The sequence below is a fragment of the Scleropages formosus genome, chromosome 4 (assembly GCF_900964775.1).
Source record: "Scleropages formosus chromosome 4, fSclFor1.1, whole genome shotgun sequence".
Lineage (NCBI taxonomy): Eukaryota > Metazoa > Chordata > Actinopteri > Osteoglossiformes > Osteoglossidae > Scleropages > Scleropages formosus.
The window spans coordinates 24,544,011-24,676,970 of NC_041809.1; the positions used below are offsets into that span (position 1 = coordinate 24,544,011).

The following is a 132,960-nucleotide window of genomic DNA, read 5'->3' on the forward strand; positions in this document are numbered from 1 at the left end:
ACAGGTCAGGTGATCAGAACATACACCCATTGGCCTACTTGCTAAAGGAAATACTTTTTCCTTCCATATGCCCCACAGTTTATCCCCAGTTTAACACTTGTTAATATGGGCTGTCATCTTCCTGCCCAGGACACAACCTGTAGAGAAGTCAAGCAAGTGAGGTGCAAGCAATGGCAGAGAAAGCACAAATCATATACTGTAAAACAAATGCAGGATTATATAGAGTTCTTGCTGTTCAGAATTAAAATCACCCTGATTTAAATATAAAGTATCAAAATAAAAAAGTTCTATAGAAATGATTATGTAATGACAGCACAGTGAGAAGTCAAGTTACACGTGCAAAGGTCTTGCAGTGGAAGCAACTGGCTAGAATTGCAGAAAGAAGAACATTCAATGACAATTTGGCACAAGACTCACCAACATTGAAAAGTGCAGGTATTTTGGAATAATACCCTTAAATTTAGGAATGCTAACAATCCTTCCTGAAACGATAAATCTAAACATAGCTGATTGAATTTCTCACCTGATTGTTAATGCCAACTTGGAACCACCTTAGGCATAATCCTGTAAATAAATCCGACAAATACACTCCGTAGTTTCAGCATGAACAAGAGTGTGAGCGAAACAAAGAAATGAAACAGCAGAACACTCATCAGCATCTGCAGTTAATAAGTACTATGATACCACAAAACAACTTAAACTAAACTATTGAGGGCGATTTTCACTGCAACTTAAATTTGGCCTTGCCACTACAGTGGACACACAGAACTTCTATTTTAATAAATGTATTCTCTTATTAAAACAGTATTATTGTATGAAATAAAAAATAAATATCTTTCCAAGTAAAATATAAAAAATGTACTTACAGTGTAAAGCAAGAGAAAAATAGAATGCATTGAAAATTAAGTATTAAACAATGTAGGTCTGCTAACAGTAGATGCTTCAGTGACCAGATAAGCAAAATTGATAATAATTTTATAAACATATCTTAACATGGAGCTGATGTTACCAAAAAGCAAGCTGCTAACTTTTGAAAGTGAAGTCTATGCAGTACTCAGGGCACGAAGATCAGCATACTCCCACATATATTCGGAACTCCAAATACGTTAACTAAGCTACCAAATAAGACCAACCACGCAGTCAGTTTCTGTTGAGAGTTTTATTGGTACAACAGATTGCAAAACCGACTGGGAATTTAATACGCATTTTCTTTATGCACTGCTAAAATTAAAAAAAAAAAAAAAAAAACAGTTTGTGATGTACTTTAATCCATTTCAAAATGCTGTCATTAACAAGGTGTAAAATAGTACAGATACGTGATTCTTTTAATGATCTTGAATCCAACGATAAGAATTTTTCTTCCTCTTTATTTTTTCATCAAAAGCACTGTGGGTAAATGTACAGTGGTGTAAACAAATGAATGAAAATAAAAAAGAATACACATAACAGATCTCACATAAAATAGGAAAATTGTAAACTGTTCATCTACATTTTAAGTTGAAAATGGCCAAGAGAAAAAAAAAAAAAAAAAAAAAAAAAACAACATTAACATATCACTGGAGGTCCATCATTATGTTTTCTTCACGGAAAATATAGGTGTCGCACGTAAAAGCTGCGCTGATAGATAAAAGCTATACAATCCCCCCGGTTGAAGAAAGGAAAAAAAAAAAAAAAGACATAAGAGACTATTTACATTTATTTTCTTTAGTTTAAATTTCTACACAGCCAGCAAACATCACAATGCACAACAACCCACAGTTAATGATATCAATGTGTGTGGCGAAAGCTTGTGATTCAGGGGGTGCATCGGACTGAATTGTCCGAAGAGAAACAGTTCAAAGTCCAACCTCCATCATTCGTTCACACCCACAAGTTTTTGAAGCAGACAGACCCGGTGTCTCGGTACACCCCACTTCTCTCTTACTTGATCGTTTGCAATTCATCTTGTCTCCAGATCTCATCTTCTCTCCCGCCGCCCACTTGTCTTCCGTCTTGCCTGTTTGGAAGACAGAACCCAAACATAATCCTCCAACTGTCCAACACGTCCTGGGCCACATAGGCAACACTTAGTGCCCTGACAGGGGAACTAGTAAAGAAAACTTGGAATTATATTAAAAGTTAGTATTACTGATTATTTATTAATTTGTTCAACAACATGTTTAAAATTTGAATTTAGACCGAAAGAAGAAAGTCCAAAAAGCTGCTTTAAAATGGCAGTGAATTTTAAAATGACTTTACTCAAAGAGGCCTGAGGACTCAGTGCTACCGAGACCATCTTAAATGTTGTCAAGCTACTCACTTTGGGTGCAGTGTAATCCTCCCCATCCTCCGCTTGCTCTGCTTCCTCCTCTCCCTCATCCTCCATGTTCTGCTGGGTTGTCTCCAGCTCATCCGCGGACTCGTTCTCTTTAGCGGCTGCTGCTCTGGAGCGTCCCCCACGCCTGAAATGAGGGGATTGACCCAAAAGGGGAGTCCATTTAATGTTTCTTGTTCACACAGGCAGAAAAAGATTTGCAGTGGTGTAAACACAATTCTTTTTGCTGAACATAGCTCTTACGCTATTTTCTTGGGTGGCTGCTGTGCAGATTTAGGTGGTCTCCCTCGTCGCTTCTGTGGAGTAGATGGGGCTGAGTTGTCTGTGGCTTCCGAGGACTCTGTCCTGTATGAGTTCAGTCAGAAAAGCATCAAACTTTTAATGCTGTTCAAAGGGACTAAACAAACATATAGTTTTTTTTTTTTTTTGCCTTTCAGTCCCAAGAGCTCTTAATTGCATACTGTCAGTCTCCAACATGCTTTGACAAATCTAGTTTCATCATGCACTGGTGACCACACTTCATTTATTTACACTAGTTGACATACCTCTGCTGTGACCTCCGTGGTGTTCTGGCCTGTCTGCCCCCTTTAGGTTTCACCTCCATGTTCTCACTGTTGCGATCTTCTTCCTCTTCGTCTTCCTCGGGCACTGGCTCCTCCTCATCTGGAGATGGTGCAGTGGCCTTCTTTCGGCCTCTCCTCCCCTTGCTGGGAGTTTCTTCTTTGGCTGTGGTTGCCTTCGGTGGACGTCCCCTGCGGCCCTTCTTGGGTGGGCTGTTTTGTTCATCCTCCTCCATGGAAGCATCGGCAGTAATTCGGGCCTCTTCTGTCCACTGCTCCTCTTGACCTGGAGCGCTCATGTTGGCTGCCTTCTTGCGGCCCCTCTTAGGTTTGGGATCCTGGCCCGAGTCATCCTCCTGGCATGGAGCAACTGCACGCTTCCGTCCCCGAGGCTTGTCACCTTCCTGTTTGGGGGGAAAAAAAGACAGAGGAACGATGACGATATACTCAATCAAGGCAGAAGAGAATTACCATGATGTTGCACAGAGCTGATTTTTTTTTTTTTTTTTGAGCAGACATCAAATGGCTGCTAGCTCACAACCAGTTACCGTGATAATTCCACCTGACACTAGGTGCAGGCAGGTGGAAGGTACATTCTTGACCAGCACTAACAGCATTTTCAATTTCTCCAAAACCTCTATTTTCAGTTTCATCTTTTCCATCCTGCTGTCTTTTGAACCTGAAAAAAGTACTTGGGCTTTTTATTACCCATCACACATCTTTATCAACCAGACAAGTGTCTCATCAGGGCAGCAGGAGTCTTAGTGGTTAGAGCTACCACCTGGCACTTAGGTTCAAATCCCACCCACTGCTGCTGTAACCTTAAGCAAGGTACTGACACTCATTTATTTATTCATTACATTGGTCCAGTAAAAATCACTAACTGTATAAATTTGTAAATCATTGCAAGCAGCTTAACATTGTAAGTTGCTTTGAAAATATCAGCTAAGTTAAAAAAAAAAATGTAAAGGTAATCTACCGCTCTGTGGCTATCAAAACAATGTGAGAACACTAAAACATCACTGCAACCACAATTTAACAGCCCACTCCCAAGACCAGTTACTTGTGAGCCCATACCCTTGACACATCTGCATCATCCCTCTTTTCATTCTTCTTCATCATGGTGATATCTTCATTCTCACTGTGGTCCATTTCAGCACTATCCAACCTGAGAAACAGGACACAGGTGAATAAACATAGTGGGTCCATTTTTAAGAAATACAAAATTGGGAAGAGCAAAAATGTATTTTTAGAAAAGCAATACTCATGAAAAAAATTCTACGCCACTGTAACATAAGAACCCTCTTATTAAAAATAATAATAAAAAAAAACAAAAAAAAAAATTTACATTTATTCATTTAGCTGACGCTTTTCACCAAAGCGACTTAAAGTCACAATTATTACATGTTCACAATCATTTACCCATTTATACAGCTGGGTAATTTTACTGGAGCAATTTAGGGTAAGTACCTTACTCAACGGTACTAAAGCCAGAGGCAGGGATCGAACTTGCGACCTTTGGGTCCAAAGGCAGTAACTCTAACCACTACACGACAAGCTGTCCCAATTAATCAATTAAATTAATACTAATTAACTGTCAATTTACTTCCACATTAATTAAAATGTGGAAGTAAACTGACAATTAATACACTAAAACAGAAAATATGAAAAACACACGAAACGCTGAAAAATCTTTCAAAAGCAGTGTTTTTCAAAGCTTGAGTCTTGGATCATTACAGAGAAATTGAGAGACAATGTCTATCGTTGAGCACCTCGACCTGCGGTCAATGTGCTCACCCTGCCCAGCCCTTGGAACAACATGACTGCCTGTAACAGGAACTGTGTGGAGCCTCTTTGCTTGAGCTTCGATCCCTGTTCATTGTTAAATCATTTAACTCATTCTTATATACAAAAATTCTCAATATCACAAAAACAATGTATCTTCAGAAGAACAATCAATGATTACTGTTTCAGTGCTCAGGTGTGCAGCTATTTATAATATTTTAATATACTATAAATAGCTACACACAATATACTTTATTAATATTTCAATAAAGTTTTGAAATGCTGGTCCAACTAATTTCTCAAAGAATATTTATACAATGCAAAACAGGAAAACAAGTTATAAAAATGCAGGAATTAAAATAAACGCCACACAATGAACTAGTCGATCCCAGCGAAGACAATTAAAGCAGATTTGATCCCTTAAGAGGGTATTCAAATTTTGGGGAGTACTCAGAGGTCCAGAATTGATTGTGCTTCAGCCCCGCATTGTCTGTTGCCCCTGAGCCAGGTAGCAAATGACTGACCTCCCTTTGCTTCGACCGGGGGAGCTGGGGTTGGAACTGCTGCTGGCGTTGCTGATTGTCTCCATGCGAGATGACTTTGTCTGCAGCTGCTTGCCTGCAGTGGACAAGGGCTTGTTCACTGCCCCCAACACATTGGCTGCTTTGGGCTGCAGAGGAACAGGGTCTCACGGTGAGCAACGGTATCATAACCAAGTCAAAAACAGCAGCAGAAACATGAAAACATATTACCCTTACCTTTCCTGGAGTGAAAAATGACTTCATTTCTGGGGGTAGATAATTTTTCGTATTGCTGAAGTTCTGCAAACCAAAACAGCCCACAAATGTGAGACAGGTCAAACACTTATTTGTTGATTTGTACCTTAAACCTTGAATAAATTAAACAAAAAGCACAATCAAATTAGAATAATGAAAGATATAGATCCCAATGTAGGCATTATGGCAATTCAGTAATGGCTGGAAAAGAACCATGTCACTCTACCCAATCAATTCACAGAAACAGCTCTACCAATGTTATACCTGTTGGATTAGATGATCTAATGATATATTGCCCAACAAGGACCTTTGTGTACAACATGGCATACATAACTCTGTGTGTGTGGATCAGCAGGTAGTGCAGTGGTCAGTGCTGTTGCCTTTGAACTGGAAAATCAAATGCCTTTGGACTACCTTTCAAGAAAAGCAAGTGCCAAGTCAAGAAATTAAGTGTAAATATGAGCCTGAAATGTCAAGACCAGCACAACTGCGACACTTCTCCCTCGAGGGAGGTGGGGGGGATGGGGTCACTCTGGGGTATCCCATAAGGCCCTGCAACGGCACACACCTTGTCAGGCTGAGTAAAGAAGCGTGCTGGGAGCACGGGATCTTTGGGTGACTCCAAGCTGTAGGTGGTGCTCTTCGAGATAATGATGTTCATGGCCACATCACAGACAGTGTACAATTTCTGAGAAATGGGGAAAAAATAAATTTATAAAACAAACATTATTTATAAGATGTAACATTATCTATTTGGTAGTATACTTTAAAATTTACTCCAAATACACTGCATAAAATTAAAGTGAGAAAATACACTGTAGATTTGATATATAATGGCTTAATATACCATGAGATTGCTTATACCATGGTAAGAGGTTGCACCCTAATTCCCCCACCTTTTTTAATAAAAATTCCCTTTGTTTCAAAATTTTTTGACAACCATTATTTGTAATTACATCCTGTACATTGGTGGTTTCTACTTTCCAATCAGAAAATATTTGTAAGCTCCCAGTGAGGCTTTGGGTTTTCAGCAGTACAATAACAAAAATGCATGGTCTTTTGCCATAGCACAGGATGTATTCAAAATGCAGACCAGAACAAGCAGGAAGTCCCAGAAAGTAAAAAGGGAACTATTACTACCTGTCCCAAAATCCCATTTCTTCTAAGACCCAAACAACAATCCAATCTTCTCCATCCCCCAGCAAGATGCCCTTACAGTCCCCTACAGACTGACAAGTGTTTTGCACAACTATTTGTATTTCCCAACATCCCTTTATGAGAATAAAAACTATTTACAGATCACTACATCTTCCTGCTCCTAGGGGGCACCCTTCAGCAGTGTGGGACACTACAATATGTAGAGTTGAAACGTGACTCGCTCATAACATGGTCAAAAATTCTGGACCACACTGCCCTTATATCGGGTCTACAGTTGTATAGTGATGATCAGTAAGAGTAAAATGACAAGTGGACTGCTGTTAAGTACATTAATGGTTGACAAATGCACAACTACTTTTTGCTGTGGGGCTGTGGAAAAATCTAGTCAGTTATGGGTCTGCCTTGTAGTGCATTACTTTTATCTCACGTCATTTTAATTAGTGGAAAAACAGTTTACAAAAAGCACATAGGATTAACAAAATATGAATTTACTTTAGGCTGTATTAAACCATCATCTGTAATTTGGATGTTACTAAAAATAGTGGAAAATGCATGACATGGACTGGTGCTGCAAGAATAATCTCCAGCTGTGACACATTAAACAATGGGGCAGTGCTTTTGGTCTGGAGCTGACAGTGCATATGTGCCCCAGCACATACCTCATTTATCTTGGGATCTGTGGGTGCTTGAGCATCCTTTGTTTGTTTGATGTTCTCCACCATTTTCCTAATAAACGCATGGCTGTTGTTTTCATTCTTTGCCATTATGATTTCTAAAACAAACCACAATGACCTGCAGAGAGAAGAAAATGGAAAACACACAAAAAAAAAAAAACAAAGAAACAAAATAGGGTGCTGAAAGGAAGGTCTGGGATTGTAATGAGATATTATCAAAATGTCTACACATCTCCTGGACGTACAGGGTTTGAAACACACAGGCTTGCAGGGCAGGCCTTCACACTGCTAATGCTAATAAAGACTTAGTAATAAAAGGAGGAAAAAAAAAAAAAAAAAACACTTTTTAAACATAGAGCACTGAACTACACCTCTCTACAGTTGTTCCTCCTCATTATCTCCAGACTCTTATTACTCCTTAGTTTCTTACAAAAAACCTCAGTTCTTACTGTTTAATCCCTCCAGAAATGCTTAAATGATTGCTCACACATTTTTCTCACTTCCATGCTGTAGAATGAGCTTTCAACAAGAGATCTGATCCAGATCTACTCAGGCAAGTCTTGAAAACCTAACTCTTCATAAAATACTCTGAGGATGAATGACTGCAAACAGAACATTGAGCAGCCTTTACCTATCATGTCTATTTCACTGTGTTGTTGTAAGAGCAGTTAAAAAGCAGTAACAATTGTATTTATGAGGACAATGCAAGTTGTCAAGGTCATAGTTGCCAATTAAAGGATAATGGTAGACAGCTTAAAAAGGTGTACATAGTGCATACCTCAGAACATTAAAAAGTATCACATGAACAATGATTTAATTTTGCTCTGATTTTACACAGCCAATTACAGTAAAAACTGTTCAGTCATTTATCTGATGCTTTTCTGAAAAGTGACTTATAGCATAATGTCTACATAACAAGCTACTTACAATTATTTACCCATTTATACAGCTGAATAATATTCAGAAGACTAGTTCAACGTAAGTATCTTGATCACGGATACTACAGCAGGACGGGGGAACTGAACCTGGGTCTACCCGACAGCAAGGTAACAGCTCTGGCCACGAAGCTACAGGCTGACCCTTGAGCAAGTGGCTCCTGAAGTTCTAATCACATATGGTCAAAGACCTCTGTTCATTTCGCTTATAGACAATGTACCATACACTGGTACAAACGCAGACATACATCACACTGGAGGATCCCCAAAATGGGAAACTCACTCTTTGATGTCTTTGAGCTGCTCAATGTCCTGCACCTTGACGTAGTCTGGGTCATGTGCTAGCAGGTGTATGGTGTAGGGCACAACATACTCCGGGAGGAGGGAGAAAAGCTTCTCTGCATAGACAACAGGAAGTTTCAAAATGCGAAAGAGTGAAGTCAGAGGAAATGACAGAGGGTCAGTGATCAAAATAAGGCAATATTTCTTCAACCAAAGAAAAATTCTATAATATTAACACAACCTTTAATCAACTGTACATATATAACTGTATAATGTCTACATCCATATTTAAATATGTTCAATCTACCAAAGATCAAGCAGATCATCAAACTGCAGAACCTGAGTGAGCAACTTAACGAAATAAATACAACACAGACACCTCGCAGTTAATAACCCTTCTAGAGCACTTGGAAATTTGATAAAAAGGTGGAAGGATCTCACCACTGACGGCAGCATGCTGCTTCAGGTACTCCCGGCGAATGTTAATGTTTTTCAGTAGGCACTGCCGTGCGTGAGCCCTCCGTTCTTTCATGGGGTCCTTAGCACACAGTGCAAAGATGGCCAGGTACTCCAGTGGCAGCCGCAGCCGGCAGAGACCCTTGTGCAGCTTCTGAGCGAAAGCCTGACGCACCTGGTAGCACTCGTCCTGGACAGGGAGACATGGTTTACAACTGTCATCCAAATACTCTCATTTCTACTTGTTAACAATCATAATTGGGGAATGTTTAAACATTTCAGATACAACTTCTGCAAATAGTGGGATACTCGTAAATCTGTATATTTAAATTTGCAAGCATTCATTTGGTACACAAATATTATAAAACATTAAAATGAACTGAATTTCTTCAGTTCAAAATTAAAATATTGACTTTGCTGTGAGGGAAACAGTTTAAACTCCCCTTTCACTCACATTGATGACAAGTGCACAAAGCTGGTACTGCTCCAGGGTGATGATCTCATGGTAACAGGGTTCCTGGGCCAGTTTTAGCAGGGCACAGCCTGCTGCCAGACGGAGCCTGGACATATCTGGCTTTCTGGGGGAGAGAAGAGTGGTGTTACTAACTACATGTTCTTATATTGCAGCAGACATGCATCACAACTGGAGAAAATAACTGTTCAGGGTAACAGATGACAAATGACAGAAACTACAGCAATGCAGAACATTCAAGGTGAAACTGCTGTTCTGCTTTCATGACAAAGTAAATATCCTGCAGGTGGTGCTATACTGTGTGGCAGTAGGGTGACTACTATCCTTCAGTTGTGGGTATCAAAGGAGGAATTCCTCTTAATTACAATACATGTGTCGCACAATCATAAATTAGAAGTAAAAAGAATTAAAATAAATATAGTTAAAGTGTAGTCATGTGAGCGTATCCCTGACACTACATGCTCACATACCAGTGTTTACTTAGCTGATGCCTTTCCCTAAAAAACGTATAATCATAAGCTACTACAAAGTTTTACCAATTCATTCAGGTGGGTAATTTTTACTGGAGTACTTCAGGGTTAATACCTTGCTCATAGATTCTACATTAGGAGATTAGATTTGAACCTGGGTTCTTTTAGTGTAAAGTGACACCTCTAATCACTGTTCCACTTGGTGCCCAATATTATCCATGTAATAGGTATAGTTCTCTTTGATCTGAGAGCCTGACAATAAAACAAAAGAGTTACCCCATCTTTCCTTGCTCTGTCAGATCACCATCACTGTTCAGTATGGCTGTCAGCATCCTCAGGGTAGAGTTTCCAGACTTGCTCATATTATTCTTCACTCCCAGAAGCCATCTCACCATAAGTTTGATACCCTGGATCTACATGTGGACAGAGACAGCAATTGAGATGATGGCTGGACAGAACAGCTCTGAAATAGCCTAGGCAGTGTTCAGAGATCGTTCATTGTGAGATGTCATCTAGAAAATAAAACAAGAATGGGTCTGGAAACTGCTCACCTTAGCCAGTGTTTCGGGGGATACCTCATCATCTGGGACCCACAGCTTGGTCGTCTTCTTGCCAGGAACCTAGTGTCAACAGGAGAAGGCATTGTAAACACCAGTTCTAGCTAAAGTTTTTTAACTTCAAGGACAGACGAGCATATGTCACCACAATGTGGATTAGGGCATTACCCTGCTGATCAAATTTGGAGAAACAAAATAACACTGCCACATTTAACCATTCAAAATGTAGAAATGATCCTCTTCCAAAAGGAAGGAAGAATACTGTATCCAGCTCAGTAAGAAACAGAACAGCAGCAGCCAAAACCAGCACAGTCAGAATCTGAACCTACTCTGTCATTCATGAGCAGGTCCTTAACAATGAAGTTGGCCACTAGCGACTTCAACGGTCCTGCAAACTGCTCTGGTGCCAGCATAGCCAAGTGGCCGAGGGTGGTGAGTGGTGTTATGAGTTGCTCTGGGTCAGAGGGGTCAAGTCCTTTGTGCAGAGGCTGAAGAAAAGAGTGCACAGAAAGAGGAACAGATGGGTACTGTGGTCATTAACGCACACATAAATCAGGACACCTGATGATAAATAAAGAAGGCTTTCCTGGAGTCAAAGACACTTCCCTTCATGCATGTAACCATAAGAACATTGCATGTATCAATGTTACAAGGTTTATGCAGCTCAAATTTTAAACTAACCTTCTACTGCTTTTATTTTAGTACATGCAGAAACTATATGCAGAGTATATTTAATGTTGAACCAAATTTCAGCAGTCTGGTAGAAAGAGGAAATAGGAGGGCTTACCTCAAAAATCTGTGCAAACTGCGTGTCTCGGCTGGAGAACATGGCATGGATGCAGTGGATGGCATACTTGGCCTGACGGGGAGGTCCCTTCTTAGCTTTGTTCTGCAGTACTGGCAACAAGATCCTAGAGGGTGCAGCAAAACACAAGCTTATTTGACATTCCATAATCCCGCATTTTAGTAAACCCACTCAACTCACAAAAATACAGACAGAAATACTTAGACTGGTGGAGCCTTATTCTCAAGTCTTTTTAAAACACAGTTTCAAAATTTATGCATGAAAACGAGAAAGTGAAAGTCCTCTGACATGGAAAATAAATTATACTAATTTGGAAGGAAAGTCTGTTTCCAGTCAAAGGCAGAGAGGAGTCAGAGAGACTCACGACTTGATGTGTGGAAAGCTTTCCTCCATCTTGCTGCCAGTGTTCTTGAAGATCTGCAGAGCAGCCTCAGCCACTTTCTCATCATCCATCTTCAGGCAGCCCAGCAGAGACTCAAAAGTTTCAGCCGAATGGAATGACACCGGGTGGGTGAAGGACAGCACCTGGTTCACAAAAAATAATCATAGATTATATAGATAATTGCTTTTATGCATGTTTCTATGCGTGCTTTGTATGCACACAGATGTACATGACCTCACCTTCAACAGCTCCAGGCCAGCCCGGATGGCCTGCTCTGTGGGAACACCCTCATCCTCATCATCTGCTGTACCATCAATTGATTTGTTCACCTGTTTGATCAGAGCACTGCAGCCATGGAGTGAGGAGATGTTGAGGGGAGGGCAGACAGGGAGAAAGAGAAAAAATTAGAAGCAAAGCACAACAAAAAGGGACTGAGATGGAAACCAAAACAAAAGATAACCTTAACAGCTAATGGACTCGGTGAGTATATGTAAATATGGCAGCCTCTAGTGGATACATACCTGTGTGTCTTATTATACATTGGACTCAGAGTAAATGAGTGGGGTAGCCTCAGTAGCTTGCGTATGTATGGAACTCTCAGTACCTGATGGACTCGGTATCAATGTGCACAGGTGCAATCCTCTCCAGCAGGAACTTCACCATCTCCAAGAATGGGTTGCTGGGCTGTTTGGGACTCCCTAGCTTCTTAGTGATCTCTCTCTATGATGTAAACATAGAAACATTATGGCACTGATATACTGACCATGTTAGACTTATCTTTACAATACTATACAAATTATATCTTCATCTCCTCTGAGCCTAAGATCTGGTCAATACAGTAAGCCCAGTAACATAAAAAAAAAAAACGGGATGCAAAGTGAGCATGCAAAGCAATGTTAGCAGCAGTCTGGAACATTCAGAGATAGAACAGGAAAACGTATTATTGCGGTAGAGCAGGGAAGTCCAATCTTTTTTTTTTTCTGCCACAGTCATTACTGTGAACTGGTTTGAGGGCCACGTGTTTTTTTTTTTTTTAAAAAAAAATTTAAAAAAAAAAAATCACTGCAAGTGACATACTAAATCCTAAATGTTTCTTAAACTAATAAAATGTTCTTTATTGTAGAGTGGAGTTTTAAATGCATTACCTGCTTTAACAAGACACATCATTGTCATTTATTTGATATATACATGTATATAGCATACATTTTTGTTTTTCATAATTTTTGCAGAAGTCCAAGAAACAAAAATTAACTTCTCCGTCAAGCTGTACACACTGAAAACCAACACACTGCAGTAATAATACAAAAATGAACAGCTCCAATCAGCAATAGTGTTTTAGCATTGAGGACGGCAGAGCTGACTGACAGAGCCCTGACTGTGGACAGCAGGCCCACCGTTTTGTCACTTGATGTTACAGGCCACTCAGTGTGTGTGTGTGTGTGTCAGTCTCACTAAGTATATTGTATATAATAATATATTAATAATTTGCAAATGTTTTCGAATTGTGAGGTGGCAGGCTAGGGGTCGTACACCCTTGCTGCTGTTATCAACTGGAGAACCATTGTTAGTTCACTGAAATATGCCAAATATAGAGATAAATGGCCACAGGGGAAAATGGTGTGCTGAATTTACAATGGTGCAGGAAAAAAAATGAAGAAAGACTCCTACCACACAACACTCTGCTTGCTTGCAGGAACAGGTTGGGCTGACCAGGGTCTCCAGTTGGCTCCGGATCCGCTCGTCTTCTTCCAGAACCTGAGCCAGCTTCTTCACAAAATCCTGGGCCTTCCCAGGGTCTGGCAGATTTCCTGGTTAAAAGCAGTCAGTTATTTGTTCTTTTTAGTTATTTTTGACAGAAAAGGTAAAAGCAATGGTCATAAATGATATAAGCAGGATAAGAAGATCACTGGAAACATACTGGTGATCACCATGACTTTAGAAAATACCGCCTTGCTGGAAGCATCAGACTGGAAGAAAAAAACATTAGAATAAAGAAGTCAGTCTTTAAAGAAAACAAGGGCTCTAACTACATAGACTGGATGGGAGCTCATATTCTTTTTTATTATCATATTTCATTAATTTAATGTAATGTTTTAATAGTTTTCTATACTGTACATATACAGCACACTGTAACAAAAGTCAAGACTTTTAGAAGGTATTAAACTCACTGTAATAGTGTGGACCTGAAAGGGCACACACAAGAGCTCTGGGACAGTCCCACTTACTTTTGGCTGCTTCACCAGGTCCAGCAGGTCCTTTACATGATGTCGCAACATGTTCTGACACTTCCACATCTCGTTCAATGCCCTAACATGTGGACGAGAGTCATACGTCAGAAGTCCGATAACAGAAATGCAGTTATTAAAAGCAAAAAAGCTACAGTTTACCCTTGAACAACACGGGTTAGGGGCACTGATCCCCTGCGGTCGAAAATCCGTGTATAACTTCTGACTCCCCAAAAACTTAACTACTAATAGCCTACTGTTGACTGGAAGCCTTATCAATAACATAAACAGCTGATTAATACATATTTTGTATGTTATATGAATTATATACTGCATTCTTATAATAAAGCAAGCCAGAGAAAAGAAAATGTTAAAATCATAAGGAAAATAAATTTACAGTATTGTACTGTTTTATCAATTCCGTGAGTTTACGTTGTCCGTTTACAAGATGAATCGTCTGTCTTCCAGCACCTACATCACTATTGACTTATATGACACAAAACACTGTACATACGTATACATATTATGTGTATACTTTATGGTAGTCAAATGATAAAATAGACTAGTATCTACATACATTTTATGCATTCATGATATACCTAGCTTTTTCTTGATTTTTTCAATCTTTCTAGACTACACGGTTCGTCTGAGTTTTTTTAAATTGTTGCTAATCTCCAAAAAATTTTCCAATATATTTATTGAAAAAAATCTGTGCATAAGTAGACCTGCGCAGTTCAAACTCGTGTTGCTCAAGGGTCAACTGTAGTTTTATTACTGTAATTACTAATGGCCACAGTTTACATCAAAGATCATCAACCCAAAGGTAAACCATACTGTGAAAACACAATACATTTGAAATATTTTCATGATGAAGACAACTAAAATTCCTGCTAAAGTAATTTAGGTATTAATCAGAAAATGCAAAAGATGCTATAAACCCCAGCTTACTTAACAGCATTGAGATCCAATGTTGCATAAAGATAATAAAGACATTTCATGCGTTCTGTAGTCTCCAGGTTATGGGGAACCATGTACTGGGCAAATATTCGCTCCACCAGCAACCTGAAAAATACAAAAGAGGTAGAAGAACACAATGGGTTACACACAAGCAATATGACCACCACATTAAGCCCAAGTACACACACACTCTTAAGAAGTTATGTTTGTATTAGTTATTTATTTATTTAACTGATTATTTTTCCAAATTAACTTACAATCTTATGCTACTTAGAGTGACTTAATTTATGCATCTGGGTAATTTTTACTGGAAGAAAATTTGGGTAATTACCTTGGTCAAATTACTATACCAGAAACTGAGTCCCCACAGGGTAGCTCTTACAAATACAGTACCTGCTACCCCCACAAAAAGATTTTTGCCCACATTAATTTTCTGAATGGACAAAATGCTACTCATGAGGAATTGAAAAACTCAAGTCACTGTTAAATATTCAATAGAGTTTCACAGTTCTACTTAGTCCTAAAAGCAGCAAAACAAGGCCCACTGCTTTGTGGGCCGGCCAGCCAGTCAGCCAGCCATGAAGTGGGCTAACATTCTCTCACTTTTTTTTCCATGACCTAAGCTCTCTCCTGCTTGTAAAATCTTCCCTCTCTTGCACTATCAACACATCCTGCACCAGCCCATAATCTCTCCTCATTAGGGCTGTTTAAATGGCTTATCCTCTTGATCAAGAAAAAAGCAAGAGATTCTGAGTCTTGTAGTTTGTCAATTCTGAGCCTGTAATCCATTCTAGATAATATCTCTGTTACATGGTGCTGCTTAATGTGGAACTATCTGTGGACTCATCACTGTGCTAAAGACATTGCACATCCATTAGTTCACCGGACATTTTTCTAAAGTGACGCCCCTGCAGAAATGAGGAATTCTGTATGCAAGGCATTACAAATTACAAGGTGTTACAAAAAAGAAAAACAAAAAGCACACATGAATAATTCTTAAATCAGGACATACTAAATAACAGAAGTACCACTGCTCTGAACCAGTGGTACAAAACCACAAAGCCCTTTACTTCTATCAATAAACCCTATACCCTGGCGTTGGACATATAGCACAGAACTGGAATCAAAAAATTTACCTTATCTGTTGCCAGTAATTCAGATTTTTACTGGTTAAATCAGTAATTTTATTAGCCAGACTTCAGTTTTGGACTTTCAGTAGTAATGTACTTTGCAAACCTGAGCTATAAGGGCTGTGTGACATTTACACAAACAAACTTATAAACAGCCACCATTAATAATATTTAAACCTCTTAAGTTTTTAAGGTATGAGGTGGGGGGAAAAAAGAAAAAACTTCCACTGTGATTCCTAGAAGTTCTAACCAAAACCACTTGTACACAACAAAACATTCCAATTTCACAAATGGGAAGCAGGAGTTCTAATACATTTACATTTATTCATGATACATTAATACATGAATGCAGGATACGAACAGGAGGGTTTTATGACAAACCATTAACTCAATGTCATCTCACTATAAAGAATAATAACCATTTCTCTTGTAGCGCCCCTCCATTCCCCTCCACCAGTTACTTATCCAGTTTCTTTTTCCCTCCAGTTTCCCACCCCACCTTTGTAACCACACTTACCTGTCATCTATGCTGTTCTGGTAGTAGATGTGCAGGAGCTTGTCCTTGATCCAAGAGATCTGCTTGGTGGCTTCTTTCCCTGCCTCCCCCTGCAGGGAGTATTTTTTGTAGATCTGAGCCAGACCCATCATGGCCTCCTTGCGGACCCTCCACTGTAGCATGGAAGAAGGAGAAAGGCAAGTGAAGGAAGTAGACTACCTCCTTGGCTTTGGCAAATATGCAGAAATACATCAGCATACTGTACAAAATGACCTACTAATACATTTAAGCAAAACCTGTAATAGCTTGGAAAAATGATTAAACAATATTTAAATTTAATTACATTGCATAATAAAATAAATACAGGCAAAAGAAACCCCCACACACTCTCTCAGACACACACCCTCTTGTCCAGCGTCCTCTCTCTAACAAAGTTAAGCAGCTGATCGTTGACAAGTGACAGGTCCTTCTTGGCAGCAGTAACGATAGACACAATCACGTCGTGTCTGATGGCCTCCTCTGGATCATGTGACCGGACCTTTAGGTACTCTGTCAGATGAGAAGACTTATCAGTGTGCAGGATTTTGCACCAGTAACCAAAGAAAGTAATCTAGCCCAGTGACATCATTGCAAAAATTAACTACTGACAAGAAGAGGAAAGGAGAATTAAGGCAGTCCTTCAGCTGTGCCATGAGAACACAAGTCAAGTACTGTTCCACTTTAAAAATTGGTCATATGAATGCATACAATGCTATTCATTAGTACTCACACAAAGCAACTTACAATTTTACATAGTCATACAGGTAGGCATTTCAGCATGGAAAATTTCAGGTTAAGTACCTTGCTCAAGGCAGGGACCCTCAATTAACTTAAACCTGAAAAATGTACAAGTTGCAAGTTTGTCTCCTTAAGCATTTGTCCCCTGAAGACCTGTGAAATGAGACTTTCTTAGACAGAAAGGAAAAGATGCACACCTGTAAGGTCTTTGGCCAAGTCTGGGTGGTTCATCAGGCAATGACTTGCAAACTTCACACACTCCAGGCGAATGGGAACATGAATGTCATTAAACCTGAAGGAGAGACAGGAGGACAGCTTTTGGGTATAGCAAAAAGCTAAAATATCCTACTGTCCTAAATCCAAGAGGATTCATTCATGAAACAAAGCCAAAGAAGAATTTATATTCTTCCATATATAACTTAAACATTTTGATATGTACAGACCCAACAAAACCTCACCTTCCCAGGTAACACTGCCAGAGAGGTTTGTTCTGGACAGCCAACTCTGAATCTTTAGCTCCGAACATCTTGGCTAAAAGTTTCACCACCTGCAGGCGCTCATCATTGTCGTTGCTCTGGGTAACAAGAGGATGTATCCTTATAAATGCTTAGTCTTACCACTAATATAAGAATAGCCCCACCAAAAGCATTTCCTACTTAGTTTTACCCCAGTTAGTGCATAAGAAGTAGCGGAAAAAAGGCTATACCATTGATAATTATGGTAGGATGGACTAAACCAAGACAGGTTACACTGCATCAGGACCAGCTAAAGAGGACTTGAAGGAAAATGCTACGGCAGATTAAACAATCCATACATTCAATTTTTTTCAGTGTATTACTATGCTGAAATTAAGAAATTTTAAACAAAAAATTATCAGGCCAAAGAAACCTGTTATTAAACAATAATTAAAATGAAGCCTTACTCAGCCATAAACAAGAAGACTGTACATTTATGTGGAAAAGGCTATTAGTCAAGGAACTTCTGGGTTCATTCCCACACCATCAATGAATCAAACACAGATATTCGATTTGATACCTTGAGCTTGAACTCCAACTGAGGAAGGACTGAGAGAAGCAAATGGCTGTCGATGTTGTAAAGCTCCAGGATGAGGTCAAACACATGCTCCGACAAATCGCTCACCGATGTCTTCCCCAGCATCAGCACCTGGTTGAAGAACTGAGGAAGGTACCTGTTGTTAGAAGGTCTGCACACAGACATGTAGGGACTTACAATTCAGAAAGTAATACCTACGCCATGTAGTTGGTCTGATTTCATGCTGAAAGTGAGCACATGATAATTGTAGAGCCAAAGTATTTTCACACTTTGATATCTCAAATTATCTGTGTGTACAGCACACAGTAGAGAAAGCTGTAGTTTTTACAGATGGACTGAATATTGCATATGAATAGGCACATTTTCATGTCAGTTTCAAGTTTCACAAATCTCAATCTCGTCTTAAATTTCATCATGAGACCAAAACTGTTTATGATGAAACACATGTAGACATTACATAAGTGAAGCCTTACAGATGTGTTCTACAGTGGGGAACAAAATAAGGAAACAAGAAGCATGGGACTTCAATGAATCCTCCTTCACTGCCTCGCAAGGGACAGGTCCAAAGCAGCCTTGAAGGGTAGTTCTGAAGTGGTACTAATAAAGTGCTCTCAGGCCAAGCAGACAGACAACGGACAGAAAGAAAAGAGTGTTGCTCACTCACGTTTGTAATGTATGGTTCAATAGCTTGTGCTGTCCTCTTTAGCAGGGCTTTGGCCAGGTCATATGCCTGCTTGTTCAAGTTCTGCAGAAGGAGAGAAAGAAGCTGTGTCAGGGGAGGCATAAACACAGGCACAAGGTGCTTGACGAACCAGGAACTGAAAGAAAAGTTGTTGGAGTCACAGTAAAACAAAGAATGGTGTTTAGATTCCAAATTGCTCAACCAGTAACCTTGTGGGCAGGAACTAGGTTGACAAGGACCGTGTCCAGCAGCTCCTGGGAGACAGTATCACCCTCGCAGATGATGGAGCTCATCAAGTCCACCATGTGCATGTGTACTTTCTGATTGTGCCCATTGCTGTAGACGGAAAAACAGCATATTAATGGAAGAGAAACCAACCTTTGTCCTGTTTCCATCATCATTATCTAGCAGATAGGATTTTTGGAATGCAAGGTTAATACATGTTTGAACCTGCAGCCAACAATGAACTTACAATCTTCTGGTTATAAACTCAGTTCTGAAACCACAAGGCAGAACTGCACCCGAAAGACTTATTTGTGACAGTAGTTAACGTGAACCTGCACCCATGTAGCTTCTGAAATTCACTCTAAATCAGTAGAGAATGGCAGGTGTTGAAAAGACTGCATGATACCAAGATGGGACACATGACAGTTTGTGCCAATGTTGTAAGTTCTTGCAAAAGATCAAAAATGGACAGCACACAAAGAGACGTTTTTTTTTATAAGGGCTCACTTTATCACTTGGAACAAAGTTCTGTAGAGCTGAGTGAAGATCTCATTGCTATCCTCCAGCTCAAAGCAGATGTTGTAGGACTTGACCCAGGCAATATTCTGGGAGGCACAAAAGAAAAAAAAAAAACATAAGCAGCTACTATTACAAGATGGGCTCTAAGCCCAGAATTAGGTGTTATACTGAGATCTGAACCCCCAATGTTACACCAAAGGCTGTACCTCCAGTAAGTAGAAGTATCGGTTGAACTGTGCACTTTTTGTGTCTTCAAGACCTTTCAGCTGCCGGGTGATGAACATGAAGATGTCCTGAAGCAAATAAATACAACAAGGGAAAAAGCCTATTCAATACACTCGTTTCCAAAATCACAAAATCTCCATAACACCATTCATCCATCTTTAATCACAGCATCAATCTATCCTGCATATCAAAACTCCTTGAGACATCAGATCCCAAGGAGACAAGTAATTACCACACTGGTAAAGGACTGCCAAACCTTAAGCTTGTCAGGCGAGGTATAGGGTGCTTCAGGGGCGTAGATGCGGAAGATGTCTGCCAGGCAGCAAGCTACCAGCAGTCGTACATCCTTGTCTGGGTGCTTAAGGAAAAAGTCAGAGGCCAAATGAAGTGCCAGGTTCAGGTACAACTCCTTTTCTTCCTCTGAGTCCTGGTCCATGTCCATGAAGGTCTTCACCACCATCTAAGTCAGAAAGGAAATGAGACCCATACTTAACACTGTTACTAAGTAACTAGCAAAACTAAATAAGGTAAGAATCACCAGACAACACACTAACCCCTCCAGCAGAGAAACCTGAGGTACTGTTCCAGAATTTTAATGGGGCAGCCCCAGAAAGAGGAAGTGGTAAACAGTGTTGTAAAAGGAAAACAGTAAAGCAGTAAATTCTCACAGGGGTTTTTCTTGAATTCATGGTGTACAATACCAGAGTACCTAAGAAGGACAAAATACCGTTTCACGTACCTTGAGCCTCCGCACCATCTCCTCTTTGGAGATTTTGTCCGAGATCTCCTTCACCCCTGGGGGGTAGGTGATCTTGCCATCGGTGGCTCGAGTCTTGGAGTGAGCCATGCTCTCCACACAATACTCCCTATCAGGAAAGGTGGGGCAGAGGACAAACATAATTTATTCTTTCAATTTCCTTTTATTCCTCTCCGTACATATCCCTCCCACCTCTATTACCACCCCCATGCTGTTCCTGTCACCTCCCCCCGGGTGGTGAAAATACGAGATGCATTCCAACGCAGCAGGACAGGCTCGTATTAACCATAAGATTAACACCCCCTACACATTTGCTTCAGGCTTTGGTCCCACCTCTTCAGTAGTATCACACAGAAACAGACTCATTGCTATGTTAATGTCCTAAAGGCAACATAACGGATCATAAATAGTTGTGACAATATAGCATGTAACATTCAAGCATTTAGCTGATAACTCCAGTCTCATCAACATCCAGATCCTGAACTATAGTTTTACTTTACAACCTCCAGTATAGTATGAAACCATAACATAACAGTTGCATCTATATTATTCATCTTTTATTTTGGGTTTCCTCTATACTACACACCTGTCTTCAAAGAGTTACAACATTGCTAAAAACAGCAACAGTGCCACTGTATTAATGATGAAGCTATTTCATTGTACTTGTATAATGAAGAAAATGAAAAAGCCCTTTATCGTGATAACTAACGGGTAGAGCAACAACTTAAGCAAACTGGTTGTAGAAGTACCCATACCAACAATGTCCTTTTATAATTAACCAGATCAAAACTCAGAGGAACATATTTGTACTAGAAACCATTACAGCATAGGTGGGAACATACTAGGATCTAGATTAAGAGGACATTACTTTTTAAAGGGAACGTGATGAACAAGCCAAAGAGAATACTCAACACAATAATCAACTCCTTTACTAAAATTATTAAGTTGCATTAGAGTGAACTGTATTGCATTAATCTAAAATTATTTTAGACATCCATTATATAACTATGTAACTTTATTTTTATTTTGAGATTTTTTCACTTCTCTATGTTCAAAAATTTCATTGTGGCGAGGAACGAACAAGACCTGCTTACCCCCAGAGCTGACAAGAGTCAGTAAAATGTACCCAAAGACAAGAGGCATAAGAGCACAAAGTCAACTTACTCACTCCCTGTTTTCACCTCCTATTTGATGTTTGTGGGTGTTGGCGTTTAACCAGATGACAAACTTTGCCCATTTACAAATTTATCTGTCTAGAAATGGGATCGAACAAGAGAATGTGGAAAGGATGCATTTTTTATTTTCAGTCATTTTAACTTTAAGTTTTAATTTTAATCAATGTTACCAAAAATATTAAGTCTTGCAAAATATTACAGTCATATGCTAGTTTTTTTATGGAGCCTAGCTCACAAGTAAATAGGACATTTGTACTAAGAAGTGTTTATGGACTTTGGCATTACAAATACAAATTCCTAGCACTAGTCTTGTTCCTAAGATGAGGACCAAGGGCATATGTCTCTCCACTGGCTTCCTGTAATTGCCCACATCAAATTCAATACTGACTACAAAACCATCAGCTGTTCTGCATCCCCATCACTCACTATGCCCAAACCAGTCTTCTACGCTCCTCCACCTCTGCCCACTTGGTGGCTCCATGCACAAGAGGTCCAAAATCAAAAGCACAAAGGTTTTTGGTTCTGGCTCTGATGTGCTGGAATGACATTCATTCTATATCAACCTACACTAGGTCACACTAGCGCTCATTTCCACAAAAATTATAGCAGGAAAAAAAATGTACTTTTTTGCACTATCCCCTTTAAAATGTGTCTACATTTCTATTTACTGAACTGAACACTTCACTGCACTTTATCCCAGAGTGTTTTAAGTTTTGTAGCTTGTTGTTATAATAACTTTTTGTAGCAGTAATAGAATAAGTTGTCCTCTAAGTCCACATCATGGACCGGGAGACGCGTTATTTCACTCCTATGTATGTCCTAAGCATATCGTGAGAATGACAATAAAGTTGACTTTGACTTCCCATTCTCACTCAGAACTGCTGAATCTCACTCAACATTCAAGAAGCAACTGAAAACTCACCTCTTTTCGACTCACTTTGCCTGTGAGCTCCTCAGCGCACAACAATTGTGTATTATATTATCTGTTCAATGATCCGGAGAACCGCATTGGCTACATAAATGTAAACGTTAGTGTAAAATTCGAGCATCCCTCGGCTAACTTTTATGCTAACTATATATCCTTAGCTTCTGACAGATGGTAAATACCCCCACCCCTAACCCCCAACAAAACGACTTCCGGTGCAGCCATACGAACTCCAGAGAGGCCATCTCTGTTGTTTAGATATGTGGTTTTCAACTCTCTCCTTCGGACTGCCAGCCATACCATACATCTGTTACTTCCTACCACAAGTTCAGCTCACCTCAAAAACAGATGAACACCTGATAATACAATGTTCTAGTGTTGGAATGAAACACATACACACAACAGCTGAAATACACCTACTGACAGTTTTTTAAAAGAAACTGATTCAGAAAGCATAAACTGGCAAGGGTTGTTTTCAAGAGCATATAAAGAAACTGGATTTTGGTTCCCTTCCATCATTCAGGGTAGAAAGCCAATAAAGTACAAGAACCAAAACGAAGGCACTTTGAATGGCACTGTGAAGAGGGACATGGATCCTTCATTGTAGTCACTGTTATCTGGTTAGAAGCGTAAGTCAGGATCCCCTCACATGCAGAGCTCACACAGGAAAACAAAAATTCACATGTACTTGTACCACTCGTGTGTGGAACATTACAACATGAACCTATACAGCCAACACAGCTTTCACAACCTGTTCACAACATAGCTGGTCACCTCGGACCCTGCGCATGAACCATAGCGAGCGTTTCTGTTGTGTTTACGGGTGCAATAACTACACTCGAACACAAATAAAGATAAGACGCGATGGATAAAGTTTTCTTTTTCCTTTACTGAACCACGTGCAGCAACAACTCTTCTACCCTTTTTCTGTACATATTGCCGGCCAACCAAACTCTAACCCATGGTGCTATTAAGAGTGGCCTGTTAACACTTAGCCCGGAGTTTTCACTATAATCAATACACAACAGTTTCGATTTAATAAAGCTAAGTTTTATTAGTTTCATTAACCTGTGTTCACACATTAGACCCCTATGCATGGGTTTGTCTGCCTCCAGTGCATAATACCTTCAAACACAGCAACCATTTTCCATGGATGGAAGCGGAGTGTCAGTGCAGAGTTACTTACACCACTTGTCACAGACTGCAAACAGCCTGAGAAAAAGTTAGAACGCATGACAGGCAAGGGGATAACCTAAGTCTTCTTGTAAAGGTGCTGTTATTTAACTTATCAATTAAAAGGTCCCATGTACAGATCCCAGAAAAGAGAAACCTGCCGTACTACGGAAACAGTTCATTACATTGCGTTTCTAGAGGAAACGCATTCAGTTGTACAAATGAGCAAACTGAATACAAGCAGCTGCTGTGAGGCCATTGATTGTGATGAAAAGTAATAAACAAACAAGTAAATCATGGGACGTCAGCCATCAGAGCGGCTGCTGTCCAGCTTTTCCAGCAAAGCTGAGGGTGGAGCCATTGCGCCAGGCTAGCAGTCAGGGCTGAGGAGGTCTTGGTGGTGTAATATCCCAGACAACTGTGTTCCCCTGCCCCCTGCTCCCATTGATAAACTCACAGCCCATGTCAGTGCCAGGACAAAGGTGCCATAGTGCCCCCATCATGGAGCTGAACTGTCCGACACTGGGTGACCTGCTTATCCTGCAATAACTTTCAGGGGAGTGAAGAATGCATCAAAATGGCATTCAAGATTGCTAGACAGCTACAGAACTTAAGCCAACAAGGAGTGGTGGAAATCTGGCAACAAAGTAATACGAGTAAAACAAAGGTAAAAGGTGGAGAGGGAACATGAATGTCACACAAAGAGATGGAAAGAAAAGGAGAAAAGGAAAAACACCAACTTTGACATCATTCTCCACAGGTTGAGGAAAATGTGGAAAAGCAAAGAAAAAGAGGAAATTACAGCAAGTTTGGCAGCCCACAAAACTATTCCACATTAAGGAAATTGAAAATACAGTCCAATTCATGCAGAAGAACTTGGTACTTAATGAATTCTGTGGCATGGTAATAAACCTTTTAGCAAGCAAAGAGCCAAATGGTTTAAAATCTATGAATTTTGATGGGAGAAAGGCCAAGAAAGGGAGAAAAAAAGCATAATCAAGCAAAACCTTTATTTCAGGATCCTCCGATAACATTTTTATGCTTTATTCAATTAACATAAACTCTTATAGTCTCATGATTTATAATGTGCCAATACCAGTATTTGTAACACTTCATATATTTATATTCCTTTTTGTACTTCAGCAACAGATTTCAAACTTAATGATAGGAAATAACTTAATAATGACAAAATAAATCCAAGAACACAACTTCTAAGCTGTTTTCTGCAGCCAAGTTACCTTAGCACAAGGATACACCTCCCATTGTTCACATACCTCTTCCTACACAGATGGGTCGCAAACTGCAAAGCAATTAAGAACCTGAACTTGTGCACTTGTGACCAACAGGTTCCTGGTGGTAGTTCCAGAAAGGAAAGAAAAATGGTGCTGTATCTTTGCAAAAAAAAAAAAAAAAAAAAAATTACAATTACAATAATAAGAAGATGATGAAAAAAGTGAAGAACAAAAAGAAAAACACCTGAACTATTGTGCAAAAATACAGCTGAAAAAAAAAATAACTCCATAGAGCCAGAAACTAACAGTCATTAAGTATCTGAATAAACAAAGAAAAGTGGAAGTGGACCAAGTAAAAATGTATACACTTAAGTACACAGTATACATTTAAAATGACAAATTCACAAATTTTTGAAGAGATGGATATTTTCTAGTTCATTTTATTTGCATTTTATCCACCCTTATGTATTTTTGTTGTACAATTTTACACATGTTTTAAATTTATTATACTTTTTAAAATTGTGACAGGCTTGCTTTCTGTCCAGAGTATACCTCACCTAATGCCCTCTGGCTCCAGTACAGGATTTATCCCTCTGCAGCTGTGCTTTGGATAAGCAGTTATTGAGTTATGCACTTTTTAATAATTTATTACAGACTTTTCAGAGGTTGTTAGAAAACTTAACCATACAGTATATGGGTTATCATGGAGTGTTTACTGATTGTGACTTTGAACAAGTCTTAAACATATATACAAGCCATAGCTCTTTGACTTTAGAACACAAGTACAACATTTCATTTATAAAAGAGTAATGAGAAATGCTACCTTTTCCATACAACAACCACATGAGCTCAATGCTCCCAATTACACTGTCCAAGAAGACTTATAATGTTATCTGTGTAAAGGTATACCCTGCTATCGGTCCTTAATCCATTCCTGAAAATGGCATGGATAATCCCATCATACCTTACAGGGAAAATAATAGTCAGTTACCACACTATCTTAAAAACAACTAACTTTGACAATTATCTCTAAAAACAATTGTACAATACTCGCATGGTGGCACAGCAAGTAGCGCTGTTGTCTCACAGCACCTGGGTGGTGCAAGAGGACGTGGGTTCGATCCCCGCTCAGACTGTGTGGAGTTTGCATGTTCTCCCTGTGTCTGTGTGGGTTTCTTCCCACAGTCAAAAGACATGCTGTTCAGGTTCACCCATAGTGTGTGAGTGACAGAGAGTGTGTGTGTCCCACTGATGTATGAATGAGTGACCCATTGTAAGTAGTGCATCTAGTGGTAAGCCACCTTGGTGAATAAGGTGTGTGAGCTGATGACACTACATAGAGTTCATTGGAAGTCGCTTTGAAGAAAGCATCTGCTAAATAAATAAATGTAAAAATTATATAAAACTCTTCAAATAATAATAAATTTAAAGAGTCCTAATACTGAAGTACAACAGTAGCCTATATGATATTTACGTTGCCCAGAAATACTGTACCAACCCAGGTGGACTGTACTGTCAGCGGGGTTATAGCAAAATGGCTCGGGAGACAGAAGTGCCAGAACATGAGCTTTATTGCACCTTTAGCATTGTTACACCGCAGCACTCACTGCACACATTCATGCTCTGTCAAAAGCTCTTGAATAAGAGAACTACACAGGAGTCATTCATCTGCCTTAACTCCCCACAATGGTCGTCCAACAACTATTCACATCCACAGCAGCAGTGCTGCATTATTGGAGTGTTACTGCTCCCATCACCACCACTACGATGTGTTTTGTAGCTTTTTTGTCAGTTTGAATAAGAAAATATAGGAAAATGTGTTAGGGTGTTCTACACTGCACATCAAAAATTGATATACACATGAACCTTAGTGTTAAAAAATGTTCCTAATTTTTTCCTATTGATACACGGCTTTGTCAAAGACCCAATATTCCCTGTATTTTTGCTAACAGAGGTCCACCTTCAGCAAAAATTTTTACCAGAGATGTTTTGGAATTATGAAGGAACAGTGATTTGTCATGTTTTATCTTGCTAATAAATTCTGTCTACTGGTTTCACACATGTGGAACATCAACAGCTCTTCAAAGTCCAGAAACCCGCTAAGTGTAGAGACCAGAGCATAGGGCCAGCAGCTAACCTGGGGATTACAGCCGTTACCTCGCACCCGAAGAACCTTGGTTAAAATACCTGCTCCTGTTGTAGTTCTCGAGTGAGTTACTAATCCTAAATTGAGATAGTAAAAAACACCTAGCTATGGGTAAAATGTTCCATAGTATACACATATATACCCTGCAATTTGCCTACCCAGTATCAGCACTTTCACTATAACGTCTTGAAAATTAATACCTTTCTATCTATTCACCCTGTTCCATCCTGCTATAATGCTGGTTTGTCCAAATATGTCTGAAAAAGGTGGGGGCGCAGTGGGTTGGACCGGGTCCTGCTCTCCGGTGGGTCTGGGGTTCGAGTCCCGCTTGGGGTGCCTTGCGGCGGACTGGCGTCCCGTCCTGGGTGTGTCCCCTCCGGCCTTACGCCCTATGTTACCGGGTAGGCTCAGGTTCCCCATGACCCCGTATGGGATAAGCGGTTCTGAAACTGTGTGTGTGCGTGTCTGAAAAAGCATAATTAAGCCCTAATATAATAAACTAGAAATGAATATGGCTTATAGATGGGGGTGCGGTGGCGCAGTGGGTTGGGCCGCAGTCCTGCTCTCCGGTGGGTCTGGGGTTCAAGTCCCGCTTGGGGTGCCTTGCGGCGGACTGGCGTCCCGTCCTGGGTGTGTCCCCTTCCCCCTCCGGCCTTACGCCCTGTGTTGCCGGGTAGGCTCCGGTTCCCCGTGACCCCGTGAGGGACAAGCGGTTCTGAAAGTGTGTGTGTGTGTGTGAATATGGCTTATTTATCCTTTCAGCAATTATCAAAATGCAATGCAAAGAGATTCCTATAATAGGAGGTGTAAACAAAAATCTTTTTTTTTTTTAACTTGATGTGGAAAAACAAAGCACACCCCTTCAATAATACAAGTTCATTTATTAGGACATAACTGTCCATCAATTTCTTACCAAGTTTTAAGATTGGATAACTCTAACCTCACTGAATAAATATCACAAAATTTTACTGTCATTACTTATTCAACCAAAAACACATCAAAATGCAATGTGTAAAAGCGCATTCCCTGATTCAGCACTTTGTAGACCCCCTTTGACTGCAGTAAAGTAATACAGAAAATAATTTGTAGTTAGGCCTGGTCCTCCACAGAATAAAAAACTGCTTCAGCTGATTAAGGTTGACGAGTTTATCATGCCTTTTTTTTTTTAGGTCCCACCGCAACATAACAATGGGTTTGAGGTCTGGACTTCACGATTCTAAAACCCCGACTCTTTTCTGCTTCTCCTTCAGCGGCAGATTTAGTAGTTTGAGTGGAACTGTTGCATTGTTTGACACAGACACAAGCTTTAGCTGTCAAACACATTGCCTCAAATTTTTCAAGAATACACTGGTAAACAGAAGAATTCATGGTTGACTTAATGACAATGTGCCAAATCATCACTGTTGTGCAATAGGAGCACCTGCATGTTAGACGCTGGTGTGCAGTAAAGCTTACAAACAAAATTGGGACCAAAACAATGTTACAACTGTAATTTGTTTTGCTCTAACTCCAAAGTCGCTTGCAGGGGTAACCGTCAATAAAAGCTTAATACATACGTTCCTCCATTTATGTTTGTTACATTCTGTAAAACTCTCAGCTATAACTATAAATAATAAATAAATATTTAAGACTTGGGGGGGGTGCAGTGGGTTGGACCACAGTCCTACTCTCCGGTGGGTCTGGGGTTCGAGTCCTGCTTGGGGTGCCTTTGCGATGGACTGGCGTCCCATCCTGGGTGTGTCTCCTCCCCCCTCTGGCCTTACGCCCTGTGTTACCGGGTAGGCTCCGGTTCTCCGCGACCCCGTATGGGACAAGTGGTTCAGAAAATGTGTGTGTGTGTGTGTGTGTGTGTGTGTGTATATTTAAGATTTCAATATTATACTTTTAACTATGTTAAGACTACATTTCTTTTCCCCAGGTTCACCTCTGTCATAATAAAAATAGCACAGCTCTTCCCACATGTGCTAGCAGAAGAACAAATACTCACAAACACCTGACAGCAGCTGTAAACGGTGTAGAATCAGGATGAATTAAAGACGGTCCACAATCCTATTTTACTGCCATCTATCAGATCAGTGGGTCAACAGACTGCTCTGCTGATCGAACAAATTTCATACAACAGGGCAAAAAGCTTGGTATATCCTAGATGATTTCCTAAAATAACTTAAAATAAATATCATCTCTTCAGCATACACACAGTGCTGTACAGTAGCAGTAACTGCTCAGCAGACACAGCAGACAGTGCTGTACAGCAGTATGTACAGAGAGAGGACTGCACTCACGGCCAGAGGGACAGCACTGCGCCCTCGCTGACAGTCTGCTGAGTCAACCAGAAGACATCACACACCAGACTGCTGGGCGCAACGTAAACACTCGCAGCCCCGCGCGCAAAAACACAACATATGATGATGATAATACCTTTTGTTGAAGTGAATAACTCGCAGTCATCGAGGCCGGCAGCTCTAGATCGTGTACCGGCTATCGATCGCAAGCCGTTCTGTCATTTTAATCCATTTAATTAATTCACCCTCCACAAAACTACTTTAATTTTAAACAGGAGGAAATTAAAATAGCGCCTGAACGTTTACGCACAGCCCCGATCTGACAAGCGACGTGTAAGTTTGTAACGCGAATTGAAATACCTTGCTTGCCTGCGTAACCGTAACGTGTATACATGACTGTTACCCGCGCCAACGAGCTAGCCCAGCCGCTAGCCCGCTAACTGCTACTGAATACACAGGAACACGGCGAGCCCGTCAATCGTTGATCGATCACCCAGCCAATCAATCAATGCACGGTTACAGCACGAAGAGAGCGGCGATTCCACGAGGGGGGCGTCCGAGGGTCGCCGAGCTCTGCGGGCTCATTAAAGCGCCTCCGCGCGCCGTTTCAAGGCCACTGTCTCGCGCCACAAAAGCAGCGCTGCGCAGAGCTAGAGCTCCGGCGGCTCCGTCCGCGCGCGGCTCGCGGTGCAGAGCAAATACATCGTCGACACCGCGCCGGCGAAGCACCGCCGCCGAAGGCCACCAGACAGAAGCGGGAACGCCGCATTTCTCCGGCCGGTGGATGAACGGCTGTTATTTACGGGCAGTGAGTGAGAACCTTCCGCTGTGCAGAGTATGAGCCAGGCATCGAGCGATCCCGCCCGGGAGAGCGGACAGCAGCGGCGCCCTAGCTAACACAGACAGGACAATAACCACCCCAAACCAGCATTAATCGGCCCTTTCGTTCACTACACCCACGCGGGGCTTCGCACCGTTCGACAAGCTTTTTTTCCATGACACTTCTGCAGTAGTTGATGCAAAAATAATCCTACCTAGTTTGACGAATAAGACCCAACCGACTCCCCTTGTGCTACTCCGGTCCTCCTCTTGGCTTCAAAATGGCGCCAATTTCACTGTGGCTGCAGCGAGCCGACAGCGGCGGACTCGCGGCACAGTCTGCAGACGCGAGCGCACGGCCTCGAGCGCGGCGCGCGTCCGTCCGGCGCTGCAACACTGACCCCTAGAGGAGCTACCGCTACACGCACCGTTCGCTCATATTTTGCTGCGCTTGTCTCCTTCAACGTAAACTGTAAAATGCAGTTTTCCACGCGAACCCCGTGAAAATGTGAAGTATCCCCTAACACCAAAAAAGTAGCAATCGATATTAATCTGTAAAACACGGTAAAAACACTACAAGATAACACTGCATAGAGTTCACTGGAAGTCGCTTTTGCAGGCGTCTGCTAAATTAAATAAATGTAAATGTAAAACTAAAACCAGCATTTCCGAATGCAGCAACTATTTAGAAACAGATTTTTTCATATTATTAATACAAAGCCGTACAAATCACTTGATTTCAGAATATGTAGCCAGTTGCCCAAACAACGGGGAGATCAAAACTGGAAGGATAACCTGCATTTGGATGTATGGCGCCCATGACGGGAGTAAAAAAGTAATAAATATAGTACTCGCTGCCATTAACTGCCTGTCCAAGTCAGGCTCATGGTGGTCCACAGCCAACGGGCAAATCAGAGTCTTGGATCAAACTGAAATACACGTCTTTGGGCTGTGGTAGGAAACAGGAGCACCCAGGAAGCTCATGCATACAAAGGGAGAACATGCAATCTCCTCATACTCTGAACCGGATTCAAATCCATATCCATCCCCAAAGAGAGGCATTGTAAGACACCAGGCTAATAACAGAGTTATAATTTAATTAATACATTAAATATGTCCCTAGATGGGGTTTTTTCCTTGACATTTGGAAGGTTTTAAATTCTCCCCGTGTCTGTGTGGGTTCCTTCCATAGCCCAAACACGACTCACCACGCAATCAGGGTGGATTAGGTGCACTAAATTGCTGGTTTTTGTGTGTGTGTGTGTGTGTGTGTGTGTGTGTGTGTGTGTGTGTGTGTGTGTGTGTGTGTGTGTGTGCGCGTGCTATCCTGTGATCGACTGGTTTTCGGTCCAGGTTGTACCCCCCCTTGCTTTGTGCCCAACAACCTGGACTGCGGCCAGTGGTCTGGAGCCTGGTCAGCCACAACTCTGACCAGCACATATCAGCACCAGTGGTTAACGAAAGTGAGAGAGTGAAACATAGAGGAAAACTCAGAAGACAATTTAAAAACTACACGGAATAGTACAAAACAGAAACATATGGCGGTTTTTATGGTGGTCCGCCCGCTCCCCCACCCCCCCATCTGAGAATGTCACACAAGTACCATGAGGTTGAAGTTCACTACAGGCCTGTCAACACCCCTGACATCTCAGAAGCTTTAAAATAAATATGGCATTATAGCAAAATACAGTTTCAATTTTTGCTATTTTATATTAAAATAAGACAATTAATTTACTGAATTGCGTTCACAGCATAATGCACCATTTTCATTTATCATGAGTTCCGTGTTCTGACGACTTCGTTTTATTGTAACGTAATCAAAAATGAACCAGCCGGAGAACTTCAAAGCTGTCAAGAATAATTTCCCGCCTACTATATCGAGTGAAAAAAATAGGCCTGTAAGACTTTGTTGCCGCTCCCCGAACGTCCCCGGAAATTGTGAATTTTCTTGTGAAGATCCGTCTGTTTGGTGTCCTACCTGCAGACAGATACCCGTGAGGGGACTGGTTTTGCTTTCGGGAACACTTTCACACAGTGGGTAGGTGCTGCAAACCCCCTCTGGGGCTGATGTTTTCTAACTGGCACATTTTCCACTGAGTTTCATTCATGGAAACACCACAGTAGGAAGCTGACCTTCAGATTCATAGGCCCGCTCTACTGACTGTCCTGACCAGGGATCACATATGAATAAGAAGCACACATACAAAGAAGAAAAGACTTAGGCCTACACATAACAATTCCTAAGTAAAAAATTTTGGAAAATTTCACAATATCTGTATATATCCCCTACGATCCTAATCTATGATGCAACAGTGGAATGACATCGAATAAAATAAAAAAAACCCTCTCGCAGGACTTAAACTCTAGAAATGAAAACACAAACATATCCAGTAACTTTATTTTTAACTGTTTCCAGAGAAATGAAGACTTGCAAGTAAAATGGAATGTATGTGACCAACAAAAATCTGAATTCACTGAACAACAGTCACTCCCGAATGTAACATTTGCGAGAAATTGGCAAGCTGCAAGAACAAAAATGAGAGAAGAATGCAAATGGAAGGGCTGTGATGGAGCGGAAACCCAGCTGTAGACTGCCGCTCCTCCCTCGCATGAAAAAGGATGCCTGCGCTTGCTATGAGTCACACAGGCCATACAGGACATCATATATACTGCTGATAAACTCGTATCTTCTCTTCATTCTCTTCATGACCCATAAAGGCACCTTCCCATTAATACGCCTGCAAAAAGAAGAAAACCAACAAGGTTCAGGCTGTGTCATTAAATAACGTAAGTACTGTATATCCAACCATCAACCCCCCAGTATGAGATTCACTTTCAGAACTGCTTCCACACGATTATTCATATACATATGAAACGCAGACATTTTCGAGGTGCTCCAATACGTAGAGTAAGGGAGTCATTCCTTTTAGAAAAGAGACCACGTTGAGCACGAGGCAGCTGCGATTCGGGAGTGGAGCCTGCGGACACGTACTCGTGTAATTCCTCCACGGTCCGTCTCCAGCTGTCCCGCGTGTAGCGAAACCTGATGTGGTAACCGAAGCGAAGGCCCTGTTCACAACAACACAATGCATTCGCTCAACTTGGTCAAACAGCAAAAGCTCAAAAAAAATGCAACAAAGTGCACCATTTGCATAAATCGCTCTTCTTGCACTTCTGCCTGTAGTGCTGTTCTTTTTGAAAAGTGGTTAGAGGTACTGCCTTTACACCCAAAGATCACAGGTTCAAGCTCTGCCTCTAGCTATAAAACCCTTGAGCCAAGGTACTTCCCCATAAATTGCTCCAGTAAAAATTACCCAGCTGTATAAATGGGTAACACCTGTAAGTTGCCCTGGAGAAAAGCATCAGCTAAATAAACAAGTAAGACAATTGTGTAACAGAGGAAGTCACAGCAGATCAGAAAGACACTGAAATTGGCAATCAGACAGTTTGAAGGGTAGCGCATGTTGTGCGTTTCCAGCTTTGATTTTTATTAAAAGGATACAAAGAAAGGAATTAAGGAAGGAATAAAGTAACAAAGGAATTTTCTTACCATTTTTACATATGATCTCATATCCCTGCACGTGATATTGGTGTTATCAATGATAACAGGATGTACTCCGTCACGCATGGCCTCCCAAGCTCATTTTCAGAACATTTGCGGATACAACAAAACAAAACAAAACAAAAAAACAAATGAAACCGCCATTCGTTTTACTGCTCTCAAGGTGTTTTACTGTCCCGAACGGGCGCCGATCGGATCGAACATAGTACATACCCAGTCTTCGGTTCACTCGGTGCGCTTCGGGGAGCTTCTGTCGGTCAAAATGAACCATGACTCCCTGCTCATTTCGGAAATAATCGTCGCTGCTCAGAATTCTTCCCTCTCCGTAGCGCGCTCTTATTTTTCTGAAAGACACAACAGCACATACACGCCGGGCGGCTCTAGCGGAACGATCGCTAATAATTATAATAATACAGCACTACACTACACTGTACAGCAGCCGTTTTATAATTAGTGTAAAAAACCAGTGAATCGATGTTGTTAAACTTAACTCTGCCAGCGCCGCGCGAAAGAAGCGCGTTGTGCGGTTTAGACTTTTTCCGAAGCGAGGAGGTATATATCACATGTAAGGAATAAACATATGACATAACTGGAAAAGAGAAGTAAGTGTAAGTAGCGCAGCTTGGGCGCATATTATTATCATTATTACGTATGGAAATCCCCCTGTGTGCGTAAGAGCGATTCGCGACGCCGGCCGGGGTCGGACGAGGACACACACAGTAATAAATAATAAATACTGCACTTCACTTTGCGAAAGACGACTTTCCGGATCCAGGGAGACCCCTCAGGATGTAAAGGTGCGGCCTGTTAAACCTCCTCTGACCGTAAGTCATGGCCGGTGGCGGTGGCGGTGGCGGTAGCGGTGATGTGCTGCTCGGTAAGCGACTCACTCAGTTCGACGGGACGACCTGGGCGCTACTGACTTACTGACTGCTCAGACTGACGCCCTGCTTACTTTGACTTTCCGTTTCCTTTTTCTTCTTCTACAAACAATACAACGACGTTCATTCGGACGTCACGCACTGTGTGTGTGTCAGAAGAGCAACAAAAACATCGCTTGTAATCTCAGGGACCAAATACTGCCACTGACGGAGGTATACGCTCGTATTGGTGGCACATCGGGTTTTTTTTTTTTTTTTTTTTTCTTTTTTTTTTAATGCTGGAGCACGTTTCTTTTCTCTTAAAATCTTAAAACTCACCCTCTTCCGAACTTACTTCCACCAGGCAGATCTCTTAATTTCATGTGATAAAAAGTTCATGCACTTTGAGATCATAACTGTTTGATAAACCTTCAGCTACTCCTAATGTAACGAAAAAGTGTATAATTATATGTAATAAACGTAGGAAGGTGATCAGGAATCGTCGATATAATTTGAAAGTTTTTGTGCAGCTACTCGTGTGATGAATACGGGAAAGTAACAGAGATAGAATCTGCATCTAAGTGTCTTTTTCTCCCAGTAATGAACACGCTATTTCCTATGGGATGTACGTCGCTTTGGAGAAAAGAGAATAAACGAATACATTTATTAAATGTACATTGTAACGATCCGGCTAAATGAGTTAGCCCAGATCCTCACGTGGATTCCAGAAAGGCGTATAATTATATATATATAAATCCAGACGGACACGGACAAAGGAAGCTCTTCTTTTTAATATCTTGTAGGCAACTATGGATGACATATTTCACACAGCTGTCCTTACAATAAAATAAACAACATTAAAGTAATCTCCAAAACGTGCGAGGCACAAAATGTGTACACGGCCAAGTATATCAGCCTGCGCGCGCGGGAGCAAGGACCGAGGGGGCGGAGCAACCCCTTAGTCTCCACCATGATACGTCATCATTACAACATGTACATAAACTAAAGCTTCCCTCATCTGACGTGCTGAAAATGTTTGTAAGCCCGAAAAAGCTCCTGTCTTGTGATTTTCACATAAGGGTTTAGCTTTTGTCTGGCAGCATTAAAGTTTAACTGAATATTTGATCATTTGATTTTATGAGAGTAAAAATTAAGTTAGGAAAAGGTAGTTAATCATGTAAGTTTACAGCTAAAATTGTATGCGTAACCTAACATACAAGAAGATGTGTTTTAACGTAGTATTGATTACATTTTAATCTCTATAGAGTTTAGTCTGGAATTTCTGATACCTATTCTCTAAATTAAAGTTTTTTTAATAAATGCAGCCTAACAATTGCTTTGCGGTAGTTAATGTCTTACCTTCCTATACATCAACACATACACACACACACACACACATTTCCTGAACTGCTTGTCCCATACAGGGTTGCGGGGAACCAGAGCCTAACCCGGCAACACAGGGCGTAAGGCCGGAGGGGGAGGGGACACACCCAGGATAGGATGCCAGTCCACCACAAGGCAACCCCCAGCAGGACTCGAACCCCAGACCCACTGGAGAGCAAGACCCGGGCCGACCCACTGCACCACCGTGCCCCCTCAACACATACAATTGATTTTTATTTTACTGATACATAAATCTCTAAATGATCACAGTTTAGCAATATTCAGTTAAACTTTAATGCTGCTAGACAAACATTAAACCACCTGGCTCTCTATGTAGGGCATGGTGGTGCAGTGGTTTTGACTGGGTCCTGCTCTCAAGTGGGTCTGGGGTTCAAGTCCCACTTGGGGTGCCTTGTGATGGACTAGTGTCCCCTCCCCCTCTGGCCTTATGCCCTCTGTTGCTGGGTTAGGCTCTGGCTACCTACAACCCCATATAGGACAAGTGGTTTCAGGTGATGTGGGCTTTCCATATAGTGACTTACATAAAGGAAAATTAAATTGTTCCTTGCTACTGCGGTTTTAAGAACCGTTAACACATTCAGTTACTCTTGTCATAAACTATATTATTTTTGCCACCTGCTTGACACTAATTAGAGAAAGGTGTTATATTAAAAGCTGCATTGTGGAAATGTTTAAAACAGTTTGTTACAATGTAACTTATTTATCCACCCGTTTGCAATAGCCTCTTCTACAGTGCATGGTCACAGTGGTCTGGAGCCTATCCTGGAAGCACGATGCATGAGGCAGGATACACTCTGGATAGGGCTCCACTGAATCAAAGGACAATGTAATGTCACTGACACATATACACACTAATGGCAAATTAGAGTCAGCAATTTACTTTCTTTGGACTGTGAGAAGAAACCAGAGCACCCAGGGGACAGTCACATGAACAAGGGAGAACATGCAAACTTGACAAAGACAGATCCAGATTCAGACCCACGTGCGGAGACACAGCCCGGGAGCTGTGAGACACCAGCACAAATATATTTTTACCTCAAGAGCTGAAAGAAAAATATTAGGAGATAACTTTAATGAGCTTTGGTCGATCTGGTTATTTTTTTGTGTTTTCTTAGATAGAGCTGCGTAACCACCCTTGCTAACTACTATAACCTTATGTCTATAAGTTATGTGTGTGTAACTGTATGTAGAGAACTGAGACACACATAGCAATATTATATTGGCTTACTTTCTGCTCTGTCATGTATATCCTGTGTGTGTTAACACATTTCTCCGAAACCACTTTTTCTCCTTATAATTTGCAACTTAGATGTCCTGGGACTGACAGGTCAATAATATATGTTTCCTGTTCTAAGAACAGAATAGACTCACAGTTTTCCTTTGTTTCTTAATACATACAGTACAATGGTCTTTTCCACTGGTATGTCAGTACATACACCTCTAATGCAGAGGACACGTTCGTAAGTATACAGCTGAAGCAAATTAGGAGAATACAGAACAAAAGTAATATGAAACCTGTGTTGCTTGGCGAAACTGCTTTATTGCAACAATCCGAGTGCTTTGCCCCTTTAACACAAAACTACAAATATAAGTACACACACACACTTTCTGAACCGCTTGTCTCATAAAGGGTCGCAGGGAACTGGAGCATACCCGGCAACACAGGGCGTAAGGCTGGAGGGGGAGGGGACACACCCAGGACAGGACGCCAGGCCATCGCAAGGCACCCCAAGCGGGACTTGAACCCCAGACCCACAGGAGAGCAGGACCCAGTCCAACCCACTGCACCACCGCGCCCCCCCCAAATATAAGTATGTTATTGTTAAAGTAGTGAATACTAGGGGTGTGTGGTGGCACATGGAGTTTGGCCTGTGCCTGCTCTCCTGTGAGTCTGGGGTTCAAGTCCTGCTTGGGGTGCCTTGTGATGGACTGGTGTCCTGTCCTGTCCTGTCCTGTCCTGGGTGTGTTCCCTCCCCCTCCAGCCTCATGCCCTGTGTTACTGGGTTACTCCCCAGTTTGCTGTGACCCCACTTGGGACAAGTGGTTTCAGATTGTGTGTGTGTGTGTGTGTGTGTGTGTGTGTGTGTGTGTGTGTGTGTGTGTGTGTGTGTGTGTGTGTGTGTGTGTGTGTGTGTGTACTGAATGCTAGTCTGCTAAAGGGGTGAAGTACAGCTTCTCCAGAAAAACACCCCCATAATTTGTACACATGAGCCAGCTACTTTGTATTAATATTGAGGGATCGCGAACTTGTTACCCTACTTCCGGTGCCAGCTTCGGCCATAACAAGGGCAGGGCATTTCCATACCTCAGCACTGACCTGCGCATTTCTGAATAAACAGCCAGACCCAACAAAAATACAGCATGAGACAGCAACCCAGAACCTATGGATCCTCCTTAGGACTGCTTAGCATTCATTAGTAAGCAGACAAAAAGGAAAACAAGCTTGTTTCAGCCCTTGAAAGCAGGAAACTGCCCTGTTCTGGACACCTGATCCAAGGGAGTTAGTCACTAGAAACAGGGTTAGTGGAGCATTTGTCACACAAAAGACATGGTGGGATATCCTGGAGATGGAGGCCACCTTGTAACCCCAAAGGCCTGTGGTATTAGTTCAACTCAACTGATATCTAACAAGACATAATGTCTTTGACAGTTTCAGTATTTTGTCCAGCAGTATGGAATGAGACAGTAGGTAAAACTTGTGCCTTACTGCTCCTAAGCTGCTCTTTAGGTGTGGGCTTCAAGTCCCGTTTGGAGTTTTTATGTTTTTCCTTGCGTCCGCATTCCCCCAGAAAAGCGCTATCAAACTACTCACGTTGAAAACCCTACATATGGTCACTATGAGTTGACCTTCACTCAATAGTGCTTCCATCCATATTGTACTGGAGCAACTTAAGTTTAAATAGTGCAGCCAACTGACAGGAGGATGGAGCCATGTGAACAGCACAGAGGTGCAAGATACTAGAATCCAGTGAAATTACAACTAAAAGCCAAAGGTGACCATGCATTACAGCAGAGACCATTCAAAGTGAACGGGATGCAAGTGGGGACAGTTGGTAGCGTAGTAGTTAGAGTGACTGCTTTTAGACCCAAAGATTGCAGGTTCAAGCTTCACCTCTAGCTATAGTACCCTTGAGCAATGTACTTACCCTGAATTGCTCCAGTAAAATTACCCAGCTGTATAAATAGGTAAATAATTGTAACCTTAACATTGTAAGTTGCTTTGGAGAAAAGCATCACCTAGATGAATAAATGTAATATCGTACAATACTGTATTTTTCTGTGTACTGTTAAGCTTGGGTAAGTTGCCTTAAATAATGCCCTCATTACTTCATTTGCGGCAGCTCATCATTACTGTCTGTGCAAACGTGCTCAGGGCAGACACTGGGAAGCTACCTGTCAAGTGTAAACCTGGATCATGGCATTGTTCCACTTCCCAGTGACCTCGCAATGCTTTGTTCCAAGTGAACTACACCAGGTTCTGTTATTATATCGACTGGTGAATCTTCAGGTCTCATATCTGTGTCTGTAACCATTAGATAAACTGTTTCCTCTGTTGCCTTTGGCCCATGGCTTTTCCAAGAAGTGAAAGCTACACTTGTCACACATCCTACAATGCTTATTTATATATTTACTTCATTTAGCTGACAAGGCAATGGGCATGAGTCAGAATGTTAACAAAAAAGTTGAATTTATCAGATATGAAATGTTAATTCAGGCCAATGGTCAGGCTGAAGTAGGTTTCTCCAACACTCCATACATTATACACAAAACAGCTAATAACATACTTGACACCAAGAGCATTGTTTTAATGTCTTAGTGGAGAGACTAACCAATGTTTAATATTCTGGTTTGGGATTTCACTACACTAACTCATTAGTTTGCCACTATTGTCACCTTCAAGACTAGGAAGAAGTGTAATAACCCAGCAACATCACCTCCACAATGAGCAGCTGGAAAGAGGAGAGACCGAGACAAAAGTAAGTCAGTGTAAGTTCACGTGAGGGAGAAACAAGATATGCAAGAACTTCGTTGCCATGACATCACTGGTAACAGCATTCTGAGAACTACAGGAATCAGGAGGAGGTGCAAAAGAGGAACAGACAGAGGAAATATAAAGAGAGAAGGCCAACAAGTGTTGTAAATAGCAGAGATTTTCCAGATGTCATCATTTCAGTCAGTTTTTGTGGACAAATGATTGAGACCTGAGCTTAGCCCGGCATAACGAGCTGACTGAGGGTGGGTACAGCATATTGAAAATGCTTTTAAGAGGATGTCTTATAAATAACGTTTGCAGACGACTTTCCCTGAAAAACCCTGAAATCTCTTAGAAATTTGGTTGAAGGAAGTATAGAAATGTGCAGTAGGTTATATGGTTACAGAAGACATTGTTTTCACTTTCTTTTGTTTCAAAATGGATAATTGCACTGACATTCACACACATACAGTCTGAAACTACTTGTCCCAAGCGGGGTTGCACCAAACCGGAGTCTAACCCGACAACACGGGGCGCAGGGCTGTAGGAGGAGGAGAGATACACCCAGGACAGGACGCCAGTCCATCGCAAGGCACCCCAAGCAGGACTCGAACCCCAGACCCACCAGAGAGCAGGACCCAGCCAAACCCGCCACGACACGCCACCGCACCCCCCTGCAATGACATTCATTTAAATAAAATAATAAACAAAATGCTGGTGGTTTTTATGTGACTTCAAAAACTGCAACAACTCAAGATGGGACTATGAAAGAGAAGATTTTAATACAAGTTAGATTAATCAGACAAATAACTTTTAAGATTAAACAAGCCCTTATGTGACTCACACTGATGTCTCAGTGTGCAACAGCATGAAATAAGAGATTGGAGGGTCCAAGAACCTCCTTTTTACATGAAAACCTGATACAACCTACTAAAGAAGAAGGAAGGAGTGACAATGTGTAATGTGTATTTAAAAAACACAACTTCGGCAATAACATTCTGTTGAAACTTCATTATTGTGATTAGAAGAATTAAGAAGCGTGTTTTCACTCACTTGCTTGGGATTATTGCAGAGGATATTTCAGGGGAGCCATCATTATATTAAGCTCAGAGTTGCTCGGAAACGATGACTGTGAGCCAGGCAAAGCCACCTGTCAAAAGCAAATTATTATAATATATACAGTATATAATGATAATTAAAATGAACACTCAAGATGTTTGAAAAAAGTAATATATGTGATGAAAAGTCACACAGAAATTTACTTTCCACACAAGACTGGTTAAAAAAACCTTTTTGAACTATTATAATTCCTGTTTTATAGGAGGGGGGGCATGGTGGTGCAGTGGGTTGGACCGGGTCCTGCTCTCCGGTGTGTCTGGGGTTCAAATCCCACTGACAGACTGGTGTCCTGTCCTGGGTGTATCCCTCCCCCCTCCAGTCATGCCCTCTGTTGCCAGGTTAGGCTCTGGCTCCCCATGACCCTGTATGGGACAAGCGGTTCAGATGGTGTGTGTGTGTTATATGAGGGGGTCCTGTACATTGCTCATTCATGCTGTTTGTATATTTTTTTCATGACATGTATTTATCAGCCAAGTTTTATTTCCTGTTCTGGTTCATAGCTGGATAGTTTACCCAATATCCAAACTGCCCTGTTTATTCAAATGGACCCCATTTCAGTTGAAACTAAAAACAGAAAATGTCCTGTCTTTGGAAAATGTGCACGTGATCAACCACTCTGATGAGCGGACGACATTTGATATATGCAAGTGCTTTACTCATTCAATTTCTCATCCAAGTTCTTACCTCTTCTCCTGAAAAATGGGTGGCACAGCGAGTAGCGCTGCTGTCTCACAGTGCCTGGGTGGTGTGAGAGGATGTGGGTTTGATCTCTGCTCAGGCTGTGTGAAGTTAGCGTGTTCTCCCCGTGTCTGCGTGGGTTTCCTCTGGGTGCTCTGGTTTCCTCCCACACTCCAAAGACATGCTGTTCAGGTTCACTCATAGTGTGTGAGTGACACAGAGAGTGTGTGTTCCACTGATGTATGGATGAGTGACCCATTGTAAGTAGTGTATCTAGCAGTGTAAATCACCTCGCTGAATAAGGTGTGTGGGTTGATAACACTACGTAGTACCTGTTGGAAGTCGCTTTGGAGAAATGCGTCTGTTAAATAAATAAGCGTAAAAAAATTGTCCAAGTTGCATGTTTTGTGTGGGGGTGCGGTGGCGCAGTGGGTTTGACCGGGTCCTGCTTTCCGGTGGGTCTGAGGTCCGAGTCCCACTTGGGGTGCCTTGCGACGGACTGGCATCCTGTCCTTGGTGCGTCCCCTCCCCCTCCGGCCTCGCGCCCTGTGTTGCCAGGTTCGGCTCTGGCTCCTTGCGACCTCACATGGGACAAGCGGTTTCAGACAATGTTTGTGTGTGTGTGTGTGTGTATGCTTGTTTTGTTATGCTGAAAAATTAATAAATGTTTTTTTTTTAAATGTGCATATCAATGAGCTCATAGTAACTTGCACTATAATAAGTTATGCCTTCAAATTACCATAGTACATAATAATAATATTATTATTATTATTATTATTATTATTATAATCATCACCGCACCCACACACCATTAAATGCTACTTTTATACTTGACAAGGTGTGTATGACAAGGAAGCCTGAGGTCACCCGTTACCTGTAATCACCTTCCATCTGGTGGACTCAATTAGGGCGCCGGGCCGCTCTTAATAAGCGCTCTCTGGATGCGCACTGGCGGCTGGTTACAATCATGGAGGGGTTCGTGTTCTCGCCGTACAGTTACAACATGTACCCCGGGTGCGGCCCATACCCCTTCGGAAATCAGAAAGGCAAGCAGCAGAGCTGGAGCAAGAAAGGGCTCGCGTACCCGGGCCCCGAGCCGGCCGACTACCTGGAGCTGTGCAAGCGCGCTCAGCTGCGGGCCATTCTGTCCCAGGTGAACCCGAACCTGGCGCCTCGTCTGCGCAAAGCCAACACCAAGGAGTTCGGCGTGCAGGTGAACCCGCGAGTGGACGCCGTGGTGCAGTGCTCCCTCGGTCCCAAGACCCTCTTCTATCGAGAGAAGAAATGGCTTTCTTCTTCCAAGCTGCCGCCGAGCCCGGATCCGAAGCAGGACAAGTTCATGCCCAGTACTCCGGTGAACAACGTGCGCTTCTCGCGCCCGGTCGCCATCTACTCGCCCGTGTTCGACCGCAGGTTCTTCACGTTGCCGGACGGCGCGGACGCAGGTGCGGACGACGGCGCTTCGGTGGAGCCGGGAGAGGAGCGGGATCGCGGCGCCGAGGAGGAGGAGGAGGAGGAGCGCCAGGATGAGCTGAAGGAGAAAGGGGGCGAGGAGGTGTCTCCGGCGGAGGAGCCGCGTCCGAAGAGCACCGAGTTCAGCCAGGTGTCGAAGAAATTCAACTTCCAGGTGAGTCGCTCGGGTCCGTTTAGAAGGGAAAACAAAAACCCTTATCGTGGAGCTGCTGTGTGTCGAAGCGCTCTGATTACACAAATATTAACGCTCGATGTGTAATTCCGACATCATGTATGTGTAACAAGGGGGCGTGTCTCGTGCGCCAGGAAGCTTAATGTATGCCCCCCCCCACGCAGTAGCTGTGTACGAAACTTGTTGTACAGGAATCCCTCTCCCCGTGTGAGTCTGTGTTGTTGATCGGGCCTTTTTCTTCAGTTTCTGGAGCAGAAGTACGGCTTCTTTCACTGCAGTCAGTGCAACATCCGATGGGAGAGCGCGTACGTGTGGTGCATCTCGGGAACCAACAAGGTACCGCGTGATGGCCGGCGCGCACGATGTCGGGTTAGGCTCCGGCACCTCCTGCCTACTACTAGCAAGCTCGATTGTTTTTTTTTTTTTTGTGTAACACCGCGTTGCGCGTGCTGCTCTCCCCGACAGGTGTACTTCAAGCAGCTCTGCCGCAAGTGCCAGGTCGGGTTCAATCCGTACAGAGTGGAGTCGATCCAGTGCCAGGTATCGGTCCGCGCTCCCCGCTATGTTGGTAATGTGGTGGTGGTCGATCGGGCCCTCCCCTCCCCTCACCTCACCTGTGCGCACGCGCTCTCCCGCAGGGCTGCGGTCGGACCCGGTGCTCCTGTGAGAAGAAGCAACGGCACATCGACATGAAGCGGCCCCACCGCCAGGACCTGTGCGGCCGCTGCAAAGGGAAGCGCCTGTCCTGCGACACCACCTACAGCTTCAAGTACATCGTCTGATCCTTTTTTTTTTTTTTGTACTCAGCTTTTCTACGTCTTTTACGACATGCAGGAAATCCACCCGGAGGCAAAGCTATATTTTTGTATGACTGTAAATAAAGGGAGTTTAAAGCAGACTAGCTGTCCTGGTAAACACTAAAAGGGGAGAGGTGGCTAATAGGCTCAGGTGTTTGCACATTCCTGCGGTGAAGTGGTGCCATTTTCAGGAGGAGAACTCATGCTGAAACTATTAATAGAGCACTTCTCTCAGTAAGACCTATAAAAATGACCCTGAAGCAGTTTAAGTGGTGTCCCTTTTAATGATTGCAGAGCTGTACTGAAATTCCTCAACCGGCGATGGTAAGATCAGGCTTGGCCATATATACCCACCCCCTCAGTCCTCAGAGAGGTGAAACACAATAGGTAAAGAAAGCAGTCTTTTCCTTGTCTTCCACTAGTAAAGACACTCTAAAGCAGGGACCTACAACTGTACTTTAACAGTGCTTGATTACAAGGTGTTGACTGAAAGTCATTGCACTGTATGGCTGAACTCAAGAGATGGGTTTAAAAGGGAATTCTACCACATTGCATGTAATGATACTTGCAGGGTAAAAACATTCACAACAGGAAATCAAAAATGGATTTTACAAGTATGAAATCCATGTGAGCTAAGCTCCAGGTTTTACATACAAAATGAATTCAATTCCTAACCACATGATGCTTAGCCATTAGTTTCATTCTATGAAACTAATGGATGTAGGTTTTTCTGATAACAGAACTCATACACGGTAGAAGGCAAACACTACAATACAAAAATTTTAGGATCGCTCCACTAAGTGACCAAATGGCCATTGCCAGTACCCAGTTTGAGAAGCAGTTGCTTTAAGTAGTTTAAGATGTATGTGAAGAAATGTGTACAGCAGACAATACTCTTGGCACAAACCGATTCACATGTGCACAGGTTTTTATAAGTAACAGCAACATATCCTATGTAATCTCACCAGTCATCTTTGCACACATTCAAGTAACCAAACTTAAGAGTTCCAAACATGCTTTTCGACCACGCTGAAAGGCATTCAACTGAGTGAATCATTGCACATTTCTCCCGAAGTAGTTTAAAACAGCATCCATCTGCACAAGTAAAATAAGCCGCCGTAACTTTGGTATAATGTCTGTTGAAGTGTTCAAGTACATTGTTGGCCCACATTGCTGTCCTCATCCCTCATGATTGTGGAGTTTGCTGTCTGAATCTCCTTAATATTAAATATCTTATTTTTAGTCAAGTGACTCTTAAGTACATCATTTCGCTATGCTGCTCCCCAGTCCAGCAACACAGAAAAGGAGCAGAAACACCTCTTCACACTGGCCTAATCCCTTGCCACAGCGGACTGAAGACTGGGTAGCGTCACCCAGCTTCTTCACGCAATTGGCAAACTTTTGGTGTGACAGCAATGACAACCTCCCCAGATGAGAGGGGGCTGGCACGAGGCACACCGCTTCTTCCTTTCAAAGGCTTGTGCTCGATGTGCCAGAATCTGGGAGGAAGGCTGAGACGACCCGATAGCTCTGAGCCCGACGGATCATGTCTCGGATTTCCCCGTTGAGCTCCATGAGCTGAACGCAGATCTGAGTCAGGTCCTGCCGAGAGCCCACCAGGGCGAACGTGCCTGTTTGGCCCAGAGTCTGATGCCGGAAGTAGATGTTCAGAAGTGTCTGGACCTCATCTTCTGAGCTGCTGCCGAAAATGTCGTTTGGCCAAACAGTCCTGGGCAGCATGAAGGGAAAAAAAGTGGCACCAAAGACATGGTCAGTAGACTGTTGTTCTACAGTGTATTTTAACCATGCCTTTCACCAAAGGGCTTCAGGTGTTCTACTGCTAGAGCTGGTTAACTGGAAATGGTGGCCATGTCAGCCTTCACCTGCACTGGCGGATATGCCGGATCGCGGTGGCCAACTGGCTGCTCCGCAGACACTCCAGCACTGCCTGCACGGCAGCCTCAGAGGAGTCGAACTCTAGACTGCTTGCGTGGTCCACCTGGGCCTCCGCTGAAGCAGCTGCCACCCTGAGGCTGGTCCTCAGTTCACTGAGTTCCCGGGACATGTTCAGCAGCTGGAGGAGAGGGAAAAGAGAGTTGCATTTGCTATGGCAGCATCGAGTAAAAATAATGAGTAGTGCCACTGTAGCTGGTGCTCGGGGAGTTAATGTGTAACACACTTTGTGTTTCTATGAACTACAGCCATTGGAGAGAAGAAAGACGACAGGTGAAGAACGCAACAACATAAACAGTCCTTTCCTGACATCTCACTATTAAAGGCCATGTATGATTATCTACCCTTATTTCTCAGTGAGACAGAGACGGAGAGAGGATAAGGCGCCAGAGAAGCGTCAGCACCGAAGAGCAAGTGGTGTGTAAGTACGCCCTTACCTCCGGCACGGTGCTGATGGCATGCACCTGGCCAATCAGCTTACAGTAAGACTGGAAGAGGAGCAACAGCTGGAAGTGGAGCTTGTAGAGCCGCTGGCAGAGCTCCAGTTGCTGGATGGAGTCCAATCACAGAGATGCTAGTTACCACACACCTCTTTCTCAGCAGTCAATGTACATCCGCCTCAAAACGATCAATAGGAATGTGCTTTTTTAATTAACCAGGGAATTTCCCCTCGAGGAGTTCTGCCCTTTGGCAAGGATCTCTCGCAATACACACATTCGTAAGGCAGTGCTTATTTAATGTACGTCTCTTTTTCGGAACTATCAAATGACAGCAGTGCAGCAAGACGACAACACGGCAGCCAACAGAAATACCGCTGCTCGTAACCCCGGTAATATGCGGTGCGTGCTGGGTCAAGAGCTGTGAATAGAGACTTCAAATCTGCATTGGCTGGGAGACTGCAGCAGGCTTCAGCTACCAGATATCCTGGTGATGTGGGTAACTCAATATACAATCCAGAGATCACAGAATGCATCGTGTTAACTTGCAGCAACCCTGACATTACCCATGGCCCTCTGCAACGAGGTTATGTGTGCAGCAGACAGAGCCTTCCTTACAAACCACATTATTGTCTTCAGTCCAGGACAAAACACTATGCTAAACAAGCTGAGTAATGATAATTATATTGCATATGATAATTAAAAACAATCCATCCACCTATTATCAATAACTGCTTGTTCAGTGCAGGGTTCTGCTGGTCTGGAGTCTATCCCAGAAGTAAAGGGTCAGAAGACATGGAACACCATGGAGAGGATGTGAATAAATCGCCGGGCAACCACACACTCATTCACTCATGGGGCCGTTTAGAATCACACATTCACATGAAGCTAATGCCTTTCAGTTGTGGCAGGAAACCCACACAAACATGCAGAGAACATGCAAATTTTGCACAGACTGAGCTGATTTAGAACCCAGGTCCAAAGCCTAGAAGCTGTGAGGTACCAGCAGTACCCACTACTCCTTAAGTAAAAAAATAATAGAGGCAGAAATTTCTTTATACAGGAATGTTGCATAGTGTCGTACCACTTAGACGATCACGGGCAGGGTAAAGGTTAAAAAAACACTTACGGCAAGAGATTCCATTTGCTACACAGCAAGCGTGTCAGAGGACAAGAAAGAGATGAGAAGAAAACACTGAGACTTGGTGCAGGGCATACACTATGTGAGCAGTCCCATTTAGAAAATAACTGCACATTTGTAGCTGTAGTCAGTAACAGATGTTACGGTTTTGCATACACGTGCAAGAGAAGGACTGTCACCCACAGGAGTGTAGAAAGGGCAGGGTCGGAAAAAGCAAACTCCACCCCTTTGCATGCAAAAGAGGAAAGCAGACATACAGTAGCTCTCCCCTGTCACTGGTGCACTCTGCAGAGAAACTTGCCTGCCTAAAGTTAACCTTTTGGGGGAAGGTCAAGCCAATATATCCACTGAGGCTTGAGAACATTTTCTAATTACAGTCACCCCTATAGAAATGATACTGCTTCATTTTTTCAGTCAAAGGGTTACCATGAAATACCTTGAATGGTTGGAGGCCTAAGTTCCAGCTTTGTGTTTTCAGAGCTTCATTAGGATTAGGTCAACAATAAGAGCCATAAGCCTTAGTGAATAAAGGGGCTTTACCTCCTCCTTCAGATTTCCTATGTCATTAGATTAGAGAACCACCAGGGAAAGTACCAGAGTTGTGTACTCTGTTTTTTTTTAACTCAAGGTCAAATGATATCATAGGTCAGTAATGAACAGATGTTGAACAGGCGTCTTTGAAAAGGCTGCTTTTGCCTTTTATTGTGCCTTGTTTTTTCAGGTGGACCGGGCCAGTTGAGGGAGTCTGCACTCCTTCCCAGCAGAGTTCAAAAGTCACAGTACTAATGTGGAAATCAGTGTGAGAAGTGTCAACGGAAGACAAGTAAACATTCTTGCACTGTTCCTGTGCTGTTGTCGCAGCACTAGTGCAATGCTTAGACAACATTCCAGCAATGCTAGACAAATGCAATGTGTGATATGTGATGCCAAGGGAGGCAATAGGGGAATAAAATTAAGGTATTTCACTCACAGAGCTACCAGAGTATGATTGTTTGGAAGAGATGTAAAAAGTTAATGCAACTGGAATCTAATTCAAAATATAACCATAAAACATTGCAATTATCTTTCTATGTCCACAATATTTTAATATCAGAAAAATATCCTTTTTGGTTACTGACACAAAAACTTAAGTTAAATAAACTGTTTCACTAGAAGGAATGTGACCGTTGTTAGCATCAATTTCAAAGGTACTTTAGTTATACATAACTCCTGAATTCTATGAGTGTAACGTAGAAGGCAGTCAAGAACATGTTACACATCTGGTGCCTTGTGGTTTTTCTGTCGCATAAAGCAAGGGGGGGAAGTGACACCTTCTCATCGCAGCAGTGTCCTTTGTGCTATTTCCTCAACAAGACCTAGAGGAGGTGCTACGAATGAATACTTGGGGACATAGCTCAGCAAGCTTGCCAGAGGTATCCCCTACCTTTTCTTCAGTATCGCCTGGCTGACTAGTGATCACGCCATCTCCTGGGCCTTGGGGAAAGGTGGCTTTGCAGTTCCGCAGCCACTGGGGGCAAGAGCGGTATTTGGATGGAGTGACTTATAAGTATAAAGAAAACACCATGTAAAAACATTAACTTATGTACTCATTTAGTTCCTCATCAGATGCATTCATCTAGGGACTTACCGAGACGGCGGCCTCTTCTCGGTTGTTGTACGTGTCTAGGTACTCCTGAAGCTCTAGCACGCTGAACTTCATCTTCTCCAGCAAACCATAGGAGATGATCTGGATGAGGCATACAACGGGGAGGCTAAGAGGCAAGCAGCGCATTGCTTAAGTCTTCCCAAATGTCCCATGTCTCCTTTTGCCCTACAAATTAAGAGCCACTCACCGTATCGGCGTCAACGAAGAGAGTTGGACACTCAGAGCAGGATGTCAGCATGTGGGACGAACTCACAAACTTTGACCCTATGCCTCGAAGTCCATCTCCAAGGTAGCCAGCAGCATCGCGTGTCAGAGTGCAGACTTTGTTCTGAATATACTAAGGGACAAGGACGTTTTCAGTCATGGGCTCACAAACGTGAGGTTGATCAACAGAGTCAGCTGCATCCAAAAGTACTGTGCAAAATTCATTCATTCATTCATTATCAAAAACTGGTTGTCCAATGTAGGGACATGGTGGACCAGAGCCTATCCCAGAAGTATACAGCACGAGGCAGGATATACCCTGGGATCAGACACCGGCACTAAGCCGGCTTCAAACCCACATTTGAACCAATACCCCAGAGCTTCCTGTTATTCCACCATGTCGTTCCTGCTGTGTAACAGAACTTTTTAAATGCTCTCTTGCAAAGATTCACACATGTTCCGAGATCAAGGGCGAATATCTGCTACTTTCTCAGTCTTGGTTGGACAAATCATTTTTCTGAACACCGTGTAATCTCATCCACCATTTGAGCAATAAAACAGGTCATTGTCAAGGTTTCGGGCTTTTGAGGACTTTACGTCTTGCTCCTGTTTTCCCCTCCTGGGATTTTATCACTGGACACTGGTGCAGCTCAATCACGAGAGGTTGACACTGCGTACAGCTCCAGTGACTGTTTATATGCAGGCTAACCGTGTGGCATTACCTGAAAAAGCGAGGAGAAGACATGAAAGGTGTAGACTGCGCAAGAACCATCTGAGTCAGACACGAGGCGGTTGATGTGGCAGCGCCAGGCCTCCTCGGCGTCATCGCATGCGGCCGGCTGGAACGCAGCCAGGATGGCAGAGAAGAAGGGCGAGGGCAAGGGCGAGGCACTTGAGTCAAGTAGTTCATCTTTGCCCTCCGCCAGGCTATAGCCAAGAATCGGTGAGAGAATGTGAGAACAATATGAGGCCAGTTCATAGTCCCACAGCAGCACTGCAGCATGTGCATTGCTCCACTTTCAAAAGAACCACATCTACTTTGACTAAAAGACCAACACGGTAACTGAAGGATAAGGGGATTCAATAATGCCTTAAAACAATTTGCCCCTTTACAATGATGCAACTAAGGTGATGCTACCTTGTGAATAATGTAAACCAGTGTATCTAAGAATCACAAATTTGATCCCAATAACTTTGTCTAGTTTTAGAGACTTTGTGTGTTGTTTGGCGACAAGTAGATCACAGAAGTAATACCTGAGGTCCACATCCGCCACCCCTCGGTCTCCGCATGGCTCCTTGTCCAGTGCAAAGCTGTCACTTCCCTCAAAGCCAGGCGGAGGCTCACTGACAGACAGTGACAGGTCATCATCTTGGACATTGCTGTCTTCATCATCTGCTGAAACCTCAGCCTGAGGGATTGGTGAAATGGAGTTGAGAATTTTGAGTGACCTGTCAAAGTTCCCATTTATTCCCAAAGAAATATTAACTTGTGGTTATGATCCTTCAAAAACTTCTGTAAGGGAGTATCGACTCTCCATGCTTCAAGGAAAACATGAACCCAAAAACAAGATACTCCTCTGTTCCTCATCATATCCTACTGCATCCATCTCCCATAATCCCATTCCTAGCTTGCACCCAGAGAACAGCTCCATAGCTACACTGTGGTACAGGTGAGTTTGAATGGTTCTCCCACTCAAACCCCCATACATACCTGCTGTCTGGGGTCCTCAGCCAAGGAAACCTCAATACTGGGGGTCCCAGTATTCAAGGATAGTGGGTCAGCTGACGTGGTGTCCAGTGAGGGGGACAGGGAGCTTGTGTTGGTGGTCTCCTCGGAAGGAGACAGGTTCATTGTCTGCATTGAGACATTGCACTTGGTTGTGGTTTTCTTTTGGAAATGCAATCAAGTACAGGTGGTCCTCGATTTACGATAGGGTTACTTTCAGCGAAACCCGTCGGAAGTCGAAAATATCATAAGTCAAAAATGCATTTAATACACCAAAATAAACACCTCTGCGTGACAGACCGTGAGATATGGATCTCTGCGCTGCCCAGCATCACGAGAGAGTATCGCACTGCATATCGCTTACCTGGGAAAAAAAAAAATCAAAATTCAAAGTAGGGTTTCTACTGAATGTCTATCGGCAGCTCACCATCGTAATGCTGAAAAAATCGTAAGTCGAACCATCGTAAATCGGGGATCACTGGTATGCAGGGTCACACACACACAAACACACACACACAGCAGACCATTAAACAGCCACCAGTATTCATGATACTGTCATAGCCAAGAGATCATCAAGACTGAAAAGCTTGGAGCTTTTGTCAAAAGTATAGGAAGAACTGAAATCTGTGTTGTGGGAGGAAGTGGGTTAGAGGCCATCACACTTACGAGTTGTGAGCGTGACAGGATCTGGCTGGTGGAAAGAGACTCCTCCTCCGATGACTCATCAGAGTCCTCGCGAGGACCCTCCCCTCGGCCAGGGGGGCTACCCTCTACCTGGGGTTCCTCCAGGAGGCCTTGCAGGTCCCCACCATCCAGTGAGCGCCGCCGCACACCCCAGTTGAAGTTGTCCACACTCTCACCCTGCAACGGAGTACACACATTAGTCCTGCTGCACATAGGCAGGGCACACAGGTCTGGCTGTGTTGGGGGACAAGAGTGGCAAATGTGTCGGGAAAACAAAAACAAAGGTGGCGAATAGGCATCTGTCATCACGCAGAAGCAGACACATGGGGTTGGGGAGGCAGAGGGAGGAATGGGTCAATGAAACAATTCTCATACTGATCCATGCCCAACGGGCTGATGGAACAGCGAAGGTGTTACTGTGTAATTGAGGCTGGGGGCATGAGAAACAAGCAGAACGGCACACTCACAAAACACATCAGCTTCACATGCGTACATAAATACATGCATATATTGACATTGTCGGGTCAAGGTTGGCCATCCATTATTTATAATGAAAGAATCAGGAAGTGATAAAGACTGTTTTTTGTTTCATCAAAAGTGACTTTACATGAGCAGTTTTACTTTTTAAATTTCAATTTTTGATTTGCAAATATCAAGCTATTACTAAGAGCTGTGAAATTGCCAGTGTGGAGACCTAAAGCTGGTTGGAACTTAGTGTCTGCATATACATGACTGAAGGGAAGAGTGTGAAATGCCCTAAGCGAAGGAGCACCATGTGATGCTGCGATACCTTCCTAACCTATGTTTGCGTGGAACTCTTGCACAGATGTGTCTGTTGCGTGTTTGTGCACGAGTGTTTTTGGACCATTCTTTGTAGTTACCATTTATTTATTTGGTCCACTTCAATGTAGCATCTGTGTATCATGAATTTTTTTTGGCTCCGTCTGCTAAACTTCTGCCCAAAATTTCACTGAGGACCACACCATGTGACTAAAACCGACTCCGAGCTTGTGTCCAAGTTCCCTCCTGACATCAAAACAAGCACATGATGAATTTGTCATACCCGGTCATTCGCAGACCTAGTGTTGCAACAGTTCCTATGCCTTATTATTTTCTTGTGCGGTCTAGCTTTCCGAAAGGCAGACAAACAATCCTGAAAAGGCATTAAGAATCCCCAAGGCATGCTCATGCATCAGAATACACCCTAGCAACAGTAACATACAAACCTTTACCGCCAGGAGGCACTGCTTCCAACTACTACACTGAACACAGCTAACATGGCTACAAGCTTACCTGGAGCTCCTGGACAGCAAGCATGAGAACAGAAAAAAATGGCATTAAACACAGCGTTCCAGGGAACCGGTGACAGTTTTCATGGTTCCATTAACATGACACCGCAGACACATCCACATACAGCAATGAGAATCCTGAGATGTTACCTTGAGACATGTCGTAAACACTGTAAAGGATTAGTCACAGAACAATATCCCCTAAACACCACACGCCAGGCAGACTCTTCATTATCTTTCAGCTCATGCCTTCTGTCTCTTTCCTTGCCGGTTAGATAAACGTGAAGCTGTGCTCCAAATGTTAACAACAGCAACGGACCCTCTAACGTGCCCTGGGACCACAGTACTGTGATATAAATAGGTCAAGATGTCCATCAGAGCCTAAATCTTTTCTATACTTAGTAACTGCCCCAGGGTTTTAAAGCACAAATCGGAGCACATATTGTGATGGAGAGAGTATCTGGCTGTTTGCCTGAAATCAAATCCAAATTAGCTGCTCTAGCCTTGTAAAGAAGATCCAATTTAATAGTCAGGACTCCTTTCTCTCATCGAAAGTCACTTCTCTGCTAACATTCTTGCCATGCTCCTCTGTGTTACTGTACTTATCCCACATCACAGACATTTGAAAAATGTAAAATTTTAATGCATTTTTCTGCTTTTGCCTGGTAAAAATACACTATTTCAGGTACTAAATTACTAGTTGTAGACTGTAGTTACATACGTCACACTATACACTGGACACCATACAGACCTTACAGAAATCTGTCTTTGTCACTTGTGTAAGCAGTAAGTTGCACCTTTCTCTTCTGGATATCTGTTTCTTATATACATGGTGCTACTCTACCGAACGGGAACAACCGAAAAGAGCCGCATTGTGTGCTGCTATGCTGCCCACCTCTCCATCCTCCAGTTCCACATCCAGGAAGTCAAAGTCCCGGAAGACACGGAACTGCTGCTCAGAAGCAGTGTCATCCATGTTGTCCTGATCTCTGCCGCCATCCTCTGAGGGTACCTGGCTAGGAAGGTGCTCCATCAAGTCCAGGTCTCCGCAGGACGAGAAGATCACCTGCAGGGATAGGACACGGGGTCCTATCACGTTCATAACTGATATCATGACTGTTGTGTTGTGACGTGTATTTGCATTGCAAATTAAACTACAGAATGATAGGAAAGTTACATGCATTTTGCCTTGCATGCTCCAAAACTTATTACAGATCCATTAAATGTACTTAAAACTTTTCAGACATTATTTTGGAAGTTTTTCAATATATATGTTCCCATACTGATGGGTTTTTGCTGAGCCCCACTTCCTGCCCGCACAGCGACAGCACATTCGCTAGCTTCTCTCGTGTCCGCTTCTGCAGGAAGAATAGCATATTTTAAACCATTGTCCACATGTATACAAGACTTCACAGTTTGTTCAATAGACATTCTTCTATTAGAGGGATTTTATAGAGTTTACATGTTGTTTTTACTTACATTGCTATACTGTATATATACTGAAATATTATGGATACCAGAACTGCTCCAGGCCTGAGACTGATCCTATAAACCACCACTAATAAAACCAGTTCGCTATCAACTATAGAATCTTTCTGTTCAAATTTAAGCAACTCTGCTATGCACCTTCCATGAAGAAGTTGGATTTATGAGTGTACCACACACACACACACACACACACACACACACACACACACACACACACACACACACACACACACACACAGAGTCTGAAACCGCTTCTCACGAGCGGGGTTGCGGCAAGTCGGAGCCTAACCCGGCAACACAGGGCGTAAGGCCGGAGGGGGAGGGGACACACTCAGGACGGGACCCCAGTCCATCACAAGGCACCCCAAGCGGGACTCGAACCCCAGACCTGCTAGAGAGCAGGACCCAGCCAAGTCTGCTGCGCCACTATGGGTGTATTAAAAGCATTAATTCTGGTCAAAAAAGGCACAATGGAAGAAAGAATACGATCATCACCTGAGATAACTGTGGTCGTTTCCAGCTAACGGGCACTAATACACTGTTGGAGTTGGACCCTGAGGAAGTGGAGGAGGTGCTGCGGGTCACTGCAATGGCCCGGGCCTTTCCATCCCGCCCAGCTGAGCTCTGCAGCTCATCAAACCTCCTTCCAATCACAGGTGTCTATAGTTGAGGGGGTAAAGGAAAACATAAACACACAGAGATCATGATTTCCAAAAGAAACAGCAGAGAGGACAGCGTTTGCCCCTCTAAAGACACTGCACATTCTCTTGGTCTCCATCTTCAAAAATCCAGCTTCATCTGGGGAAACTAGTGTATTGCTCAATAGACTGTTAAGAAGGACCCAAATAGACTCATTGGGATGGGACCCTCCCGAAAGTGCTAAATTTGGGAGAAAACTGGCTCACTTGAAGAAAAGGCAAAGGGTCCTCTGTCTCCTGTGAACTGACATACCCAGAGCTAATTAACATGTGCTCCACCATCCCTGGAAATCATCTGCTGCAGCCTTTCTTCTTGGCATTTCACATTTCTAGACATACTTCTGAAATGAGTCAGTATTACAAGAGCTCTGTTTGTGCATGTTTGTTGAGCACTAGTGCCATCATCTTTAGGCTATCATTCAAGCACTACTGACATGATTCTCCAAAGTCCTTCAACCATAGTGTTTAATCTCTCCTGGATTTCCTGCCTTCTCCTTTTATAGCCACTTGGTCAGTATTGGTTTTTTATGTTAAAAATTGTAATCGAGCTTTAAGTTAGAAGAGTTGCAATGTTCTTCTTAAAATAGAAAAGAAATATGAAAATAATTTGTAAAGCACAAGTTGCCAGGATAAAACTGCTAACTAGGTAAAAGGACATGGGAAAAAAAAAAGGTAAGTCATGAAGCTGTCACAACTGAGACTTTTCTGGACTTTCCTGGTCTTTTGCTAGCTATCTTTCATTGGATGAAATTATTCTTGATTTGTAAAGATCTCTGTTGTGTCTGGTCCACAAAGTGTAGCCCCCACGATTCACTGCCTGCCACTATTTCTTAAAGTTTTGCAACACAGAGAGAGAAGGTTGTACCTCAGAGATATCGAAGTGGAAATCCAGCGTCTTCCCTGGCAGGACTTTAGAAGAGCCATCCCACACGCGATTGACCTCCATACGTGTCAATTCGCCGTGGGTGTAGGATGGAAGGACCAGACTGGCCGAGCGAGATACCACCAGCTTTAAAATATTGAGGGCCTCCTTCCAGTGTACAGTCTAGAACAGTAACACATTAAATCACTGCTTACATTGTACTCTACACCAATCAAGGCAATGATTACATCATCCACTTGGACTGATTTTTATCAAAGTGGTAAAAAGCAAACAAAAAGCAAATGGTAAAAGCCAATGAAAGGCCTCACCTGGACAAAGTTCTCAATAGTCTTGAGCACCTCCACATTGAAGGGCTTGAATTGGACTCCAGTGAGGTCCATGTGGGTCAAAAGACTGTAGATGATCTGCAGAAGGGACTGTTGCATGCTGGGAAGTCCCTTCTCCAGCAACTAACAAAAGTGAGAATCCGGAAAAGGATGGGAGTGTGGAAAAACAAGTTCAGCAGTGTGTCAGCAAAATCAGTCCTCTAGGTGCTTTCTTCCAGCACATGTAAGATAAAATGGAAAGTTAACATGACCTTGACAAACCTCTGCCATGTAGGTGACCATGTTGAGGGTGATGTCAGAGAAAGCCTCATGCAGAAACCGGCACACCACGCTGACCCAAGAGAAAGGGTCACGAGTGTATGAGCGATTCTTGTATAAGGTCATCACATGCGCCAGGTGTGACAATTTGGTGTTCTTCTCCTCCAGACACACCTGTTGGGTGTCAGAGCCAACAAAACAATAGAATTACAACACTGACAACACTGAACAGAAGTGACAGGTCGTAGTGTAGTGGTTTGAGTTGCTGTCTTTGGATCCAAAGGTACTTACCCCTGAGCAAGGTACTTACCCTAAAATTGCTCCAGTAAAATTACCCACCTGTATAAATGGGTAAATAACTACAAGTAGCTTAACATTGTACATTGCTCTGGAGAAAAGTGTCAGCTAAATGAATCAATGTAAATGAGACACCCCCAATGAGTAAAGGGACTTACCTGTGCAATCCTCTCAGCACTTTCCCTGCAGAACTGGGTGGGACTGTCAAAGTGTTGGACCAGGTGGGGCAGCAGGCACAACACATTGAGTGGGAAACCTGCCATAAAGAATTGATACCATCCATCCGTCCATTGTCAACAACCACTTGATACCATGTATCCTTATTTCTCCACAATCTAAAGCATCGGCTTCCAGTTTATGATATCAAATGCATGTACAAATTTAATACACGAACGGCAGTTATTCTGTATCTGTGGAGTGAATTCATTCTACATTGAAATCAACTGAGTTTGAGGAAACTAAAGAAACAATTTCAGAAAGTTGACAATTCTACTCTTGGACACTAAAGTTAATCCATGTGGACAGAGGAACACATATGGGCTGTATCTGCGGCACAGATACACAAAGGTTGACCTACCGATGGCCTGAGAGGTATCCACCACAGGTATGCGGGACACTGGTGTCAACTGGCAGAAGAGCTGCAGCGTGAGGTCAGCTGTGGCCGTTGAGGTAAACCCTTTAAGAAGTAGCTGCTGGAGGCCCGCAAAGCCACTCCAGCGTAGTTGTGCCTGGAGTTTCTCCAATCGATCCCGGTTCTCTGGTCGGTCCAGAGGCACTCGGGCCAGAAGTTTATGTACTAGTCGCAGGGCCATCTGGTACTCAAACTCAAAGTCTGACTCCATCAATGACACCGCCACCCAGAAGACTGTGGCCAGCAGGTTGGCTGGGTGGTTGGCATTGTTAGGGTCTCGAGCAGCAGCTACAGCGGCCTCCTCCCTAGATGAGGTGGAAGAGGACGAGCTTCGAGGTGACCCCACCAGGCCAGCACTCACCCCAGGCTGTGTACAGGCTTGTATACGATCCAGTGTAGCACTACGAGGTGGGTCGGATGCTGAGTGCTCTCCGCTCTCTCCAAATTTCTTGGGTACAGAGTAGCTGCGCTGGTGCCGGCTACGCTCAGCGGTGCTCCCACCCTGGAGCAAGTTCAGCTGCCCCGTACTCTTCCTGTTGGATCTCAGCTTCCCACTTGCCTGGAAGTCGGGCGAGGATGCCCTTAACACAGGAAGGGTGGTCACTGGCCTGCCTTGGCATGTATTTCCACCATCCAAACCCTTCAACCTGAACTGTTGGTACATCAGTTTGTGCCCTGCTCTCAATTCAACCAGTGTTAAACATATTCACGCTCCATATCAATGACTGATTTCCCATCAACAACCTATGATGACCAACCGCACTCTCAGAAGCATCGTATCGATTTGGATAAAGTTGGATAAAGGCATAATGTGACCCATTTATTTCTACAACTATGTACAGTATACAGGGGGTGCGGTGGCGCAGTGGGTTGGACCGCAGTCCTACTCTCCGGTGGGTCTGGGGTTCAAGTCCCGCTTGGGGTGCCTTGTGACGGACTGGCGTCCCGTCCTGGGTGTGTCCCCTTCCCTCTCCGGCCTTACGCCCTGTGTTGCCGGGTAGGCTCCGGTTCCCCGTGACCCCGTAAGGGACAAGCGGTTCTGAAAATGTGTGTGTGTGTGTGTGTGTACAGTATGTATAATATCATTGCTAATTGAAAAACATTTTTGCAGAGATCACCAAGCACTGACTTTAATCCTACAGATATTTTGGATTGGGAAATATTTAATAACCTGACTTAGGAAAAATTGCCATTGTTAGAAGAACAACCTTGTTAAAACAATCAGCAGCTCGTTGTTATTCAGACACTCTGCCAGGTTGTCCACAACGGCCTCCAGCGTGAGCAGGATCTCCATCACGTAGCCCTGAAAAGGAAAACTGATGCCGTGGGACAAACTGCAGATTATCCATACATGCTCACAGCTGTAACAATATATACAATTACACAAATTTTAAACTGGCACACGTAGATATATTTATAATTTCATAGAAATCATGCTGATTTTACCTCTCAGTTACAATGCTTCCATAAGCACACCGAGAAATAGAGTGTGTACTCCAACACACGTGCATGCAAACATAGTTCCTCTGCTGGTGAGGAAGGGTAGGCAGTTCTACAAGGGAAGCATACCTGCACTTCATCCCCATGTTCCCCTACCACCTCCATCAGTCGGGACAGCAGGTCCGACATGCCGTGGGCTGACAGAGGCTGCCGTAGGCCCCGGAAGATCTGGAAGGAACGGCCTGCGTAGTGGCGCGAGGAGCTGCACAGGGCTGTCTGGAGCGCTACATCGCTAAGCTGTTGCTCCAGGTGGAAGTCTACGAAGAATGGCGGAAGGAAGAGATCTGCTTCAGATGAAAGAGCTAAATTCATGTGTAGGGTCGTGTGTTCGGTCATGTGTAGTGCCACAGGAACTAACATATACAGAGAGGCAAAGGTGAATTTAGAAGGTAGAGAGACTGGTCTCACTCACTGGTGGAATGTACAATGACCTCTGTCTACCTGTCTACCTACAGGCCAGTAATGTGTGTGGGTGGTGTAGAGAGGAGACTACAGTTACCTGACTTGGATTCCTTGAATACAGATACCACGTGACGCAAAAAGTTGGCTAACTGCTCTGCACTCTTCGGGTTGGGATTCCGAGGTGTGATGTCCTCATGGCACCACAGTGGCCCGAATGTCCTGCGCAATGACCACATTAAAAGAGCTCTACTTACGACACATACAGGAATCACCGTGAACAAGCCAACCAGTTCTGAATTTGTGTGCTTCCTGTGTATCACTGCAACATTTTAAGTCCTTAATCTGTACATTTGTTGAAATGAGCACTCTAAAGCCAAGATCTAATACACGTCTGCTCTGTAAGATTCACCAGTGACTTTGGTGTGGAATTGTGACCTGGCCGGGTGCTTTGCAACCTGGTGGTGAGGAACTCTATGAGTTTGCTGGTCTTCTCGCTGGACTCAGCAGAGGATTCATCCAGCTCCTCCAGGTCGGATGAGATCTGTGGCAGGACTCCATTGCTGCTGCCACCCAGGCTCAGGCTAGATGAGGTGGATGATGAGCTCAAGCCAGAGTCCACTGCTGGGGAAGCTTGGCACTCCCGCAAGAAGTCAAAGCCACCTGGGCAAAATGTTGAAGACCGAGGACAATTACGTTGAGTATACAGGTGATTTACAAATGTGAGGGCAGAAAATTACTACCATTTCTTCCGGAAAAAAATCTTTTTTGACCAAAAAATTGATTTCGAACTTATGATTTAGTGTTATATTTTTTGTTTTCAGTTTATCTTTCTCTTCCCTTACAGCCTTTCCCAGTTCCTTTTGCACTTTTTAGAACCTTTTTTTGGAGGAATTTTGATAAATCATGGATGTATGTGATATTAAGAAATAAAGAGCACCGCCTCTGTTTTTCACTTTACAAAGCAAGCGGACACCATGCTGCAATAGGCACCTGCGTAGCACTAATAATGTTTATTTGATGGTTACATTAAGGCTTTATTCATGCTGACAGTTACAGTTTCCAAGATAATTTAAAGGTTAATCATTTGGATTTAGCTACAAAATAACGATGTTAAAACTAATGATGAAAATCTTTTGTTTGAGAGTGTGAATGTGATGTTTGTTCATGTTTGTATGATACATCATAAAAGCAGTAATGCCAGAGTACAGATGAAATGCCTACCATAGAAGGAAAATGACCACATAATAGGCAAAAATGCAGCTGAGCAGATTAAAAAGCTGTTAAAAAGCTGTATGAAAAAAGGTTACACATTTTCACAAGCTGCTCTTAAGGGTTTTAAGTACAGAAACCCATTATAGATGAGGGATGAGTACGTATGTTTATTGTGGTTGTTACCTGTATACAGGTATTCAGGCTGATAGCTGGGTTTGACAGTGAGAGTCTTGCTTCCACTCATCTCCCTGGTGAGCAGCAGAACAGAGGCAATGACCTGGAAGTTGTTGTTGCAGGAAAGGGTGATGAGGAGATGCAGAAGGAGGCGTTTGCTGTGTTCGAAAACCTCTGGTCGGTAGTGATCCAGGCCTGCCAAGAATGTGACACATTATGTAGAATATCACATGACACGAGACCTCACACACACACACACACACACACACACACACACATTTTCAGAACCGCTTGTCCCATACGGGGTCACGGAGCCTACCCGGCAACACAGGGCGTAAGGCCGGAGGGGGAGGGGACACACCCAGGACGGGACGCTAGTCCGTCGCAAGGCACCCCAAGCGGGACTCGAACCCCAGACCCACCGGAGAGTAGGACTGTGGTCCAACCCACTGCGTCACCGCACCCCCCTAGCTTGTTTCAGACACATATAAAAATGAACCAAAACAGATAATTTGCTTTTTAATCGTATGTATCATAGTACATTGTGTATTACTCAAGTTCAGTAAGACACTGATATCCGTGCATCAACAAAACTCAAAAAAACATTCTGTAAACATTGCAGGACTATGCTTAGAAACAGTTAAGTGAAAAAGTACACATTCTGACCACAGCTTTAAAGACATTGCCACATCTTTACTGGCAGTGCTGCACATACTCCACGTGGGAGACAAGATACCAAGGGAATGTAGAAAGGAGATAAGCGAGGGCAGACTACTGCCACCTTCCTGTTTTGACCCACGAAGCTGCATTTTTTGCATTTTTCTGGAATGTCATTTGGACAGGTATAGCCGGAATGTCAGTACATACAGTATACAGGTATGTACTGAGTGATGGGACACTGCTATTCTATGTCCAAACAAGGAAAAGACGTTGCTTTCTCTTGTCTATTGCGATGTGTCAGCGGTAGAACACATCACATTGACAAGTATACAGATATCTAATTCTCACTGCACTCTGCTCATTCGAGTGCAATATCACACAGAATCACAAGGCCCTTATTTTAGGAAAACCAGAAGCTGCATGATCCGAAGATAAAACAGGGTATCATTTGCTGAAGAAGAGATATCCCGTGTGAAGTGCCTCAGCACAGCAGGGTAATTGCAGCTTTGCTCAAAGCCTGAATAAATCAACCATTCTGGAGCACAGACGTACAGATCATATCTGTAAGCTAGAACACTTAACCAAAGTTAGTTCAGTACGGAAACAGCGTATTAAGTAGTTTGCATCGTTCCCTTTGTGTTCTGTCGAGAAAAAGCTGACTGGATGGGGTCACTGTGATACAAAAAATGGCAAACATATTTGGCTCAGGCTCTCCCTACAATAGATGGATAAAAACAATGATAAAAAAGGTGGTGTGAGAGGCAGGAGAGAAAAAGAAAGAGAAGAGAGACAGAGAAAGAGAGATGACGGGGAGGTGGAGAAGAGACAAGGAGACAGACCTAGGAAGAGAGCGTGCAGCAGCAGCGGGAGGTGCAGGGCCCAGTCCTCCCGCACACTGTGGTCCACCACCAACTCTGTCATGAAGATCACGGCAATGTTACACCTGTAGAAATGGGGGTGATACTTAGCACTGCACTAACAGGAGCAGACATCTCAAGGAGCATACACAGTATTCATATTCCCACAGGGAACACATGCAAACAAGGAAATAATGAAACACACATAGAGGTACTTTGGAAATTTCCAAGGAAACCAAGCATAATGTCACTCTAGAGACTTAAATTAAAACAATATCTTGAGGTTAGTTCGAGCAGTTCATATTTCAGGCATGTGTGGTCCACAACAAGGGAATACTGTTTTATAAAAATGTAATGAATTCTTCTAAGCCATCTGAAATCACGGGATTATGACATGAGCGGGTACTTGAGTGAAGGTGATTAGAAGTTAAGAAGAAGCAGGCAGGTTATCACCTGTGAAGGGGGCCTCGTGGTGTGATGGTCTCAGGAAGGTAGTCCACCAGCGGTGCCCAACAGCCACCATTGGTTGGCATGGGCAAAGGCTGGGGCTGATTGGTCTCCAGCACATTTATTAGCCAACCTGCATAGGGTGGCAATGGGTCACCTGATAGACAAAAGCAGGATGGAGGAATCACAAATGGAAATAGCACTTCTGCATTGCTGCCTTTTCACGTTTGCTTCTACTTAAGTATGAAAGGGTTAAAATACCAGAGTGGAGTTCACCCAAAGAGTGCATGTTTGACAGACTGAAAACTCTGTTCTGCGGTCAACAGGAACTACAGGTTTAGACTAGACACAATTCTATATCAGTTGCACTGACAGCGAAGGTGACGTAGCTCAACTGAAATAACATTTTGAACACTTTTTTAAAAGCTAATTTCAGGGAAAATTATTCACTATAACTTTTGCTAGTCAAATAATCAGTCTGGGGTCAGTTTAAAAAAAATCCTTCATTCTACCAGCAATAGGTGACAAAGAAAATGATTGAAACCTATAACAGGTTTCACTGCTGTTGTAATGATCAAGTCCCAGAAAAGTGAAATGTTTGCCCCGTGTTTGCATGGGTTTTCTTTGGGTGCTCTGGTTTCCTACCAAGGTCAAAAGGTATGTGTTTCAGGTGAGCTGGAATTCCAAATTGCTCGTAGTGTGTGAATGTGTAAGCGCCTATGTGTGACTGCCTATCCTGTGATGGACTGGCATCCTGTCCAGGGTAGACCCCTGACTAGCCTTGCACCATGTAATTTTGAGATAGGCTCTTGTACAGTACAACCCTGACTTGGACTAGTGGTTACTGACAGTGAATGAGCGAATGAAAATCAAGTCCAATTCAGTAATTTGTGTTAGCTGTTCCAGACTCAGGCTAGTAACTCCTAAAGAAAGACTCAGTGGCATAACAACCTCTTAGGTATTGTAGGGACCAAAAACATTAGCGGTATTCCTTAATGGAGCTGTAGTACACAGGTTTGCTTGATCACACCCCCTCGTTCCCTAGTAAAGAAATAACATAAAACAACAACTTAAAGCAGAAAACAGGCCAGGTTCACTCACTTCTGTCCTCATCATAAGATCCTCCAGAGCTGTTGCTGTTGCGCGACTCCAGTCTATTGTGAGCCTTGACCACATTGCTATGTCTAGAGACATACATTGAGCAACATAAAAAACAGGATTTTAGGGGGCTGCTTGAAAGTATATGAACCCTAGAGGGATGGTCATTATTCTTATAGAAAATATTAAATAACCTTATAAAATCTAAATGTTAAATCTTGAAACACCCTTATAAAATGAACCTGTGATTATGAGTAACACACCTGATTCTACTTACTTACTGTGTTTAACCAACACAACTTGGTGTTCACTTATTTTTCTACTTGCACTACTTATGCTTTTCTATTACACATGTGATTTCCTCTAAACCAGCATATAGAATTGGTCTTTACACACATATTCTGTGAGATGAGAAAGACTGTTTCTCATTAAATAACCATTTTGTGGTAAAACTACGGGAGAGAAGGGGTTCACATACTTTTCAAGCAAGAAATACAAGCAGTAAATGCATTCTTGTACAATGAAAGATTCCAGGGTTTAGATGATGAATCAGCCAACTTGAAAATGGACTGAAGCTTACAGCCCACACAGTACCGCTGGACACACTACAGATTTAAAGAGGCATACCGTTCGTCCATCTCCCGGCCCATTTTGGTTTCGTCCGTGTCAGGTAGGCTCTCCTGGCCAGCCACCACCGTGTTACTGCTGGATGTTGTGCCTGGATATGCCGCAAAAATAGACCTCTGAACCCTTGCTCAAAACACATTATTAGTGTGGTGGCTGTTTAGAGGCTCAACATGTGTTTTCATTTTAAAATTTAATTCAAGTTGGCATAGTACCGGGTGTCAATATCAAGCAATAATCGATAACCGTCAGTAGTGCTCCGAAGTAAATGATTGATTTTAAATTGCAATGTGTTGGTTTAATGGTTCTGCGATGTCTGCCAAAGTAAATTTTGATGAAAACCTTGGAGTTGGATTGGGGTTTTAGTTTAGATTACAATAGGGAAGACTCACCCGAGGCTGCTGCAGAGGCCTTGTTGCTAGCGGCAAACCGGTAGAAGGGCGGGTTGTCACAATGCAGCACGACTGGGTTGACGGGGTCTGTCTGCTGGAGCTCAAACAGCAACTCCTCCATAGTCTGGATGGTGTTGTTCCGGCATAGGTAGATCACCACTTTCTTAATCTGCACAAGGATGACACCCATTAACTTTGGAGTACAGAAACTGGGCCAGCAACTGAGTCCCAGGCATGATAACAAGGTGTTGCTTTGAATCTGGGTTCATAGACTACCGAGTGACTGTACTGCGCTTACATGGGGCAGAAGCATAGTATCACTGCTGACGCCACACAGACTGGTGAGGAACTGCAGTGTGGTACGCAAGTTGTTGCTCCATGTGTCATTGCTGACTAGTGCATTCCACGCATTCTCCATCTCCGGACCAGGTGCCTCATCGCCGTACTGTGGGGAGGTGAACAGCGGGGGCTGAACAGGGCTGAGGGGGCAGTAGATTTTCCAGATTCTACATTCATATTTACTCAGTTATCAGATACTTTTATGAAGAAAATTGCACATCGAAGTAAGCATAAGCATTCAATAAAAGTGGCAGCAACTAGGGAGCTGTTTTTGGACTTGGCCATATATCAGAAATACAGCCAAGGCACTTCACCCTTAACAGAGACCATGCAAGTGGCCCATTTCTGTTTCACAGTTGAGCAGCTAACCTTCCCTATCAGAGAGAGGCAAAGACCAAAGGAGAGTTACATATCCTGTGGAACAGTGCCCACTCCTCACATGGCCAGAAGTGAGAAGTTCTACAAAACAGCTCTAGTGTACCACAACAGCTACTCCAGTCTTACCCTTTCTCGCATCATACCTTGGCAGTCATAAACATGAGGTTGTTAAGCACCAGTGAGGTGGCCTGCAGGGACCCCCAACCGCTGCCCTTAAGCCAGTGGGCCAGTCCCAAGCTGCTGGTCCTCTCTTGAGCTTCCTCCTCTGGAGTACAAGGGCTGGAGGTGGGCAGGAGCCCACTGTCCACCAACTCAATGTTGTGCAACCAGGGTAACAGGTAGGTGAGCATGACCTGTCGCCCATTGGGGTGGGTGGTGGGGAACCTCTGGCTGACCTCTGGGATTGTGCATCAGCATGTGTGTTTGAATGAGAAAAAGACAGTCAGAGACAGAAAGCGATGAATAAACATCCAGAAGTGGAAAAAGTTACACAAGCTCCAACGTGCCCCCATCAGCTACTAGAAGAACACCATAACGCAATTTAATATTTGATTGTTCTATCTGATTTGTGTCTGACTATATGTGGAAAAGATGAGCATAGATAACTCTAATACCTGAGAAAAGAGGGAGTGTGAGCTGGGGGTACATTCTGGCCAGCTGGTTGGAAAGCTGCGACAGTGAGACGCTGTAAAGTGGGGGAAGAGGGCCATGTGCACCGTACAGGACGCTGTTGGACCGCTGCTCCATGATTCTTTTGGAGTACACTGAGAGCTTGGCCTCTAGGATCTGCTCCACCCGGCGAATGTGAATCGAACAAGCATGGAAACAAGGGGTGAGTACTTGCAAATCTCTCAGGGTCAGTGATGAGTAGTGAACCATTTACTAGAAATTGCAACATTACTGTTAAATACTTCAAATTGTGGTACAGTGTTTAAAAACACGCAACAAATAGTTTTATGTTTATCAGGTTGTTTGCTAGAAACTGCCTTCAGTGGCCATCTTGACTTTGAGCAGATAAGTTGTAACAGTCTAAAGCTCTTTAGGAAACAAACTTTTAAAGAGACTTTTTCCCACACCTGCATCAGCTGCATTGAAATCTCATAGATTTCCCTGTTTGTGTCCGAGGACTTGAAAAGCACTAAGTTCAGCAGGGTCACTATATCACAGGGATAGTTCCTGGAGAAACAAGAAATAACAAAGCAAGACCAACAAAATGCAACAAACTGCTCTAAACTGGCACGTTGTCAGGTTGTAATCATGAACAATGTGGCTCGGGTTCAACAGAAAAAAGAGGATGAAAATTGAGCATACCTGCTGCTCCCACAGACCGTGGCAATGGCCTTAAAGCATCCCGAGGCCAACTGGTAGGACCCGGTGAAGCAGCGATCCACAGCCCAGTTAAAGAGGTTCACCTGGTCCGGGTTGAGCTCCAGCAGCAGAATCACTACTTCACAGCCCAGCCGGTGAACCTGCGTAAACATGACAGGGAAAAGGAGAGTCCCAGCAAAGCATCAGTCAATGGTCACTCTGCCTGATTATAAAACCTATACCAGTAAAATAACATATTGCTAGAAAGTATGTGAACCCCTTGCGTCCCCTAGTTTTCCCACAAAGTAATTATTTAACGAGAAGCAGTCTTTCTCATCTGACATAATAGGTGTGTAAAGACCAATTCTATATGTTGGTTTAGAGGAAATCATGTGTGCAGTAGAAAAGCAGAAGTAGTGCAGGTGCAAAAATAAGTGAACCCCAAGTTGCGTAGGTTAGTGGCAAAGTACAATCAGGTGTGTAAATCATAATCGTTGATTCACTTTATAAGTTTAAGAAGAGTTTAAGATTTAACATTTAGATTTTTTAAGTTTAATATTTTACACAAGAATAATGACCATCCCTACAGGGGTCACATACTTTCAAGCAGCACTGCATATTCCCATAAGAAAAACTGGAAGCTTTGGAAAAAGGGAGCAAGATTCTGCAAAAGCAAAACAATAAATATGTGTGCAAGATGCACAGAAAATTACTAAAAGCACTGGATATTTTAACTCTGCCAGAAACGAAATGGCACACAGAATCTACTCTTGAGAAGGAGTCACAAATGCAGAGCCAATTAACAGAGGCAGAGAGCTGCTAAGGAGGGCCCTGTTCTTTTTCCACGTCTTCATTTTAGCTGTAGCAGTAAGAGCTCTGGGACTACACATACCCGCAGGTCGTGGCAGGCTAGGATGTTGTCCAGCCACTTGTAGAGGTAGCCGTCTGGGGAGAGGCCCACGTTATCAAACACTGGTCCACAGCAGAGCACGGAGGACATGGCCTATCACGAGATACGCGGAATGTTAGATGTACGCTCATTTGGAGACACAGTAAAAATACTCCTAGATGGTACGAGACAGGAGACCAGAAAAGCATTGGATAAAGAGCCAAATTACCTTGAGGGCGCAGTACTGGTAGCGGGTGATCTGGTGGTTGCGGTCGCTGTAGCGGTCAAGTGGGGTAAACATGACGCTGAAGGGCCCTGCCCACTGAGAGAACAGGATGAAGAGGTGGTGTCGCAAGCTCGACTGGGGGAAGAGGAACCGGCGGTGGTGGACTAGAGTCAAGTGGGGGTAGAGACAGAAAAAAGACTTGTTAATGATAAATGCCCTTCATAACGCACTCAGTCACACACACACAATCTAATGGTGGTCTCTAGGGAGGACAATGTTGAGGGGCCATGTTATCTAGTGATGCCATGGTTTCAGTTTTGGTGTCTAAGAATCTGTTACTGTAGAATTATCAAAATGTAGCTGCAGCCAACTTTTGTAAGAGCAAACAGTTTGTTTTTGTCCACCTACCCCATCTTAAAACGAAAAAGAAACATTAAAAAGTACTGCAAATCATCTGTTACTCAAATTAAAAAGTATGGATTACGTAAAAAAATATACTGAGTGATAGTGGCTAAGTGATGGTTTATCATTCTCATTATACAAGGTGGGGCCCCCACTTCGAGAGTGCTGATCTCATTGTCTTGGTTACCAGGGACACACTGGATGAGGTTTGCCACCATGCCACTGAAGTGGGCCCGGATGTCTTTAAGGATCTCTACATCCTTGTCATTCTCAGCCTCTAGGAGCATCCGCGTCAGATCCACATACTCCAAGAAGAGGGCCCCAAGAGCCAAGGTGTCCCGCTCTAGCGCCCCATTGGTGCTGGAGAAATGCACAGATGGAGGTCAGGGGACAGGTATTGGGGTTGGACAGAAGAATGTCTTGTATAATCACTTCATTGGCCATAGAGATTAGCAATGCTAGTGTATTATATTATGAGTGAAGGAAGCATTCTGAGACAAACCCAAACCACTGTGTCCTCACCTGTCACTGATGACCCCAGCATCTGCCAGCAGCTCAAAAATGCGCAGCAGCTGCAACCGCAGCAGATCCCGTCGCTCTCGCCTCTTCTTGTTCTGGGAGAAAGATAAATAGATTTCGATGACGTTTATCACATGCCATCATTTTCATTATGTTGACTATGAGCTGCTTGTGTCATTTATTTTGGTTTTCAAGAAAAATTAGTACTGACATTATAATTACAGTCATTCATTTTAAAGGCAAAGAAATGCTGATGCCCTAAATGTATGAGGAGCTCACTCCACAGACCAGGGATCCCTCTGCTGCATTTAAATCACTGGACCTCAGGACCCTATCATACCTCTGGCCTTCTCTCCAATGCCTCCTTCATTAAAGGGTGTAGCTCCTCCACGAGCTCCCTGTACGGAGACAGAAGAAGGCGAAAGAGGAAAGTGGAAGTGTTAAAGAATCAGAATGTTAGAGAATGACGAAAGTGACGAAGAACGACAAATAACCATGGACAGTTATATTGTGAGACGCTCAACATGAAAGAAAAACACAATATGGTTTGTTTTTCCCAAGCAGCTAATTAAAAATGGGAGAAAGCCAAGAGGAAACGGAACCATTCCCTGATATAACAGAGGAAATCCAGCCCTCATTCCCTCCAGCGTTAATTCCTCTCAGTCAAAGCAAAGTGCAAATGTTTTGAAATAATTAGACAGCAGACAAAACACTGCTCTTCCATGTCTCTGGGCTTCAGATGTTCTACACTCTGTCTAATGAGCATTTCTGAGACTAACTGGCTTTGTTGTGTAATTTGAAAATATGACATCTCTGTTATCATAAGAGCGCAGAGACACGCTTGGTATGCAAGTCATGCCAGTCATGAGAGGAATGCCTTAAGGATAGAGAAGGCATCCCTCTGAACTAGTCGCCACAATGGTCCTTTCCCTGCGTTGAAGTCCCAGTGATCCCTATGCCCTTTATGTCATCTGTTAGCAGTAACCAGAAGCGAGATCTGCAATGGAGGGAAGGGGGCGCTGTATGCTAGCTAGGGTGATTCAACTGAGCTCCATGCAGATATGTGGCTTCTCTCGGAGGAGCCGAGTTACTCCACCCATAGCGCCTTCTAGCACGTAGAGAAGCATTCCAATCACATGCAAGAGGAGGTAAGTCACTGAAAACGGGACGCTAGCCAATAACAAGAGGCACGGGAGTCCACAACAGCAAGTAAAGACAAAAATCATGATGAGAGGTTGCTTTCACGCCCTTTGTTGGGTTTAATGGGCTAAAGAGAAACTGCTGACTAGTGAACTGGATGCGGACAGTGGCATTGCAATACCTGAAGACCAGGGAGTTGGTGCAGCCGAAGCCCAAAACCAGGGACTCTGTGACTTCGATGCTCTCCACCCTCATTAGAGGCACTAGCTGCTTGAGGAGCCAGGCTACAGATGGGGTCCCTATCACCTGTTTGACCAAGTGGCACAGACAGGGCACTCAGGGCACCTCATGTATCATATATCAAACACAGATCAGTACACACTTCCTGTAACATAAGCTATATTAAATGTTAAAGTCCATTTTGTTATATGTGTTATACGTCATCCGTGATTTTTATGAACCATGCAGAGGGACAAACTTTGTTGTCGTAGCTGAGACTGCCATCGGGCGTGGTGGCCGTGATCTCGGGTGTGGAAGCACGCAGGTGACCCGAGCTCATAATACTGGGCTTGGCTACACCAAGGCAGAGGATCAGGTAGTTCCGCCACAAGGTCACGTAGCTGTCACTGCCGCTGCTTGCTGTGCTTGCGCGCTTGGCATTCACAGGGCTACTGCACGGCACAACATACACACGTAAAGGGTCAGTTCCAGAGTCCGGAGGATACCGGGGCCCAAAAGCATTTGGTGAGCAGTTGTTTCCCCTGCAACCTTTTAGAAACATTGGTGAAAGAACTTGTGAGGTTTTGTGGAGGGCCAGAAAATATTAGCAGTGGCACTCAATAGATATAAACAGAGACTTGCTTTCATACTGAACATGGTCCCCTCCCCCTTATTACGCTTATGATTACAAGTGCTGGCAGTCTGGAAACATAAACGATCCATCTTAAGAACACGGTTGTTTCTGTGCTGCTGTGACTCACTTGGGGTCTACCAGGGGCAGGAGTAGCTGGAGGCGGGTGAAGGCGTAGGGCCAGGCGTAGCTAAGTGCCGTGGGGCAGTGCCGGGGCAGGTTCTCCTGGCGCAAGAAGCTGTGTAGACACAGCACCCAGGGATCCTTCATCGACTGGGCAAAGATCCACACATAGGAAGGACTCTTCACATCATAGGGGCTGCTGACCAGCACAGCACTCCACTCTACCAGCCACTGCAGGTCCACATGATGGCCCAGTGGAAGGCTTGCCTGTAAGTACAGGACAGGTGGCAGATTTGTGATATTATAGAAGGTTAGGTCAGTCTTCTTTTTTACTCTTAGTGCTCACTAACAAAAGGTGGAGGGCTAAAACCTCTTTTATACATTAATTCCTCATTAACGTAAACTCACTATTACATTATAGGTTAGAGCTGTGGCTGTTTATTGAGATGAACACTTTGCTAAAGCATTTCAGGTTAAGTGCTCTGCTCATGGGTGCAGGAGGTGGCCCCCTCCTGAGATCTGAATCAGTATTCCAGTTGTTACCTCTGCTTTTACCCCCAATTTTAGCTTTCAAACGAGGACTGCTCACCGAGTTGGATGCTGCGACATGAGCGAAGCTCTCAAGAACTGACGAGCTCAGTTGGTCCATGACCTCAATCACAGGCTTATCATCATCCTGTACGTAATATTAAAAAATAAATAAAAAATGAGAGTCCTGCAAGCTGTGAATTGTGTTTCTCAGCACGGAAAATTTCAACCACCATCCTCTCCGTTACCTCGGCCTGCCCAATGGCGGCAAAGAGGCAGCGGACCTCGCGAAGGACTGCAACAGCCAGCTTTCGGGTGCCAGTCCGACAGGAGCAAAGCAGTACCAGCGCCAGGCCCTCCACCGCATGTAGCACGGCACTGTGGGGACCACGTTCAGCTGGAGTTCGATGGCCACCCTGGTTTGGGTTTGAGGGACCGGAAGGCAGTGTCACTGGGGTGGAACCTACAAACTGCGGTGAGACTGTATACTTCACAACTGCCTTCAAGGAATCTGCCCCAACTTCTAATTACAAGTTCAGTTCGTAAACAGCTAAATGACACATTACCATTCTACCCAAGTTTTTGCAACGCCTTCATGGTCAAACAAGTAAGCCTGCACTCTGTCCCATGCTTCAGACCTTGAAATAGTAGTGTCCCATGACTGGGCTGGATACAGTCCAGAGCTAAAAGGTAGTGCCAGCAGAAACCAATGCCCCACACACTGTAGCACTGGCTGTCATCATCTGAAATACTGGGTAAGTGCTGGGTCAACATTAGGTCAGTGTGTGGTCAATGCTAGGTCAGCATTGTGCCAATACTGTGCTAAAACTGTGCTGATGTGGGAGAAGCCTGTACCTCAGTACCACGAGCCTTCCCGGAGGAGTGTAGTGCCAGCCTCCACTGTGCAAGCAGCTGCAGAAGCAGCTTGAGGGTAGAGGCCAACAGAGCCGGCTGGGTATCTTGCACCTCTCGCAACAGGAAGCCCGTGAAGCCGAAGAGCACATCTTCCCTCCACTCTGGGACATCCAGCAGCAGACTCTGCAGGGAGTTCTGGGCGATCAGCCTCAACTCGTCATCCATGTGGATGGTCAGTCTGTGTTGGGATGGGTAAACACACATACATACAAAAATATAGTAATACACATAGACACACACACCTTACGAACATGACGGATGACAGCCATTCAGAACCAGATGAAATACCATCTCAATTTTATTCTACTCAGCCTGACACTAGGTTTTCATTTTTCTCCACATCTCTGCCTCTCCTGTGCCTATTAGTCATTAGATGGCCTCTTCCCAGGTGTGGCCAAAGACTCAGACCTGCCACAGGCAGATTGTACTTCTAGCTCATATTCATATCGCCCTATCAGGGGCTATATGGAGCTGTTGCAGGAGAACCATTCACCGCCATAAAGAGGTAGGTAAGAAAGGGGCGCTCAGTCACAGTAGCTTATGGTGGAACCATACCATGTAATTAGCGTTATCCCCACAGTCGAGATTACACAAAGCAGAATTCTGCACATCTCTGTAAGGATTCTGTTATACAGTAAAAAAAGATGGCTTTGTACTCTATGAGAGATTACTCAGTGAGCGTGGGTGATGGTATACCATGACAAAGGTTGATGTCACACAATTCTGCAAGTATGTAGTACAGAGGGGTATCATCATGCATTCAGATGGGTGATGTCATTCAGCGAAAGTTGTTACACAGTGAGGTGCGAGAAGGAAGAGGGTGACTTTTAGAAGAATAGTTTTGGGGACAAAGAGTGTGTCCTGATGAGGAAGATGTCATGCGAGAAAGAGAGGTTCACACTGACCGCGATAACAGGTCAATTAGCTCCAGCTTGGACATGCCATCTGGAAGGATGCGTGGAATGGAGGCCACACACGTCCTGAAGAGATCAATCTTTGGCTTCCTCTCTCCTCTGCCAGATCACAGAGACAGACAATGAGTAAAGGAGTGACATAAAGTTTAAGGAAACCAGGTCAGTTTATGTTTTCTGTAAAGGTAGGTCAAGAGTAGGCCTAATTGTGTCCAGATAGAAAGACAGTTCTACAGACTCCTTTGAGTTTATCTTTAAAGTCACCTTTGAGGCCAGTTGTAAGATCACTTTACATTTCTTCATTTAGGTGGAATTTTTTTTCCAAAGTAACATACAATGTTAAGTGACTTACAATTACATACCCATTAATACAGCTGGAGAATCTTTACTGAAGCAATTTAGGGTATCTTGCACAAAGTTACTACAGCTGGAGGTAAAATCTGTACCTGTGACCTTTTTGTCAAAAAGCAGCAGCTGTAACCACTACACTACTTGGTGTCCCTGTCCCAGTTCTTGCATGATTGAATGAGTATACCTAGATCACAATGCTGCTACTTAGACAGGCCAAGGAAGTCAATCAGCTGGCAACCTGAGCAGTTCAGCATCTTTATTCAGCCATCTAGATGCAAGCATGTATGCTTCTCCAGCCCTGCTGCTCTGATTCCGATTACCACATGAGGCACGGTTAGACTTGAGGGTGCAGCACTCACGTGATCATGTCTTCAGGCTCCTTGTTCAGCATCTGCACATTTGTCAGCATCATGCTGCGGCCCACCTCCTTGTCCAAGTGCCGCAGTATGCTGTCGATGGCTTTTCGCACCTGCGAGTAGTACAGGCCCATACCTGCACAGAAACCAGGCAAACAAATCTTAAACAGGGTTGCCTATAAGAGAGGTTTCTTCTGAAAGGACAATACCAAAAACTCCCAAGGGTGTGTGTAAGCACTCTTTGCAACATAATGCTAACCTAGACTAATGTCCTCGAGCCTTAGTAGCACTCACCAATAAGCTTAGCCTGCTCCTCTGTGAGGGTTTTGCTTAGGTAGGTCTTCTTCTTCTTCAGAGTGTTGCCTGAAGGCAGTGTGGCACCTGTGTTGGGCATAGGTGGCTCTCCGTCCTTCTGCTGCAAGCTGTCGGCAATCACCAGGAAGGCCCGGAGGCCAATGTTCATCCTCTGGGGAGAACATAGTCATATTTCCGTGATCAGTAGTTTCAACATATCTGGTTCTTCTCGTTATGCATGGTTTGATTCAGGATACCGTGATGTTTTGTGGATTTAGAAAGGTGGTAGCTCTTCATTCAGCAATGTCATATTCCTAATATGCAACCAATGATTCCTATCATGCTTCAGATCTGATAGACATTTTTAAGTTAAACAACAAGTCCAGCTGAGTGTTCTGTAACTCTCAAGTGAAATCTTCAGTGTTGTGGGCTTTCATAAACTGCCAGCTCTGTGCTGATATGCCCTCACATTGAGCTTAGTCAAGGAAAGATAAAATCCTCAAAGAAACGTGAAAACGGCTGCCTCGATGACAAGGGTAGGCATTGTAGTAACACCTAAAATGTTGCCAAATTAGTCGAGGAAAAATAAAAAGCAGAGACACCTGGTTCTTTCAAACAAACATTTGCATATTACGTCTGGATACAATCTTCAGCACAGAACACATTCAACGCACATGCTTACATAACTTCTGATTATTTGAAATTGATTACACAAAAGAGATTTGTCAGATCCAGGAGATAAAATTTTACGCATCTAAATATGTCAATATATTTTAAAATACATATCAACAGTGGCATTTTAAAACAATGAAGTCAAGTGAATGGGAAGTGTTTTATTTTGAAATGGAGTGTGCAGTCATGGTTACCTCTGGATTAAGGCTGAAAGCTTTTGCTGGTTTGCCAACAGATAGTAGGTCAAAGATGATCTCCTTCATTGCAAAGTCAAGCCTTTCCTGGATTGAAATATGTACACACACAAAAATACCACAGAATCAGATTCAAAGCAACAACATACACAAACAAGGTTTTCGTGTTTCAGTGTTTAGACAATTAAAGAATAAGACAGTCTTTCGGTAAGAGAAGTGCTGCTCTCTGTGAACTGTGTACATAGCGTTCAACAGTTTCTATCACTCCATCTGTAGAATCATTTTTGCAGATAGACTCAAAAAATACAGACATACATCTTTGTAGAGTGTTTTATGCAATACATGTATATGTTGCATGTTAGGTAAGCGTTAGGACTATGTGTTGGGTATAGATTACAGTCTTAATTTGGCAATTCACAATAATTCTGGTTGGGTTCATGTAACATTTCTCAGCTGGACATGTGAGATAGCCCTGGTTGAATTTCTGTAGTAGACCTGGTTGGGGTTACATGCTACCCCTGCGCTGGGTCGGTATAAAAGCTTTACACTGAGTTTGTGTAACGGTCCTGCACTGGGTTTGTGCAACAATCCTTTGCTGGTTTTACATAAAAGTCCTTGTTAGATTTGTGTGACAGTCCTATATTGAATCTGTATTAAAGTCCCAGTTGGATTTGGGTAAGAGTTCTGGTTGGGTTCGTGTGACTGCCATGCTGTGTGTGGATGAGTCCTATGTTTACATATGCGAGCTCAGACTTCAGCACAGGGAGTGTTAACCCCGAGCGGATTTAGATGGGCCTCCTTCTGGATACCTGGGCGATGAACTGGATGATCTTGACGAAGATATTGAGGGGCATGTCGCGGGGTACCACACTGCGAGACCCCTTAGGAAACAAGGTAGTCACAATGCTATTGAGGCGACTGTGGGAGAGAGTCGAGAGCGGAGGAATGTAGTCAGAAAAAAGGTAATTTCCCTCTATCCTTCACTATTCCTCAGTCCTGTGGCTCTTACCTCTGTGTGGCTGTGTTGCTCTCACACTTTATCCGGATCATATAGACCCAGAGCAGGCGATACAATGACTCCAGGGCCACTCGTGCCATTTTGGGGTCCTTATTCTATGAGAAAAATACACCATTATCCACTCATTCATGCAGGTTCACTATAGCCTGGATAAATGCACAATAAATGCACAATAGTGGGTTGGGTGAGAAGGTACAGTGTTGTTGCTACCTTCAGATTGGAGAGGCAGTTGTTGAGGAAGACATGCCATCGACTGAGAAAAACCTGTTTCTGGCTGACACACAATAGACAGGTCACCAGTGGGTACAGAGCCTGACGGGACAAAATGGGATTAATGTGTTAGAGCCACTGATAGGAAACCACATACAACCAAGCAAAAAGGTACAAAACATGCTAAACCAACTTACAAGAGAGTGCTTCTTCCTGGATGACAAGTCAAGGGTTGTGTCATAGAGGCTCTCTACAAAATTCCTCAAACATGGCACATTTACTTCATTTTTCACAGTCTGTGGGATCAAAAGTCGAGAGAATAAAATAGTTAGCATCACTAGACAGTAGCACAGCTGAAGACTCAGAAAGCAACATTTCTTCTATGATAGGAAGCACAAAACATGCAAATAAGCAGCCCCACCAGGCTGACTGACTCACCGCAGCCACAGGTAAAAGGATTTCGACAAAGAGCCCTGCTAGCGAGTGTTTGATGTCCTTGTCTTTTACCTCCAGGAAGTATTGTGCACACTCCTAGCAAGGGAAACAAGTAAAACATGGCACATTTTTACAGCAGTACACATGGTGCAGCCTGAAACCATAGCTGATCCCACTGGAGAGGTTAACATCATAAAGAGGGCTTCTGGGGATGTCAGCAAGGCCCTAGGAGAAATATTCCAGGAAATAAATCAGAAGGTCCAAGTAATTAAGAAAGAGAGGATGTCTAGAGTGAAAGCCAGCACCTGCATGAACTGGAAGGAAGCCTCAAAGTCCTCAACGGGATACATCTTAATTCTGAAAAACTTGACACCCATAATGAGACTGATGGTGCTTTGGACCACAGTGGGGCTCTGCTCCTTCTGACGAAGCTCCTTTAATTCTGCCATGAACCTCTTTTTCACAGCAGGAAACCTGGAGAGGAAAGAGGGATAGAGGAAGTGAAAGAAAATAAGACTAAGGTTGAATAGGGATTGAGGAAGAGAACATAGAAAATAAAGAAGAATCAGAATAGGAGCTATTTCTGAGCAGGGAGACTCGGGTTGTAGTGTGAAAGGTCTTTGCCTTTCTTGGATATCTCATCTGATGGTTTTGAGATGTAGGATTATGAATTGGATTATTCTTCTTGTTCTAAGACAGGACCATCTGGCGCCCTGTGCAGATTACCTAGATGCTACTTTCTAGCATGACCCAGTGAAATACACCCCAGGTCACTTCACAACTGATCTGCAATCTACATACTCTTCTGCATGATTACACTTAAGCATTATGACATAAATGATAAAGAACAATCTAGGGTCCGTTTCTGAGGAATACTGGCAATATGAGCAAGCCCTCAACCCTCCACCCGGATTCTCCTGCTTCCAATGAGGTCTGCATTTACTGGACACATTGGCTGTATATATTTAGAATGGCATTTGACATGGAGTAGAGGGGAGGTGCAATTGTGCCTCCTTCTCTCATGGGACTTTTGCTCTGTAAGCCATGCAGTGAAGGGTGGGGGGCTTGGGAAAATAAGGAAAATAAGGATTCCCGGCTGATATCTGGGTGCTGTTGATTCTGGCCATGGGTGGAACAAATGGATTAGTCTTGAATTACACATAGACCCAAGTATAAACACAAAAAAGATCAGACAGACAGATGCAGAAAAAAACAATCAAATATAGAAACAAGAACATACAGACTGTGCAGACAAATGTGGAAATAGATGCACACGTCTGCAATTATACACAAAGACACCGACATATATGCAAACTAACTCACGTATAACATACTTATGTGCACGCACATACGTTTACATGTACACACACACACACACACACACACACACACAAACTCTACATGTCCTCAAATCAAATCTTTGCAGATCCTATGAGCTGTTCATATCTGTGACACATTTCCCGTTTGCCTTTCTTTTACAGGAACCCACCTGGACTGGGCCACAACACCCAGCACCTCTGCGTACAAGTCTGCCACAATGTGCATATTGGCAGTGTTAGGCCCAAGGTACCTGACAAACAAAACAAAGGGAGTCAGTCACACAGACACCATGATAACAGTTTCTTAGGATTTATGTTAAATCACATCAAAGTAAACACCTGTCTGTTGCTGGAACCAATAGAATTATATGCAAAAACATTTATATTTTTATATATGAAATCAGTACTGATGTTGCAAAAACTTCCAAAAAATTTAATTCAGTCAATTTGTCCTTACATGTGGAAGACTTAATTTTGTATCTTGTATTTACCCCTCTTTGTATTTGAAGTGTCTGAATGCCACATTGATGACTTCCTGGATGAGGTTATCCATAAGTGGATGAAGGGGAATCTATTTAAAAACAGCAGAAAAAAGAGAAACGTAAAAAAGTCTTTATTAAGGAATTTAAAATACCAGGTGAATGTAGTTCATAAAATTTAATTTGAAGGGTTCACGTTTCAAATTACCTGCTTTAAGACTTCTATCAGTACTATAGAGAATATAAAATCGATAGCGAGGTCCCTTCTTTCGAGTAAGTAATCCTTCTGCTGCTCATCGCTGAAACGGAGATAGAATAGCAAAGAGAGAGAAAGCGAGAGTGAGACAGAGTTAGGGAAGGAGCGAGACCATCAGAGAACAAAGTCCTCCATTTGTTAATCTACAAAATATGTATTTTATAGCAGCGTACGCACACAGTAACAATGGTAGTTTTTAAAACGCGGACAAAGTACCTTAGTCATGCCTAAATGGACTATTTTCAGTCTTTTAACTAGCACTTGATCTACAGATAGCGGAAACAAAAGACCCTTATTACTAGCCCAGACTCGAAGGTTCAACAGAGTTCTGGACACATTAGCAGTAATTTGACTACTGTATCAAACCCGATCTGAAACAGAACTCTTAGATCCTGGAAAAACAACGTTAAATGCCTGCAGCTTCTCCACTTCTGTAGCTCTGGGAATAGATGGTCTGGTCATTTCCTCCAGGCTCACCAGCCTTGGTACTTGGTTTGTAAAATAAAAAATAAACACCAGTCACAACCTTTAAAAAATTAGTTTACTGCTGAATTTATGAATGTTCAAAGACAAAAACTGGTCTACATTAATTCTAGAACTATAGAGGTATAAGCAACAAGAGTGTTGTAAACAGCTAATGCAAAGGCTTGACTCAGCAGCACATCATCAGTCCCATCACTGTATCTATGCTTTCAGCAGTCCAATCTCAACAGTGCACCCAACACACTTTAATTCAGGCACGTGAGCTTCTGAGTGTTCTTCGAGTATTGACCGATGTTTAAGAAAACCAATGACTTCCTTCTCTTATCGCTTTTTTCATCATTACAGAGAGAAGGTGCTGTCTCACTTTTTGGACTTGGTGTTGGCTCTGGGACGGTACTGGTGAGACTCATCCTCAAGGCCGTTCTGTCTTCGGTACCAGTCAAAGAGGGTCCGCAGGATGGAGGGCAGGCAGTACTCGGCCAGTGAGCTCATGGCGCTGACCAGCTGGGAGAGGACGGAAACAAGGGAACATGTTCATGACATCAATGGTGAAGCAGCAAAAGAACTGCTTTGGTGCAAACTTGGAGAGCTCCATTAGTGATCACGGGTGCCCCAGGGTGGCCACTATGCCAGGGCAGTAAAGGACAGGAAGGGTGGGCCCAGTTCAATGCACACAGGAAGGGACGGGCGTCTGGACAGAGCAGGGATGGAGGGGTGGAGCGTAGTGTAACAGCAGCTCTACTGGTACTGAATGAGCGCCTCTCATGGGAAAGCGTTTCCCAGCACTAACAGCAGTTTCCTTTGGCTTTCACTCACTGTAGATGCAGTGCATTTCAGACTTTCCATGTAGACTCTGTGTTTCAAGTCTTTAGTAGTGGCCTGTGGGACATAGTTTACAAAGTGTACACATAAACTCTACATTGTATTGACAGACATGAAGGGACTCACTTGATCAAACTGTGGGTCCTCCCCTCTCTGCAGGGACTTTGTTAGTGGCTTCTCCTGTGGATTGGGACAAAAAGAGCAGTGTGGTGAGGACCACAGCAGCTGAGTTTATGTCTAAATGAGCTTTTGCTCAGGAGACACTGGAGAGGGAGAAATAACATCCTAAAATATTAACACAGGATAATACAATGTGCTGCAATACCAGCAGGCTCCTTCCCTGTTTGGACCCCACATGTGGTTCCTACTGGAATCCCCAGGTATGAGCTCCTGTTATCCCTTAGTTTCAGGTCTGGTTCCTGCTTTAGCCCCTATCAGACTTTTGCCCTGCCTTAGTCTTCCATGGGATATATTCCTATGACAGACTTCTGGTTAGAAACCAAAGCACTCTTAGCACCTAGCAGCTTCCTGATTTTCCCAGGAACATAAGCCCAATCTCCTTGTGTCGAGAAGAGCCATGGTATCCAGCCCAAATTCCTCCCATTTTGGTACTTGCTCACTCCTAACTGGAGAACAAATAATGACCATCTTCTTGTTGGACTGCTTGCCTAATCATTCAGTAACTTTTTCCTGACATGGGACATTTGAAGACATCATTAGTAAATAATACATTCATCTGACACTTTTCTCCAACACTGACAGTACTAAGGTTACAATTATTTACCCATTTATACAGCCAGAGCTGAACTGAACTGGAGCAATTGAGGGGAAGTACCTTCTTCAAGGGTACTACAGCCAGAGGTAGGGATCAAACCAGCAACCTTTGGATCCAAAGGCAGCACTTCTAACCACTACTCTGCTGGCTGCCCATTATACTTCATTATAATATTTGAAAGTAATTCAAATACATCTCATAATGAACATTGACTTTTGTACCTTCCAGTCATGGTCGTGTCAGCTTCTGTGTAGATCTGAGTTTTGCAAAAGCACAATTATTGATTTACCAGAATTTCAACTACATTCTGTTTGTTGAAATTAGGAAAGAACTGACAGAATCCTCATCTGTAACACTCCAGGATGGTTCCTAGCATGTGGGACAGCTGCTGGAAGCAATGGCCCATTGCATTCTCCAGAAAGAGCCCACATCCCACCACTTTCCCTATCCAACTCCGGTTACAGGACAGCAGTCTTGCCCTCCTATCTGCTGCTAGGGTTAGAACAGTGCCCGCATGGCTTGCACTTTTAGCCCGGTTTTAAGCAACCAGCAACCTTTTCTATTTTTAAGAGGTTATTTTTTACACACATCTGATTTGGGAGCAACCGAGCTTGTAGGCACTAGGACCATTGGCTAAACAGGACTTCAGCTTCTCCACCTTGTCCGCCTCCCCATGTTTCCTGCAGTAAATGCAACATCGAACTGTCAACAACAGCATAATTTGAAGATTTTCAGATGTGGTGGATGGAAGGTTTACAGTTCCCAGCTTCTTATCTTTTCTCCTGGAGAAGGGTGGTGGGGAAGGGGGGTGGCACTCCAGACCAGACTAAAACACAAGATATGATGTCTCCCCGTGATAGAACACAGCCACGCCCTGCAGGGCTGTTTACCTACTGATTGCGGGAGAATTACTGGCATAACTTCAGACACCAGGAATACCCAGCTAGCAATTTATTGACGTGCTGGAACACAAACAGTGCTGCTTGAAAGTATGTGAACCCTATAGCGATGGTTATTATTCTTGTAGAAAATATTTAAATAAACTTAGAAAATATGAATAATAAATCTTAAAATGAACAAATGACTAAGATTTACACACCTGATTCTACTTACCTACTTGGTTTAACCAATGTAACTTAGGGTTCACTTATTTTTGTACCTGCACTACTTTGGTTTTTCTACTACGTGCATAATTTCCTCTAAACCAACATATAGAACAGGTCATTACACACCTATTATGGCAGATGAGAAAGACAGTTTCAGATTAAATACAATTTTTGTGATAAAAGGAAAGGACACAAGGGGTTCACATACTTTCAAGCAGCACTATACACTCGGGTGTGTGTGTGTGTGTAGATCAACACTATTACTTAATACATTTATTATTCTACACCTCACAACACCTTCAGCCCACAACCAGTTCCACTGGGACGTCTTTTTTCAAAGTCTTGAATCACAGTAGCAACAAAGTAATGGATATCTCACTTCTCTGCCTACCTATTTTCATCTGTGTCTCCCAAATTTTTGATTCATATCTCAGGAGCTTGCAAGCGACAATTGACTCAAGCCCCTGCTTCTTCCAGCACACTCAAGCAATAACATGATCTTGCAGTTAACTCTTGCACTCCAGCACTCTTGCCGTCCCATCTGTCATATCTCTACCCACTCATCTTTCTCCATTGGCTTCCAGTAGCTGCTGGTATCAGATTCAGGACTCTTGCTAGGGTCTACATGGCTGTGGAAGGATAGGTACCCTGATACCTACAGGACCTGATCATTCCCTACAACCCATCTAAAGTACTGCACTCCTCCACATCTGGCTGCTTAGTGGCCCCACTCACTAGGGGCTCAAAGTCCACTGGTTCTCTGTTTTAGCTCTGATATGGTGAGAAGAGCTACCCCATCCCTCAGATCTGTTGAATCCATCCCAGCAATCAGGAATGGTCCTAAACCCACCTCTTTCACACATAGTTCTGTACCATTCTCCTGACAGCTGCACGGTTTTCACTTTCATTATGGCTGTTTTTCTAGGAAGAGAGTGGTGGGTCATCCAACAATCTGCAGGAGCCACTTGATAAATATTCTGCGGCTTTAGAATATCAGATAACCCCCTCTGCCCTGCTAAGTCCCCATGCTAAAAATAAAAAACTTAGGATAGCCCATAGACCAGTTTAAGCCATTGACTGGTAGCAAAGACCAGTGCCTGAGGAGGGGAGCTGCGCTCCAGTGACCTAAAGGCAAAAACAGCCCTTTGTCATCCAGCATGCTTCATACTGGGTTTATTATTTACATTTTAAACATTACCCTGTACAAGGTATATGACCGGTGTTGATCTTATCCACAAGACACTGAATGATATCAAGAGAAGGATCAGAACAACTGCTCTGACATCCCCACTGTCAGAATTTCCATTAAAACACTATTCAAAAGCAAGTTGCTGCTTAATTTGATGGCTGGCTGAAATTCAGCCTAACCAATTTTCCTACTGACTTCTGAGGGCAGAAGTCACATCACCATAGAGAGGGAATGTAATCAAACTCTCACTCTAAACTCAGAAATGCAAGAATGAAGAGTGAAACTGAAACTGATTCATTTTGGATATTACCAACTCCATGTACCATACACTTCACGAAAACACAGGCAACAGTGATTACTTCTAGTAATCATGATGACCTCACTTCTTACACCTGCTCCAGGAGAGGGAATCATTTATCTGACCCATTCTATAGTGAGATAAAGACAGGGTAAGTGAAAGCACATGTGCAGTTGAGCCTCTCAGAGATGGTTAATGAGCTACTCACAATGCTTTGCTGTTTGATTCTTTACACTAGACTTATTTCACAACAGAGCTGTTGATCATGAACAGTAAATGTAAATGGCCACTCACCAGTGGCTCCGCCATGACAATCCGTATCTTACGTTCTGTCAGCGTGGTGAAATTGGCAAATAGACTCTTGAGGATATACTCGCCCGGCCGGGTCTCGGGGTCAACGCTGATGGCCGCCATAGTTGTCGGGGCTCTCCTGTCTCCTTGAGCACCGCTTGCTGGGGGGGCAGGGGGCTTGTTGTTTCCAGCTGGTGCTGCTGAAGGAGGGACACACACATGCACAAAATGAGGTCCATGCAACACAAACATCACAGTAAGAATGTTTGCATTCTTTGTCTTATTACTAACACTATGCAGGACTGCAGGAAATACACAAACACACACACACGCATTGGCTGAAGCTGCTTGTCCCGAGCAGGGTTACGGTGAACCGGAGCCTAACCCGGCAACACAGGGCATAAGGCTGGAGGGGGAGGGGATACACCCAGGACGGGATGCCAGTCCGTCACAAGGCAGCCCAAGCGGGACTCGAACCACCAGCCCGCCAGAGGGCAGGACCTGGCCAAGCCCGCTGGACCACAGTGCCCCCCCCTGCAGGAAATAGGCAAATATATTTCTTTTACCAGTTTCAAAGCTGAAAACCTGTTTGGTAAGACCTAACTAGCAAGATCATCTATTTCACATACCGTCAAATACTTTTACTTTTCATGCAGCTTTATATTTTAAATTTCTCACTATGAACTTTGCAGTAGACAATGTCAAATCAATGTGTCAGTCTTAGACTAGAGGCTGGGGGCAGAAATCTTCAACATTTCATCGGTTAATGAAATTGCTTCCCTCACTTATTTGACTACATTTCTAATCAGAGACAGAGCAAGTGCAGAAACAGAAAAAACCGGTTCCACACACTTGTCCCTGTGGTAGAAAGCACACACTGGTAATGGCAAAGTAGTTCAGAATGAGCAACGCCATCTGTTCTGTTACAAGTGAGAAAGGGGTGTGGGACATTCCTAACATAGGTCCTCACTAGTGACATCACTAGACGGTGACATCACTGCCATTAGACTGTCACACAGCAATACTGTGTACCAAACGAGACTTTGCAGCAACTTTCAGGACACTCCCTAAATTACACAGGCACAGAGAAGCCAACAGTGATGTTGAATGTACTAATGAAAATGATGATGGGGCTTTCCCATTCTCACATTCATCATGACTGCATTGAACATTTCCTTGTGAAAGCGTGCGTTTCCCTGGGACCCGGTGCAGTCATATTCTCGTTCATTTTACACCTGAAAAGGACTCTACACACTCTGCAACCCTGTAGGACAATTATATGTTATGGCCACTGAGCCACAGCTGAACCATCAGGCACACTTAGCTTTTCTCACATTTACATTTAAAAGATAAGAAGATTGACAGCCGCCCGCTGCTTCAGAAACCAACCGATAAACTCTTTTTGCTGAACCATTCGGGTATTATCCCCAGTTACTTTGGACCAGTTGTTTTAAGCTAATATTAAAGCAAAATGAATGAAGATAATTTCAAAAGTACTTGATGGTTTGTAGACACCAGCTGTAAGGATTTTGCTGAATAAGCAGATCTTTCTGAGACCACGGCTGATGAAAACAATCAGTTTGTTGGCAGAGGAGGTACGCATTAAACTCAGAAAAAAATTTCCAATTATTTCATACAAGCAAACACACAAAAATATGAAAAAAACAAAAAAAAAAATCTGGACTGAATTTATGTGAAGTATGTGCACTTTCAAGAAGCTTTTCTTCTTCATCAAGTCATCAAATATTAACTGGGGCTGTTTTCACACTGCTGGAAGTTGTACAGCGGTTAAAGAATACCAGCAGCCCAAGGCAAAAAGCGAGAACACGTGTGAGGGTTGGTGCTGTATACTCAGCATGGGATGCCCAGGGTGGAGGCAGCCAGTTGAAAAGGGAAACCGTTTAGAAAGCTTGCAGTTCCAACACCCACCCACCCCTATCCTCTAGCATAGACGAACACATACACAAACCCACACGCAAGCAAACATAGACCCATAAATACTCACAGAGCTATACACAGTCAGACAATCTCAGACATGCATACTTCTGCATACTTCTGCATACTTCATACACTTGCAGTTGCATACAAACCCACCCCCCATGACCACAGACACATGCACAGGCCAACCCCATATACAGGCATAAAGTCACAGGTACACACACATTCACCAAATGTATGTATCCACAAACGCCACACACATAGCCACAAAGCGAAAACGCACAGGCACACACCCTCTTGTATACCCACATACCCAGACACTTGATGAAGCTGATGACACTGACCCGACTCCAACGCACTTGCGACACCTCCATAGCTGTGCTTCAGACTACTGACAGCAAGGAAGAATAAGAACCAGAAACTCGGTGCTAGTCCTGCATGCGGCCGGTGCAGTTTTTCAGCGCTCTGTCGTTGACTTCCATCACGAGGGACTCCATAAGTGAGCGAGCTGAAGGAAAGGCCGCGGCCGGATGGAACCTCCTGCTCTGGTTCCCTCCTGCCACACTGAAGGTCAGGCAGCCGTTTGTAGGCATGGCTGGGAGATGAGGGAGGGCTCACTCATGGCTAAATTTATCCTGCAGCGCACACTACGCTGGCAGAGCCCCTGCTCACACACTCTCACACACCTAATTCTGTACACACACAGATCAGTGTTCACACTCAAACAAAAACACTCTGTAGATACATATCCACACCCAGAAGCAAACACACATAAGCACACAGAGTTTGGTGACAAACCTTGTGTTATGCACAGACCCCCCTGGTCTCCCACCCTTCATCCCTTTCTGGTCAGCCAAGTGGAAATACCAGGCTGTAATCTCACTGTAGCCGAGCACCTCCCATTACACACATCATCCTACCTGCATTTTCTCTTGCTTCCTAATCTTCACCCTGAATGCTCCTTTTTTACACTTAACACACCCGTAGTTTCACAGCCCCCCGAGCAAGCATAAGCAGCTGTGGTCCACGATCCACGTCTCCATCACACCTTGGATGGCTACAGGTCCTATAAACTGAAGTGTCCTGAGTACCGGTTACAGTCAACACATTTTCCCTGTGTGCACTCATAGCTGGGAGCCGCTGCCTAAACCTGAGACGATATCCAGAGCTGAAATTCCAAAGCTGAAATCCACACTGACACCAGACGGCGCAACATCCGAAACACAAGACTCCCTCAGCAAACCGGAGAAGGAAATGCAGCTTCCCAGATTTAAGGAGGTAATCCTGAAAACGAAGTGGGGCTAGCGAAGAACACTGCAGTTTCCTGCACAGATAATCAGAAACAGCAGGTGGTATAGCAATGAAGGTGCGGGGCTCAGGGTGAAGCCTGCCAAATAGCACAGATACTGGAGGGGCATGTCTGTTTGCACCCCTCCTGCGATGGTGTGGGTGTCACACTTCGGATAACTGAGTACAAGTAAACTGGGAGGAAAAAAAGTAGAGGGTTAAACACCACTTCTGTACCAAAGAGCAGAATATGCAGCTTCATATGTAGATGCATCAACTAAGCTCAAACAATAAAGGTGGAATGTGTATCAAAACAAGAAAGTGCCAACATCTTGCCATCTTGGAGTAATAACTGTCTCTCTGAGGTGGTCAAGAAACAAATTACATCTGTCCTTTCAATCACAGCACACAGTCAATCAAGTACCAGCCGGACCAGCACTCTCCAAAGGGACAGTTATCATGGGCCGACGGTTTCTCAGAATGTAATTTGAGATGAGCGTGAACATTCCTTTTTAGGATCTCTTTACGCACGGCAGTATCGGTATGCCAGCAGATGCAGATACCCGGGGAAAGATGAAGATGAAAGGCTGCAGGGGAGCTGCAGGAGGTTATGCTGCTGAGCCTTCTCTCACTCCGTCTGCCATGACTCAATATGACCCATGTCAATGCACCAGCTCTTCTGCAGTGATTCAGCAGAAAACAAAAACATTTCATTCTTTATATGTGCATTTTATCCCTCTTGGTTTATCAGTACCCCCAGATGCCTAACCGCAACCTACTGCACAACACGTAGCCACGTATCATTCCTGATGTTTAGCATTGTTCCTGCCAATTTGAAAGAGAGAAAGTAAACAAACGAGAGCAGCACTCTGAGTCACCATGGGACCAGCTGGCTAAAACTGATAAATCATCTATAGCAAGCTTGACAGGAGACAGTGCCTCTAAACAAGTTAGTCTTTATTAGGTCAAAACATATCACTGCCAAAAAAAAAGATGAAAAACATTTGTAAACAGGTTTTTCTTGCCCTAAAGGGTAATTATGACATACAGATATGACATCTCAGAGTCACTGATGCTTTGTGTCAAAAGAATGCCGGCATCTGCCCTTCATTATTGTGTTCTGTTATCTCAAAGAAATCTCAGAAACAGTCCATAAACTCCCACATCTGCAGAATGGGTTCAACTTTGAGTGGTGAATCAAACATCTAAGCCAGGCCAGCCTTGGGAAGGAACTCTTCGTATTCTAATGAGACCATTTTTTTCCATGAGACATCCAAAGAGCTGCAGAACTGCACACAGAAGCAGAAAAACATCTCTCAAAAATCAAATCAAAGTTTCTGGTACAGGTGAGCTTCCTTTCCCTCCCCGCTAAAGGCGTCATTTGGACAGTCTTTAAAAAGCCACCTTACATCACATGGGTGTGGAGTTGACTGAGGACTACAATAGGGAGCACTGTGTAGCATGTGGCCAGATGTTCTGAACTGAATACACTGCTTGTTTAAACCAAAGGGAGGGTCTCCCTCACGTCAGCCGGTCCCACCTCAACCACGTCTGCGGCTGTCAGCCCCTCAGCTCATTCACTGTAGACCACATGCCAGGCAACCAAATAGATCTTTCCCCCTGAATGCCAGACAATAAAGCAGCAAAATCCATATTTCTTTGCAGAGGGCCATCTGACCACTCAGATCTATTATTCCTTATAGAAAACTAAACTGCTGGCAACACTGTAATCTTACAAGCACTTGGCAGACCCCAGAGGCTCCTTCCCTTCCCCCTTTCCAAAGGTGTGAAACCAGCTATTTTTGAATCAGCCTGACCCTTATTTGAATTATTACATTAAACTGCAATCACCTGGGGTACAGTAGGCTACTTCATTTCACTGCAACAGCCCAAGCGTTTCAAGGACTGTCATAATTACAAGTGAAGGAGGGTGAATTCGCTGCTGAGCATTTGTCCCAAAGCTCGAACCTCGCACTCAATAATAGAGTTGAGTCTTTGTACCCATCTGCCATCAGCAACAGACCTTCCCCATTCTCTACAGGTGTTACCAGGCCAGTGTGTGTGCCAGTTCTTCTGAAAGGCATCGTGACTTGCAGTTAGTTCCACGTATTGGTTTCTCAAAAACGATTAACACAACAGCGTATCCCAGTTGAGCGCTGCACTAAAAAAACACTTCACTTGGAATGGTCATCACACACATAGCTTCACCGTATCATAGCAAAAGACACACAAAACGAAAATATCACTTGACTAATTTGACACACACGAGTTGTGCACTCTTTTTCATTGCATAACACGTTCATTTTTTTTGTCAGTATAATCTCACTAGATGACATTATGCCTAATAAGAAGAGATTTCCTTTTCTGGAGTTATGCAAATGCTCCTTCTGGATGCTGCCCGTAGGGGAGGGATGCCTCCAAGGGTCATTGTGTAGGACAAACATACCCCCCCATCATTACACAAGCACACGCTATATATGAAAGCAGCAAGGAAACAGTCAAAAGGGCAAGAGTGTGATAGAAAGAAGAAGACTATCAGGGAGACAGACTGGAAGCGCTAATCTGGTTAACTGGGCGATCGTTCGTAGAGGGCGGCCATCCTGCAGCAAATGCTCTAAGCAAAGGAGAAGTCTCAGTGGCAATGGGCGCAGCTTGGCAAGTCATAATCATCAGCACAGAAGCGTAGCAAATGCGAATGAGCAGAGATGGGCGTACTCACGGCCACCCCAGGACTTCAGCAGTGAACGGATGCTGATCTCCAAGAAGCCCAAGTCCTGCTGGCTAGCCATGGCTGCTGACACAATGGCAGGTGAGCAGAAGCAGACAAGGAGTAAGAGGTCTGCTCTCACCACCCTACAGCGAGCTACCCCATCCCCTTGGGACAGGAAAGGGCGAGGCAGGGAAGAGAGATATGCAAACAGCCTCTTCTCGGGATGACGTGCTGCTCTGCCTCTCGCTCTCACCTCCGCTTCTCCTCCTGTGTCCTTGTCTGACAGTGAGTGCTCTCCCCCCACTTGCTCGCTCACTCTCTCACTTATACGGACAGTGATGCTAAGAGACCGGCATCCCAGAAGCCAACCCCTTTAGTGCAGGCAGCGGTTGCTGGGAGCCAGAATCCACAGGCAGGGATGGCTACTGCAGGCCTTAGGATGAGAAGGAAAAGCAGCATGAGATGGAAAAAACAAGAGTGTGTGGGAAACAAGGTGTGGCTTGGGTAACACAGCCTAATGAACACCGACAGAACGTATCCTACTGAGAGAGCAGAGGATGGTGGGAAAAAACATCCCACAGAGCTCCTGTCTCGGGATGTGCAGAGAGAAAAGCAAGAATAACGGATCAAGTAAGATGTAGAGAAGACAGCTCTTTCCTCCTGGTGACCACCCTTTAAAATTGAGGGAAGGTGAAAAAGAGAGCTGGTAGCAAGGACTGCTGGGAAAATCCCTTTAATTTTATTATTTTATAGAGAGATGGTAGCAGGAGAAGCTGGGCAAATCCTCTTAATTTTATTAGTTTATAAACTCTTAATTAATCTCCATTTCAAACAACTTTTAAGGGACTCTAGCTCTCTTCTAATCCCCAAAAGGCCAATGTTATGATCCATCTGTATGCAGAAACCCGATACAAAACAAATTGGTTCAAGTAGTCATGCACAGCAAACTAGCTTTTTTCTGTCAGATGTGCATCTGTCATCTAAATTTCTCAGCAGGTTCCATTCACAAAAAGATTGGAAGGAGGTCTGCCTCTCTGCGAGTCCCTTAAAAGCCCTCAATTTCATCACGAAACAGGCTAGATACTGGGAAAATCTTCAGGATGAATAAATAAGGCCTGGCCTAACTGCCTGGGACAGCAAAAGCTTGGATTCAGTGAGGGAAACCCTCAGTCCTGTCCTCCCCTTTTGTTCAGGGACAAAGAGTGAGAAATAAAACCAAAGGCAGCGGGAAAACAATGGCGTCTCTCACAAGAACTTGCATAGCAGGTCTTGCAGTTACTCCGTTTTGTGTTTGAAAAGCAAAGAAAGTTCATCTTTGGATTATTCTGGAGTAGAAGGAATGTACAGCGTACATAACTAGTGACAGGTAGCGAACTCCTAACTCCACTTTATTTGCCAATAAAACACAAGTGTTGTGTCCACAATGCAACGCATAACAGTTCAAGTCTAACCCGTGTAATCAGACCCCATTCCTTTCAGGAATCACATTAGTTTCTCCATCATCAGAGATTGTTACCCGAATGATAAACAATATCAGGCGTCCACGAAGTCACAGTGACAATGCCTCCAGCCGTCATCCAAACTGAACACCAATGTAACAAAGTATAATTTTCTTAGCGCTATTTGACGTTTACTCATCACTATGACTGGTGATTTGTTTTCTTTGCTAAGCGTCATGATCAATCAATAAATAAATGAAATCAATAATCAATTAATTAACCAATCAATCTATCTATTTGTCAATTAATCACTCAAATATATCTAAGGTATTGGCATGCAGTACCACCCCTTCCTTCCCATGGGTGTTGCAGGACTCTGCGGAAAAGGTAGACTGGCCTTCTGTAGTTCCCTGGGCCTTTGCCATTATTTAATGGATTTTTTTTTTTTCCTTCAGCCAGACCATTAAACAGGAAGAAGCTTAAGTGGGGGATAACTAAAGGAAAATGCTCAGAGATCACACGAAACCCAGGGATGTGAAGCGGGGCGATAGCCCAGGCCCATAGAACAGCTTCATGGAGATGCAGCTGTGCTAAAGAAATGTCAGGTAGAAACCTCTCTCTTGAATGTTAATTTTTAAGTAAATCACTTGATGCACTGAAGTGCAACTGCAATGAATAACGGCACAGCCACCACAGCCTGTGTACTGTGCATAAGTCATGTGACTGGATTTGGGGGCTCCAGCTGGACTTGGAGGGGTAGTTTGCTACTGGATGAAATTGAGGAAGTCTGAACTGCTCCCCTGAGACTCCTCGGGCGATCTGGGTTTCTAAAGACTGCACTTGCTTTCACATATGACTGTCTTTCTGGCACTGCATCCCTCCAAGCTGGGAAGTGTCCCTGCCCGCAGTAACTTCTGGAACAAGGCAATGCTTTCTTGCATCAGCTCAGCGCAACTAGCACCACAAGCTGGCAGCTTTAGACTGGTGGATATCAAACTATAGGAATGAAGAAGAGACACTGCCGATTTACGGCACTTCTGAACTCGCAGAACACCTCCCGCCATGTTTCATTTTCCCATCTGACTTCACCAGCATGTCAGAAAACATCATTTCCACATCACTGGGCCAGTTGTGCACCCTTCATCTTCAAAAAAATCTTCCGGAATTCCAAGCATCCAGAGCAAGGGCAAAACGATGCCAGCTGTCAGAATGTGGTTGGACAGAGATTGGGGGTGCAGCTCGAGAACCGCAGCAATGACAGCTAAAGAACCTCCTTTGAGCTAGGGTGCTGAGGTCAACGTTGCCAACTCAGAAAGGCTTACTTTCCATGTGATTCATTTGCAGTATAACACAACCCTGAATCGTGCTTTCTAGCTTGAAATTCACTATCCGCGACTGTCAAGCCTACGATATACCACCTGCAGAAGGCAGCAGGTTCCTCAAAAAGCCGGAAAAATCCAAAAAGGGGAATTCCCGTTGCATCGTTTGGAAATCTAAACTGCATCATCAAGCGCTGATTTTGTGTAAACACGTAACATCCATATTGCGAGGTATCTGGGGCACTGAATAAATAAGCGGTGGTTTTAAGTTATGACAGCAGTAAATAGAAAATCGAAACTGTATTTCACAAGAAGAAAGTAGTCTGTTTTGAAAGATATCAGTGAAGGAAGGTTCACAGGGTTAGAAAGGTAGGGGTCCTGCGGTCTGTTTCCAGAGGACCCATAAGGACAACTGGGTTACTGTGAGCCCTGACTTTACCTACCTTTAAGGATGGTGGGCCTCTTCTTGCCATGGATCTTTTTAAATTTTCCCCGAAAGTTACCGGCAGCAAACAGGTCAGTTGGCAAGCTGGCGATCCGCACCAAAACGCCCCCTTCGATGCCATTCTCTCCACCATCAGGCCATCTTGCTGTAGTGCTCCCAGACACTTTGAGAGACATCCCGATAGAGGAACCTTCACACAGCCACCGGCATGGATGGAGACTGGGAAAAGGAGGCCGTGTCCTCTTCACTCACAACTTCACTCCTTGCTTTATGCTTCTTTGCTGAGCTCTGTGCTTCACTGTTCCTTCTCCTCACGAGGCCAAGAGCCACACTGTGAGGGGATGGAGACAGACCCTGCTGACTCCTGCTGCTGTTAGAGAGCTCTAACCCGCGCACTTGTCAGAGCAGTTCAGCGGGTTACTGTAACATGCAGGTGTAGGATTACTGTGACTGACTCCTCCCCTTTTTCATCCAAGTGAAGAAAGAGAGAGGGAGCGGGAGAGAAGGCAGCGGGCTGGGCAGAAATGAGTAACACACAAACACACACATAGACATTCACGGGAATAGAGGGTCACAAAAAACGGCACTCCATAAAGGACGAGTAAGAGGACAGACTGCAAAGAGACCCTTCTCCAGAATCTTCTCCTTCCATGATTGAGGGAAACTACACCCTGTGAACACAGACATCCTCTCCCTTTGACTTTGTGGTATTTACCTCCTTTACCAAGGCAAGGTTCTTCTGTTAGGTTCTTTGTGTTTCTCTGTAGACATTGCATTCACAGTGCCTTTGGGAGCCCTAGAAGGTGGATAGTGAAGCAGAGGAACTTTTTCTCTGGATCCCACCTCACCAAAGTGAGGGACCTCCTCTGTAATGTCCACGAGGGACCATCAGTGTTAGTCCTTCTCAAAATACAGCTGTTCTTTGTTACAGAATATATTAGGTTTCTGGGGAGACTGAACACTGAACGCTCAAGCGTTCGACACCACCCATCAAAGTGTTGAGTTGACTAATGCACACAAAGACTGTATGCTCTCCCTAAGTCTTATGTACATGTTCTACACTGTTACTGGTGGAAAAACAGAAAGAATCAAAGGCATTCACTTTCTTGCATTGAATTGAATTCAAGACTTTATTGTCATTGTACCGCTGTGCAATACAACGAAATTATAGCTTTCACGGGAGTACCAAGCCTCTGCGTCAATGTGCGCCGACATGTTGAGTGGAAAGGTTTCTTATGATGCGACCGCACGTCAAAGCCAGCAGGAGACAGTCAACCTATTAGTCCATGGCACCAGGCAACAGAAAGGCTAAGGGCACCCAAGAGCATACATGGGCCTGGAGAAAGTGGGCAAACTAGACACATCTTGAAGAATCTTTGAAGAACAAATAAACAATATTTCTACATTTCAGTCTGGCAAACAGGAAATGGTCATTTATCTTTAATGAGGAGTTGAGATAATAATGCAAACAGGCCAAAACTTTCTCACAATATTTTCCATCATCACCAGAAGGGAGAAAAGCCTTTCATTAATACTTATTTCACATGTAAGGAGGGTGGTTGAGAGCGCAAAAAAAAAAAAAACAAGCATTTCACCAGCATTTCCACTTTACCTGAAAAGCAAAGTGAGAAACATTTTTTAACCGTAACCCTGATGGTAAGATTATCTCCAACCATCGGAAGGCAGGTCAGCTTCATGCACCCTGTGGGTTAAGATGCATCTTTAGTACTGGGCTCTTACTCTTCCTGACAACATCAGCTCCACCCTCATCCCACGCCCACCTTCATCAGACAGAGCCATTCGATGCGGTCTGACCCAAGGTATGTCAGTGTGCATATCTGAGTCGAAGAAAACAAGGTAAAATATCACACACACGGATACAGAGTTCATGCAGACGTAGCCTTGTTACACCCTTGATACACAACCGTTCTGAGTAATAGTATTGGAAATGCTAGCCTTTTACTAGACATCTTGTCTCATATCTATCAACCTCTTTCTCCCTCTCCCTACCCCAAGACAAGAAGGTTATTGACTCAAACAAAGTGTAGACACACACACACACACACAAGTGGAGAACACATACGAAGCAGACACATTAATTAAACTGAGAATAAAGACACCCAGTACTAACCAGGTAACTTCTTACATATTACTGCACTTACTACATACTGTAGCAGTTGAGTGTTACAAGTATTACAAGTGTTGCTGACATTAAGGGTTAGTGACCAGTGTTATAAAGGATAAGAATGTCATATAAACCATGCTAATTAATAGATGGCTCCATCACTAAAGGTAAATACCTCCTAGGCAAAAACACAGATTCATTGTAGGGTTCAACAAGTTTATCAAGGGTTGTGTTTGCTATGCAAAGAAGAATGCTTGAAAATGGATGAAACTCTCCCTGTTCTCAGATTTAAGTAAGAATCTGACTTTTGACTTTAGAGTTAAAATAAGAGGTAACCAGACAGAAGTGACATTTGCTTGTGGTTTCAGCAGCAAGTCCCTGGTTGTACAGCAGGCCACACACAAACACATACACAAAAACACACATTCACGTAAACCCGCTTACATGTATGGCTTCTTTATAGAAAGGAAATCTTCGCCCGCCAGGTACCCAAAATATCCCCACTTCCAAATTTGAAAAAAAAAAAACCAGACGTCAGACTAATTCATCTGTCAAGTTTGGCCTGATTTATCACTCTGTGCTGGTTTAATTGGTAACATCAGTCTGACATAAATGATGCTGTTACAGAAAATCCAGTGAATTTGCTCTCCATTGCATCTGTGAACCATTTATCAAGGGTTTATTCAGTTGTTAATTGAACGGTGTGGGTTTGCAATGAGTGCCACTTCCCTTCCCCCGTGCCCTTCCATTGTCCCAAACATACCAAGAGAAACCTGGCAAAGACCCTTCTGTTCCCTCTCTGAGCTCAGCATCAAGGGAAACCTATCAAACCCCACTGACCCGACAAAGCAGCCTGTTTGTGTGCCTACGGCTAAGACAAAAACAACTAAAATTATAGCATCACCACTACACTGTTATGAATTAACATTCTAATGTCAGTATCATCATCAACACTAGATTCTTCTTCTTGAAAGGGTGTAAAGGGTACAACAGAGTGGAATTTTTAAGTGTCTTCTTCTTTTTGCTCCATACGTCACAAACCAACCCTGCAGCACATGTGAGTATTATGATGTAACATTTCCAGTGTCAGTCTGAGTGTCATCAGGTCTAGCGCTGCATATCGAAACGTGAACGCGAGCTCATATTGCAGGAATGTCACTCTGAAAACCTTCAGGTTCCAGCTCAGCTAAAAAGTCTTCATCCTAACAGTTTCCCAAACACTCTCACAAGTACTAGGAGTACTACAGCATCCTCTACAGCACCTGTGTTTACACATGTAGAACCAACTGGAAGAGCATTTCCAGCCATAAAGAATCTGGAATGAAATTTAAACCATGGTAAAATAGAAGAGTACCCCCATGCCTGCCTATGAGAGTCCAATTTTATGAATTCTTTAAATTTTGTTAAAACTGGGAGGGTGATGGTGGTGCAGTGGTGCTGCAGCACGGTGGATTTGGCTTCTGCCCACTCTCTGGCTGGTCTGGGGTTCGAGTCCTGCTTGGGGTGCCTTGCAATGGACTGGCGTCCCCTCCCCCTCCAGCCCTGCGTCCTGTGTTGCTCAGGACAGGCAGTTTCAGACAGTGTGTATATGTGTGTTTTGTTAAAGCTGAACAGTATGGATGCAAAAACAGCAGGCATGTAAGAGCACACCACCACAGTTCCCACACTCCTGAAACAGAAGTGTGTCTCCCTCTGTCATTTCTCCAAGCCCTTCTATAGCTGGATGGGGGGGGTGTCTCACTTTCTACAGAAGAGATGTGGTCAGTGACGCCCTCTACTGGTGATGCCAATGAAAACAGACACACACAATACCTTGCAATAAAAAAGGTAAAGCCGTGTATCATGTTCTATACACACAAACACACCACAAGGGGCTAAATTCCTCAGAAGAATCCAACTCAAACCAAACACACATGCACACATTATCCGAACTGCTTGTCCCATATGGGGTCGCAGGGAGCCAGAGCCTAACTTGGCAACACAGGGCATAAGGTCGGAGGGGGAGGGGACACACCCAGGACGGGGCGCCAGTCCATTGCAAGGCACCCCAAGTGGGACTCGAACCCCAGACCCACCAGAGAGCAGGACCTGGTTCAACCCACTGTGCCACCGCGCCCCCCTTCATGTTCTCTAAGTTTTCTTTTTTTCCAAGTTATCTCTTCTTTTTTCCTCGTGTAATTCACAGCACATTTCGAGAAGCAAATACTTTTACATGTATTCATTTAGCTGGCACTTTTCTCCAAAGGAAACTATAATATTGAGCTACTTAGAATAATTTACTCTTTTATACAGCAGGATACTTTTTACCAAAGCAATTCAAGGTAAGTACCTTCACCAAAACTATTACTGCAGAAGATGAGATTCACGCCTGCATTGTCCCTTTCCAGAGACAGTAGCTGCAAAAAATACTGGCTTCAAATTGTAATTATTCAAAAATGCACTATTCACAGGTGACTTGGAAAGATTCCCTTCTGTGCATGTTATAAAACTGTACGTGTATTTGTGTGACAAAGCTGCATTTTATCACACCTTTCTGCATTAAGTGCTGACCAAATATGAACTGAGTCATCCCCAGAAGCCTAGGTCAGCAGAAAAGAGAAATGGTCAAGAGCAAAGCAAATGCCACAGTCGCAAAAGTTACAGAACTCAAGAGATGTTGCCATGGTGACAAGCAGCAGTGTGCCAAAAAGCAGAGGTGTCACAGGTGTGAACCACAGAGATGGGAAACAGCACAGGATCAAATTGAAAGGCCACATGAGAGCAGGCCCACATGGCACTGTGTGGATGGCTGTCAGGGAAGAGACAGTTACGTAAAGTCTCAGGGGTCCGAGCTGCCAGCTGCTCCATGGGTATAAACGTTAAGAGTACTCCGAGACTTGGCGCTGTATTAGAGGCTGGATGGCTGTCTGTAGAGTCTCTCAGACATGCATGTACGCACATACACAATAATACACAGATGTAAAGCTTCAGCAAGTGACAACGCGTATAACTACTCAACAAGACGGGGACTTTGCTTTCCACTGACTGCGAATCAACCAAATACTTGTTCCTCCCTCAATCCACCTATTCAAGTCTCCGGTGTGCTGGCAGAACCCCATGACCCCTAATGCCATCTGGAGAGCGCCATCTCCCCTCTCCTTTACACTCGATTGCCATCTGTTCTCCAGCATTGAGCCTGCTAGCAATCATACCCCATGCCGAGACCACATGACACTGCCAGCTAAGAGCCCCACAGGCCAAACCTTGCTAGGCGGTATGGGAGGCAACACTAGGTAACAAGGAAATGATCCATGCAGGGAGTCTATATGCTATATATAGAATATATTATACAATATATGCATAATATGCACACAGAAAGAGTTAGATATATATAAATCTTTAAAATTTGCTATATATTTTGACATTATTTCTCATTTGGATTTACCATTTCAAGAGTTGTGAAGACAATGTATCTTTACATCTTTTTTTACTTTAGGTCCTCAGAGTACACCTGCCTTCTAATTGTGCTGCCTGTAAATTAATGTAAAAATGACAATCAAAGATAAATAGATAGATAGATAGATAGATAGATAGATAGATAGAAGGTGACTATCTATCTATCTATCTATCTATGTAGGAGCAACTGTCAATGTTTTCAAAGTAAAACCACTCAGTTAACAGAGAAATTGAGGACATTAAATAGAGTTCTTCTTGTAGAGATGATAAAATGATTGCCACAATGAACACTAAAAATACAGTGTTAAATTCAGTAACATTGCAATGATGAAATTGGACAAATGAAAGCAAGCACTTAATCGGTTAATAAGAATCAAACCGGAACATCCCCACAAGTGTTGTACGTGAAATCACACGACACGACGCTTGTCATGGCTTTGTCTATTAGAACGCTTCGTAACACTTTATGACACGACAACCATTTCTCGGACTTGAACACGACTGAAGAAAGACCGTTGGACTGCTACACCATCTGCCTCCCGCAGGAAACACGCAGGAGAACAAGCAAAGCCGAAGACCACGAGAGGCTCCCCTCGCCCAAGACGCATCATTTAAGCAGACCGCTGTTGCGTAACTTTGCGTTACCATGGCAACGCCAGTCGGTCCAGACAAAACAGAGTGAAAAGGCTAAAAGGCCTTCTCTACGCAACACCTTCGGATCTCGTCACCGAGACCAGGCCTGAATTTGGCCAGGCGGTGAACCAACGTGGGGTCGTAGCCCCGGCGTCCTGCAAAAACCCAGAGCATCACACTTTACACCATCTGGACAACACAGCACATCGGCGGTGCAGGTCTAGGCCCAGATCCCCTCACACACCCCTCTGCGTGTCCCTGGCTGCGCAAAACAAGTGTGTGTGTCACACAGCGCGCGGCTCAGTGGCTGCAGGAGACACAAACCGGTGCTGAGACATGTCATGTGCCTCTACTCTAGTCTCGCTCTCAGTGACAGCAGTCCGAAGCAGCACAGTCCTTTAACCATCTGCCGCATTGCTGGACATGGGAAGCTGGAACAAAACGGAAACGTCAGTTTCTCCTCCACTTTTCCGCCGGACCGTTGCGTTTCACCGTGTTTCTGCATTATGAAAAAGACGGCGACACACTCCTCCTTAACTGATTCGCCCCCTTTAATTATATTTGCAGCAATATAATAATAATAATAATAATAATAACTCTGCTCTTTATTATTATTAAAAGAGGGTGTCGGGGTACTGGGACGCTGTCCCGCGGTGTAGTTCCATTGACCTGCATGCTGCTGATATGACCAGGCACAGGCTGTCGTCCGCGGCTTATTTAGTTTCTTTCACCAACATTTATTACACACATTTAATACGTACACACATACCGCACGAATATTGTATGTATTTTAGTGGCCACATGATTATTACCAGCATTTTTTTCGCGGCCGCCACTGAAAACCGCGGCCGCTCCGTCCCCCCGCGGACCGACGCCGCCACTCGCGCTCCTGCGAATATTATAATAATGTCATTTTCTGTCGGTCGCGCGGCGAACACGAGCCCCGCCACGGCACGAACGTCACGAACGGCCGGGTTCGTTCGCTTCTTCTCTCGATATCGATATTTCACTCAAAGCCTTGGGCTGAAATGAAGGCAGAACAGCAGCTTTATGGCTCGTATGCCGCAACCAGCCATCGTCGAGCTCAGCGCAAACATGATCATTAGACATGCATACATACTAGGTACTGAAAATGCGTTTTACCCTTACATGAGGGGCTGTTGTGTTGCTTATGCGTCCATCTCCTGTCTATACAAAATCCAATCGGTTGTTTGGTTTTTATTTTTTTATTTATTTATTTTTGGTTAATCTGTCCCTAAGCTGCGCTTTATCAATGCGTTTTTCTCCTTCTCCTTCTTCCTTCGGTCTTTTTTTTTTTTTTTCGCCCCTATCAACCGACTGAGGCTGAAGCGGTGGAGGATGAAGCTCCTCCCCTAGCGACCAATCAATGTCAGCCAGTTCAGAGAGCGGAGGAACTCATGTTTTCTATTGGCGGATAAACACGTCTATCAATTTGGACACGCCTTTGTTTATTCCGGAGCACCTGACAATAAGGATGCGCGGAAAGACCAGGTGAAGAAACGCGTGAGATAACCAATTTTAAGACAAACCCATCTTTATCTCTCACTTTAAAATCTATCCGTCTTGTGCATTAAAATAGTTCTTTGGATACAATTACAAAAACAAACAATGTGTAAAGACTGAAAGTTTTCATGCTTGTATCGGTAACCGATGTGTTATATACCCGGCGTATTCTGATCATACAACATTTTTTATCGGTTAATTTGTGAACATTTATTGTGGTGAAAATGCATCGTGAATATGAAATAAAGCTTCTACTAAATGGGCCGCAACAATCAGTTCTGTTTATTAATCTTACTGTCCACGCCTGTGTAAAAGCACCTGCTTTGAATTTAATTTTTGTCCCTCATAACGCTCATTTAGTCAAGTTTCCACACTGTTGGTAGAGTTAACATAATCTTTCAAAATCACCATCTCGCCATGACAGAATGTTTCATTTTATGAGATTTTCGCTTCGTATTTTAACGATTTAATGACAATTAAAAACATACGTAACAATTTTTATTTACCTGAAATTAATCTTGTTTAATAAACGTTGACGTTATGCAGTACTTCTTGAAGGACTCGACTTTGAGTAGAATCGCCTCATTGATTTTAGTGATGAAGACTACAGTACTCAACTTTTTGATTTTTGACAAGGGACAGTGGCTAAATCTTGTCACGTCCACGCCCACAACTCAATCGACAGCACCTGACTAACTCCTTACCCTTTAAAACCTTTGCGGAATCTTTTCAGGGACAACCGCCCTTCCTCGTGACGCTTCGTTCACAAGCATCGCTAACTCTCAGTTCACGTCCTCCGGATTTTGACTCTTCGCTTCATTTCCCAACCACGTCCACAGCTCCTCGTTCCTGTCCTGTTCGCTGCTCGACTGACCCTTTGCTAAGTCCCCCGACCTTGCTCATGGATCTTCGCCCTGACCCTGACCGCCAATCAACCGACCCTTCGTCTGTCCCCAACACCGAGAACTTGTCTCATCCCTTGACTCCGGACGAACGACGCTGCACTTGGGTCCAGCCATCCCGGCTCCCTATGTTTCGCGTGACAATGATAGCATGGAAGTCAAAGAGAAAAGTACAATACGCTGGGGCAACTGTGAATTGAATGCAGACATCACTGCTAGACCATGACGCCTGTGTAGTGATATGAGATGCAAAGAAAAATAGTCAAGAACCTGTAGATCATCTGACAATCTGTGAATCTATGGAAGGAGCTGGAAGTTTAACCTAAAAATAGTTAATTGAAGCTTTGACAGAGAGCGATACGATGGTTGAGCTGAAGTACAAAAGCCCCTTAATACACCTAAAGTGCTCTTGAACACAAAGAATAATAACATCAGAGAAGTCATCCTTCACTCTGTTGATCCTTGGTTAGTAAACAAGTATGCTGAACACCAAATGAAGTCTACAGGTCTTCAATGTTCGTTCTCCACAATGAAGGTTCTGTGACTTCTGGAACTGTGGGGTACATGTTCATGATGTGATTTAGGTAATTACCTTAGAAGGCAAAGCAAATATCAATAAATACAGTGCAGGTTTTAGTGGTCCTATTCATTAAAATGTGAAACATTTCTGTCTTGATGGTAGTTTCAGAATAACAATGCCCCATCTGCAGGGCACAAATAGTCGATAAATATTTTTGAAGCACATGAAAACAACGTAAAGCACTTGCCACGGCCATGGCATTCAGCAGATGTTACCCCAGCTGTGGAAGTTTCAAGAGGGGCACCTGAGACACATTTTTCTATCATAATAATAACAGCAAATGGTGAAACTTTCCATAGAGGAATTGTGTTACATCCCTCTAATACAGTTCTAGACATTTCAAGAATCTATACTAATGGTTAGTTAAGCTTTTTTGGTCAGTCATGGTCACCCCGTGCTGTATCAGGATATTTCATGTCAATGTTTCCTTCACTCTGACGGTTACCTGTATTTCACTGCTACTTATTTAGAATGATGTGTTCACCATGGCCACACAGTGGCAACACAGCCCCACTTTTCAGAAGAGAACCACTCATGCAATTGCAACTTTTGTTTTGAACTTTGGTCATTTTGATGGCTGGTCAGTCATTTAAATGTCTTACCTACAAACACCCAAGTAATCATCTAGAAAGGAATATCACAGGCCTTAACCATGTAGAGTGGTAAAGAGTTGTAATCAGCTCTCCACTGTCACAAGCTCACTGCTATCACGTGTAAACCACACATAACTTAAGAGAAAATCTCTCTCACACACACACACACACACATACACACACACACAGTAGCCGCTTGTCCCAAATGGGATCGTGGTGAACCGGAGCCTAACCCAGCAACACAGGGCGCAGAGCCGGAGGGGACACACCCGGGATGGGACGCCAGTCCATCGCAAGGTGCCTCAAGCAGGACTCGAACCCCGACCCACCAGAGAGCAGACACAGGCCAAACCCGCTGCGCCCCCACTTTAAGAGAAAATAGTATAGCTAATGATATCATGGGCACTAGGTCACACACACACACACACATTTTCAGAACCGCTCGTCCCTTACGGGGTCACGGGGAACCGGAGCCTACCCGGCAACACAGGGCGTAAGGCCGGAGGGGGAAGGGGACATACCCAGGACAGGACGCCAGTCTGCCGCAAGGCACCCCAAGCGGGACTTGAACCCCAGACCCACCGAAGAGCAGGACTGCGGTCCAACCCACTGCGCCACCGCACCCCCGGTCATGTAATATTTAAAGTTTTAAATATACTTTCAATATTAGGTCCTTTTGGCTTATTTTTACCTTAGAACTGAAATGTAGTACTGAGAACTTGTAGGAGGAGGGGTGTTGGAAGTTGTTGATTTGGTCCAGTTGTTAACTTAAAAGGAATGTTTTTCTGCATGCTTTGTTAATTTATTTCTAAAGGACAGAGCCTGGGTTGTGTGGAATTTTTTCATATTGCATACAAACTCTCATACTCGTGCACACAGACATACTTGCACACTTAAATAAACATATTAGTTCATAAATAATACCATATTTAAATAATGTACATGTAAGCAAGATTAGTAAAATCTGGTTTGTGACACTGGTGCAATGAAGCCTGCACCTGTTCAACAAAGGTTATAGTGTTAGCAGTTTTCTCTTGATCAAGAATAAACCAGACTGAAAGTTTCTTAGGCACCACAGTTACTCTTCCTGGGTCAAATACCAAAAACACAGTAACACCACATCTAATTGAGCTGTTTACCAAGCAAAAAAGTGCACAAACAGAAAAAGACTAGTTTCTCCGAAATAGCTCTCCAGGTATCAGCAACACTGATACACTGTGCTACATACACAGTGTGCAGTACAGTTCCTCCGCGTGAAGACATGGGTATCTCATGGAGAAGGACGGCAAAGAGCTCCAGGCGGGTCAGCTGATGTGGTGACAGTGCACTTTCAGAGTCCAAAAACACCTTAGGTGTTCCTGGCAAAGGATTAATACTCTATAACAGAAACTCTTGCTCTGACTAGATGGGGAAAGGATGGAAAAGCATGTCCTCCTCTCTTCCTTACCCCACCCAGCATCCACTCATCCATATTTGGCCTCCATGTCAACGAAGAAAGTCCTTGGCAAGCAGGCCTGGGGGTATAAGAAGTCCCGCCGCGAGGCCTCCATGTAAGCCGCAGAAGTGCCGGAGCTGGGGGGGCTCTTGCGCTCCCTCCTGAGGGCTCGGCGCCGTTGCCAGTGGCACAGCAGCATCTCCACCTGCTCTCGGAAGAAGCTGGTGGTCAACGTGTAGAGGATGGGGTTCAGAGCACTGTTGATGGGAAGGATAAAGATCACCACCCAGGACGTGATGGTTCCTAAGCGGCCAATAAGAAGACAGATTCAGACGGTGATATTCCAACTGGAAGAGAATAAGAAGACAGGATAAAAAGCTTATTATCTTTGACAGGTCCTTGAGGAGATTTACCAGGGATCTCAACCTCTAGCAGGGACAGGATCTTGACCAAAAAGATGGGGATCCAGCAAAGGGCACCAGAAAACACAATGAAGAAGAAGCGATTGGCCACAGCAATGTCGCAGTGCAGCCGGCTGCGCAGGTCAGCGGCATTGATGCCTGTGTTGTAGATGGAGTAGAACATGCTGGAATAGGAGACAACGATGACAAGAAAGGCCACCAAGTTGAGACCTGCAAGGAACACATGTAAAAAAACCCAGAATCAATCATAAAAACATTTACTTGTGTGGCATTAAACAAGTACACTTCTTTGACAGTAATGTCAGCATTACTGCATCTTTGTGGTAATTTCTGGGGTATTTTCCAGATGCACTCCAGCACCTAAGAAAGAGATTTATATGGGCACTGACAGTGGGAGAAATACACCTTCACCATTTTTATACAAAGGTCTTGTGCACATTTCTTACTTTTAACTTCTAATAAGTAGGTGTTGCAAAGACAACCAGATGCTCATGTGCAGGAAAACGGTATAACAACGATATACCAGCACAGAATTTAATTACACTGGGACTACTATTGTAATATAATGCATGTTAGCAAAACAATTATAGACACAAAGCTGCAGAGACCATCTCACACACACACACTGGATGAAACTGCTTGTTGCAAGTGGGGTCGCGGCAAACCGGAGCCTAACCTGGCAACACAGGGCGCAAGGCCGGAGGGGGAGGAGACACACCCAGGACGGGATGCCAGTCCATCATAAGGCACCCTATGCAGGACTCGAACCCCAGACCCACCAGAGAGCAGGACCCGGCCAAGCCCGCTGCGTTCCTCCCCCCAAAAAGGTCAAAGAGGAGCAACCCAGTGCCAAGTCTTTAGCGGGGGTTACTTTTTCAGTGAGAAATGACCCATTAATGCAGATGCCAAATTTACAGTCTTGCACAATTAACTCCAGCTGTTGCAACAACAACTCAAGGCATGGTGGTATTACTGCACCTTTCAAGCCGAGTTTTTTCAGCATGTATCTCCATCAGGACAAGATGCAGACTTACCCAGGAAGATCCCTATGGAATAGCCCCTGGCAGCAGGCCACTCCAGCTGGTCGGAGTGTAGTGGGAAGCAAACACCATTGCGCCCATAGTAGTTGCCAAACAGGCCCTCATTGAGCAATGGTATGATAGCTATGACTGCACCCAGTACCCAGATGGAGGCCAGCATGGCAGCTGTCAGTCTCCTGCCTGGGCGCAGAGGGCTGAAGGGGAAGACAATGGCCAGAAACTTCTCCAAGGTGAGATAGGTGAGCAGAAGCACGGACACCTCAGAAGACAGCATAGCCATGAATCCCATGGTGTGGCAGATAGGGCTCTCCATCCACACATGGGCATGACGATTGTACTGGCCTCGGAACTTGACATCAAACACCCCCACGAAGAACAGATAGATCCCCATCAGGCAGTCCGCACCTGCAGATGAAGTAGAAGTTTTGGGTGTGTCTCTCCATAGAACTGAGTTATAACAGTGAAAAATAATATTAGGGTTACCTCAGATATTGTACTTTCTATCTCAATTATATGGTTTTCAGAAAAAATACATGTATCGATAGAATTCTCAGGAAATGGAAGTGATTTCTACAGCTTCACACTTCAGGAGGATTACTGGCTGTGTTTGAACTGTGGGTTTGTGAAATCGTGGGGTTGGGGTGCGATGACATTTTTGAGTAGTCCAGTTTTTTTCTTGTACTTGGTGAGATGGAACACAAGTCCACAGAAGAGGAACTTAGTTGTATAAGACTGAATTGATGTGAAAACGGATGGGCATTATTTAGCAAATACACTTGGAACTTCTTGGACATGCTTGTCTTTGAGCTATTTTTAAAAGGATGCTAGAACTCACAGCATAGAACCTTGATGCACATGGCATGAAGGTTGTTCTCGGCCCGGATGACGGAGCGCATGCCAATGACAAAGAGGTTCCCAAAACACGTAATGAAGGCCATGACCCACACTGATACCCGGAGGATCATATTAGCCAGCAGGTCTTCGAAGGAAGATATTCCATCAGAGTTGGGCTTGCATCTTCGGACATGTGGCACAAAGGAACAGTACTGGAATTTCTTCAAGTATCTGAGGGAAGAAACAAAAAGTCTTGGTGGGGGTGGAGGGCAGCAGCAATTTTCTTACCAATCTACAGCATACAGACTTACTTTATATGAAGATGCAATAGAGGTCAACTGCATCTTTGCGAATCCCAAAAGGTGAATATCATAACTCCAGATTTCCTGAAGGTGCATTTACAGTTCTCAGTTGTTTAACAAAGTCAGCAGCTGGGGATAACAGACTAGATTGTCTAGCTCTGGGTAACTTGAAGATAGGATGTCTAACACTCACTCCCCTAATTTCATAGTCTGCTTCATTCCTCGCAGATAGTAAAAGATCTAGGTATCCACAAGTTACATTTGCTCTGATACTTGTACTTGAGAAATTACGAGGGAAGATTTTCAGAGTAATGTTGGGCATTGATACATTTCTGTTTAACTCAACTACATTTGTGCATAAAAATGTACTTCTACTCTGTTACATTTCTGACTGCCCCTTCTTGGTACTTTTGATCTTTTTAACATATAACTTCTTCAGATTTTCTACTTAAAACCAATCATGTTCATTTTTCTGTGAAACATTAGTGACAGCTCCTCGCTGTTGGCTGATGTCTGCTGTGGATTTCAGTAGCCTTTGTCAGTCACAGTGTTTTTACATACCATGCAAGTGACTTTTACTGTGAGCTATCAGCAGTCTTTCTCCTGTAGATTTCATTTGCCATTACGAGATATCAGTTACAGCTTTCCCCAACACAGTAACAGTGCTTATGTGTTTTTGACTACATTCATATTTATTCCTTTAGCAGACACCTCTCTCCAAAGCAAGTACAATGACTACTATGCAGAACTGTGCTTTTATCCAAGGTAATGTACAATGCTAGATACATGACTCTAAATTGTATGACATCATTTACCCTTTTTATGCACCAGAGGAAAGTAAAACAAAAATATTCATACATTCATATGTACAGACTAAGGCAGTTATGAAAGCATTTAGGACTTGTGATGCTCTGTGTTTGAACTCCTTCCTTATGTGAGTTCACCAATTAGTTTTGGCCCCTTGGAACAAAGGCTGATAAAACTACTCCTTGCCTTGGAAATTTCTTTGCAAATTTTACATTCATACCTACATGTATGAGAGGTTTTCCAAAGACTGAAACATCCGTGTTTCAATGTCTGGGATGTCAATGCCTTCTAGGCTTCTGAAAGAAAATTAGAAAACGTAAAAAAAATTACACATGACCTCTTCACATCTACACCAACCAGTCCTCTTGGCTGATTGTTGATTGTGAACATTTAACTGACACATCTTAAATAGTTAATACAGTGATTCTTGTGGCACATTTAGATTTAAAAAGACGTAAACAGAACACAGACATGTCCGTTGCATTTCGAAGGAACAAAGATGTTTATCCGAATTAGAAAATAAAAACAGTGAATCATCTGGAACACATTGTAGATATACTCACAGGGACCGAAGCTGGGTAAGGGGATCAAACTGTCCATGATAAATGTGGAGCAATGGATTGTGGGATATGTTGCTGTGAAAAATAAATATACTGTATATACAGAAACATCCACACAACTCACAGTTTAAGATAACAATAATTTAGAAGTAACTCTTCTGCAGGACATTAGACTGATGAATTTGGGCCAGGAACAAATCTCTTCCCAGCCACTAGGTAAACCTGTATTAGTGAATAAGACTCACAGTGTCTGAAGAGACTTCAATCCCCTGAAGATACCAGGAGGAAGGTCAGTAATCTGGTTGCTTGACAAGTCACTACATATACGGAGAAAAGAAAAATGAAATGCAGTGAAAACTTGATATTAGGAATCAGGCTTTGTCCAACTGCATTTCAAAAATTAAAACTGAAAAGCAAAATTGAAAATTCTGTAAAAAAATTCTCCAGTACAGCCTTCTAACACAACTGACAGTCACCGGAAAAAATATGTCATCAAGAGGGATTTTGCTTCTTGGAAGTCCTGTCTCATAATGTAGAATGCAGTTTAGTCGCCTGCTGTTTTTTTGTTAAACTGAAATACATAAAGCCATTTATTGTCTGGACCTTAAAAGCTTTTAAATGTCAACAAGCGAATCAGACCCTGCGGATCATATTCCATGGCTTTGGTCCTGACCCCATGGTCCCGTACATAGAAGACATGATGACCTTTCATGTCAATATTCGTGCTATTATAGGTGACTTAGAAAATAGGATTCTGCTAAACACTTCTCACTGTCTTGACTTTTCTATTCTTATTACTAATTGCATTCAATTTTAAAGTTGAAATGTACAGAATTCCTGTAAAACAATATAATCCATGACTGTCTGTTAATGTATGAGATAGTCAGCAATCAGAAGTAGTTATTATGGGAGGGTCAAAATTCAAAGTAGGTTTGTACATTTAGTTGTCACATGAACAGGTAAATATATGCTGTACATTTCAATAAGGTGACTTCGTGGCAATGACAAAAAAAATCACACCGTTGCAATAAGCTGTGACATAACCACTTGTGATGTCAGTATATCATCAAGGTGTGAAGAAACAAGTGAGTCTGTGGTCTGTTTGTTTTTTCCATTTTCCTCCAGGAAATGCAGAAGATGCTAGTAACTTACAGATCACCCAGTTCCTGCAGATGCTGGAACGTGTTTTCATATAGCAGGTTGATCCTATTGTCACGCAGTGACCTACAATAAACCATCACACACAGGACCGAGTTTGAAGCCTTGTGAACAGAAAGAATTGCTTTTTCTCCCCCAGAATCACAGGACCTTCATGGGCAAACCACAATATCATTGCTATCTCTCACTAGGCTTTGGCCCAGCAAATATACTGCTGCTGCTCAACCAAAGTGAAACATTTAATAATACGTGGGAAATATAGGAATGCGTAATCCCTGTTAACAGCATCACGACAATAAAGCAGTCAACAACGCAAATGGCAGATTGTTCTGAAACTACCAGGTTGTGAAGACATACATGGAGAGCTGTATTTTTCCTGAAATGATATTCCTCAGAGCTCACAGGTTGGAACAGTATGTACAGCATACCATGTCTTGGTTCTTATCTGTGTAATGTAGCAAAATACTGAACTTTTAACTTTTTTTGGGGAGGTAAGTTTCACTTTTATGCCAAATCAACAATTGCTTCAGTGTGTTCAGTATACAGCTCTTTCTGCTCCTTCTAATATGATTAGCAACAAAATCTCAGAGGATACTAATCTCAGCTAGACTCTCCCCTCACCTACACACCCACAATCTTCAAATTCCACCTGAAACAGTACACTCTGCTGCTTCCAGGTGATTAACAGTGGTATGTGGAATTGGTTCCTGGAGCATAAGCACCTTTTCTTATCAGTGACACCTTTTCTCCCAAGTGCTTCATCACAGCCTTTTTATTTTTTAAATCTCCCACCAGAAGAAAGTACCTCTATGGAACGACAATAGTAGCCCCTCCTGCTTTAACACCTCTCCATATCCATGCCAACCTCAGTCGCTATCTGGGAGATAGCAGCACTCACAGCACAGTGAGTTCATCACATGACAGCAGCATGGAGAAGTTCACAGTCTCAATGTGGTTCCCTTCAAAGTCCCTGAAAGACAGACACAATTTTATTGGTTTTGGCAGACTTAGAAACCAATAGAAAGACAAATGAGACGCAAGATACGGCATGTACCAATAAATACCTTGATGTTGGTGTCACCGTTATTCCCGAACAGAATAACATATTTGGAAAAAATCTGAAGCTCCATCCCCCTAAATATTCAAAAGTAAAAGCTATCCCATCCATTTTGGACAAGAAACCATCCAGTTCTTAAGTCTCATATGAATTCCTTAGATTTATTGCAGGTGTAAATGGTGTAAATGTTCACAGACTTGTTATTTCACAGGCAAACAGTGTACCTGAACCTGCAACCTTCTACTCTGGTCATTGTACAGTTTCCTCATGGTGTTCTTAAACCATACCAGAATAATTATATCTCTGTGCAGAAAGCTGCTCACAAGCACATCACTGTGTAAATAGGAGTCTCTCTGCCATTAACAAGAGAAGAACAGGCTAATAAACCCTCCACCATCAGTTGGGAACAAGAAGACAATTTCAGTACAGTCGACTGTAAAATTATTCCTTTGGACAACTCAAAAATGAAAAGGTCAAATCACCCTTAAAGTAATGTAGGGATTAACTTTGAAAGGTGATCTTACTGAACCATTTTAATGGTTCTGTATTTCTACAGAAACAAATACGGTTGAATGTTAAACACTTACAGCCAGGTGAGAGTGGGCATGTGGTAGCAGAACGTGGTCTGGGGAAGCTGCTCCAAGGAGGTGTTTACCATGGACCTGTTTACCCCACAAAGACCAGCATGCATCACTAGACACAGTAAGACAAAACAATCTGAAGTGCACAAAATAGTCTCCATATTTCTAATGTAATGGATGGATGGAAATGCACTGGGTTGAGTTTGATTCACAGCAAACCATTTGCGTGGTTTCCGAGACAAGAGAGGAAAGAAAGTAGTTTGCTGGTACCTTCTTCTGTGCATGTCTGGGGGATGCACATATGGAGAAAGGTCCAATTTAATAGCACACTTCTGTTGTGAAAAGCAAAACAAACACTATGGGACTTTCTGAAAAGAACCTGTCCAAAACCAAGAACCTGTAGACATTTAATTTTGGACCACCTGAGTAACCAGAGATGGAGGAGAGCAGCTGTTTTGTTGGGGTGTGGGGAATGATCCTGCTCTGGAGGTATTGGGGTGTAGTTTCTTTGCCCATCTGGTAGGCTTTAACCATAGTCTTGATCTTGATTCTTGTAGCCAGTAGAAAGAGATGAGGAGGAGTGACATGTGGAAATGTTTTAGCAGGTCAAACACAACTTGAGCAGCAGCATTCGGGATCAGCTGGAGAGGCTTAATGGAAAAAGATTGAAGACCAGATAGGTGGGAGTTGCAGTAGTCCAAGTAGGATATCACTATAGCCAGGAGCTGTGTACAGTGTGTTGTGAGACTTTGGCAGGATCGTGTTATAGTTTCAATGTGATGGGCGAAGAATTGAGTTAATTGTAACTCTGAGGTTCTTGACCAATGAGGCAGTCAAAAGGAACACATTTTGATTTAGATCTCTTTATCTAATTTGATAAAGACATCCTGACTGGTACATGGGTCTGATGGGAGGTTAATGATTTTGATCTTGGAAACACTGAGTCCAGAAAGACAGAGGTTTCTGAGAAGTAAATTTGCAGTATGATAAGATACATCTTTGGATGCTGTGGAAAAGACAAAAAGAGCCTGATATCATCAGTCTAGAAGTGACACGAAAGAAACAACAGAGGCAAGTGGAGTGATGTACATGGAGAAGAGTAAGCAACCCAGCTTTAAACTGTGCACATCAGCTGAAAGAGAATGAGGGCAACACAGGCTGCCATGCCAAGCTACCTAAGATCTACCCGACAGGTAAAACTCAAAAAATTTCAGTGTTGATTTTTTGATTCTCTGTCGCTCTAGAGGATAAAGTAGTGTCTGGTGGTTAATGCTGTCAAATACAGTAAAAGACTCAAGCAGAATGAGTACAGACAACTGGAGAGTTTTTAATACTGGATGAGGCCAGTATTGACAGAGTGGCTAATCATTGATCCAGACTCATAACCACCAAGATCATTCTGAGTGAGAAATGCAGGTAACTGGTTGTAGGCTGTATGTTCAAGAGTTTTTCGAGAAAAGGGAGAAGAGACACTCGCTTGTAATTCTGGACAGAGTTTACACCCAGGAAAGTGTCTTCAGCAGTGTTAGATATGGGAGGTTTTAAAGGCTTGTGGAAAGCAACCAGTGGAAATTGTGGAATTAAAGAAGATACAGAAATGGTAGGAGATGTAGAAATGACCAGAAATATGAAATGGAGTAAAGAGAAATGAAAAGCCACAATTCTTGGAAAAGACATGGCTGAAATAAATGCAGACCTTTTAAACTGCAGAGGACTGAGGCACAGAGGTCAAAGAACAAGAAACAAGAGTGCAGTTGGGGCAGTAATAGTGGCATTGTGGAATCTGAAGAAGAAGAGAGACACGAGAAGTAAAAATTCCCAGAGACACGCAAAACTGTGCCTCCATCACTGCTGGAGGGGCAACGAGTGTGTGGAAAGGAGTAGCTTGTGAAAATGGCTACAGGTATGATGCATATTTTGGCGAGAGCCGGGAGCCTGAGTGAGAGGCGGGAGGCATAGGCCGGGATAACGTTAGCCTTCTTTACAGACTTGTGAATTCCTTTATTCAATTTATTTATTGAATTAGAAATCTCCGCCTAATCCATATATGTTATGCTTAACACACATTTCCACCCATGAACTCAATGATGAGCTGTAGAACCATTCTTTGTCTGCAGGTGGATGATGAAATGATCCATGTACAGAGAGCTGGTGGTGCGGTGGTGTGTGGGGGGAGTGGCATTGACGCTCTGGGGCACAGTGACACAAAGAGAGGATAGACAACCATACAGGCAAAGGAATTGAGAAGAGAGAACATAAGCAGCAGAATGAGAAAAGCGGGCAGAATGTATGAATAGGAGAACAAATGAAGCACAATTTGGAGACAGCGGAGAGAACATTCTGGAGTGAGAGGTGGGGGGGGGGGGGCCAAAAAGGTGTGAGAACATTTTCTTCACCTTTCTTGCTTGTTTTGCTGTTTTTTGGTGGAAAAAGAAAGATACTGACTACACGAGAAGGCTATGGGACTGAGCATTATATGATGGATATAGGACTTTGTGGGACAAATGAAAAAGACACTCAATATAGACTGAGCTGAAAGCAGGACCAACTCCAATAAGAAAAAATGTAGTGTTCTTGTTATAATATTTAAAATGTTGGAAAAAATATAATTCAAAACCTATAGACCACGATATCTCATTACAACGTTCAAATTCTGTGTCTTTGTACATGTACAAAAAAACTGGACGTATCCATCCATCATCATTAACAGCTTCTCCAATTCAGGGAATTGGTATAATTGCTACCTTGAAATATATCAGTATTTCATGTAACTAATCGCAAGTAAGTTTTGGTACCAGAAGACTGAGCCCCGACAAGGGATGAAGCCTGAAATGCTGCAGCCACTTACAGGTAAATAGGGACCTGAGCCCAGTGAAGGTGTCCTGCGAGATCCTTTTGAGGGGATTGTCATCGAGGATCCTGTTTCAGAAGGAAAAATACAAGCATGCATCTAAGAAAGCCTTCACATAGGATCACCAGCATTTGGCTAGAAATGCCTGTTTAGAGTGTACCTGAGAAACAGGTGTCTGCTGCAAATCAGTTGTGTGATGACCGTTGTCCTCTGGATTCCATTAAATGAAAAAGCCACAAAATTGCTGTATACAAAACTTCATGTTATAATTTATTATAGTAATTTAGAGGTGAACAACTAAAGACAGGAGGGGGTCCGGTGGTGCAGTGGGTTGGTCCTGGTCCTGCTCTTTGGTAGGTTTGGGGTTCGAGTCCCGCTTGGGGTGCCTTGCAACGGACTGGCGTCCCGCCCTGGGTGTGTCCCCCTCCCCCTCCGGTACGCCCTGTGTTGCCAGGTTAGGCTCTGGCTCCCCGCGACCCCGGGTGGGACAAGCGGTTCGGACAATGACGTGACAACTAAAAACATTACAGTAACACTGATAGAATGTATTGATTTTTTGTGTCTTGTAAGTTTTATTTTCTCCAGGTGCCTTTCAGAGATTAAAGCACGGTAAAAACATGTAGGGGACTGGGTAGTGTATAGTCCCTCCCATCTAATTTGTTCGCTTCGGATTTCAATTCTGGGGGGGGGGCGGGGGTGGTGTAGCGGGTTTGGCCTGTGCCTGCTCTCTGGTAGGTCTGGGGATCGAGTCCTGGTTGGGGTGTCTTGTGATGGACTGGCGTCCTGTCCTGGGTGTGTTCCCTCCAGCCTTATGCCTTGAATTGCCGGGTTAGGCTCCAGTTTGCCACGACCCCGCTCGGGACAAGTGGTTTCAGATTGTGTGTGTGTGTGTGTGTGTGGATTTCCATCACTTTCAATGGTAAAAATTCTGATGCACTCCTGACTCCTAAAATTGACACCCATTTACAGTAAAATACCACCAAATTCCATTAAAATTAATACAATTATCTCAATAGGTATAATTAGTTATCATAACACAACATAAAAAGCAGTTCCCCTTAACTAATCACTATGTAATATTCTAAAGCTGTCTACCTGAGCCTGTTCTGCTCTTCCATAAGCCATTGGATGGGTTTTAATGCATAAATAAACTGCTCATGAGCCAAATTCTCATAACTCGAACAGACATATCTCAGGGCATGACTGTACTTGGGTTTTGGCATATTGTCTACTATAGAGTTTGCAGCGGCTGTCATGAAAAGTTGTCGAACCCCTCATTGGGACACATTTGACAACGATGGGAATGATTAGTTGCGGGTGGTGTGTCGTGATATTATAGGTCAGACCACAAAGGTTTGCGGGATTGTAAATTCAGCACTAGAGACGGCCAGTTAGACTCAGATAGTAGGGGCCAGTCTAATATTTCGTCCACGAGTGTGCGTACTATAAACACAGTACTAAGACATGGAATGCGCTGAAGAATGTCGCCTTTCCGAAGCTGGTCAAGTTGGTTAAGCAACGCACCACCTGTTGTCTGACCGGTATATGTGGACACGAGGCTGTCTGTACTCACAGCCAGTGCAGCTTGCGAAGGTCACCGAACACCCCAGGCCTCAGCGAAGTGATGCTGTTCTGACTGAGTGATCTTTAAGAGAGGAAGTAAAAAGAGACCTGGTTTGCTGTCATGTCGGGTGAATCTACAGCCTTCGCTCCTTTAACAAACATTGTAAATATCTCCCACATCCCTACACGTTAGACAGAAACGCACACATTTTTAGAGTCGCCGCTTTTTACCCTTTACCCAAAGATGACTATTGTACTACGTGTCTTCTTCCAAAATTCATCAAGAGAGTTCTTCCTAAAATGACTATTATAATCCCTAGGAAAGTATCTGACAAATCACAAATTATGTTGTTTTCACAGAAAGTCATTCAGTTTTGAGAGAATGAAGATGCTGTTTCACTGCTTCGACCAAGGCACTTACAGCTATCCAGCCATGCATGAGGGAACCAAGCAGATATATTTTTGTCATCGAAATGAAAATCAGACTGGAATAAAGCCGAGAGATAAAACAAAATTTTACAGCTGCTGTTATCTTATCATTCAATGCTGGGTATAAGTTCAGCATTTCCTGTGACAAATATTTCATTTTACATCCATGTCTTGCCATTACTGCACCTTAGTTAGAAATACAGCGAGAATAAGATTTATGGAAATTGAAAGCACAAAAGTGCGCACTGCACCACATTCATTCAAACTCAAAACTGTAACAATTGACGTGGTTTAGTGAGAGTGTGGTTCTGCTGGATTCATTACGGCGGTGATCGGTAGGTGGTCGAGGAAAGAAATAAAAACTGGCAACAGAACTCACAGTTTACGGAGCTCATGCAGCCCACTGAATGCTCGGTTGGACACAGTCTGTATGCCATTGTTTTGGAGGAACCTGTGCAATAACACAATCAACATCTAGTCAAAAGTATACTGCATGTTCGTACGTCTTTTTACATGCAATTGAAACATTATATCTGTATTAAATAGAACAATAAAAAGTAAATCATGACTAAGTAATAGTTTTCTGTCAGGAGAAAATTATATCTGTTCAAAAAAGTATGACAAACACGTAAATAAAGCAATTTAAACACTGAATAAAGAACCTTATAACACAATTTCCATTAATAATCAAAAAGGAAAAACAAGTCTCTCAATTTACCCTTAATACATAAAGATTTAATAACAGAAACCAAGCGGAGTTTCTCGAAACCTCCTACTAAGATGGGGAAATTTTTTGAGGTTAAATATTAACCCTGTTGAAGCTATAAAGCTTGATGCTAACAAGTCATAGTCTATCTACTGTATCATAGAGGAGAACCTAATATGACCCAGAGGGGACCTCATTCTCATTTACATTTTACAATGTATAGCACCATAATCAAGGGGGTGTAGTGGTGCAGTGGTGCAGTAGGTTTGACCAGGTCCTCCTCTCCACCAGATCTGGGGTTCAAGTCCTGCTTGGGGTGCCTTGTGACAGACTGCCTTCTTGTCCTGGGTGCGTTCCCTTCCAGCCTTACATCCTGTGTTGCCGGGTTAGGCTCCGGTTTGCCGCGACCCCACTTGGGACAAGCGGTTTCAGTCAATGTGTGGCACCATAATCTCTACAATCATAAATACTTTTCCCAGTAGTAATAAAATACAAAATAATCATGTTTTCACTTTGCATCTTTTCTTAAAGCCTTTTGGGTCTGCTTTGAATAACACCTTCATTGAGAAAGGATTTGAGCAAAAACAAGTCTCTCAATGGTATCAGGCAGATACTGCGTTCCTCAAAATATGTTACATGATCTGATGAAGCCCACAGCACACAGAGTGAAAAAGAAACAGGTAATTTACAGCATGCATAAGCGAGGAGGTATGTGCTTGTTTTGTCATGGTCTCATGCTTTGAGGAGAAGTGTGTAACTGCTCACGATTAATTTGAGAGAACAAAAGAGTGCGTAAAATTAATTAAAATAAAAATACTGTGAATTAAAAAAAAAATCCACAGTGAGGTGTAGATGTGAGATCAAACTAAGTAAAGCTTAGCACCAGCTCTGGAATATAGACCCAGACATAGCTGTCCTATTCATGGTTTTCGGTAACCACGTCCTTCCGGAAGAAAAACTAGCATGTGACCCCAGTTTGCAGAGGTGATTATTTTAAAACATAGAGATGAGGCTTTTTCCTGTATTGGAATTACATTCCCCTGGTTGCCAGGTTAACTGTAGCTTCTGCACACCCACAAAAGGCCCTCACAATTTAAATATCAGTGCAGACTCTTTACTATATATATATATACCCTGCTCATACTCACAGTCTCTGCAGCTCCGAGTACCTGGAAAAGGCGTCCTCAGGCAGGTCTCGAATTTCATTGCTCTTGAGGGACCTGTTAGTAAAAATGCATCTCAAAGCAGTAACTAAAACGTTAAACAAATTTGTTCAAAGGTAGAAAAATAGACTTTTAAAATTCAAGTTGTTTTTTGGAAGGGTAAGGCAGTTTAAAAGATTTTGTATTGTAGTGAAAATTGCAAAGCTTGTTTTAAAAGCCGCTCAGCAAGGTGTCGTTTGTACCGAACACTCGACCAAACTGGAATGTTACAAAGCACTGTTCACTATCCACCTAGTTAATTTCTGTAATACCTGAAAAATGTGAATTTGACAGCTAATGAAGTTTCCATAGTAACTAATCAAATTCTTCCTGTAGTTTGACTTCCACATAATAAATTAGAAAGCAAAGACAATTAACATGAGAAATACATATCTCTTTAAAAATGAACACGCTCAACATCAGTTATTTGAAAAAAGTCATTCTGTGGTATTTAAAGGGATGTGGCAGCAGAAACGGGCCCAAAGCACAGTGCGCATGGCTGATCTGTGCATAAAAGGCTGGGGGGAAGCTTAGTGTCCAGCCGACACCGCACTCACTTACAGTAAGGTGACATTGGCTGAGATGAGTGGCACCTGCTCCAGGTTCATGTGCATGCAACGCAGCTCCGTGTGAATGCACTGGCAGTACTCTGGGTATTGCTGCAGGACTGGAGGACACAAGCACAGGAAAGGCTGTCTTGCCACTTCATTCATTTACTCATTCACCTGTGCATTCGTACGGAACTATGCAATAAGCGGCTTTGGTGTAATTTATGTGAGATTATACAAAAGTCCCTGTCTAGCACCCATTGGTGTTTGTCTTGCTGCTTCAAACAAACACTGACACTTACATTGATACAGATACAGCCATAAATATAAAAATGCATGTACAAACACACATGCACATTTACATGTACAGTGCCTTCAGAGTGTGTTGTAGTCTACTCACAGCAATCTTCGGTGGCTTCCTGGAGGTCCACCCTCTTAACTGTTCGGTCAAAGAAGTCTGCCCACCCACTGTTGTCCCCTGCAAGAGAAGGATGAGTGATGCACATCCAGAGTGAGGAGGGAGTGGGCTGTGACATCAGAGAAGCATGACTGTCCTTTATTATCAAAGACACGGGGGTCACAAGTGATGGAGCCCCTCAACACACACACACACACATTTTCAGAACCGCTTGTCCCAGATGGGGTCACGGGGAGCCGGAGCCTACCCGGCAACACAGGGCGCAAGGCCAGAGGGGGAAGGGGACACACCCAGGACGGGACGCCAGTCCGCCTCAAGGCACCCCAAGTGGGATTCGAACCCCAGACCCACTGGAGAGCAGGACTGTGGTCCAACCCACTGCGCCACCGCACCCCTGTAGCCCCTCAACAATCAAAATCTATTACTCTATTAATCTATCACTGACTTTCCAGCAGAAAAACCATGGCAATCTACTGAGATGATTACTGAATGTCTACCACTCCATGTTCAAGGGGCAACATTCCTGGACACAGTTGAGCATGATAAAATTTGTTTGGGGAATGTGCAAATGTGAAGAAAACGTTCTGTCTGCGCACTCAATGTTTTCATTCACTGCAGACCACACAGATTCAGTTTAGTTTAATTTTTCACATGTCCAGATTCAACCCATGAGTCTTCAAACTCAAACAATGAGTCTCTTTGCCACAAATCCAAATTTCTAACTTGGACACAACTTTCACTGCAATTATTACAGTGACTCACCACAGTTCTCTTCATCAGCTCCATTCTGGCAGTCTGTCTGGCCGTTGCAGTGGAGCAGCTGAGGCAAACAGACAGTCAGGTTCCCACAGGGAAACTGGCCAAGTGGGCATCCCTTTGCCGCTGCCTTGCTGGCCACCATGGCCTCCCCTGAAGGGTTAACAAGAGCACACGAAGAGAGAAATGTAATCCATTGACAAGTTACACACAAATTCTCACAGGTGTACTTCTGATCAGAAGATGGAAGCCAGACTGAAAAGTTATTTTATTACATCATTTATTCTAGTGAAAGTGACACATACAGCACAGACCTCTTATGCACTCAAGCATTCAAAAATTATGAATATCAATGAAAAATGCTCCTCGTGCAAAAAAGGAAAAAAGCAGCTCCTTCCCCTGAAATCTGAACGAACACCCGCTTGGTCACAAATTTCATTTGTTCCCTAGTCATTCCTTACACTTATAATGCATAAATATACTTTAGTCTTTAGGTTTATAATAAAAAATGTAAAGTCAAACTTTCATTTCAAAGTTAAAATTGAATGGTTGCATTAAACATTAACAGAATATGAGAACAATCCAATCTGAACCATTACTAGATTATTCTCCACTTAATTTAATAGATAACTGAATTAAGCAGTTAGTGGAAATAAATGAATTCAATTAAAAATGTCAGGGGGGCTTTATGAAAACATTTCATAGTCCCTAAGCAGTATAGCTGACAGTTAAAACACAGTTGCACTGGCTGAGCCACAGTAAAAAAATCTGTGTTCTTCCACTGAGCTGTTTAATTTCAGCCCAGGTACCTTGGCGGGATGTTGCATGAGCGCATCTATCAGGCCTGTCGAAGAATCCGTAGGTCTTCATCTTCGCTGGGAGATGTGCAGGCCTTCTAGATGACACTCATATGTCTCAATGGACGTCTGTGTTTTACTTAAAACATTTATGTTGGAAGAAAGTGTTTGATGGAACATTTGATTTGTCCTCCAGGTGAACCATTAATTGTCCACTGGAATCACATGAGGTTGGACACTCAGCTGAATGTATATAAAATTGTACAACTCAATTAAGATTTATTTAATACCATCTTGTATAGAAATTAGGGGATCACTTGATGCTTAATAAGCATGGAAGTCTACCAGGTGCAATACAAACATAGCTACAAAGTACTGCATGAAACAATATGATGTGTTCTGAGATCCAGTCAAAGCAGAGAAATCTTCTCCAACCCTAGGTCAAAACAAGAAAAGTTTTTGCTCTTTTTTTCTTTTCTGTTTGCTTCCCCATTTTTGTCATTTTATCTCCTTCATTATTTTTCCTTGAACAGTATTTCCATCAAAGCAAAATTTAATTTGAATTGAAATGTGAGAATGAAAAAGGAGCTGTAGAGAATGAGGGACTGAGGGTGTGCAATTTACATACTGAGGTTTTACATTGGATTAACACATCTTCTCTGATTGCACAAAAACTATAAGAAGCACTATATCAGTCCTAGATGGAAAAAGATGGATATCCACGAGGATACAGAAATCATTGCATATCTGATGGTATTGCATTTGTTTGTTTGTTTGTTTGTTTGTTTGTTTGTTTGTTTGTTTGTTTGTTTGTTTGTTTGTTTGTTTGTTTGTTTGTTTGTTTGTTTGTTTGTTTGTTTGTTTGTTTGTTTGTTTGTTTGTTTGTTGTGGGGGTGTGGTGGCGCAGTGGGTTGGACCAGGTCCTGCTCTCGGGCAGGTTGGGGGTTCAAGTCCTGCTTGGGGTGTCTTGTGATGGACTGGTGTCCTGTTCTGGGTGTGTCCCCTCCCCCTCTAGCCTTATGCCCTGCATTGCCAGGTTAGGCTCTGGCTCCCTGTGACCCTGTATGGGATGAGTGGTTCAGATTTTGTGTGTGTGTGTTTGTTTGGGATCCTGTAACTCCCCATACAGTGTGACATTACAATTGGTATAAATTCACTGACAATTTTCATCCTTTCCTCAGATCATTATAAAGCCACTATGCTTTAGGGAAACTGAACCCTGATTAATACTAGGAAGAAATCCTCAGTTTTTTCATTATTAAAATTTATAATTAAACCAATAGTCACTTGAGGGCTATTTTCTTATGACTTTCTGATTTCATTTTTAAAAAGCATTTCCTTATCCTGGCTGCCTTCATTACAGTAGTTGTAGTGCCATATAGCTAAAAAGAAAGTGCCTTCCGGTAGCTCTAGAGAAACAAAACAAACACTTAGATGATAACACTGGTGAAGGGATGTCATAAACTCATTTTTAATATGGGGCTTCTGCAGAAAGCATTTACCAAATACATTACATGGAATAAATGTAAATATCTTACATTGCTCAACTGTGGGGAGGCACACAAAATCTAAAATCTATCATCATGAATGAGAAGAAATGCTTTGCAAGTCGAAGTAGAGATATTAAATGAAACTCCTGAAGTTGAATGGGTGCATCTCGAGATATAATTGTACCCATAATTAACTCATGTCATCAGTATCCATTTATCCATTTTCATTAACTGCTTGTCCTGGCCGTGGTCAGGATGATCTGGAGCCTATCCTGGAATCACTCGCCATAAAGCCTAGGGAAGGGGAACGACTCCCTTTACAGGATGCCAGTGTCATCAGTATGATAAGTAATACAAGGACAATATCCACTTGGATTAATTAGGCCTATGCATTTACTCAAACCAAGGTGTTAATTAAGATGAAAATACACACACACACACATTTTCAGAACCGCTTGTCCCATACGAGGTCACGGGGAACCGGAGCCTACCCAGTAACACAGGGCGTAAGGCCGGAAGGGGACACACCCAGGACGGGACGCCAGTCCGCTGCAAGGCACCCCAAGCGGGACTTGAACCCCAAACCCACCAGAGAGCAGGACTGCGGTCCAACCCACTGCGCCACCACACACACACACACACACACACACACACACACACACACACACACACACACACACACACACACACACACACACACACACACACACACACACACACACACACACACACACACACACACACACACACACACACACACACACACACACACACACACACACACACACACACACACACACACACACACACACACACACACCTTCTGAACCACTTGTCCCATATGGGGTCACGGGGAACCGGAGCCTACCCGGCAACACAGGGCGTAAGGCCGGAGGGGGAAGGGGACACACCCAGGACGGGACGCCAGTCCGTCGCAAGGCACCCCAAGCGGGACTCAAACCCCAGACCCACTGGAGAGCAGGACCCGGTCCAACCCACTGCGCCACCGCGCCCCCCAAGATGAAAATATTAAACCAAAAATTAGGATTAGTCTGACAATGCAAACTAAAAAAATAAATTGTTAGGCATATGTTTATCTTGTTTAAATGTGTTTTAATTACAACACAACTGATCTCAGAAGAGAATAGAAGAAGAGCTGCTATTAGGTCTTTTTTTACAGGTCTATAAACTCTTGCCAAAGCACAAAGAGGTTATTTTGGCTTACTTGACGTTTTAAAGAGTGTACAAATATTTTGAAGAAACTATGAACCCTATATTTTTAACTGCTGTTGCCTTGGACTATCTATTAGTCAGTCAGCTATGGTTAAATGTCTCTTTCTTGTCTCTTTCTCTTAATGTAATGCATAAATTGTACTTTTGCTGAGATGTACGTCGTTTTGGAGAAAAGCATCTGCTAAATGAATAAATATATATGTAAATGAATTGGGAAACTATGGGGTTTCCCCTTACTATTGTGCATATTCAGTCATTAAGAACATCTTTGTATTAGACAGCATCTATTGGATCACTTCAATTTTATAATGTAAAGGGTTGTATTTCAAACCACCAGGGGGTGCGGTGGCGCAGTGGGTTGGACCACAGTCCTGCTCTCCAGTGGGTCTGGGGTTTGAGTCCCGCTTGGGGTGCCTTGCGATGGACTGGCGTCCCGTCCTGGGTGTGTCCCCTCCGGCCTTACGCCCTGTGTTACTGGGATGGCTCCGGTTCCCCGCGACCCCGTATGGGACAAGCGGTTCTGAAAATGTGTGCGTGTGTATTTCAAACCAGTACTACCTGTTTTCTTCTTTATTTTCTCAAAATCTCAGAGACTCTGTCTTGTGGCCTTTAGAAGCAGTGTTCAGAGGGCTGTGACGTGAATCGCTGCAGGCCTACATGGATCACGCTTTTGGAATAAAACTCTGCGACTCAGGATTATCTGTGCTACCCTGCTTACAACGAGCACCTTTTCGGTCGAAATAACTCTAACATTTGTCTATAGATAGACCAAAGAACATGCAATAACACACACACACACACACATAGACGCACACACAATGTGTACAACCGCTTGTCCTGAGCAGGGTTGCGGTGAGCCGGAGCCTAACCCAGGAACACAGGGCGCAAGGCTGAGGAGGGAGGGGGAAACCCAGGACGGCACGCCAGTCCATCGCAAGGCACCCCAGACATGCAATATCTTTGTTGTTTAATATTAGTTATTATTATTACTATCTGGTTTAAGTCAAGTCTAAAGATGAGTTGTACTGAAGGAAGGAGTAAGGATCATTGGGGCTGGGCTGATCTCTGGGACTCTACCACACACACACACTCTTATTAACGTTTTTAACAGAGTAACACGCATCTTAAGTCACAATTCCCCTCTTACAAACAGCAGTGTAACAAACTGTCAGGGATTGAGGTGCCAAAGTATTAGCACCACTTTTGAATGGAATAACACACAAATACTGGGGGAGACAGAAGGTTCATTTGAACATTGAGGGTTATCTCCCCCACACCCACCTTATTATTACACCTGTTACTAAAGGGAATAAAAAATAACTTTTGGTCTTTCAAAAACCGTTTAGTATGTATTTATTTTCTAAGTTCAGCAGAACGTCATTACATTAGAGAGCTGGACACAGAACATTAACAATGTATATAATCAAGGGAGCGGTCCTATTATTTTTGCCTTTCTTTCACAAGTACAGGTATTAAAGCAAGACAAAAACGCCCAAGTCAACAGCTGAACATTTCAGGGTTTTCAAGAACAAGCGGGAACTACAAAGCTTAATTTAAGATGTGTTTATCATGAGGGACATTGATTGAGACACCAAGTACAGTACAGTCCCTAATGAAAGAGCAAATAAGATCAAGTATCATAGACACACGATGGCGATGCGTGGAGTACAGCAAAACACATTTGATTTACCGTGGTACACGTTTACCTGTGGTAGCCGTCAGTGCCAAGTAGTGGATCCACAGTATAAAGACGGGCAGGTCCGCACACAGCGACAGAGGAGTCTGGGAGCCGACGGGGGACATCGCTGCCACGGTCGCGGTGGCTGTCGGACACGGTGGTTTGTCACCTGGTCCTGGGTGGCTGGGAAGAAGGAAACAGAGTGCGGTGGGAATGAATGACGCCGGTAAGACTGTCGCAAGTCCGACTTCGGACTTCTCATCATCGCTTCGGCCGGGTGGAGCCGCCGCGGAGAGCGCGCGGTGAGTCCACTCACACTCAGAGACTCGGAAGCAGTGACCCGTCTGTCACACGGGAGGCTCGCAGTTCGGAGTCCCGGCAGCGCTTCGCCACCGACCGAGCGCCAACTGCTGCGCGCGCCTCCGTTCGTTCGGTCCGCCAGACGGTCCGTCCTCTCGCGGCGCGCGCACCGTCTCCTCACACTCGCACTCACACTCGCGGCTCCTGAGTTCCGGTCCCGGAGCGACTGATGGAAACGGTGAAGCTGTGAAACCGGAGTCACTCACCCTCGGGGACGTACGGGCAGGCAGGGTATCATGCAGGATGTACAACAACGATTAAATCCAGAACTCGACGGAGTGAACTGAAGAAGCCAGGAAATATAAAAAGTGAACACAGCAGGGCAATCAAAGGGTGTGTAGGAGAACAGCCTGTGGAATAAAGAACACATTTCATTGTGTTCGGAAGCCCATTTTTTCACGATAAAAGCACGTACGTTATTTTCACTCAGACAATTTCACACTAATTTCGTGCAGAGAGAGTGTTTTTCTGGTGGATCTAGTCTAGAGATCGATCACTACGCGTACAAATGAGATAAAAGCTGACCGCAGATAAAGTGGTAAGAAATTAGCAATAAATTTAAAAAATAAAACGGCTGAGAGAAATATGATAGATGAAATGAATGGTTTTACTTGAGGACTCTTAATATGATGAAGAGAAACTGTTATGAGACAGGTACCAGAGGGTGTTGAGGTCACTGAGGTTACAGTGGAATTTACATTTACATTTATTCATTTAGCAGATGCTTTTCTCCAAAGTGACTTCCAATGAACTCTATGTGTTATCAGCCAACCAGCTTTAGTAATACGGATGTAACTGTGATTATTTCGCCTCCTGGTTCCAGATGTTGGTACACTGAAAAAATTGGAAAGTAGCTCTACTGAAAATACTAAAACGATACATTTGCAATCAACTGAATACATGTATGTTTGAGATGAGAACATAATTATATTGCACGGCAGTGGTCATGATAGCCGCGACTTTGGTCGTGATAATCGGGACACTTGGTCTCGGTTGCGATAGACGCGATAGTTGCGTGATAGTCGCGACAGTTGATCACGATCGCAAATGGTTGCGACAGTGGTCATGATAGCCGCGACTGTGGTCGTGATAGTCGCGACACTGCCCGCGATACTCGCGACAGTCGATCGCGATCGCGATAGTCGCAACACAGTAGTCGCGATCGCGGTAGTCACGACAGTGGTCGTCGCGAGGGGTTGTCGTGATAGTCGTGGGAGTGGCCTCTCGCTGTGTCTGCCGGTGTTCCAATGACTGTTTGTAAGTTTCAGGTGCTACACTGTAGCTTACTGTGTAAGTCTAGTTAAAAAATAGAAACTGGTCTTTTTTCTTGAGAGTTTATGTGGAATTCTTTTCTTCCTTGAAGCAAAACTCGCTACTGCAACAGACAGCATTAAGGCTTCAACCATGATCCAAGCTAAGAAGAATGTCTGAAAGAGGAATATAAAGACTTACTGGAGGAGTTCACCTTCACAATTCTCTAGAAAAGCAAAAATTAAAGCATGCACATAAAAAAAAAAAAAACAAGAATTAGTCAATTGACCTGACAATAGTACGTATGTCCTCTGACTAAAAACCTGAGATATTAGGGTGACTGGAAGGAATATGTGAGAAGTAATCATTGGACAAGGTGAGATCTCATCAAGCTATCAATTCTGCAGAAAGGAGAGGGTGATGGGAAATCTAGGAGGACTGAAAGCAGGGTGAAATACTACATTCTAGAAAAACTAAGATTTAAAGACAAAGATTAAACCAACACCAAAGGATCTTTACGGGAAAAATTAACATTTTTTTTTTTTTTTACGATGTTCAAGCAACCAACAAAACAAAAAACAAAATCTTTGTGAAAAAACTGTGTACTCCAGCCTTACCTAATACTTCAAAAGAACAGCAAACACAGAAGAAAAGCTTGGAGAAAAACACTACTGTGAACAACACTCATGCAAGGCAGCAACTCCTCTTTGCCCATGAAAGTTCCATTTTCAGAACCACTTGTCCCATACGGGGTCACAGGGAACCGGAGCCTACCCAGCAACACAGGGTATAAGGCCGGAGGGGGAGGGGACACACCTGGGACAGGACACCAGTCCGTCGCAAGGCACCCCAAGCAGGACTCGAACCCCAGACCCACTGGAGAGCAGGACTGAGCTCCAACCCACTGCGCCACTGCGCCACCACACCCCCGTCCATCAAAGTTTGCCTTATTATTCCCGCATTTTCAGTTGTATCCTGTCACTAATTAGTTAAATGCTTTAAACCAAAAAGACAGAAAACAGAGCACCACAGCTAAAACTGAACATAATTCGCCCACGCTGGAGTCCAGAAATACAGTACTGAAGGTTTGGCCAGTCATTATTCAAAACAAATCCCATATATGAGATTCAATAATTCATGAGTTCACAAAGTCTGTTTAATATACACCACAGAACCATAATTCATAATTTAGTACTCATAACTACATTTCCCTCACATTTTGGATGTATAAATTGAATTGCAGCTGGAACAAACTCCATTATGTTGAAAACGGTTTAGCATTTTTCATTCAGAAAAAGACAGGATGAATATTATCTGGGCAGACAAAGATAGGTACCTCATCTCAAGGTAAAGGGCAAGGCTGTCCTCCTCAGTACCTCAATAATTACACTGATGTTTATTCAATTTTTATAAGAGGTAATCCAATGGATGTTCAGCTCTCAGCTCCCATGGCTTCACTCATTAAAACTCTGCCAGCAAACACATGGTTTGCACTTACGGCAATATTGAAAAGTAAAATAAAGGGCTACCAGCAACAGTGAGCTAAAGTGGTTTTGAACAGTATATTTGGTAGCCAACTGGCATCTCTGAAAAGGTACTTTGTACAGGGTAGGTCAGTACATGGAGCAAGTATGTTGACAAAGTTTTTTACAGATGCAATAATGAATAACCATATTGAGGAATTTCTGCATGTTCTAAAATTTTGAGAACTGATTTATTGCTTCCAGTTTGCTCATAAGTGGATAAAATTTTACTTGTAAGACTACCCTAGTCTAGGACAGTGAAGGGTGACTGGTGCTGTCGTGGTTAGAGTAGCTGCCTTTGGCTCTGATGGTTGCTAGTTCAATCCCTGCTTCTGGCTGTAGTGCCATGGAACAAGGTGCTTGCGCTGCAATTGCTCTGGTACCTTTGCCCAGCTGTGTGACTGCGTACATAGTTTTGGCCCTGTGATGGACTAGTGTCCCGCCCAGGGTGTGCCCCCCTCACTCTTTCACCCACACCGTCTCTGGGATAGGCTCCGGCTTGGGATGAGCTGAAATTGGTTGGTACTGAGGGAAGAATTACTTTTTACAGATGATGCCCCATTAATCATCCAAATCCTAGGTCTGAAAAGGATGAGAAACATAATTCCTCAGTAGCTAGAGCACATCCTCCACTTCCCCATTTTAAAGATGGGAACCACCAGCCTGTCTTGCAGTCAACAGGTATTGTCTCAGCATTCTGTACGATCTTGAGTAGTCTCACACCCCTACTTCAAGTGCTTTCGAAGATTCGGAATGAATATCCCCTACCTTAACAACCCTGTCCATACCACTGGGGAGCTGTCTGATTGATGCAGGACCCACTGCTCAAGAGGTGATATTAAGATGCTTGTAGCACTTCCTCCTAGAAGGACCGTATTGGGTTCAGGCTTTTCTCAAAGTGTTCAGAGCACACCTTCATCTGGCAGACACTTTTCTTCAAAGTGACACATATCTCAGGGAATAATGGAAAGAGTACGTTACCAATGTCTGATGGTGTCATGACCTCTTTGTATTGTTCTCGGCCATGTATGTCGCTTTAGAGAAAAGCGCCAGCTAAATGAATAAATGTAAAAACAAAATGTAAAATGCACAACAAAGGTTACAATCCTGATAGGCTAAGGAGGTCTATCAGTATGGCATAGAATGTAGCAGGACCTGCTAGCCAGAAGGCAGGCCATAACATTTGTCAGAGAAGGTGAAAGAGTAGAATAAATACCCAAGGCCAGCTCAGGACCCCTGTCGACAGCATCAGATTTACAGTCAATGGTCAACTGAAAAGGACAAGATTTCTGTCTCTCTCTAACATTTTCCTGTTGTTGGTCCTGTCTAGACAAGTGATCCTGTTGGAGCTTACAGTCTTGTGGTATAACACATGTACGAGGCCAGTAAGGTTATGCCACTTAGCTGACACCTTTAACCACAGTGATTTACGAATGTTAACCATTTTAAACAGCAGGGTATTTATGCTGGAGGAGCTAGATTTTTTGGGAGTGCATGAAAACCTGAAAAAGATGCAGCTCAGGCAAGTACATAAACCGAACGCTGTAAGATGCTTTGGAGAAAAGTGTCAGCTAAATGAAAAAATACAAATATATTAGTATTATGCACTCCTTTTTTATTTTTGTCGTTATTAAATTGCGCTGCTCCACAGCAAAGCAACGTAGACACTTTTAACATGCTTCTAAACGAGGATTGAGTGTCAATCATTCAGCAATTAATTAATTTGACTGTTGCGATGGAGCTGATATTAATGGGTGTGCTTTTCCCAGCATCTGTACCACTAGAGTTAAAGAGTGGGACAATGTATGTTTTTTGGACCCAAGTCCAACTGTGTGCATTGCTGTAAAACCCTTGAAAGACATGAAACTAACCCTAACCTTCATAAAAAATACTATCTGTGTTAATTTTAATTTGTAAAATTAAGTCACAAAGCTATGAAATAACATCTAGATTGTTGCCATTTTTAACAAAAATCATTTGACAGTTGCTTCATGACCTACTAAAATTTTCAATAGAGGCTATAGTACAAGACCATGCGCTATCACTTGCTTCTTACCTTCGGTCTTACAAGTAGTTAGTTAGGTACAGAACGAAACTGTCTCAATTATCCTTTTTCATGCCTCTCCCATAAAAAGAGTAAGGTGAAGGGAGAGAAAAAACTTTAATATCACTGAATGGAGGAGTGTGATCCGATATGAACCTACATTGCAGTCGTCGTACTGAAAAAAGTCTCACAGAGTGACATTGCTTGGCCGTGGTGTTCATCAGTTGCCAAGAGTAACGTGGCCTCAGCATCCCTTACTTGCACAAAAGGGTCAACAAGTTGGTTTTCCTTGCTTTAAAGACTAATTAAACCTCATGAGTCAGAGAAAAATCCATGCAACATGACACAAACATTGCTGTGAATTCATGACTTCTGATGGAACCTGTTGATTCTCACACATCAGTCAACGTGAACAGTGTTTATCTCAGTCTTTCCTCTGTGCCAAAATGCATGAGTATGTATATTAAAGTGTCACAGGAGAGTTCCCTTCCAGCAGCACTGTCGACATATGGCTGGTGTTAAAATCACAGAGCTTGTCCCCCGTCTTTGATCCTACTTCCTTCAAGATTTTACCAACGAGACCATTCTGACTGCGATCCATACCCAGGAAATGAAGCCCCCTCCTTCCCCATGGAAACAGTGAAAAGCCCAGCATTGACAATGAAGGCAAAAACATTTCGGAAGAACATTTTTGGGAGGGGTGCAATCTTGCGGATGTCACGATGTGAGGATGTCACGCTTTAAAGGGCTCTGAAAAGAAGCAGGGAGACTCGAGCTGCACTCATTTTCTGTGAAAAGTCTGAGCCGCTCTTCAGCCACTTATGCACCAGAGCACGATGGGAAGCGCTGCTAAGAGAATGGTTGCCTCACAGTCTGGGAGACAGATGCCACTTACGTTTAGCCCATACAGTGCAACGTGGCTCAACGACAACGTCAAATAGCTCATCCTGCTTTCAAGAGGGCGGTGCATACAGCACGTGACATGACATTGACGCCTGAGAAACTGCGTCAGATGATGACATCAGTTTTTTTTATTCTCATGGCCCTAGCAACGGTGTTTTAAATTGCCCCTCAAAACTGATCTCTGTGTGCATTATATTTATTATATTTCTGTTTATGTCAGGGGCTGCCTGGACTTGGTCCTATAACGTACAAGGGTAAGTCAAGGAAGTATCTGCAATATTAAAAATCTGGTGGCAGGCAAATTATTGCAAATACTTTTTGACTTACCCTTGGAAAATACCTTTGTACTTAACGTATTAGTGTCGGTAACCTTAGAAATAGTGTTTAAAGATGACTATAAATTTTGAATTCCTGGCATGCACAATAATGATCACATATACCAAGATGTTAAAAGACATTAACATCACCGAAAGATGATGTAAATGACAAGCTCATCTTGGTTGCCACAATAACATATGTAATGCCAACATTGGTTTTGTCCTGCATTCACCCACTGACCAAAAACCAGAAACAAGACAAGCCTCTGCCAGTATAATTTATTAAATGAATGGATTTCATAGTCCATTTACAGAACTTTTTTCATAAAAATGTTCGGGTGTTTCAACAATGCACCCACACCGCAAGACATACACAACGTGACCCTCCAATAGAAAAAACAACTAATCTAAAATAATTTATTGAATCTAAATTATCCAAATTTCAAGTATTCTAAGAAAACTACAATACAGGCACACAAAGAGTACTTTCTCAATGCTTGCACTGTTCCATTTGCTATTTAAGATTTTATGTTGAGAGATGGTCTCTGGAAAGCATTCTGAAAGCTCATATGCTGGACAGCTGGTTCCTGCTATCCTCCTATGGGGCCACTATACACCACTGTAGCTCGTTGCAGAGTCTCAATACCGTGGTTCTGTTTCTTCAGCAACACACAGAAAAACTGCACCACAGTCGAGTGTGACCAGGACAACGCAAAAGAGAAAATCAGTGCTTCCAGCACCGCTCTTGACCTTTATGACTCCTGCACACTCAATCGGATGATTCCTTTTTTAAACTTTATAGCTCCGCTGCCAGCCCTTAAGGGGTGGTATTGCAAAGCAAGGTATATGACAAGGTTTTTGCTTGGATAAAATAGAGGCCATATATAAAAAGATGTGAAGGGCACACTTCCACACGCCCAGGCTAATTTTACCCTCACGTTGCCCAAGACTTGTTTAAATATTATTTAAATGATTAATTTATTACTCACATACACCTTCTGAACTGCTTGTCCCATACGGGGTTGTGGGGAACCGGAGCCTACCCGGCAACTCAGGGCATAAGGCCAGAGGGGGAGGGGACACACCCAGGACAGGATGCCAGTCCGCCGCAAGGCACCCCAAGCGGGACTCGAACCCCAGACCTACTGGAGAGCAGGACCTGGTCCAACCCACTGCGCCACTACACCCCCGTGATTAATTT

At 43.4% G+C, this 132,960-nt stretch overlaps 5 protein-coding genes across 16 annotated transcripts; 1 reads left to right on the forward strand and 4 right to left on the reverse strand.

Annotated features, from left to right (window-relative positions):
- Nucleotides 1–1,714: 1,714 nt before the first annotated feature.
- On the reverse strand, nucleotides 1,715–30,706 carry pds5b (PDS5 cohesin associated factor B). Its single transcript, XM_018755545.2, has 35 exons — nucleotides 30,640–30,706; nucleotides 20,655–20,781; nucleotides 20,172–20,375; nucleotides 19,897–19,983; nucleotides 19,679–19,776; nucleotides 19,156–19,282; nucleotides 18,929–19,009; nucleotides 18,247–18,387; nucleotides 17,670–17,785; nucleotides 17,409–17,503; nucleotides 16,838–16,983; nucleotides 16,456–16,607; nucleotides 14,800–14,913; nucleotides 13,852–13,933; nucleotides 13,545–13,593; nucleotides 13,295–13,434; nucleotides 12,231–12,346; nucleotides 11,866–11,971; nucleotides 11,609–11,769; nucleotides 11,227–11,350; nucleotides 10,769–10,927; nucleotides 10,434–10,502; nucleotides 10,159–10,295; nucleotides 9,395–9,518; nucleotides 8,926–9,130; nucleotides 8,486–8,600; nucleotides 7,253–7,385; nucleotides 6,004–6,123; nucleotides 5,418–5,480; nucleotides 5,184–5,329; nucleotides 3,952–4,042; nucleotides 2,860–3,278; nucleotides 2,558–2,659; nucleotides 2,300–2,441; nucleotides 1,715–1,996 (listed from the first exon to the last, which is right to left on the reverse strand). Exons 2-35 carry the CDS (start codon nucleotides 20,760–20,762, stop codon nucleotides 1,958–1,960), a joined length of 4,311 nt encoding a protein of 1,436 aa, XP_018611061.1. The 5' UTR covers nucleotides 20,763–20,781; nucleotides 30,640–30,706; the 3' UTR covers nucleotides 1,715–1,957.
- A 2,111-nt stretch (nucleotides 30,707–32,817) lies between these two features.
- LOC108936088 (NEDD4-binding protein 2-like 1) lies at nucleotides 32,818–35,092 on the reverse strand. Of its 3 annotated transcripts, XM_018755156.2 has the most exons (5): nucleotides 34,734–35,084; nucleotides 34,200–34,330; nucleotides 33,975–34,063; nucleotides 33,417–33,493; nucleotides 32,818–33,162 (listed from the first exon to the last, which is right to left on the reverse strand). In XM_018755156.2, the coding sequence occupies exons 1-5, from the start codon at nucleotides 34,817–34,819 to the stop codon at nucleotides 33,057–33,059; spliced, it is 489 nt and encodes a 162-aa protein (XP_018610672.1). In that variant the 5' UTR covers nucleotides 34,820–35,084; the 3' UTR covers nucleotides 32,818–33,056. The 3 variants fall into 3 exon arrangements, with proteins under 3 accessions (XP_018610672.1, XP_018610673.1, XP_018610671.1); XM_018755157.2 differs by lacking the exon at nucleotides 32,818–33,162 and having other exon boundaries at nucleotides 33,169–33,493; nucleotides 34,942–35,092; XM_018755155.2 differs by lacking the exon at nucleotides 32,818–33,162 and having other exon boundaries at nucleotides 33,169–33,493; nucleotides 34,734–35,088.
- A 7,806-nt stretch (nucleotides 35,093–42,898) lies between these two features.
- On the forward strand, nucleotides 42,899–44,988 carry zar1l (zygote arrest 1-like). Its single transcript, XM_018755301.2, has 4 exons — nucleotides 42,899–43,647; nucleotides 43,909–44,001; nucleotides 44,131–44,205; nucleotides 44,304–44,988. The coding sequence occupies exons 1-4, from the start codon at nucleotides 42,988–42,990 to the stop codon at nucleotides 44,445–44,447; spliced, it is 972 nt and encodes a 323-aa protein (XP_018610817.1). The 5' UTR covers nucleotides 42,899–42,987; the 3' UTR covers nucleotides 44,448–44,988.
- On the reverse strand, nucleotides 44,727–101,125 carry fryb (furry homolog b (Drosophila)). Of its 10 annotated transcripts, none has more exons than XM_018755300.2 (63): nucleotides 101,045–101,125; nucleotides 84,568–84,761; nucleotides 81,032–81,085; nucleotides 80,448–80,587; nucleotides 79,553–79,643; nucleotides 79,357–79,436; nucleotides 79,036–79,116; nucleotides 77,852–78,020; nucleotides 77,550–77,642; nucleotides 77,309–77,407; nucleotides 77,112–77,213; nucleotides 76,893–76,996; nucleotides 76,693–76,801; nucleotides 75,884–75,970; nucleotides 75,018–75,189; nucleotides 74,727–74,859; nucleotides 74,011–74,118; nucleotides 73,046–73,283; nucleotides 72,439–72,606; nucleotides 72,252–72,338; nucleotides 71,670–71,929; nucleotides 71,168–71,360; nucleotides 70,871–70,995; nucleotides 69,890–69,947; nucleotides 69,553–69,644; nucleotides 69,218–69,390; nucleotides 68,632–68,792; nucleotides 68,406–68,516; nucleotides 67,517–67,674; nucleotides 67,282–67,381; nucleotides 66,820–66,991; nucleotides 66,349–66,602; nucleotides 65,787–65,933; nucleotides 65,489–65,657; nucleotides 65,100–65,190; nucleotides 64,476–64,558; nucleotides 63,381–63,531; nucleotides 62,910–63,013; nucleotides 61,420–61,605; nucleotides 60,480–60,684; nucleotides 60,122–60,243; nucleotides 59,692–59,879; nucleotides 59,331–59,425; nucleotides 58,069–58,703; nucleotides 57,650–57,747; nucleotides 57,198–57,368; nucleotides 56,919–57,059; nucleotides 56,593–56,772; nucleotides 55,525–55,689; nucleotides 54,825–54,899; nucleotides 54,437–54,607; nucleotides 53,546–53,554; nucleotides 52,235–52,429; nucleotides 51,554–51,697; nucleotides 51,097–51,251; nucleotides 50,565–50,769; nucleotides 49,826–49,975; nucleotides 49,621–49,719; nucleotides 49,417–49,500; nucleotides 47,982–47,999; nucleotides 46,853–46,963; nucleotides 46,346–46,536; nucleotides 44,727–46,191 (listed from the first exon to the last, which is right to left on the reverse strand). In XM_018755300.2, exons 2-63 carry the CDS (start codon nucleotides 84,685–84,687, stop codon nucleotides 45,933–45,935), a joined length of 8,889 nt encoding a protein of 2,962 aa, XP_018610816.1. In that variant the 5' UTR covers nucleotides 84,688–84,761; nucleotides 101,045–101,125; the 3' UTR covers nucleotides 44,727–45,932. The 10 variants fall into 10 exon arrangements, with proteins under 10 accessions (XP_018610816.1, XP_018610813.1, XP_018610812.1 ...); XM_018755297.2 differs by having other exon boundaries at nucleotides 84,568–84,764; XM_018755296.2 differs by having other exon boundaries at nucleotides 101,039–101,125.
- A 2,988-nt stretch (nucleotides 101,126–104,113) lies between these two features.
- rxfp2a (relaxin family peptide receptor 2a) lies at nucleotides 104,114–126,613 on the reverse strand. The gene is made up of 19 exons (XM_029251466.1): nucleotides 125,928–126,613; nucleotides 125,390–125,544; nucleotides 120,170–120,316; nucleotides 119,390–119,467; nucleotides 119,003–119,108; nucleotides 118,388–118,459; nucleotides 116,913–116,984; nucleotides 116,115–116,186; nucleotides 114,529–114,609; nucleotides 111,697–111,771; nucleotides 110,951–111,022; nucleotides 110,047–110,118; nucleotides 109,140–109,211; nucleotides 108,898–108,969; nucleotides 108,559–108,630; nucleotides 107,227–107,456; nucleotides 106,386–106,796; nucleotides 105,343–105,561; nucleotides 104,114–105,232 (listed from the first exon to the last, which is right to left on the reverse strand). The coding sequence occupies exons 1-19, from the start codon at nucleotides 126,089–126,091 to the stop codon at nucleotides 104,958–104,960; spliced, it is 2,517 nt and encodes an 838-aa protein (XP_029107299.1). The 5' UTR covers nucleotides 126,092–126,613; the 3' UTR covers nucleotides 104,114–104,957.
- Nucleotides 126,614–132,960: the final 6,347 nt, after the last annotated feature.

What these genes read in the sequence shown, in the direction of transcription:
- pds5b (XM_018755545.2), bottom strand. Translation starts at nt 20,762, where the DNA reads ATGGCTCACTCCAAGACTCGAGCCACCGATGGCAAGATCACCTACCCC. An exon ending in TTGAACCATACATTACAAAC is followed by an intron (nt 18,388 to 18,928) that starts GTGAGTGAGCAA and finishes TACCTTCCTCAG; the next exon opens with TTCTTCAACCAGGTGCTGAT. An exon ending in ACCTGCTCATGAATGACAGA is followed by an intron (nt 10,503 to 10,768) that starts GTAGGTTCAGAT and finishes TGTTGACACTAG; the next exon opens with GTTCCTGGCAAGAAGACGAC.
- LOC108936088 (XM_018755155.2), bottom strand. Translation starts at nt 34,819, where the DNA reads ATGACTTACGGTCAGAGGAGGTTTAACAGGCCGCACCTTTACATCCTG. An exon ending in GGAAAGTCGTCTTTCGCAAA is followed by an intron (nt 34,331 to 34,733) that starts GTGAAGTGCAGT and finishes TGTGTCTTTCAG; the next exon opens with AAAAATAAGAGCGCGCTACG. An exon ending in CCGAGTGAACCGAAGACTGG is followed by an intron (nt 34,064 to 34,199) that starts GTATGTACTATG and finishes TCTGAAAATGAG; the next exon opens with CTTGGGAGGCCATGCGTGAC.
- zar1l (XM_018755301.2), top strand. Translation starts at nt 42,988, where the DNA reads ATGGAGGGGTTCGTGTTCTCGCCGTACAGTTACAACATGTACCCCGGG. An exon ending in GCATCTCGGGAACCAACAAG is followed by an intron (nt 44,002 to 44,130) that starts GTACCGCGTGAT and finishes TCTCCCCGACAG; the next exon opens with GTGTACTTCAAGCAGCTCTG. An exon ending in TGGAGTCGATCCAGTGCCAG is followed by an intron (nt 44,206 to 44,303) that starts GTATCGGTCCGC and finishes GCTCTCCCGCAG; the next exon opens with GGCTGCGGTCGGACCCGGTG.
- fryb (XM_018755289.2), bottom strand. Translation starts at nt 93,878, where the DNA reads ATGTCTCTCAAAGTGTCTGGGAGCACTACAGCAAGATGGCCTGATGGT. An exon ending in GTGCTGAGAGGATTGCACAG is followed by an intron (nt 57,369 to 57,649) that starts GTAAGTCCCTTT and finishes GACACCCAACAG; the next exon opens with GTGTGTCTGGAGGAGAAGAA. An exon ending in CTGAGGACCCCAGACAGCAG is followed by an intron (nt 51,252 to 51,553) that starts GTATGTATGGGG and finishes CCAATCCCTCAG; the next exon opens with GCTGAGGTTTCAGCAGATGA.
- rxfp2a (XM_029251466.1), bottom strand. Translation starts at nt 126,091, where the DNA reads ATGTGTTCTTTATTCCACAGGCTGTTCTCCTACACACCCTTTGATTGC. An exon ending in CTGCATGAGCTCCGTAAACT is followed by an intron (nt 116,187 to 116,912) that starts GTGAGTTCTGTT and finishes CCTCTCTTAAAG; the next exon opens with ATCACTCAGTCAGAACAGCA. An exon ending in CTGCAGGAACTGGGTGATCT is followed by an intron (nt 109,212 to 110,046) that starts GTAAGTTACTAG and finishes CCGTATATGTAG; the next exon opens with TGACTTGTCAAGCAACCAGA.